Source organism: Artemia sp. Qi Xiang Cuo, chromosome 2 (genome assembly GCF_049724085.1).
Source record: "Artemia sp. Qi Xiang Cuo chromosome 2, ASM4972408v1, whole genome shotgun sequence".
Classification (NCBI taxonomy): Eukaryota; Metazoa; Arthropoda; class Branchiopoda; order Anostraca; family Artemiidae; genus Artemia; species Artemia sp. Qi Xiang Cuo.
The window spans coordinates 5,242,823-5,361,760 of NC_142795.1; the positions used below are offsets into that span (position 1 = coordinate 5,242,823).

The window sequence follows — 118,938 nt, forward strand, 5'->3', positions numbered from 1 at the left end:
CTATTTCATTTTAACACATTTTGGCTGATGATAGTACAGTCTGACTTTTGTGTCATAAAACATTTGTGCCACGAGAAGACGCAGGCCAAGTCAATTCAGTTGTTTGGTAAACATTGGCGAGAAAGGAACTCTGTGTAGCAATTGTAATACCAGTATAAATCTAGTAACACTGATGGTGAACCAAAGAAAGTGTATTCAAAGAGACTGTAGAATCGAGACATAGGAAAGTCCATAGATAGTCCAAGTCCGTAAAGTTGTTTAAAGACTATTCATAAGAATTTTGCTCCCCTGAGCAATCGGTGGCATTGAAAGAAGATGTGGTACCTTAGTACACGTTAAGCAGATGGGTGCATAGGAAGTATTTTTCAGGACCTTTAGACAAAAACCGTACAATAGCCGCGCAGGAAATTGCGTCCGACCAGGAACCTACTTGAATACCATTCGGTGAAATTGACCAACGCAAATGTTAAAACATTGTTGTTGTTTTCTTATTTAGCAGGAACATTAAACAAAAATAGATTAGTTGAAAATATTGATTGACACAAAAAATAAAACCAATAATGACAAATAAAAAGTATGTAAGGTGAGAAATAGGTCGTTTGTGATATAGTTTCAAATGTTTTATTTTAAAAAAGGGGTGGCAGTATATGGGTATATCTGTATATTATTTTTTTTTCTAATATGTCGAGTAATACGCATGTACAAATTACAAGCAAAAGAGACGGTTAACATCTAGTGAAATATTTTTTTTATTTAGGTGTTGTTTTTTCCATAAAAAAGCAAGTCTTTTCAGGTGTTTGATGATAGATAAAAGCTAGAAGCCCTGGCTTCAAAGAAACCTCCCCAGCCAGCAATGCGGAACTACTTTGATGGCAAGTAAGCATGCAAAATCAGTATAAAAAGATGGAGTTATCAAAAGAGTTAAAAAAAAGTTTAATTTTGCTCAAATAGTTGTCAGAAAGAACCGGACTGGTGTCACTTCGCATAGTATTGAATTTAATGACCAATGAAAAGCCAGTTGTAGCAAAAAGGGGCAAATAGATCTTAGAAGCGGCTTCACTAGTGAACCTTCACCTAGTGAAGCGGCTTTGGAACTCCACTTCACCAGATTCGGGAACATTCACGAACAGAACTTTTCAGCTTAGGATAAAAATGACTCAGTCCTGTTTGAATATTTTTCAATCACTTTGATTATTTTGGAAGGTAATATTCACAGGAGGCTGAGATACCTATTCCTAAACTAATCCTTCCAGGGCGAAGGGAATTAATTCGGCTCTTAATTAATCTTTGATGCCTTTATCAATTGTACTTTTTTTATGAATGTGGATGGAAGGTTAAAAGTAAAAGATAAGACAAAATTTTTTTTTGGAAAATTCAATATTAATGACATTATATTTGTTGGCTTTATCTCGGTTGCAAAAAAAAAAATCCCTTTGGTGGACCACCACACTGAGTCAGCTTCAATTGATTGCACAACTAAATGGGCTATGCCTCTTAAGAAAGCGGGGAAACACTGTTTATATCTGAAAGCACATTAAGCCATTTATTCTATTTTTTTTCATAATTTATATATCCACTAAATAAACATAAAGATAAAAAAGGACGAATAAAGAACTTTTCGGTCAACCATCTAGGGCCATGCGGAAGGGTTGAAAGAAAGTCGCAAGGAAAGGTTTAAGGGAGGTTGAAACTTTTTAGGAGGGTGTAGAGGGGGATTTTTAATAGATCAGGATGGATAATAAGCAGGCGTAGCTGTTTGGGCCCCAGGCGGCTTGGCGATGCAGTGTTTTGTTAGTAGTAGGAGTTATTTATTTAGTGTCTAGATGTTTGATATGTTTTTCTATATTTTCATAATATATCATTGTTTAAGGTGGGATTTCTGAATTTAAAATAATTTTTGTTCCTTTTAAGCGTGACTTTTTTTATTTGAGTTAGATTCTGTTCGTTTTAAGATTCAAATTACACATTCTTGAAATTAGGTCTTCGAGAATGACAATATATACTTCGAGGATGACATATAGAAGGGGTCGTCGTATAAACATCAAAGGGGTCTCATTCGATTGGAAATCGAGAGTCCTAGTGCCATTTTCAAAAGTCAAAAGTGATAGGAGGACAACAAGCCCCCTCACCCCCCAAGCCGTTTTCCCCCAAATACATCTGATAAAAAATTGAGGTAGCCATTTTGTTAAAAATATTTCAAAGATCATCTAACAAAAACTCCTTTACGTACGGTCATTCCGTTAAAAATAGTTCAAAGGTCAGATAAGAAAAACTCTTGTGTCGACACCCCTCCCCCCCCCAGGGCCCGGGGCAGGCGTTGCAAGTATTGCTCTGGGGGGATATATAGTTCTTATGGAAGGTATGCCCATATAAACTTCGGAGAGGACTCATTTGATTGGAAATTGAAAGTTCTAGTTCACTTTTAAAGAGTCAAAAGATATCGGAGCGCAACCAGCTCCCCGCCCCTCCATGCCATTTTTCCTCAAACCCATCCGATAAGAACTTTGAGAAAGCCATTTTTTTTAAAATGGTTCAAAGATGAAATTAAAATAGACCCCGGAATTAAAACTCCGGGGTCGACACAACCCCCCAGGGCCCGGAGGCAGGCACTGTAAGTAATGCTCTGGGGGCATATATAGTTCGCATAGAAGGGATGGTCGTATAAACTTCGAAGAGGGCTCAATGATCGGAAATTCAAATTTCTCGTTCACTTTTTAAGAGTCAAAAGAGTTCTGAGGGCAACTAGCCCCCCCCCTCTCCACGCCCTATTTTCCTCAAACCCATCTGATAAGAACTTTGAGAGCCAGTTTTTTCAACATTTTTCAAAGGTCAGATAACAACCACTCCGGAGGGGGGGGGGTATCGTAAGCTATGTCCTGGGGCCGTATGTGGTTCGTAGGAGAGCGGTGCTTGTATAAACTTCAGAGGGGGATCATATGAATGGAAATTAAAAGCTGTAGTTCATTTCCTCAGAGTGAAAAAAGATCGGAAGGCAACTAGCCCCTCCTCCCCTCCACGCCTTTGGGTTTATCGGATGGATAAACCCATCTGACAAAAACTTGAGGTGACCATTTTGTTAAAAATAGTTCGACCATCAGATATTAAAACTCCGGAGTCGACACAACCCCCCAGGGCCCAGGGACCGGCGTTGTAAGTTATACTCTGGGGATATATATGGTTCTTTTAGAAGGGATGCTCGTATAAAATTCAGAGAGGGCTCATTTGATTGATAATAGAAAGTTCTAGTTCACCTTTAAAGAGTCAAAAGAAACCGAAGGTTAATTGGCCCCCACGCCCTTTTTCCCCAAACCCATCCTATAAAATTTTGAGATAGCCATTTTGTTAAAAATAGTTCAAACATCACATAATAAAAACTCCCGAGGTTGAGACAAACCCATTTTTTCACTTTTATATTGTTACTTTGATGAACATTTGATTTTAAAATAAAGTTTGATTTTGAAATAAGGAATTTTAAAAACTTGAAACTTTTTGCATTAAAAAACGAACAAAAATTAATTAGAAAAAAAACTTTCCGAAAAATAAGTTTTTCAAAAAACATTAATGGCAATTTTAAAATTAATCTAAGAATATAAATTTACCTGTTAAAAATCAAACTCAAAACGACCAGAAATTACTACTAAAGAATAAATGAAACCCAAAATGAACAGAAAAATAAAATCAACAATCTTAGCAAAAAACACAACAAGTAATAATATAAATTAATAGATAGATCTTAAAGCTCATATTAAGGATAGTAAAAGTTAATTTATGAATTTTGCACCTTTATTAAACACAGATGCGTGATGATGAGTATTGATCCAACTTTTGCTGAGAATTTGAATTACATGAATATGATTTTTATAATATAATACATACGTAATATATATTTATATGTATATGTAATATATATTAACTTATTAAACATGGTTTCTGAAAAAAGACAAAGTGCCATAACTATGAAGGGCCTATACTAAACAGAAGATAATAATTTACACCCCAAATTCTGAGTATGTCTGCCTCGACAAGCATAAACATTTCACTATGTAACATTTTCAAAAAATAAGTTTTCTCTGTCGTTTTTCTTAAAGCTGATGTTACTTCGCTTTTTGGCTTTACATAATGATCAACTCAATTAACGGTAGACAAAGCCTGTACGTTCTCGCTATCACAATAAAGTAGATAAAGACATATATCCTTTTTCCGATTTAATAAAAAAAAAATCACGGTAAAATTCGACTAAAAGTCTTCTTCTGTGCCATAAATTTCTCTTACGATTCTGTAGCAATAGCCGGGTGGGTGATCACCTCTGTAAGAAAAAAAAACAAGTTAAACATCAATATAATAAGGAGGGGATAAAAAAAAAAACTAGCAACCACAGAACAGTTACTTTGTTAAACAACAAGAAAACTAGCGATATTCGGTATGCTTTTTATTTGGTCATATTTAAAATTAGTTTTTATGTGCGCCAGAAACTTAAACCATTAGCTTGAGCAAGCACATATAAGATAACCCAGAAGTGATGTTAATTTTCTTAATTGTTTATGCTCTTCCTAACTAAGTAAATAATTCAGTTGAACTATATGTTACCAGCTCAGAATTCAAAATTGGTAAAGGTTCGCACAACCTGATTTCTTCTTAACGCAGTGAAGATCATTAGTAACTAAAAAATTCATAACGAGATTATTCGTACACTCGATGAAGGATTTTTTTCTCAGTATATTTCCTTCATTATAAGGGTGATTTACGCGTACATTTGTCAATAAGAATCACATAATAACTAAAGTATTTTTTAATTTACTTCATATTACTATAAATTGCCATCATTAACCTTATTTTAGAATACAGAAAACTTTAAAATCCAGAGTTCAGTTGGCCCCAAAGATTCCGTATAAATTATTCTCAAATTGTTTTTCAAGTACAAAAGCTAATATGCCTCTTAGCTAGCAAAAAATACACTTCAAGGTCTGGGGTGCCTTGCTTTGCTTATTCACTGGGGTCGGGTTATCGTAGAGCACAATACCTTGATTATACTAAGAATTATAGAGAGAGTGCGTATAGAGGTGCCAAGATGGCGATATAAATGTGTTTTTTCTCTTGGACTATATCTTTGCTTTATAAATAAAAAAAACTGATAGTATATTTAACCAATGGTTAGAAGTTTTTGCAGGGTCATAAAGGGGGAGGGGAGTCTATGGGACTCCATGTGAGGTCTTTTCTTAATGCAGATATTTGCGTTAAAAATGGTTAATAAGTGGAGGGAGGGAGGAGGAAGGAATTTGTCCCAGGGCCCAGTCTTGGCTTAGAACGGTCTAACTTGTGTGAAATTAGAACAAACTGTGAAAATCATCCTAAAAACAATTTCATATGTTATTAAAATATTTGACATTGGATTTTACTAATTAGAATTATCTAACAAGCTACTTTAACACAAAGGCCTTAAATAAAAAGAAGGGATAACGCTCAGCCAAACTAAAGAACAAAAGTTCTTTGATGTCAAGTAACGAAGACTGGAAGTAATAAGCTTACGTTTCAGTAATGAACAAAGTAACGAGTTCTGGTGGAACATAGTCGTAAAGACTGTTCAATGCATAGGCCTGACCAAGCAGATTTTTATCCATCGATGGAAGCATATCATCAGCAGGTTGTATCTTGTCAAAAGCCTCATCGCGGGCGGTACCATATTTGGGAGAGTATTTTGTTGTCGGTCCACAAACAAGGAACTACAATAAACAATAATGGATATAGTCTCAGTTATGGTGTGGAAATAAAATTAACAGAGTAACTTGATAAATAGAAATTGAAAAAAATCTAAATGGCAGCCCCAGCAGTATTGCAATGGGTGACATAACTTTAGAAGATTTAGAACCTTTTCCCCAAACCTGTACATCTATGCAACTTTTTCTTAAACTCTAAACTTTGGTGTAATTTGATAGGGTACAAATTCAGCACAGATGTTCCAAAATTTAATAATACGTCAAATTAATAATGAAAACAGAAAAAAAGGCAAGGACCGAGAAACAGGAAGGGAAAAGGAAGAGACTGTCTATTGTAGAGAACTACGTTTCGTAGAGATATTCGGGTTTAGCGTTAAAATATCCAGAGCCTGGTTGAATTCTCCCCCCCCCCCCAGGAATTACTTTTTTTGTTATTATAAAAAACTCGCTCACAAAAATCACAATTTTTAAATCGCGTTTTGTTAGATGTTGATACGGGAGTATGTGATTTCCTAAGAATGGGAAAGGGGCGGGATAAGAGGGGGGTCTCTTAAAAGTCAGAATATTCTAATTTTCAATTATTCTGACAACTTTTTCAACTTCCCGTACCGATTTTCCTTGAAGGAGAGAGAATCACAAGGAAACTTTCAAAGGATACAATCCACTCTTATGTTTCTCTTCCTAAAGATAGGAATCCAAGATATTTTGTAGAAAATGAGTTTGATTTAATTCGAAAGAAAAGAAAAATGAATAAGTTAAATCTAGCTGAAATACCTTATGAAAATCAATACAAATCTGAAAGAACTATAAATGTCAAAATAATTTTGTTTTGGCTAGCCATGAAATTTTTCAAATACCATGAAGCTGCACAATAATGTACGTTTCATCTTTTAAGATGAAACTGCACAAGGGGTCTGCTAATACTCATATTGCATCCCATCAGGCCTTTTATGAGGAAAAAAATATTACATTACGGAAAAAAATTCATTACTTGCATTTGAATTCCTTGAAAAAATCAAACTTGAAGTAGATATGGTTGGTTTCTTAGGTAAAATCGGAACGTCATTGAAAGCTAAATTCATAAAATTGAAATTTACTGCTGGCAAAGCAAAGGGTATTTCAAGCAATGTAAAAGGAAAAAAGGCGAGTTAAAAGAGATAAGAAGGGAAAAGGGAGATACTGTATATTTTGTCGAGAATACTGCTTGGGCGAACCTACTGCTGGGGACATATAAGGTTTTTATAGAAAGCGTTGTCGTAGAAACTTCAAAAAGGAGTCATTCGAATTTGAAATTGAAAGGACTAGTGCCCTTTTTAATGGTCGAAAGTAACTGGGGGGCAATTTTTAAACAACCTTAGTGTGTCATAATTTTTGACACAATTGGATTACACGAGCTTTTTTCCAATATTAGCAAAGAAAAAAAATAAAAAAAATGCAAGCCTAGGAGAGAGTATTGTTCTGCCAAACGATAACTCCTGTTGCAAAATACCAAGCCATGTGACTTTTCCATAATTTACTTAGCTTGAAAATGAATAAATACCGTTTTAGAATAGTGTAAAGCAGCTAAAGCTATGACGTGCATTCCAGAAACTGCCATAAAACCACCGTTAGCATAAACAGCTTGAGGCTCAACAACTATAGTAGTAATTCTAGGCATCATCGCGAAAACATTGCTGTGGGGTACTACAACAACTCGGAGGGACTGACGACTTGAAAAGGCTTTAACCATCTCTGAGTCCTACAACAAAGTTAACACTAGTTGATTATGTACTACCAAGATTATAAATACACAACAAAGACGTAACATCGTAGAACTAGTGGGATAGATGGCATGTTCATTTTTATTTGTATTGCTTTTCCTGATGATACACACTCTTTTTACAGGCTTTGCCAGAAGAATTGACGTAAGATCAATAATTTAGTTTTGTTTAACTGCCGTCGGTTAAACATTGTATTTATCCAACCCTTGATAATTTTAAAATGATAAGTCCCAAGAAGAATATTTTATTAAACATAAAATGATAGTTCCTTAAAGACGGTCTCAAAATACACTGTCTCATTCTAGCCAGATAGAATAGTTGATTATAAATAGATAAAAGTAGATTAGACAAGGCGTAGTATGTTTTTTTTTTACTGATGGAAAAGTTTAGAAGAATGGGAAGACAAGTCTGTGACCGAAGTTAATATGGAACCAAGGTAGTGACAGTAGTCAAGCATGGGACTGAAACATAGCATATCGGAAGGCTGAATAAGATTTGTTAAACCGTTTAAAACCAAGTTTATTCTCTCTTTACAGTCACCTAATAAAGGTTGTTACTTTTAAGATAGCTGCTTCTGCAATGCATAATGTGCACATTCTAATGCTGTGTTGCTTTGCAAGAACGCATGGAATTAATCCAATCAGTATTATTATTTAAACAAGTACAGCATACTCATGCTAGGGGTACATCATTTTGCCTCGAACCCTAACACCAATTGTTTGTTTCTGATACATTTGATAGTAAGAACTGAGGAGGGCTGGGTCAGGAGGCGAAAATTCTGACCCATAATATGCGTACCATTCAGAATCAGGGATAGCAGATGCGGATAAAAACTCATCGCTTTTAGAGGAAAGAAAACGCCAAAGGAGAGAAGGATTAATTTTGGCCCGTGTAGATTCGATATCAATCATCTTTTTTCTGTGAGCTTTTAGCTCCTTTGCGAATTTTCTTTTTGTGATCAGGCGGATTGAATTGACTACCCTCGAACGGGGTTGTCCACAAGAAACCCAAAGTTGAAGCCAAAATTCAGACTTAGAATGGGTATCCACTAACTCTGAATTTTCAGACCAGCCAGGAAGGGTATGATGATGGGGTCTACTTAGAGGGACGGCAGCTTTTTCAGCACAGCGAAGGGCATGGCCAATTTCTGCGCAATAAAAGTCAACTGATAGTTGTGTTTCCTCCCTTGAAAGAGCAGTTAATCCAGAGAGAAGATGGAAAGGGACACGGATCTTACTAAGGACTCTGGCGGCTTCTTCTTGAAATAAAACAGAGTTAATTTTACGCCAATCATGGCGAGACCTAGGAGGTGTTTTTGAAGTTGTTTGCGTTTGTGTATCTGAGGTATGGCAAGGAATCTCGGCTGAGAACTGTATTGGTAAGTGATCAGACAGCTGAAAATCAAGCACAACCATGACAGGCGAAATCCTGAGATTTGCGGACGCAACGACGTGATCGAGATCTGATGTGGACATTGAGGTGTGTACATGTGTAAAATTTAAATCTTTGCACTTGAGATCAAACTGGTCTCCAAAAATACTAAGCAACAACGTAGAACGTAAAGACCTAGATAAGAACGGTTCATTCAAATCGCAATTGAAGTCACCAACTAATATGCATTGAAGGCTTAAGGATCTAATACGGTTAAACACTGGCCGAGTTTATCACTAGAATAAGTAAAAGCACGCTCGGAACGCTCATCATGGTAATTTGTAGGCAAATATACATTAATAAAAACACAGCCCTCAACACGAATCGCCAGAAAATTATCATTAACTTCAAATACACTAGATCTTAGAGTCGAACGAACAAAAGTGGCAATACCACCGGAGGGTCGCCCTTTTCCACTTAGCTGCTTCGCTGAAACTGAATAAACCGATACTGAACTATTAAAACTAAGAATACTTTTACTGCGGCTTGTGACGAAATGTTCTTGTAAACAGACAACTTCATTTTGGTCAAATACAACATCTAAGATCGGAATTTTATTGGCGAACGAGCCATTAATGTTCCACGATAAACATTTAACTGCAGAAGCTTCAGAAGTCATTTCTTTTGTGGATTACTATTTGAGGGACATTTTACACTGTAACACATGTGACTGCCGATTTTGCATTCAACGCAAATGTCGGCTGTCTGCATGGTTCATCTCGCGTAGAACGATGTTCACTTGAGCCACGTCTAGAGCATAAAGGTTCAGCCGTACACTGGGAAGCAAGATGACCGATTTTGTGACAGTTATAGCATCGTCTTGGCAAGAACTTAAACGGATCAGCAGGTAGACGCTCGTAGCCGATAATCACCGAAACACTCAGAAATTGTTGGAGCTCACTGAGAGTGTCAAAATACACTTTGAAAGAACGGGATTTTCCGCACTGTTCAGTCTTCGTACTATTCGGGATTAGATTTTTTTGTCCTTCACAGTTTATATCTTCAGGGACATTTCGAGCTCCTTGGGGGGATTTTTCAAGACAACAGAATAGGTAGAGTTTCTGGGCTTGGACGTTTCAGGTGCACTACGACTGCTTGTGAAAATACTGGTGGCTGGAGCGGACTGGGTGGCTAAAAAATTATCAAGCTTCCGAGAGAGTTCATTTACTTTGGCAGTAGCTGTTGCATTCACCGCATCTCCGATGACCGGAACCGAGCAGGGGTTAAAGACGACAAATTTTGGCATGCTCATATTATTTTTCGCAGCTGAAACTAGAATTTTACACATTTCAATGATATTGTCTTCATCTTTAGAGTAGGTCACAAGACGATTCGTAATATTCAACTCGGTATGAAGGATTCGCTTTGCCTTTATAAAATCTTCGTGTGTATAGAAAGCAACACACGCTTTTACGATACACTCCGATTTTATTCCATCTGTTAGTGCTCTCGTTACACAATTCAGTAACGGATTCGAAATAATTTTTTCACTTTCAGCCATCGTAGTTCTAAGCGTAATTGAATCTCAATGTAAAGTCACAAAACAATGATTTACCCGCAAGGGGGGCTTTTTTAAGTCCCCCCACTTTCCAATAAACGCCTTCTAATTATCCAAATGAAATAATTCAATCCAAATGAAAACTCAATCCAATCAAGCATAAATAACAATCTTTAATTTCACTTGTTGCGAAACTTTTTTTAATCACTGACGGTCACTGTATTCCCCGGTAATGTATTCAAAAGTTAATCCGGCTTAACATCATATAGATGTTCACAGGTCAAATGCCAAATGAGAACTGATATATATATATATATATATATATATATATATATATATATATATATATATATATATATATATATATATATATATATATATATATATATATATATATATATATATATATATATATATATATATATATTAAAACTAAATAAAATCAAAGTAGAATAATACCATCATCGCCTGAAGCTAGGAATTCACCATTTGGAGCTAGGAATTCCCCCGCTATTACGTCCTGAACAGTTATCAGCTCAGGCAAAGCTTCCGAATTTCATTCTGTGTAATGCCCGATCCTTAACAAATAAAGTTGATGAGATGGAGATACTGCTGAGAGAAGTGAGTGTTCCTATTGCCGCAATTACCGAATGCTGGGATATCACTGATGAAATGGGTAGAATAAAAGGCTACACTAGCTATTTCAACACTTGCCGTGATAGAGGCTTGAGTAGAAAAGGTGGTGGCGTTGGTATCTATATTCGTAATGACATTTCATCTAAGCTGTTAAATATACCAACCGATTCGTGTCACGAAGATATCTGGGTAGAGTGAAAGCCATCCAAACTATCAAAAAAGTTCTCATGTTTGATAATTGCATCTGTGTATTACCCAGAGAGTGCAAAAAATTGGAAAGAGCTTATCAGCTACTTACAGACCTACATTGATAAACTTCGTCGTGCCCATGCCTATCCTGGCTTCATAAGAGCTGGCGATTTTAACCAGACGAACAGACAATGGGTATCTAGTGTCCTTGATCTGAAGCAGGTAGTTACCATTGCTACGCACCAGAGTGGCAGTACTCTAGACAAAATTTTTACAAACATGAGTGACAATTATTACTCCCCTCGGTCGTTAGGTCCTCTCCAGAGTTCAGATCATTATGTAATTCTCTGGCAAGCCAACAATAACCAACCGAAGCCAAAGAGAACCAAAGTGACTATTCGTCCGCTTAACTCTCAATCAATCTGCGATTTCGGTCGGTGGATCGGGACTTACTGCTTCGACGACCTGTGTTCTATGGTAAACCTGAATAGCAAAGTTCAGCAGTTTAACTCTCTTCTGTCAGAGATGTTTCACAAGTTTTTTCCCACTAAAGTTGTAGTGGTAAGTGAGTCCGATAAGCCATGGATCACAAGCGATCTCAAACAAATGATCAAGATGAGGTGCAAGCTGCACAGTTCCGGACAAATAGCCGCGGTGGCAAAACTTAGAAATCGAATCATGGCCGTTAATCGTTTCAAGCGAAGAAATTAGGTTCGGGAAAAGGTAGTACTCCTTCTCCAAAGTAGCAGTCGGAAGTGGCATTTCACAGTGAAACAAATGACTGGCAAGTCAGTTAACAGTGAGCTAAGAATACCCAAGCCTGACGGATCTCAAATGAGCGCTTCAGACGTAAACAAGTTCTTTGCTGGCATTTGTACCACCTACCCCTCAATTACAGAGGCCGAACTGGTTGATCTCTTAGTCGATTGTGAAACTGACGAAATAAAAAAGTTTACCAAATTTATTGTTTTTAAAGAACTTAAAAAACTAAAACCGAATTGCTCTTCCTACCCTGGTGAGTTGCCGGTCAAACTTATTTGCGAATATGCCTTGTTTTTAGCCAAACCATTGGCATCAATCATTAATCAGTGGTTCAGTGAACAAACCTTTCACGATGCTTGGAAGCGAGCCTATGTTCGCGTAATGCCCAAAGTTAAAGGACCTAAGACATGTGATCAGTTAAGACCTATTTCGATCACACCGAACTTTGCTAAAGTTGCAGAATCTTTCATATATCGTGAACTTCTCACGGACATTTCACCGTCACTTGACCCCTTTCAGTATGGTTGCTTCAAGGGATGCAGCACGTCTGTTTATTTAGTACGGCTTTATCACCTAGTAGTTGAATGGTTGGAGTTTGGAAGCTCGTTTGTAGATTTACTTCTGGTAGACTACCGAAAGGCATTTGATTTGATTAAGCACCCTCTTGCCGCCCAGAATCTCAAGTTAATGGGTGCCCGTAAGCACATCCTCCAATTAGTAGTTGATTTCTTACGTCACAGGTATAAAAAAGTGTACGCCCTTTTTGCCGGTGATATTGAATCGGAATGGGTGGAAATTACATGTGGCGCCCCACAAGGTACCAAATTAGCAGCTCTTCTTTTCCTGGCTGTTATCAACTATGTACTTTCTGACTTTGACGATCGTTTTAAATTCGTCGATGATTTGTCTGCGCTTCTTAAATACCACGTAAAGGATTCGCATGCTGTAGCCCAGTTCGACCCAAATTTTTTCAATCAGTTTAAATCACAGTGTACTGCGGACAGTCTTCAAATCAATGAGAAGAAATCAAAGGTTTTGAGGTTCAACCCACTTAAACACGATTTTACCTGCCCCGCGACTTTGTTCACTTCTGCTTCGTGCGCGACTATCTTGGGCGTCACCTTTAGTGTGGACTGTTCGGTCTCTATTCATGTATAAGAGCTGGTTAAGAAGGGACATTATGCTATGCGGACACTGGTGGCGATGCGCCGCCTAGGTTTTCCAGTGTATCAGCTGAAAACAGCGTACCTCACTTTTATTTGACCCATCCTTGAATATGCGTGTCCCGTCTGGGGCCCACAAGTTCATCACATAGATTACTTAAGTGATGATTTGCAGGGGATCCAGAAACGAGCTGTAAAGATCATTCTTTGCGACAAATATGTAGATTACAACTCCGCTCTGAAGTCACTTGAAATACCAAGCCTTCGCGATCGCCATTTCCAGCTGATGATTCGTTTTGGCCAGTTTTTATTGTCTAGTCCTGTACATAGGACAATATTACCACCTAAAATGCCTGTCCGCGCAAATACCAGAAGCAAAAGCAAACTTATGCCCGTCTCGTGCCGCACAAACAGACTTAGTAACTCATGTGTTCCTTTTTTTTTACAAGTGCTTTTAATAAAATGTAGAGAAGTGTTTTCATGTAAAAAAGTTTTCATGTAAAAACAACACCTTTTAGTGCATTTTTTTTAATGTTTCTATGATAGCTGTTTTCATTAAAATGATTCTGATTCTGAATCTGGAGAAAACCTGACAACATTCACACTCTTTTGGTGTCTAGTCAGGTCAGCTAGAAAATCCACTTTTGTAATACCATTTTCATCGATTGATAGTTTCCAAATCTAAAATGACAATACAAAGACATTACAGATACAGATATTTTATTTATGAAACATACATAATACTACACCTGCGCACACGCCCGGTGGCATAATTGAGCGCATTGAAAATTACAACAAAATATTAAACACCGGTAACAAATTAAATGAAAAAAAAAGACAAGAAAAAACAACAAGCCTCTTGGACAACTGCCCAAACATAAACAAGGTAAATAAAACCAAAGTCAACCATCGGAGATAAACTTCACCATTCTGTGAAACTGCTGGTAATCAGCGCACTCTCTAATATCAAGAGGAATAGAATTCCATACCTTTGGACCAATATGACTCAAACTAAATTTTGCTTTATTTGTTTGCCTAAATACCTGCGAGAAATTAAACCTGAGTGATGTCGGATATGAATGACGCTGCGAGTTAAGAAGAAACATTCCATGGGAATCTGATGCTAACTGACCAAAACCGTAATTTGAATTGGATTTTCAATTTCATAAATTGAAATGATATCTATGGCTGCAGGCAGATCTGAGATTAACATCAATTTCCATAAAAAAAAGAAGGAACAAATAAGAAAAAGTTTTTTTTATAACAAAAAATGCATTTTTTCTCAAATGTGTTAATTTTGACAGCATGGTAATGACTTTTGGGCACACAAATCAAAACTCGTGCGTCCTTTATTTTGCGGAAGTGTATAAAAGTTGTAGGCTAGTTATTTATTGCGATCACATTTGTTTTTTGTAAATACTACGTAAATTCGGATTTTTTGTGGGCGGTTATGTTGAGATAATTACTAATTTAGAGTATAATTAATATAGAGTAGAGCTGGTATAGAAAACGGCTTTTTTTTGTTGTGTATAATGCAGTTTTCAAAGTTCTTCTGAGAGATAGCTGCTTCAAATCAATTTTGGGAGAAACAAAATTTAAAAATCTAAAATGATAATACAAAGATGTTAGATATCATAAGTGGAAATATTATCTATGACTACAGGATTATCTAAACATTAACATCCATTTTCATAAAGAAAAAGAAGGGATAAAAATTTTATAACCGAAAAAACTGCATTTTTCACAAATGTTTTAATTAAGACAGCATGGTATGACTTTTTGGCACACAAATTTTTTCTGAAAATATTTTTATTTTAGTATTGAAGAATATATCTACTCCTTAAAATTAGCCCCAAAAATTGTTTTCCTAAAATCAATTTTAGCATAAAAACATCAACAAAGACCTAAAAAACTAACCTAAAAACAGCCTTTGACCTAAAAAAAAGCACAAAGGGGCTAATAAAGAACCAACGATGAAAAAAGAATGAATTTGGGCTGACAATGTTATCTGTACACAAAACCATATTTACTGTGATAGATAAATAAACAAAAGTTAATAGTATACTATATGATCATTGGCCTCACAACTCAAAAGATTACTCAACAAACTTAACAAAACATACATTTTCCTCCAGAAATGAGCAACATTTATAATGGAGCCAAAATTTCTATTTTTGTCTCCTCATAAAGCATCGTTTCTTATTTATCAAACAGGACGCAGCAACCAACTGTAAGTAAGGAGCTACTCGGATCAATAGTAAACAAAACTCTAAAAAAGGGGAATTTTGATATAAAAAAATTCATCAAAAGAACTGGCTGTTGCTGATTCAAAGAGATACATTAAGTTTAGTGTTGCCCATCAAAGGCTACGAACCTGAGAAAATTTGCCTGATTTTAGAACAAGGGGGAGCATCCCCAAAAAGTCAAGGAATCTTAATGAAAATCATTCCATCAGATTTTACATATCAGAGAATCCTACTGCAGAGGTTTCAAGCTCCCATTTGAAAAAATGTGGAATTTTGTTTTTCTTTTTCTTTTGCCAGAAGAAAGATTATGGATGTGTGTTTATTTGTTTCTTTGTTGATTTTTTCCAGGGGTGATCGTATCAAAGCAATGGTCCTAAAATATCGAGAGAGGGCTTACTCTTACAGAAATTAAAAGCTCTAGTGTCCTTTTTAAGTGACCAAAAAGATTGGAGGGCAAACTAGCCCCCCCCCAGGCCACTTTGCCCCCAAGATTGTCTGATAAAAAGTTTTGAGATAGCCATTTTGTTCAGTATAGTTGAAAGAACCAAAAACTATATCTTTAGATATAACATGACCCTCCCCCATCCCCTGGGGAAAGGGCTGAAGTTATGGAGTTTGCCCATTGTTTATGTAGGCCTATAGTATTTATTATTTGGGAAGTATAAAAATATTTTTGGAAGGGGGAGGGGTACACAAGGATAATTTTCTGTGGAGATGAAAGTTTCAAGGGGTGAACTTTCTAGGGAAAATTTTACACTGGGGGATTTGCCAGAATTTACATACGAAATTCTTTTTAATTGTCTTACTTGCTCAGTACCAGTAGGAATGACCTAACGACTCGTGACATTACATAATTTATGCATGTTTTTATGGTTTTTGTCAGTGAGAATGAAAAAACAGGATTTTTCTCACTTGAAAAAACAGGAATTTTCTCACATTGATGGATATTTCTTGGAGAATTATGAGTGTTAGTCAATTTATCTGTTGTTTTTCTTGGATGTCAACAGTAATTTATGTCTGTTTTATGGTTTTTGTCAGTGAGAATGAAAAAACAGGATTTTTCTCACTTTGATGTATTTCCAAGGAGAATTGTTTCCGGGCGAAGTTTATTAATGTCTTTGGAGTTTGTCCAGGAGAATTGTTTCCGAATGAAGTTTATTAATGTCTGATAGATGATGTCAAGGTTGATTGATTTGTCACGAAAGGGGAATTATCTCCAGGCGAATGTTTTGATCTTAGAGATGAAGAGATTAACGCGGGAAAGGGTTTCCTAGAAATTTCAAATGTGACAGCGCAGGGATGCCAAAACAAAAGGAACACGCAGAAATTATGTTTAGAGGTTATTTGGGCGAAACCGTTTTAGACATTTTAGGGAATTATTTCGGCGAAACAGTTAAGACACATTTTAAAAGAAGATTTTAGAAGAGGATTTGAGGGTGAAACTCTGTGATCGTTATAATACACAATTTCCATTTGAAAAGTGTTGTGAGGTCCGCTACCACAGCCCCAAAGGACTCCGATCCCCCTACCCCAACCCCGAAGGAAGCCCCGGCCCCCAAAGATCCCCCAGACCCCCAAAGACCCCCCGGGCCCCCAAAGAAACCTATCACCATTTTTTTAATACTTTTTTATGCACTTGAGACACAGAAGGGCCCCACATTTCAAAAAGCTTTATTATATCTTTTCAGAACAAGTTCCTTTCTTAATGTCGTTCCTAAACCCATTTTACAAGTTGAAGTACCCATCCTTTTCACCCACAACTTTACTTTACAGCTTTTTGAATACCCCAACACCAAGCAGTACTTTTCAAAAGGCATTTCAGAACAAGCTCCTTTCTTAATGTCCCTCATAAACCCATTTTACAAGTTGAAGTACCCATTCTTTTCCCCATAACTTTACTTTACAACTTTTTGCACACCCCAACATCAAGCAATACTTTTCAAAGGCATTTCAGAACAAGTTATTTTCTTAATCTCCTTCCTAAACCAAATTTACAAGTTGAAGTACCTATCTTTTTCACCACAACTTTACTTTACGACTTTTTGCATATCCCAACATCAAGCAATACTTTTCAAAAGGCTTTATTATACCTTTTCAAAACAAGTTCTTTACGTAATGTCCTTCCTAAACAAATTTTACAAGTTGAAGTACTCATCTTTTCCCCCACAACTTTACTATAAGGCTTTTCGAATACCCCAACATCAAGCAATACTTTTCAAAAGACTTTATTATATCTTTTCAGAACAAGTTCTTCACGTAATTTTCTTCCTAAACCCATTTTACAAGTTGAAGTACTTATCTTTTTCCCCACAACTTTACTTTACGACTTTTTTGCACACCCAAACATCAAGCAATACTTTCCAAAAGGCTTTAATATATCTTTTCAGAACAAGTTTTTTTCTTAATGTCCTTCTTAAACGATTTTCACAAGTTAAAGTAGTTATCTTCTTCACCACAACTTTACTTTACGACTTTTTTGCACACCCCAATATCAAGCAATACTTTTCAAAAGATTTTATTATATCTTTTCAGAACAAGTTCCTTTTTTAATATCCTTCTTAAACCAATTTAAAAATTTTTAAATTTTTCGGTGGAAGATAGAAAAAGTAATACTATACTTGTGAATATTTTCCCGGAAGATAAAAAGTTCTAGTTCAATTTAAATTTTCTCAAAGAAGTGACGAAAAAATCAAGTTCTCTTCTGAATTTTTACCAAACAAGAAGCTTCAATTCTAATTTCTTCAGAGAAAATAAAAATCTTCCACCTCAGTTTGAAGTTCCCTAAAGACATAAAGAAATTTAAAGTTCTATTCTAAATTTTTTCCGTAGTAAATAGAAAAAGCTATACCATAGTTGTGAATATTTTCCCAGAAGATAAAAAGTTCTAGTTCAATTTTTAATTTTCTCAACGAAGTGAAGAAAAGTTCAAGTTCTCTTCTGAATTTTACCAAAGAACAAACTTCTATTCTAATTTCTCCAGAGAAAATAAAATCTTCCACTTCAGTTCTCTATTTCGCAAAGACACAGAAATTTAAAGTTCAATTCTAAATTTTTCGGTGGAAGATAGAAAAAGTAATAGCATACTTGTGAATATTTTCACGGAAGATAAAAAGTTCTAGTTCAATTTTACATTTTTCACAGAAGTGAAAAAAAGTTCAAGTTCTCTTCTGAATTTTCGCTATGGAAAAGAAATAAGCTATTGATCATTTCTATTTTTCCAAATAATATAAAAACTTTCCACTTCAGTTCAGATCTGTCTCAAAGGGATGAAATAGTTTTATAAACTGTTCCAAGTTTTTCATAGAAGATAGAAAAGTTCAAGTTCTCTTCTGAATTTTACCAAAGAACAAAATTCTATTCTAATTTCTCCAGAGAAAAAAAAATCTTAAACTTCAGTTTTAAGTTCCCCAAAGACAAAGAAATTTAACGTTCTATTCTAAATTTTTCAATAGTAGATAGAAAAAGCTATACCATAGTTCTGAATATTTTCCCTGAAGATAAAAATTCTAGTTCAATTTATAATTTTCTCAACGAAGTGAAGAAAAGTTCAAGTTCTCTTCTGGATTTTCTCAATGAAAAAGAAATTAGCAATTGATCATTTCTATTTTTCCAAATAATATAAAAATTTTCCACTTTAGTTCAGATCTGTCTCGAAGAGATGAAAAATTTCAAATACTGTTCCAAATTTTTCATAGAAGACAAAAAAGTTCAAGTTCTCTTCTGAACTTTACCAAAGAAAACAATGCAATTTTAATTTCTCCAGAGAAAACGGAAATCTTCCAATTCAGTTCTCTATTTCACAAAGACACAAAGAAATTTAAAGTTCAATTCTAAATTTTTCGGTGGAAGATGGAAAAAGTAATAGTATAATTGTGAATATTTTCCCGGAAGATAAAAAGTTCTAGTTCAATTTCAATTTTATCAACGAAGTGAAGAAAAGTTCAAGTTCTCTTCTGAATTTTACCAGAGAACAAACGTCAATTCTAATTTTTCCAGAGAAAATAAAAAATCTTCCACATCAGTTTTAAGTTCCCTAAAGACATAAAGAAATTTAAAGTTCTATTCTAAATTTTTTCCGTAGTAAATAGAAAAAGCTATACCATAGTTGTGAATATTTTCCCGGAAGATAAAAAGTTCAAGTCCAATTTTTAATTTTCTCAACGAAGTGTAGAAAAGTTCAAGTTCTGTTCTGAATTTTACCAACGAACACACTTCAATTCTAATTTCTCCAGAGAAAATAAAAATCTTCCACTTCAGTTTTAAGTTCCCTAAAGACATGAAGAAATTTAAAGTTCTATTCTAAATTTTTTCCGTAGTAAATAGAAAAAGCTATACCATAGTTGTGAATATTTTCCCGGAAGATAAAAAGTTCTAGTTCAATTTTTAATTTTCTCAACGAAGTGTAGAAAAGTTCAAGTTCTGTTCTGAATTTTCTAAATGAAAAAGAAATTAGTTATTGATCATTTCTATTTTTCCAAATAATATAAAAACTTTATACTTTATTTCAGATCTGTCTCGAAGAGATGCAAAATTTTTAATACTCTTCCAAGTTTTTTATGGAAGACAAAAAAGTTCGAGTTCTCTTCTGAACTTTACCAATGAATACACTCCAATTCTAATTTCTCAAGAGAAAACAAAAATGTTCCATTTCAGTTCCTTTTTTCACCAAGACATAAAGAAATTTAAAGTTCAATTCTAAATTTTTCGTTGGAAAATAGAAATAGTAATACCATATTTTTGAATATTTTCATGGAACTTAAAAAGTTCTAGTTCAATTTAAAATTTTCTCAACGAAGTGAAGAAAAGTTCAAGTTCTCTTCTGAATTTTACCAAAGAACACAATTCAATTCTAATTTCTCCAGAGAAAACAAAAATCTTCCACTTCAGTTCTCTATTTCACAAAGACATAAAGAAATTTAAAGTTCAATTCTAAATTTTTCGACGGAAGATAGAAAAAGTAATACCATACTTGTGAATATTTTCACGGAAGATAAAAAGTTCTAGTTCAATTTTCTCAACGAAGTAAAGGAAAGTTCAAGTTCTATTCTGAATTTTCTCAATGAAAAAGAAATTATTTATTGATCATTTCTATTTTTCCAAATAATATAAAAAGTTTCCACTTCAGTTCAGATTTATCTCAAAGAGATGAAAAATTTTAAACTCTTCCAAATTTTTCATGGAAGATAGAAAAGTTCAAGTTCTGTTCTGAATTTCACCACAGAACACAATTCAATTCTAATTTCTCCAGAGAAAATAAAATCTTCCACTTCAGTTCTCTATTTCGCAAAGACATAAAGAAATTTAAAGCTCAATTCTAAATTTTTCGAAGGAAGATAGAAAAAGTAATACCATACTTGTGAATATTTTCACGGAAGATAAAAAGTTCTAGTTCAATTTTAAATTTTCTCAAAGAAGTGAAAAAAAGTCCAAGTTTTATTCTGAATTTTCTCAATGGATAAGAAATTAGCTATTGATCATTTCTATTTTTCCAAATAATATAAAAATTTTCCACTTCAGTTCAGATCTGTCTCAAAGGGATGAAAATTTTTTAAAACTGTTCCAAATTTTTCATAGAAGATAGAAAAGTTCAAGTTCTCTTCTGAATTTTACCAAAGAACAAACTTCTATTCCAATTTCTCCACAGAAAATAAAAATCTTAAACTTCAGTTTTAAATTCTCCAAAGACATAAAGAAATTTAAAGTTCTATTCTAAATTTTTCCATAGTAGATAGAAAAAGCTATACCATAGTTCTGAATATTTTCCCTGAAGATAAAAAGTTCTAGTTCAATTTAAAATTTTTTCAACGAAGTGAAGAAAAGTTCAAGTTCTCTTCTGAATTTTCTCTATGAAAAAGAAATAAGTGATTGATCATTTCTATTTTTCCAAATAGTATAAAAATTTTCCACTTCAGTTCAGATCTGTCTCAATGGGATGAAAATTTTTTTAAAACTTCCAAATTTTTCATAGAAGATAGAAAAGTTCAAGTTCTCTTCTGAATTTTACCAAAGAACAAACTTCAATTCTAATTTCACCAGAGAAAATAAAAATCTTCCACTTCAGTTCTTTATTTCACAAAGTCATAAAGAAATTTAAAGTTCTATCCTAAATTTTTCGGTGGAAGATAGAGAAAATAATATCATAGTTGTGAATATGTTACCGGAAGTTAAAAAGTTCTACTTCAATTTCAAATTATCTCAACGAAGTGAAGAAAAGTTCAACTTCTCTTCTGAATTATCTTTATGGAAAAGAAATAAGTTATTGATTAACTCTTTTTCCAGGGAAAATAAAAATTTTCCACTTCAGTTCTTTATTTCACAAAAACATAAAGAAATATAAAGTTCTATTCTAAATTTTTAGATGGAAGGTAGAAAAAGTAATACTATGATTGTGATTATTTTCCATGAAGATTGAAAGTTTCACTTTATTTCTAATTTTTCTTAAATTCAGTTCTGATTTTTCTCAAAGAGATAAAAAATTTAATGTTCTGTTCCAAATTTTTCGTAGAAGATAGAGAAAGTTATACATTGATTGTAAATATTCGACATGAAGATAAGGAGCTCCACTTTAATTCTGAGTTTTCTCGAAGAAGTGCAAAATGTTCAAATTCTCTTCTGAATTTTCTTAAAGAAGAAAAAAATCTTAGCTCAATTCTGAATTTCACCAATGAAAATGAAAAAACCTTCCACTTCAGTTCTTAATTTCTCAAAGACATAAAAATTTAATGCTCTGTTCCAAATTTTTCATAGAAGATAGAAAAAGTTATACATTAATTGTGAATATTCGACATGAAGATAAGGAGCTCCACTTTAATTCTGAGTTTTCTCGAAGAAGTGCAAAATGTTCAAGTTCTCTTCTGAATTTTCTTAAAGAAGAGAAAAAAGTTAGCTCAATTCTGAATTTTACCAATGAAAATGAAAAAAGCTTCCACTTCAGTTCTTAATTTCTCTAAGACATAAAAAATTTAAATTTCAGTTCTAAATTTTTCCGTAGAAGATAGGAAAAGTTATACTATGATTGTGATTATTTTCCAGTGAAGATAAAAAAGTTTCACTTTAATTCTAAATTTTCTTAAATGCAGTTTCGATTTTTCTCAAAGAGATGAAAAAATTTAAAGTTCTGTTCCAAATTTTTCATAGAAGATAGAAAAATTTATACATTGATCGTGAATATTCACCATGAAAATAAAAAGTTTCACTTTAATTCTAAATTTTCTCAATGAAGTGCAAAATGTTCAAGTTCTCTTCTAATTTTTCCAAGAAAATAAATAGGTTCCACGTCAGTTCTGGCTTTTTTCTCAAAGAGATGAAAAATTTAAAGTTCCGTTCTAATTTTAAATTAAATTTTAGCTCCTTTGTCTTTTGGATTTACCCCTCAAATTTTTAAATTAGAAAATGAGTGACTCGTTCTATTATTAAAGAAAATCGTTCAAACTCGTTCATCTATCCTCCAAAACAATAGGTTAGATTAGATTAGGTATAAATAAATATTAATAATTAAATAGAAACATTTCAACATGTTTAAGTTAGGTTAACTTATCATGAGCGCTCATGATAAGTTAACCTAACCTTTTCCGGCGAGTATGGTTAGGTTAGGTTAGGCTAGATTAAGTTAGGTTAGGTTAGGTTAAGTTAGGTTATCCTACGTACGCTTCACTTAGGTTAGGCTAGGTGAAAGACAGGCAAAAAGTTAGGTGAATGGTTAGGTTAGGCTAGATTAGGTTAGGTTAGGTTAAGTTAGGTTAGGGTAGGTTTGGCTAAGGGCGCGGACATACGTACGTTAACCTAGCCTAACCGAACTTAACCTAACCTAACCATACAACTAACTTTTTGCCTGTCTCTCACCTAACCTAAGTGAAGCGTACGTAGGCTAACCTAGCCTAACTTAACCTAATCTAACCTAACTTAATCTAACCTAACCTAACCATACTCGCCGGAAAAGGTTAGGTTAACTTATCATGAGCGCTCTTGATAAGTTAACCTAACCTAACTTAAACATGTTGAAATGTTTACTTATTTAATTATTAATATTTATTTAATAACCTAATCTAATCTAACCTACTGTTTTGGAGGATTAGAATTAAAGTGGAACTTTTTATCTTCATGGTGAATATTCACGATCAATGTATAACTTTTTCTATCTTCTATTAAAAATTTTGATCTGAGCTTTAAATTTAAATTTTTTTATCTCTTCGAGAAAAATAGAAACTGAATCTAAAAAAATTTTTAAATAAATTAAAATTTTTATCTCCACTGGAAAATAATCACAATCATATTATAAATTTTCCTTTCTTCTACGGAAAAATTTAAAACTGAAATTTAAATTTTTTATGTCTTCGAGAAATTAAGAACTGAAGTGGAAGCTTTTTTCATTTTCATTGGTAAAATTCAGAATTGAGCTAACTTTTTTCTCTTCTTTAAGAAAATTCAGAAGAGAACTTGAACATTTTGCACTTCTTCTAGAAAACTCAAAATTAAAGTGGAGCTCCTTATCTTCATGTCGAATATTCACAATCAATGTATAAATTTTTCTATCTTCTATGAAAAATTTGGAACAGAGCATTAAATTTTTATGTCTTTGAGAAATTAAGAACTGAAGTGGAAGGTTTTTTCATTTTCATTGGTGAAATTCAGAATTGAGCTAACTTTTTTCTCTTCTTTAAGAAATTCAGAAGAGAACTTGAACATTTTGAGCTTCTTCGAGAAAACTCAGAATTATAGTGGAGCTCCTTATCTTCATGTCGAATATTTACAATCAATGTATAACTTTCTCTATCTTCTATGAAAAATTTGGAACAGAACTTTAAATTTTTCATCTCTTTGAGAAAAATCGGAACTGAATTGAAGACAAATTAGAAATAAAGTGAAACTTTCGATCTTCATGGAAAATAATCACAATCATAGTATTACTTTTTCTTCCATCTAAAAATTTAGAATAGAACTTTAAATTTCTTTATGTGTTTGTGAAATAAAGAACTGAAGTGGAAAATTTTTATTTTCCCTAGAAAAAGAGTTAATCAATAACTTATTTCTTTTCCATAAAGATAATTCAGAATAGAACTTGAACTTTTCTTCACTTCTTTGAGAAAATTAAAATTGAACTAGAACTTTTTATCTTCCGGGAAAATAATCACAACTATGGTATAGCTTTTCTATTTACGATGGAAAAAATTTAGAGTAGAACTTTGAATTTCTTTATGTCTTTGGGGAACTTAAAACTGAAGTGGAAGATTTTTATTTTCTCTGGAGAAATTAGAATTGAAGTGTGTTGTTTGGTAAAATTCAGAACAGAACTTGAACTTTTCTTCACTTCGTTGCGAAAATTAAAAATTGAACTTGAACTTTTTATCTTCCGGGAAAATATTCACAACATTGGTATAGCTTTTTCTATTTACTACGGAAAAAAATTAGAATACAACTTTAAATTTCTTTATGTCTTTAGGGAACTTAAAACTGAAGTGGAAGATTTATTCTCTGGAGAAATTAGAATTGAAGTTTGTTCTTTGGTAAAATTCAGAAGAGAACTTGAACTTTTCTTCACTTCGTTGATAAAATATAAATTGAACTAGAACTTTGTATCTTCCGGGAATGTATTCACAAGTATAGTATTACTTTTTCTATCTTCCATCGAAAAATTTAGAATAGAACTTTAAATTTCTTTATGTTTTTGCGAAATAAAGAAGTGAAGTGGAAGATTTTTATTTGCTCTGGAGAAATTAGAATTGAGTTGTGTTCTTTGGTAAAATTCAGAAGAGAACTTGAACTTTTCTATCTTCTATGAAAAATTTGGAACAGTATTTTAAAATTTTTCATCTCTTCGAGACAGATCTGAACTAAAGTGGAAAAATTTTAAATTATTTGGAAAAATATAAATGATCAATAACTAATTTATTTTTCATTGAGAAGATTCAGAAGAGAACTTGAACTTTTCTTCACTTCGTTGAGAAAATTATAAATTGAACTAGAATTCTTTATCTTCAAGGAAAATATTCAGAACTATGGTATAGCTTTTTCTATCAACTATCCAAAAATTTAGAATATAATTTTAAATTTCCTTAGGTCTTTAGGAAACTTAAAGCAGAAGTTTAACATTTTTTTTTTCTGTGGAGAATTTAGAATTGAAGTTTGTTCTTTGGTAAAATTCAGAGCAAAGCTTGAACTTTTCTATGTTCTATGAATAACTTGAAACCGTATATAAATATTGTTCTTCTCATTAAGACAGATCTGAAATGAAAGGGAAAATTTTTATATTATTTGGAAAAATAGAAATGATCAACAACTAATTTCTTTTTCATTCAGAATATTCAGAAGAGAACTTAAAATTCTCTTTAATTCGTTGAGGAAATGTAAAGTTGAGCTAGAACTTTTTATCTACCGTGAAAATATTCACAAGTAAGGTATTGCTTTTTCTATCTTCCACCGAAAAATTTATAATCTAATTTTGAATTGCTTTATGTCTTTGTGAAATATAGAACTGAAGTGGAAGATCTTTATTTTCTCTGGAGAAATTAGAATTGAATCGTGTTCTTTGGTAAAATTCAGAAGAGAACTTGAACTTTTTATCTTCCACGAAAAATTTGGAACAGTATTTAAAATTTTTCATCTCTTTGAGATAGATCTGAACTGAAGTGAAAAATTGTTATATTATTTGGAAAAATAGAAATGATCAATAGCTAATTTCTTTTTCATTTAGAAAACTGAGAAGAGAACTTGAACTTTTCTTCACTTCGTTGTGAAAATTGAAAATTGAACTAGAACTTTTTATCTTCCGTAAAAATATTCACCACTATGGTATAGCTTTTTTTATTTACTACGGAAAAAATTAAGAATAGAACTTTAAATTTCTTTATGTCTTTAGGGAACTTAAAACTGAAGTGGAAGATTTTTTATTTTCTCTGGAGAAATTAGAATTGAATAGTGTTCTTTGGTAAAATTCAGAAGAGAACTTGAAATTTTCTTCACTTCGTTGAGAAAATTTTAATAAACTTGTACTTTTTATCTTCCGTGAAAATATTCACAAGTATGGTATTACTTTTTCTATCTTCCACCAAAAAATTTAGAGTTAAACTTTAAATTTCTTTATGTCTTTGTGAAATAGAGAACTGAAGTGGAAGATTTTTTTTCTCTGGAGAAATTAGAAATGGATTGTGTTCTTTGGTAAAATTCAGAAGAGAACTTGAACTTTTTGTCTTCTGTGAAAAATTTGGAACAGTATTTTAAATTTTTCCAACCCTTTTAGATAGATCTGAACTAAAATGGAAATATTTTATATTATTTGAAAAAATATAAATTATCAATAACTAGTTTGTTTTTCATTGAGAAATCTCAGAAGGGAACTTGAACTTTCCTTCACTTCATTGAGAAAATTTTAAATTGAAGTAGAACTTTTTGTCTTTCGGGAAAAAATTCACTACTATGGTATAGCTTTTTCTATTTACTACGGAAAAAATTTAGAATAGAACTTTAAATTTATTTACGTCTTTAGGGAACTTAAAACTGAAGTGGAAGATTTTTATTTTCTCTGAAGAAATTAGAATTGAAGTGTGTTCTTTGGTAAAATTCAGAAGAGAACTTGAACTTTTCTTCACTTCATTGAGAAAATTTAAATTGAACTAGAACTTTTTATCTTCCGGGAAAATATTCACAAGTATAGTATTACTTTTTCTATTTTCCACCGAAAACTTTAGAATTTGTAAAATTGGTTTAAGAAGGATATTAAGAAAGGAACTTGTTCTGAAAAGATATAATAAAGCCTTTTGAAAAGTATTGCTTGATCTTGGGGCGTGCAAAAAAGTCGTAAGGTAAAGTTGTGGCGAAGAAGATAAATACTTCAACTTGTAAAAATGGTTTAATAAGGACATTAAGAAAAAAACTTGTTCTGAAAAGATATAATGAAGCCTTTTGGAAAGTATTGCTTGATTTTTGGCTGTGTAAAAAAGTCGTGAAGTAAAGTTGTGGGGAAAATGATAAGTACTTCAACTTGTAAAATGGGTTTAGGAAGAAAATTACGTAAAGAACATGTTATGAAAAGATATAATAAAGCCTTTTGAAAAGTATTGCTTGATGTTGAGGTATTCGAAAAGCCTTATTATAAAGTTGTGGGGTAAAATATGAGTACTTCAACTTGTGAAATTGGTTTAGGAAGGACATTACGGAAAGAACTTGCTCAGAAAGGATATAATAGAGGCTCTTGAAAAGTATTGCTTGATGTTGGGGTATGCAAAAAGTCGTAAAGCAAAGTTGTGGTGAAAAAGATAGGTACTTCAACTTGTAAAATTGGTTTAGGAAGGACATTAAGAAAAGAACTTGTTCTGAAATGCCTTTGAAAAGTATTGCTTGATGTTGGGGTGTGCAAAAAGTCGTAAAGTAAAGTTATGGGGAAAAGAATGGGTACTTCAACTTGTAAAATGGGTTTAGGAGGGACATTAAGAAAGGAACTTGTTCTGAAATGCCTTTTGAAAAGTACTGCTTGTTTTGGGGTATTCAAAAAGCTGTAAAGTAAAGTTGTGGGTGAAAAGGATGGGTACTTCAACTTGTAAAATGGGTTTAGGAACGACATTAAGAAAGGAACTTGTTCTGAAAAGATATAATAAAGCCTTTTGAAATGTGGGGCCCTTCTGTGTCTCAAGTGCATAAAAAAGTATTAAAAAATGGTGAGGGGGCTCTTTGGGGGCCCGGGGGTCTTTGGGGTCCGGGGGACCTTTGGGGGCCGGGAGCTTCCTTCGGGGTTGGGGTAGGGGGATCGGAGTCCTTTGGGGCTGTGGTACAGGACCTCACGACACTCTTCAAATCGAACTTTTGTATTATAACGACAACATAGTTTCCCCCTCAAATCCTCTTCTAAAACATCTTCTAACATCATCTTTTAAATTGTCTCTAACTTTTTCGCCGAAATAATTCCCTAAATTGTCTAAAACGGTTTCGCCCAAATAATCCCTAAACGTAATTTCTGCGAGTTCCTTTTGTTTTGGCATCCCTGCGCAGTCACATTTGAAATTTCTAGGAGACCCTTTCCCGCGTTAATCTCTTCATCTCTAAGATCAAAACATTCACCCGGAGATAATTCCCCTTTCGTGACAAATCAATCAACCTTGACATCACCTGTCAGACATTAATAAACTTCGCCCGGAAACAATTCTCCTGGACAAACTCCAAAGACATTAATAAACTTCGCCCGGAGACAATTCTCCTTGGAAATACATCAAAGTGAGAAAGATCATGTTTTTTCATTCTCACTGACAAAATCCATAAAACAGACATAAATTACTGTTGACATCCAAGAAAAACAATAGATAAATTGACTAACACTCATAACCGTCCAAGAAACATCCATCACTGTGAGAAAAATCCTGTTTTTTCAAGTGAGAAAAATCCTGTTTTTTCATTCTCACTGACAAAAACCATAAAAACATGCATAAATTATGTAATGTCACGAGTCGTTAGGTCATTCCTACTAGTACCGACTCAATTTCACATATGGAGATGTTGTCGGGAGGATTTTTTCGTAGGGATGGGGAGGATTTCCGCGGGAGAAATTCTTCACGGGAGAATTTTCCGTGGGACAACTTTCCATTGGGGAGACAGAGATTTTAACGGAGGAGGAATTTCCGGTAAGTTTTGAAAATCGATCAGAAACTAAAGTTTTTTTCAAATAAAAGTATGCTAAGGAGAATTTTTCAGAGAAAATCGACTACATGGAAATTTCAGGGGGTAATTTTCAAGGATGGAATTATCCAAGGTAATTTAGTTTTCCGTGGGGGGAGGAAATTTTCTATGAAGGGGGAGCCAGATTTCCTGGTATTACTTGATAAACCATAAAAAAAAATCAAACAAGTTTTATTTTTCAGCTGAAAGTAAGAAGCAACATTCAAACTTAAAACGATCAGATATTATTGCATATTCGAGGGGGGTTACCCCTTCTTCAATACCTCACTCTTTATGCTAAAGTTTGACTTTTTTTCCCGATTCTTTAAGAACGATTCCTGAAAACACAATAATTATATTCTATAATTAGAATAAGAAGCTTTCTTAAAAGTATGGTACTAAAGAACTTCAGCGTGAAGACCAAAGGATTGAGGAGGGGGCAACATTTTTTATATCCTATTTTATTACCTACTGTTTATAGCTAGAAATCACGAATACTTTTGTTACTTTGAAAGTATATCAAATTGAAGAATGTAAACACTTTTAAAATGATGCTGCCTGTGGAGAAACAATTTCAACCCAATAGCTTAGAACCTTTTTTATTTTAAATGCTGTGACAGTTCAATCGATGTTCCATGAAGACATTTTCCTCTGAAGACAAGATGACAGCAAGAAAACCAATGCCCTTTTTCCTTGATGTTGAAATCAACCAGTTTGTCCTCAGTTGGTTATACAGATGACATCTTGAATGTCAGTTGCACTCCGAAGTTGTTGCAGTCACTTCTCATTAACTATCTTAACTGTTGAATTTAAGCATCTTATGCCTCTGCTTAAGTATCATCTTTGCCTCCATTTTAACGGAATATAAATCATACTTTAGCCATCATCTGCTAACTAGCCTTTACAATGCAGTACTTAGTATCCCTCATAATTTATATAGGGGAGGCTGGGGTCGACCCGGACATGGGGTTGGTCGGGACAGTCAAGTATGAACCCCTACTGGCTTATCGGGGTTGACCCGGACACGGGGATGATCTGGACAGTCAAGTACGAAACCTTATTGGCTTAGCCAAAATTTTCAAAAAATCAAGACAGGTGCATCATCTATTACCCTTTTATCCTGCTGGTTTGGATCTAGATACGCAGAGCCATTTGTATCCTATTGAAATTGAATTATGTCAGAACTACAGAAAAAACTAATGGCTTAGAAGATGAACCATTTTAAAAAATCGCGTCCAGGTTCACCCTGACCTCCCTATTGCCCTATTTGGGGAAATCCTAACAAAATCACAAATATATTTGCTGTTTTTCCATTTGCAAAATACTAACTTGATCCACCAATTTGGTAAAGAAACAAAGGAATAATATAAAAAATACAAAATTGCAGGCCCTTTACTAGTTATTGCTTGCGGTCCGCTGTGCAAAAAGGGGGGTAGCTTAGTAGCAATGCTACTTGGCAGTTTTCATAGCCTAGTGAAATTTGTTGACATATTTTTTCTTTTACATATAAAAATAATTTTTTCTCAAAGAAAAGCTGTCAAAACACAAGTTGCGCTGCTAAAGTGTCAGCATATTTTGGAATTCTGTCAAATTCTGCTACTGGAAGCTTTGGAGATTTTTCCACACCTCCTTGCAGTTTTGCAAAACATAACAAAAAAGTAGCTGACCATAAACTAGGCCCTCTTCAAGTGCAATGATTTAAACATACATTTATAATTCACCCTGTAACGTTCTCAAAAATCTAAACCTGAACCCATCAAAAATCTAAAACAGAACAAACGTCTTGGTTGGTTCTGTAAACAAAACAGGATGTTGAGATGAATTGAACAGAACAATCAACCTGAACCCATCAAAAACATCAAAACAGAACAAACATCTTGGTTGGTTCTGTAAACAAAACAGAATGTTGAGATGAATTGAACAGAACAAACAACCTGAACCCATCAAAAATCTAAAACAGAACAAACATCTTGGTTGGTTCTGTAAACAAAACAGGATGTTGAGATGAATTGAACGAACAATCAACCTGAACCCATCAAAAACAGAACAAACATCTTGGTTGGTTCATTAAACAAAACAGGATGTTGAGATGAATTGAAAGAACAATCAACCTGAACCCATCAAAAACAGAACAAACATCTTGGTTGGTTCATTAAACAAAACAGGATGTTGAGATAAATTGGACAGAACAATCAGCCCTAACCCATCAAAAACATCAAAAATAGAACAAACATCTTGGTTGATTCTGTAAACAAAACAGGATGTTGAGATGAATTGAACAGAACAATCAACCTGAACCCATCAAAAACATCAAAAACAGAAGAAACATCTTGGTTGGTTCTGTAAACAAAACAGAATGTTGAAATGAATTGTAAGAGGAATTTTCGATTTTTCATTAATATTATCAACTAACAGCTCTTTTGTGGCAAAATCAAGCTTTTTCCACATTGCTTGGTGAAATATCGTTTTATTTCTAATCATTTTCCTTTCATTTTCTGGCAATGCATTATATTCTCTTATAATTTCATGCCAATTGTTTCCGAGGATTTTCCAGCAAATATTATATATAAAATCTCTGAGTAAAGAAGACTTTTATTTCTTTTCAATCTTAATAAAAGACTAAGTAATCACTTATGCTGTACAAAATTTTCGTAAAAAAAACCTTGGAAATTCCTTGCTTATCGCTATCAAAATATTCTTTTACTTTTGTCATATTTATTTCGGACTTATTTTCAAACCGCCCACAATTCCCCTCATCGATTGCCCTATTTTTTATTTTTTTTACAAATTTTTCGTAGAATAGTTCCTTAGAAATGTTTGTTGCAGAAATATAATTTTGAACATACTCTAATTTTTTACTTTCAAAGGACACCGAAATGTCTGCAAAACGTAAATGTTCTCGAAATAATCTGCACGCTTGATTCATTTGGATATTGCATCCCATTTGGTTAAACTTTCCGTAGATTATTGCTCCATGTGGCGTTTTCCCATGCTCTGGAAACCTGTGCAATACATCTGCATATACTTCATACTTTTTTTTATTCTCAAGCTCATTCATCACACCGATAATTTCTGGCATTGAAGCCAAAAGAACGTTTTTAGAAAACTCAACAAGAAAATGATCACCTAGACAGATGTCTATATCTTTTGCGGTAAGGGTTTCCAATTCATACTGTTCTTGTAAATGATCTAAAGTCACGTTACAGAGCTTGAATAATTAATTTTAATTGGTTATTTATTTCAGCTGATCCACGTTGAATGAAGTCATATGCTTAAGCTAGCTAGTTGCAATGATACAATCACTCCATCACAAAATGAAAACCTTCCCCAAACCACTGGAAAAACTCTTGACAAGCCTAATACTTGGTCAAATTAAATTTCGATTAATTTCCAAAAAATATTTGATCTTGTTAATCACAATATGTATTTTTAAAAACTGCCATTGATTTTTTCCTGGTGGCTTTGGAAAACTAAAACTCTAAACTAAAATTCTTCACTAAAAATCTAAACTAAACTCTAAACTATACCGCAAAACTAATGCTCTAAACTGAAACTCTAAACTAAAATTTTAAACTAATACTCTAAACTAATCCTCTATACTGAAAATCTGAACTAAAACTGTAAACTAATAAGCTAAACTAAAATTTCGAACTAAAACTTTAAACTAAACCTCCAAACTATTAAGCTAAATTAAAACACTAAATAAAAACTAAACTAATATTACACTAAAATTCTAAACTAAAACTCTAACTACTTAAAACATAAGAGGTGGTCCAGGAAAAAATAGGTGGCATGCACGGGGGGAGGAGAATGTTTTGGAGGATGGTTTCGCAGAGGGGCTTATGGAAATGGTGGAGGTTTCAGAGGTTCAGAGAAACCAGGACCATCTCTCTCTGCGAATTTTGTACATGCTATCTTTGTAGGGGAGCCTTATGGATTTTAGTTTAAATTTCTTAGGCTCTTCTAAATCCATCTTCATATCTTGTTCTTCCATTACTTTCTTTTCTGTAACAGTTGAGTCCTTTGTAACAGGCGCAGTTAAATCCGCAACAGGATTCGCGGGCATCACCAGAATGTCAGAGCTTAATACTTGGCTAGAAGATTCCTTAGCCACATTCATCGTTCCTTCATTTTCTTCATTTTTTACAACTGGCAAGGGAAATGGGATAGGGACACAACTGTACTCTTCAAGATCTATTTTTGTTTCTCTTTCATATGTCTTTTCTGTTACCATTGAGTCCTCTGTAACAGGCGCAGTTAAATCCGCAACAGGATTCGCGGGCATCACCAGAATGTCAGAGCTTAATACTTGGCTAGAAGATTCCTTAGCCACATTCATCGTTCCTTCATTTTCTTCATTTTTTACAACTGGCAAGGGAAATGGGATAGGGACACAACTGTACTCTTCAAGATCTATTTTTGTTTCTCTTTCATATGTCTTTTCTGTTACCATTGAGTCCTCTGTAACAGGCGCAGTTAAATCCGCAACAGGATTCGCGGGCATCACCAGAATTTCAGAGCATAATGTCTTATCTTCATAACATTGCTTGACTTCACTCTTTTCATTAGTATGAGAGTTCCTTTTTTCTCTTGAATCTGCTTTTGAATTTCCATATTTTCTAACACCCCACCAAATAGATATGCCGGAAAATGCGACGAAACTTCCAATAATAATACGTTTAATAACCATTGTTTAATAACAATTGTTAAAGTAACTTTGCTTGTTGCTTATTAAAGTAGCTTGTAAAAAAAAACTAAATTAAAAATTTTCAGGTATTTTTCGATTTTAAATTACAAGATTAAAATTATTGCTCATATACCATAAATGTTTTTGCAGTTTATAACTTTATCGATTCTGAACTAAAAATAAAATAAAAATTGATTTTTTCAATTTTTATGTAACGTCACTCATTATGTCATATATTGTTATTAGCACACAATCGGTGTTAGATCTTACGTCACGTCACTTATTACTTCATCTATGGTTATGATTGCTTAAAAAATCAAATATCTTTGAAAATATGAAAAGACATCTTAAATGCAGTTTTTTTTTGTAAAAGGTGATTCTATTTTATTTTTGTTTTTGATCGAAAAATCACTAGAACTTTTATTTCTATTCCAATAAGCCCTCTTGCAAAATTTCAGGACCTCTGGGTCAATACGATCACCCCTGGGGAAAAGAAAATAAAGGGGCAAATAAACACACATCCGTAATCTTTCTTCTGGCAAAAAATACAACATTCCACATTTTTGCAGATAGGAGATTGAACCCTTTACAGTAAGGTTATCTGATACGCTGAATCTGATGGTGTGATTTTCATTAAGATTCTATTACTTTTAGGGGATGTTTTTCCTTTTTTTTGAAAATAAGGCACATTTTTTCAGGCCCGTAACTTGTGATGAATGTGAGTAAACTTGATGAAACTTATATATTTAAAATCAGCATAAAAATCCAATTCTTTTGATGCATCTATTGATATCAAAATTCCGTTTTTTAGAGTTTCGGTTACAATTGAGACAAGTCGCCCTATCTTATTTTTCTACGCAGAAATAAACTTCCGGAGTAAGTAAAAGTTGAAAAGATTGATCTTTGGTCATGAGAATTTGCTAGCAAAGCCAGTTCAGCTTTCCATTTGATATTCGTAACTAGTAGCAATGTATTCTTGAGAAGACAAGAATAACCCAGACCTGTACGGGCTAGTAGAAAGTGCTAGTTCTGGCTAGTAGTTTCTAGCACTAGATTCAAATTATAATGTTCATTACTGAAATGAAACATTCAGTTTCGATTTTTTGTTCTTAGTGTTGTGTCCAATATCGTCAAGAAATGAATAGTATTTTCCGAAATCTAGCGTTTTGACTAGTTTTAATTAACTAGCATATTAACAATAATTAATTAACACTAGGTTATTGGGAAAAAAATTGTTCCGCTGGAAGTGTGCTTAATTTATGATCAATTTTCTGTTATAGTCGTAATTTTTACTAGCTGGTCTAAAAAGCAAGCTTAGTTTTCAACTAGATTTTTTAAACCGGAACATGATTGCCGTTAAGACGGCCCTTAAACAGCTCTCTATGATGTTCTAGTGGCCCACTAACAAAGGAGAAAAAAAAGGAAAAAAAGAGGACGACACATCAATGCTGCCCATGCAAAAAAAATATTTTTTTACTTGACGGTTTTTTTTGCAAAAAAACCGTCAAGACACCTGAAGAAACGACAGAAATCTGGCAAAAAAAATGCGAAAACACAGCGAGTCCAGGGCTCAGGACTAATGCAATTCATTATTTGCTGCGGGAGATTGAAGTCCTGAATCCAATATGGGAGACTGAGAGTAGTCCCACTGACCGGATGAAAGGGTCATTGTTAAACTTTTTACGAAAGTTCGAACAATTGATAGTTTCCGTTTTTTTAATGTTTAATTTGGTTATTTAATGTAAGTTCTGTTTATTTTCGGTTTTAATTATCTATCAATAGTAATTTATGTTCCTTTTACAACCGATTTCCGTGGCACCAAGAAGTATTGGCTGTGATTTTATTTGAGTACCTTCTACATGGATAGAACATTCTCCTTTTTCATTAGCAGTCGTAATAGCGCCTATTATTTTTTAGGCTTACTTTTGGACAACGTACTCTTTTCCTATATCGTTTTTTTTTTATCTGCAGTGTACTTTAACTTGAGTGATATCCTCTTGGAGTGGTCACTCATAGTTACCTCTTTGGAGGAGTCTCGCTCTTGCACTGAGATCAGCAGGTTCCAAATTTTGCATCATTTTTTAATGATGCAAAAGCCAGATCACGAATGGGACATTTTCCTTTTTTATTAGCAGTCGTAGGAGCGTCTATTATTTTTTTGGCATCTTTTTGGATTACATACTCTTCCCATGTATCGTTTGTTTCTTCGTTTCCACCTGTAGTATATTGTAACTAGGATGATACTCTCTTGGAATGGCCACTCACAGTTTGCAATTTTGGAAGAGTCTCCTCGTTTTTGGAAGGACTTTACCCATTTGAGATTAGCATGCTTTGAAATTCTGCATCGTCTGATGATGTGCACCTTCCATTCCTGACTGCCATATATTTTTCAAATAGGCCAGATCTGTAGAACAAACTTTTTTTTGCAAATTCCTGTTTTGTCTAATAAGAAGTCCTTTTCCTGCGTTTACTTTTCTTCTTTTCCTTGCATTTCCTTTTCTTCTTTTCCTTGCGTTTCCTTTTCTTTTGTTTCCTTGAGTTTTCTTGTCTTCTTTTCCTGGCGTTTACTTTTATTTTATACATATAATGATAAAACGAGATATTTTTATTATATACATGTGTTATCCGGCTCTTTGCCAGATAAAGAACAAACCAAAGAGAGTCAGGCAGCAGAATCACTCAAATATGGGTTCATGCCCCAGAACACATATTTTTTTCAAAAGATAAGCGTGTTAAATCATCTCTAGTACAAAAATGTATCTATAATCATACATTGTTATATCATTGAACGCTAATGAACCGAATCCATGAAGGTCAAAGAGGCTAGCTTCCGCCTTTGCTTTGAAAAGAATTAGAGAATTAAACGATGTGTAGTTTAATGTGATTTCGTATACAAACTATTGTCACTTCATATTTGATCGAAATATCTGGTATTTTTTGTGAATTTCTATCACTGTTTGTGAAACACTGTCTATTAAACGGGTTTTATCCCTACTTGAACTTTTATTTATCGTAAAGAAAGTGCCAATCTAAAAAACCTAGTATATGTAAAATGTAATGTATATGTATATTAAATGCAAAACAGGGATTTTAAGAAGCAATTTTGCAATTGTGATTTAGAATTTCAATACGGATATCGATGGGCTATTTTAGAATTTCCAGTCGATGTGGACTTGGTCCTATTAGGGGTAGTATCGTAGTTTGGCACCACAAAATGGCAGAATATACCACTTTTCTGTGGCATAGGCGGGGAATCATGACAGTCGAATGATGACATGACGTCATATAGATTATCAGACGCAATAGATACGAAAAATGCAGTTTTTTGAAGCATCACATCTTGCTCCTATCCAATCACTGTAAAGGGCACTAGAACTTTCGATTCCCCCTTGAATGAGCCCTCTACCGATCTGCTTGGACCATTGGTGCTATGCGACGACCCCTGAGAAAAAAACAAACAAACAAATAAACACACATCCATGATCTTCCTCCCGGTAAAACATACAAAATACTACGTTTTTGCAGACATGAGTTCAAAACTCTTCAGTAGGGTTCAGGGTAATGCTGAATCTGGTGGTGTGATTTTCATTACAATTGCTTGACTTTTCGGGAGCGTTTCCCATTTTAAAAAATCAGGCAAATTTTATCAGGCTCGTAACTTTTGTTTTGTAAAATTAAACTTAATGCGTTTTATATATTTGGAATCAGCATAAAAAGCCAATTCTTTTGACGTACCAATTGTTATCAAAATTCCTGTATCGATCTAGCCCCATTTTCTAGAGGCTTCAAACTATTTTCCGAAATTCCCGTAGATCTGGTTTTGATTTTTTTTTTAACTATTAAATAACAAAGATAATAGCTACAATTCCTGTATCAGCTACAAACGACAACTTTTTCTCACTAGTCGGTTTTCCTAAAGCAACCATGCTTTCAGCACTAACAAAAGAACTGTGCTAAGTAATTTCTGCAAGAGTATTCAATTTGTTTTTAATTTTGAATTGCATGATTGTAACTCCAGCTATGCTTTACCAAGGTTTTTTTCTGTCACACACTAGTACGAAGGGAATTAGTATGTGAATATCGGTGGATACAGAATAGAGTTATAGAAGAAAAGTTGAGAGGAATTCCAAAAAGAAATAGTTTCGGTGATTAAAACAGACACTTCTTGCCCCAATCATGTATGCACAAGTCCCATCCTTAGGGAAAGGGGAAGTACTTATGGCTCATTTTAGGGACTCTCGGTGTCCCACCTGTATCTAGGTTTGTCCCAAATATTTGGATTAAGGCGTTTCACAACATATCTTTCACAAAAATTCTTCAGCTCTGACAGATCTTACAGAAAATTTACATCCCATCCCGTGAGTGCAGACACATGCTTAACTTAAACATTACTTTGTTATAATTACTTAACAACAGTTAATAGAGATATTTGTTCATTACGTTTTACATAGCTCGCTTTGGACAGTCCAAATAGACAAAGATCGAATTAGATCAAAATGCCCCTATTAAGCCAAGGTTTACGATTATATAGCCAGTAGAACTGTGATTGAGGCGTTTTGCGTTTTGGGAAGCGGAAGGGGATAACAGTTTTTGTGGAATTTATAGTCTATCTACAGTTTAGTAGTGATAATAAAAAAAGACGCTATACGTTGCTAGGGGGGAGGTGAAAACTGAGAATTTACAATATTCCGAGAATGGCTTTGGGAATGAATTTGAAATTTCTAAGAGCCATTTGGGGGCGGGAAGAGGGGCTGAGCGAATCTCAAATTTGATCATAGGGGTAGGGTGCAGCTAAGATGGATCTAAAGATTTGGTCTCCAGTCTATTTTAAGTTCCAGGTACCATATACTATAGAAATTTATATTCAAAGAAAAGACATGTTTTTTACAATTTTTTCTTTTGTAGTTATAACGCTCAAAAATCGAAAATTTCTGAGATTTCCAGGAGTTAATATCATTATGTATAAAAATGATCAAACGACTTTCATTAACTCTTTTCAGTACTCTTCGTTATTACGTTGATTTTTCTTTGTTGTCCTGATCGATAAAAACCACACTGTTCGGAATACATACTGTTTTGAAAAGAAATCATATCAAACAAATATATAAGGTGGAACGGCCGAAATAAACATGAAAGAAAAAACGCATCACTAAGTGAGGAAAGGAAAAAACAAGAACTCTTAATTATAAGAATCTTAAGAAGCCTTAATGATAAGCTGAGAAAGCATAAAGGTGATTTAGATACCTGGGATGGGTCCAAAATGGTCTGGCTTCACGATTGTGCACACCTTCTGTCGTCCAGCTGTAGCAAAGCCTTGACCCCAGTCCCGGTTGCTTTTCTTCTCATTTTTCTTGGATGCCAAGTTTATTTTACGGATTTCTTTTACCTTATCACCCGCTATAAAAAATGCAAAGAATTCAGCTTTTGTATAAGGAAAACGACACTTAAAGGACTATACAAAGTCTTTGTTATTGTAGATTCTTTTATTTCTTCTTTTCTCCCTCTACTACAAAATCACGGAAATACATCAGTTAAATTTGATTTACATCTTTATAAATATTCTTGGTACAAAAAAAAGCAAAAAAAGGGAGAGACAAATAATTACAGCTTTTAGAATATTATTACAAAAAAATTTGAATTTTGTACAAAGCCCAAAATGAGTATTAAAAAAAAACAAACAACAGGGCATAGATTTATAGTTCACTTTTTCTTCCCCAGTTTTTCTGTGTAAAGAAGGGACATGCCGGGTTCATTTTTATAATTACGCCAAAAGCATCAATTTAGATTATAATGCATCCCTTTGGATGCATTATGAATTCTTTACCAGCTTTGGATACATTGCTATTTAACACATAGAACACATTCTTCGAACAAGACCCTAATGAAATAAATATATGTTGACATTGTTGCTGAAATAAAATTTATAAGTATATATATTTTTTTATATCCAAGAAAAAATTTTTACTAGATTCAGTGCCATTAACTAGGAGATATGTTCAAGCAAGTTTATACAAAAACCAAATTCTTCTGAGCAAATGAATCTTACGAACTTCAAAGAAACTATTGTTCTAGACACCGACTAGCAAGTTACCCCCCCCCCCCCCTCAAGCGACGTAAGGTACACTGAAGGAGCGGCAATGTCCTTCTCAAAGTGTTATATCACAGTTATTATACTATTATGATCAAAAAACTTTGTCCTAGATTTCGATTTTTTTCATATTTTTGGCATTCTCAGGAAACTTTCGTTAACCAATCACGGTAACTTGATTTCATCCCGTTATCAACGCGATTATGTGATGTCACAGTTGGTGACATCATAGTACATAAGATGTACTATATACATCTCTGAATAGTTCATCTTTGAAGAACACATCCAGGCCAGTCCTACTTTACGGTGTAGAAGATAAACACATCTGATGGCTTGAGGAGATAGCCATCTATAGTATGTTCAATACTATTGTGACTGAGTTTGCATCTTTGCTGGTAACTTGAAAAAGTTTCTGAATTATTTTAAGATTTTTTTCCTGTTGTTACACTCTAAAGATAGACTTTTTGCCGAGTAGTGTTTGTATGACCTTCTCTAATTACTAGAATAAGCCCTTTTCTCTGGGTATTTTCACCAGCGCCATCTTTTTTCTATGGTAGATCGGCACGTCATCTATAGTATCAATTCTTATAGCGCCAATTTTGATTTCTTATCGTTAAGAACCGTACTGAGAACAAGCAGAAGAGGGGAAGAACCTCCCGAAAGCGACGTATTGTACCCGCCGGTATTAAGTTAACCGTAAATTGCGGGGAACAGTTGAGGGGGTCCTTACACTTCCCTTGTCTTAGGTTCCTTCACTTTGTATGTATTAAGCATTCAGTCCAGATGGCGTGGACCGCTGAATCACTCGTTTATTGTTCTGTTCTGAATTTTGTCCAAAACAGTATCGAAAAGGGCTTTTCTCCGGATATTATGTAGAAACATATGTCTGAATTTTTCACGCTCACCCAGGTTTCTGATGCTAGGAAGCAAATCTTCCAGTTTTGCCATCCTGGGGAAATTCAGCATAAGAGAGTGGGTACAAATGTGTTTATTAATAGTGTTTCTGATATTATCGATACTATCGCAAAGTATGATGCTGATGATGTTGGTCTGCCAGTCTTTGTTATCCGCCACCCTAGAGAAGTACCACTTATTCCTGCCGATGATTTTTCTGTATTGAGTTGCCGTATAAACTCCTGTTTGTCTGAGCTGCTCTCTTTGTCTGAGTGTGCGAGAACTCTCCTGCCTTGAACAATTCGATGTCCTCCGTCGTTAATGCAAGTGTTCTATCTCTTCAAAACCATCCTATGCAGCTATTCTAAAAAACCACCTACTGACCTCAAAGATCCTATTGAGCGCAAAGAGACCCTTGATACCCTGGATGGTCATGACGGTACTCGTAAGTGTGAGATCTGATCCTGTCAAGAAAAGGTGGGTAGTCCATACCCGAGATAAAGCCTCAGCCGTCTCTCTCGCCGCCACTGCAACTAGTCAGCTAAATACATCCTCTCATGTCCATAATCAAAAAGTGTTTGGTATTGTGAGTAACATCCCTGTTCTTCTGCAAAAATAAGAGCTTATTAGTATGATTCCCGGTCTTGTTGATGCAACTAAAATTGGAAATTCCAGATTCTTCCGCCTTGAATTTATTGACGATGCTGCCTTAAATAAAGCTATAAATGAGGGTTTGCATTTGGGATACGAGCTTTATAAAATAGACCTTTCCAAAAGTTACCTCCTAGATGTTACCGTTGTCAATCACCGAACCACATTGTCGGAAATTGCCCACTCCCATCGACTAATCAAAAGTGTTCACGGTGCGCTGGTGGACATTGTAACACACGTGATAATCCTTGCACTGAAAGCCCGAATTGTGCCAACTGCGTGGGAAATCATGTTTCCTTTGGTCTCAGCAACCGAGTCGTTAAAAAAAGCTCTGAACATTGCTAAGAAATTAGTCATAATGACAAAAGGCTTGGCTTTTCTTTTAACATTATCAACTGACACAAATATAAAAATGTTGTTATTGAACTGACTCTCGGTTATGATATGGTTTTTAAGCAGGAAGGAAGACTTCCTAACTAATGCTAATACAGATACTTATAAATGGTCACCCACCCCCACAGGTTTGTACGTGAATCTGAAACAACGCGCGGTCGACCCTCTGGGGGCCTTGCAACTTTAGTTCGCCTCGCTAAGAAACCTGAGCTTATTTCTTCTGATCATAATTTACTGGCAATAGCATTTCTTCCCTATCTGTCTTAACGGGTTCTCGTAATCGACTCAGGCCTCTTCTGCTAAGAGTGACCAATCAGGGATTAAATTGGATTGTGGCTGGTGATATCAATGCCAATCTTCTGTCCCAATCTGATAGAAGTGACCTGTTTTTTATGCTCTGCCTAGTGGCTATCAGTCTGCTCTACTGGCTTATAAACATTTTCTTACCATAATAAATGGTTTGATAAGCCAAATTGGAAACGAGTAAATTTTGAAGATTATTTGTATATTCTTTGCTCGTTATTATCAAGCCTAAAAGTGTCTTTTCACCTTCTACAAACCTCTGTAAGGTCATCGACAGCTAAGATCGATTTAACTTTTTACTATTACCAGATTGTACATTGTTTGAAGGCAGCTGCTTCAGTTTCAGTTCCTGTTGAACGTGTTAGATTTGGCACCAGAAAACCATTATGGAATGTGTGCCCAGAAGTGAAAAAAGCTAAACAACGCACAAATTCTTGGCTTCGCTTTCGGATTAGTTGTGATCAGTCCAAGTATAATTAAGTATTTAAAATGAAGTATAATTTGAAACGTCAGTTTAGATCTTTGTGTCAAGCCCACCTGAATGGTTTGGATGGCCCCTCGGATCGGAAGTCTTGGTCCAATGTGATTATTAGCAGCAAGTGTGTGCCTGCTACCTTTTCGATTATCAAAATCAGTGATTTTGTTGCTCATTTTACTCGTGTTTTTTCTACATTTAATCATTCTATCCAGTCCATGTTTTCTTTCTTATTGCATAATACTGTTCCTCGAGTTCTTCGGCAAGTCCATATATTGTCAATATCTAGTGGTGATATCTATCGGGCTTTTAAGAGTGTTAAGAAAGTGCTCCTGATACGGATGGTCTGATTTAAAATCACTTCACCATTAAGTGTCTATTATCGTTAAGACACATTCAGCTCCTATTCCAGATGTGTTTAGCCCAGTCCTTACTTCCAGATAGTTTTTTTTCGGGAATCGTAACATCAGTTTTGAAAAAGCGAAAGGACGCAGATCAGTGTACCAGTTATCGAACAATTACAGTGTCCTGCTTCATGAGCAAGCTGTTCGAGTATGCCGTATTGCCTGAACTTTTGACTAAATGTGATTTGTCTGATTATCAAGTTGGGTTCAGAGCCGATTTTGGTTGTTCTCAAGCCCATCATATACTTGGTCAGTTGCTACGTTACTAGTCTCAGCACAAATTCGAAAAAGGCCACTTTATTTTTGCTCGGTTGATATCTCGGGCGCTTTTGACAACGTTGTACATTCGCAAGCGCTTCAGTGCTTAATTAAAGCGGGAGTTAATTCTTCCGTAGTAAAAGTTCTACAATATTGGTATTCCAATTCGTTGGTTCGGTTAGAATAGATGTCTAATATATCCGAACCTATCTCAGTAAAGAAGGGAGTCAGGCAAGGCGGTGTGCTGTCTCCATATATTTTTTAAAACTGTGCTTGAGGACTGTTTGCGAATGCTATCTCCTACAGTGTTTTTAGAAAATACTGCTGTTAGTCACATTGCCTATGCTGATGGTGTTCTGCTTGTTAATCACACTGGGTCAGGCCTTACTAAGAATCTACATTTTCTGATTAATACTTTGGGTATGATTGGGCTTTCTGTAAATGCGTCTAAATGCGATTTTCTTTGGTTTAATATTTCTAATTCTGCTCCTCCTTTACATTGGTGCACAATGCTACTCGAGTGTGTCTCAAAGCTGAAATGGCTTGGGATTACTTTTTCTGATACAATTTCGACTACATACTCGTCTCTGGTTGCTAGTGCTCAGCAATGTATTCGCTTCTCATAAGGTAAAATCTCGCCTAATAGAGGGAGGTACAGGCGCAGAGGCTTATGTAAACTTTACCATAGTTTTTGTTCTCCTGCAATTCTTTTTCTTTCCGATTTGAAGCCTCTAATGCGCAAAAAGACCGTCTTTAGGTAAGTTGTGGCTATTTCAAATATTTTAAAGTCGAGCTATATGTGCCAACTTTGTACAGAAATCACAAGACTAATTCTCATTTTGGACCGGCCGGCCCTGTGATGCTTTTTGACAACATTTCTAAGGATCTGAGGACCAATACATCTAGGACAATATGTGCCAGTGGCCCCCTCCCTTATTTTTTTCCAGATTAGAGATTTACAAATTTTGTTATGCTATTTATGTTGTGTTTTTCATATTATTTCCTTGTGGATAATATTATTTTGTTTTTTTTTCTTTTTTACTCCGCGTTTATTTTATATTGCGGGTTATAAATAAACTTACTTACTTACTTACATATAAATTTTTAACTTTCAAAACACTTAATTTCTTAACTTTCTTACTTATATTTCTTAACTTTCAAAAAGATTGCAATTGAATCTCCACTCTATCAAGCAACATATAGAACCCTAATGTTCTATAGCAACATATATCGCCTAGTGTTTTGGCAAGGTATAAAGGAGACAACTACAGTCTTATAATTAAAAGCTGGACTTAGTCTGAGTAAAACAGAAAAATAACGATCCTAATTACGGGGAACTACTAAGCGCACCTTTGGCACTTATATTCCCGAGATATTCGTAATCAACATGGTCGATTTAGTCCTAAACCACTCTCAGATCACTTGTACCTCTCGGATCGCTATTTTGTCCGATTTTGAACTTTGGCCCCCCGACTATATACTGGTCCCCCCCCCCCCAAAAAAAAAAAAAAAAACGATGAAACCCGTAAAGAAAAGAGAAACGAGGATAAAAACAGCCAGTGAAAAAACAGAGATTAAAATGCAAATATTTCGGTCAACACCTCCTCTTGACTGTCCTCAGTGCAGAATAATAAAATGATATAAAAATAATATATAATAAAAAATAATAATAAAATAATTATAAAATCAAAGGGTAATTTTTTTATTCATTTATTCACACGAAAACAATCAAAGACTAGTTTCTTGTGTCAAGTCTTTTTTTCTTTTTTAGCATGAATAAAGTGGTTAATTATGTCAGGCTAATAATAGTGATGGCTGAATGGCTGATAGTGTCGAACATACTGATTCCATTTATTTCGGGATTAGCGACTACCAAATTGCGCTTCATACTTTAATATTAGGTCAAAGTTTCGACTCTACAATCTAGAAACTCTAAAAAACGGAATTTTGATACCTGTAGATATATCAAAAGAATCGACTTTTTATGCTGATTTCAAATATATAGATTTCATTAAGTTTAGTCTTACTCATCTAAAGTTACGAGCCTGATTAACCTTTCCTGATTTTCGAAAAGAGACAGCCCCTAAGAGTAAAGTGATCTCAATTAAAATCACACCAGCAGAGAATCCTACTGTAGGTTTCAAGCTCCTGTGTTCGTGTTTTTTTTTTTTTTTTTTTTTTTATCATGATTAGCCATATTTTTTTTTTTAATTTTTGTATAATAAATTATTTACGGTAATTTTATACCAAAAGGCATATTCTAATTTCTGTTTGAATGAGCCCTCTACCGATATTCTAGGACCAGTGGGTCGATACGATCACCCCCTGAAAAAAAAGTTTAAACACAGTTTAAACAAGTGAAAACACAAGTGCTTACAATGTACCTTTAACAATGTCATCATCAGTCTTGCATTCAGGACAGTACCAATCATCCTCAGGTATTTCTTCCAGGGAAGGGTCAAGACAGTAAATATGGAAAGGATGGTCACACTCATCACACATTACTTGCAGGTTTGGATCTTTCTTCTCCCCACAGACATTGCAGCCACATTCTCTGCACTTCCGACGAGGGTGATCTTCACAGCTATGAAAATGAAACGTTTGTAGCCATATAAGATGATACTGCATTAAAACCATAAAATGAAAATAAATAAAAAAGTTTGTTATAGATGGTAAACCCTATGAATTGTTGGATGGTTGGCACCTGACAACAGATTATCCCTATAACAGTCAAAACGAGGATTGCCAAAAGCCTGAAACTCTAGAGTACAAAACTAAAAGTGGAAAAATTTCGTCAAAATCCTGGGGGGGGGGGGGGCACGTTTGGAGTCGATTTTCTTAAGTCAAGTGAAAAACGAGCCATATAGTACCATTAAGGCAAGGTATACTCAAGAAAACTGATCTGTTTCTGTGGATACTGGAATTATGTAAGCCTATCTTATTTTGACAAGAGTTTTGAAGTTGCTAAATTTCAGCTGGAGGGGGGACGGGGTAAACTGGGCCTGGGGGCAATTACGCCCCTTCCCCATAGCGAATTACACCCCCTAAAAACCAACAAAACTATTATGACTCCAGGTGTACCTTCATTTGAAAATATTTATCTGTCTTAAGCATTTGGCAATGTATTTTTAGCAAGACATAAAATATACATGGCCATACCTTTGTTAAAAGTAATTCTCCATGATAGCTTCAGAAGCAAGAATGTCATCTTGGTATGGAGGTACTGGACAAAACTTGATGATATGGACAATTTCAGTTTCTCAACTTTACACTGAAGAGATTAAGGGAAATTAAAAATTTCCTATGGCTGGGGCTTCTGATTTTTATTTATGTTTGAGTTGGGAGGGCAGTTTTGTAATTCTTTTTCCCTGAGCACCACCAACCCTAAGAACAGCCCCCCCCCCTATTCAAGGATGTGGTTTGCATAAACGTTGTTGTGAAATGCTCATCAACTTACTTTTTTTCCAAACTGTTCTTAGCAATACAACATGTGTCCTCTTCTTTGGAAAAAAAGAAGAGAAATAAACATGGGAAGGATGCCACTCTTTAATAAGTCTACACTGTTTTGCATAGACCATGACTTGATTATACTTCTGTAAGTTCAGAAACAATTTCTATTTGTAAATTCCAAGTAATTCCACAAGAGAATTTATACATTGAAACTGCTTACCACGGAAAATGACGAAGAAAAAATGAAAAGAAGAAAATAATATTTACTTTTCGCAATGTGCTCCATACTTCCTTTTTTCTTTGGGCCCTTCCTTAAAAAGCTGAATATCTTTATCAGTTCTGGCTGAAACTTCTTTGATTTTTTCAATTCTGTAAAGTTCATCAACATAAACAATTTTAACATCCATATTTGCCTCATTTTCTATTCCAAGCAGAAGTGAAGCCTTCAAAACTCGCTTACTTTCATTATAGCTGGATACCACAGAGTCATACCAGAGTCCTCTAGCAGATGGTTTATCTAAGTTGTAATTTACCATCAATCTCATACCAGGTGTAACTTCATCCACTGGAATAATTCTGTGAGCTCGAGGCCTGATTTCTGAGAGTTTACACTCAATTGGATCTTCATTGGGGAAACTATCAAGGGATGCCCAGTAAAGGAGTCCATCTTCTTCTTGAGGATTTCCTTTCACAATACATGTTATCTTTGATTCATTCCAAGATGATGTAATAGGATCACGAGCATCAACTAAGTCACCAATTTGAAAATATTTACTTGTTACTTCTAGTGGTTTTACAACCTCGTCAATATTTTTCTTTGCTTTACTTTTCGCTGGAGTTATTGTTTTACTGACAGGAGCCTTTTCTGAATTTTTATTTTCATCTTTTATCACATTAACAGCTCCACAGTCCATAAGAATTATGACATCATTTACGTTAACTTTATAATCAAGTAGATTACAGCCATTTTCAAGCTGCTTTCCAGCAAAAAATAATCTGGAAAGGAAAAGAAACAGAATAGTAAAGCCATTGGAATAAAAATAATTGCAAAGGGGGAGGAAGGGTGAGGTATACAAACATATAATAATACTAAATAATTTCTCAAACCATACTGCCTTCATTGTTAAATAAAATGAAACAAAAGTATACCAATAGTAGTTTAAAGCTATTAATTCCCATTAGCTTTAAACATGCATTAAAAACCTTTGTTTTACTTTATTCATAATAATCCTAATATTTCCTGATTCAAATCAGAAGGTGGTTGTTATGACCTTATGAAAAGAACCCACTCAAGCAATTCAAGCATTAGAAGAGAGAAAATCCGGAAAAGGGAAGAACTGATATCTGTACCACTATATAATTACCTAGCATCAAGGAAACAAAACAAAAAACAACACGATATCAAAGAATAGCAAAGCAGGCTATTATTTGAATATTTCAAATTTAAATATTATTTAAATATTTTTACTGATTAACAGATCATTAGATATATGATGATCAATCAGCACTCATCAGAGAGATACTACCAGTAAGAAGTTTCAAAAATGTTCTTTTTAAAGACATTAAGTAAAAGGGTGGGTATAATGTATATAACAAAGTAACCAGATTTATTTACCGTATCTTCTCACATTGTATTTATAAATTTATTGTCCATCATAAATGTAAAAATACAACACTGATGGAGTAATGAATAAATAAAAGGAAAAAAAACAAACAACTTCTAAAAAAGACAAAACCCAAACAAAGAAGAACAGATAAGAAAAACGCAAATAAGGGCAATCTTAGACTGGAATAAATTGGTAAAAAAAAAGAGATGCAGCACTAGACCCTTAAGGTCCAAATCAGCAGTGCTGATCTCCGTCTCAAGGCCCTTCAGCCAGGAAGCGCAATGGGGGGATGGGGGCCAGGCATCTTGCGATTTCGCACACCCTTCCTGTTTACCTTCCCCTGATTTCTTCAGGTACCCATTTAGAGCTGGTCAACTAGGACTGAGCTTACAGTCACACCACTGACCCCACCCAAAACCAAATAATTGGGTAAGCAAGGATTCGGACCCTGGCACTCTCGGACAAAGGATCCAAAATCCAGCACACTAATCCACTCGGCTAGGACAATAAACACAGGGTCATCAAAAGAAAATTTCAAGGGTACTTTCAGAAGTAACCTGCTTCCAATACCCCTAATTTCTTTTCTGCTCCACGGATGCTGGACTAGCCACTCTGTACTGCAAGGATAGGGAGCTGTTGTTAGTCCAGAGAAGCACCTGGAGCAAAATGTCTTAAAATCTCAAGCTCCAGATGGTCTTTTTTTTTCTTTTTTGTAGTGATGCAAAACCCTACACCATCCCAAAAAAAACTAACATACACAAGCATCAATCTTTGCAAAGATTACAAAAATAAGTGCACATAGTTTCTGTCAACATTTTATTTCAGCAAAAGAACTGCAATGCCACCTGGAAAAGTGTCCAAATGGCACCTTTTTTTAAAATTTATGCATGCTGGACATACCCCAAAAAGCCATATGGATGGCATAAATATTGTCATTGCCTTGAGAATATTTATTTTTTAACTCAGATAGTACTTGTTGGATTCTGGAATGATAAACAACAATCCTGATATTACCTTGATTTAACACTGGAAGTGAGTCATTTACCTTACATTTCACTTGTCACTATACTAGTCAAGTCATTGAAAAGTGGTTAAAAACATATCACTAGTTTATAAATAGGTTATTCAAGAGTAATATATTCCAAAAATACTTATTTATAACAATTCAAACTCATTTATTAGGCAACTTGAATATAAACTGTTTCCCTACTGTTTCAAGTTTTTTTTTTTTTAATGCCATCAACAACAACAGTACTGAACTTTAATAATAATAATAATTTATTTATGACCCACATATGAACATTATATGACACTGCAGAGTAATGGAAAATATAAAAGAAAAAAATAACAACATCATTACGAAATCAAACAACAACAACAAAAATACAAATTAACCGATATCACGATGAAAAAACAAACTAAGGGGTCAGTGACAGAAACAACATTACTAGCATTCATAATCATATTAGAAGTCACACTGGCCAGTCGCGTGCAAGCATCAATGACACCATAACGGGATACAATATTTCTATTTTTAAAACAGCCGGGTAAATACATCAGATATTTACAATATCTAAAGTAACCCCTTCTTCTTCTTCTATTTAAGAGCAGGCGGGCTTTTCAGTAAAACTATTTAGCCCTTTTCCTTTTGCTTCACTCTGTGGGCTACAGAGCTACTGGCTTGATTGCCTCATATTTATTATATATATTCAGATATCTTTCAGCAGATCTTTCGACTCTAGGAGTTCAAATATAAGATGATAGATGTCGATTTCTATGCTCTGTGTGCAGGTATAGTTGGCTAGGCTCTTGGCTGATAGCGGGATTTTGTGGTGTTTGAAGTATTTTAACAGTTTACAAAGCAAGGTATGTTGTGCAGACGTCAGCATATTACATTCAAATAGGCAATGGTCAATTGCTTCATTATTCATATTACAATGCCTGCAAAGAGGGGACAGGGGAATTGAGCCACTTGAATTAGAAAGCTTATATGAGAATGCAAGGAAATTTAGTCCATTTGTTCCAGAACAAATTCTATGATAAATTTTAGAAAGATGCTTATTGGGAAAGGGGGACAGGATAGGATTAATCTTATTAAAATTAATATCTGATAGCCTCCATCGGTAAATATCTCTAATTGGGATTGGTCTCCCACTTGGCTGGTCAATATTTATAGCATTTTTTGCTATTTCATCAACCTGATGATTACCACTTATGCCAGAGTGGCTAGGAATGTACTGAAAGTAAGTTTTTATGCCACTTGAAGCAAGATTATCAATAATACTGAGACAATGATAAGTGTCAATGTCCAACTTATATTGAGGAGCTGAGGCCAGCAACTCAAGGCTTGATAAAGAGTCGGAATAGATGATAATATTATTCGAATTTTCAATCAAAGGTTGGTTTTTCTTAAGGTGTTCTAATGCCATGATTATGGCATTTAACTCAGCAGAAATTATAGATAAATTATTGAATAATCTCTCGCCCATTGCAATTTTCAGGTGAGGAAGGAAAACACCACTTGCAACCTTCTCATCCATTTTTGACCCATCAACAAATATTTGGAGGTGATTTTTATAGGTAATTGTATTAAGTTCTGCAAATTTTTTCTGGACAAAAGCAATGGGGGTTAAATCTTTATTCCATTTTGAAAATTCAGTATTTATTATGGGAAATGACCACTTCCATGGTGGGGATTGGGGGAAAGTAGGTGCAATAGACTTTGCTGGTACAGGGAACTTCTTTTGAATATTGGCATACTCATCTGCAATACCTCTATACATGGCTGGATTTCTTAACCAATTATGTAATGTGTGTGAGCTATTTGATTCAATTTTTGTAAGATGTTTTATCAAGAGAAAGCTACGTCTCTCCCTTATTGTTGTTAATCAACTCTCCATAAGCAGAAACTTGGTGCTTGTGGGTTTCCTAAGACCAAATCTGAGACGTATTATATCATTTTGTGTTGTTTCACTTTTTTGCCTCTGGGTCTTTGCACATGCACCATAGACAATGAGCCCATAGTCAATATGGGGTCTTATATGTGATTTATAAAACTGGAGTAAGGTTTTCTCCTTACAACCCCAGGGTGTGGAAAGAAGTCTTTTTAGTATATTTGCTTTTCTATAACATTTTTTTATTGTGTTTGAAATGTGGAGGTGGAAATTAAGTTTTTGGTCAAGCATGAGACCTAGGTAATTAATATTATTATCTTCTGGTATAGTTGTTTTATTTAGAGTTAGTTTTGCATTAACATGGTTTCGCTTCCGGTGAAATTGGATTATTTTTGACTTGGTGGGTGCAATGGGTAAATCTGAATGTTGAGAGAATTTTTCAAACTGGAAAAGTGACTTTTGCAGATTTGACTGTGCTATCTGAAAGGTGTTGCCAGATGACCATAGCACCAGATCATCAGCATATTGTAGATTCGTGTGGGGTAGGTTCATGTCCCAGAGATATAGGGCAAAAAGGAGGCAACTGAGGACTGCTCCCTGAGATAGGCCTTTGGATATTGTCTTTTGGGGTGAAGAGGCTGAACCAACACAAACAATGAAACTCCGCACTTCTATGAATGATTTAATAAAGGATACTAGCTTAGGAGGTACTCCAAGGTTTGCAAGTTTATTTAAAAGGATTTGATGGTTCACATTGTCATAATCTCCTTCAAAATCTAGGAAAGCTGCCACTAGGATATTATTTTTTTAGAAAGATTCATTTATTGCATTTGTTAGCAAAATGAAAGCATCTGTTGAGGAGTGGTATTTCCTGAATCCCGTTTGAGTGTGTGGGATCATGTTATTTTTCTCAACAAACCAGAGGAGTCTGTGATAAATCATTTTCTCCATTATTTTCCCAATCACAGGTGTAATCATTATGGGCCTATAAGACTCAGGGTTATCTTTTGGTTTATTTTTGTTTAGGATTGGTAGGAGGGACGAACATTTCCATATATTGGGGAATCTAGAAGATGCCCGGGCGTGATTATAACAATTTAGCAGTTCTTGTTTGTATAAAGGTGTGAGATTCTTTATCCATGTAGGGTGTATAATGTCATAGCTACTGCTAGTTTTGGACCTAATATGATGTATTGCATTATTCAATTCCTGGATTGAAAATGGATTAGTTATGTACTCGGATCCTGGGCGTGGTTGGTAACAAGGGTTCATAGGAATTGTGGACAGTTTGCTATGATTATTTGATGTTAGCTTATTAACAAAAAGAGTTGCAAATAGTTTAGCCTTTTCATTATCATTGTAATAATGGGTGTTATTATGTATAAGCTCATACAGGAGTGGGTTGGGAGAAGTCTTTTTCCCACATATGTGGCTTATGACTTTATGTATAATTGGCTCATTTGTTTCTCTGGAGGGATTGTTTGCAAAATTATTCCAGTATTTATATTTAGCATCTATTATAGTCCTTTTTAGATTAGATTCTGCTTGTAATTTTTTTAAATATGTAGTAGGTGTTGGTTTTTTTTATGAATTCTGTCCTAGCTGCCTTTTTTATCCTCCATTTATTTAGGCACTCATTTGTCCACCATGCTTTAAGAATTTGTTTAGGGAATGTTTTCTTAGGTGTTGTCCTGGGGATAGCATGATTAGCTGTATTTATTAGTAAAGATGTCAATGCTTCAGCACGTGTGTCAACTGTTGTATTAGAAATGCATGAACTTTGGGTGAAACTTGTAATTTCATCATTTAGCTTATTTTGGAAAATAGACCAATTTGCTTTAGTGTTGATATATTTGGATGTATGAGATACAGTTTCAGCAGGTTCATTTAGGGAGCAAACTATAGCAAAGTGGTCTGTACATAGACTATCAATTTTATTTATGTAAATTTTGTTCAAAAAATTTAAAGACACAATTTGTAGGTCAATTGTGGAGAAATTGCCAGTTTTGGGGTTGAAATAAGTATTCAGGTTTGGAGGGGTAGCAACAACTAATTCATTATTATTTGAAGTCATATGCTCAATAAATTTACCAGCTTTAATTGCTGGTTTATTCCCCCACAAAAGGCTGTGGGCATTGAAATCTCCACAAATAATGATATTTTTTAACATATTAGAATTATTTATATAATTAAAGAAATCCTTGGCATCTTGGCATCACTTCTAAGTCTCCGTAAATCTTTTTTCCTCAGTAAGTGGTGGAATCCAGATAGAAAATTTACTCCGGGAGAGCAAAATCTATTATAAAGCTGAGCAAGGCCCTTATGATTAAAACGTCCTCTATATGGACATATCTTACCATATGACACACGAATATTTTTTAATGCATTAGTAACCAACTCGGAACAAGTTTCAGAAATGGACGGGCAAAACGATATACCAAGCCACTTGACTTTATCCAAACAAGGTAATGAAATCGAACGAAGGTTTAATGGAGAAACAGAAATGCTACTATTAAAGCACATAAACTCAGACTTTCCCATATTAACAGATAGGCCAATATCACTAAGTAGAGAAGACAGCTTACAGAAGTTCTGAGCCAGCCCTCAATGAGAAAAACTAACTAAAAGGACATCGTCGGCGTATGCAATATAACTTAAACCAATATCACGAAAAAACACAGTAGGAGATAGATGTTTTAAACAAGTAGCAAGGACACATTTAAATATATAAGGAGATAAAACTCCTCCCTGTCTAACACCTTTCCTAACAGCTACCAAATCAGAAGTATTGAACAGCCACTTAATACGCACATAAGAATTATCATACCAATACCGCAATGTAGAAATAACTGAATAATTGACTCCAGAACAAGCAAGGGAATGCAAGGCCTGGGCGTGAACAACATTATCAAAAACCCCGGAAATGTCTACTGTGCAGCAATACAATGAACACTTCTGGGCAAAAGCTTCCTTTAACAACCGGCTGAGCACATGATAGGCCTGGGGGCAACCAACCCCTCTTCTAAATCCTAGTTGAAAAGACGAAAAATCGCACTTAAAAAATATTTCAGGCAAAAGGACATACTCAAAAATCTTACTCATAAAGCAAGATACAGTAATCGGTCTATAATTCGAGCATGAATCTGGATCTTTACCGCGTTTAAGTATAGGCATGACACTACCAGAAAGAAAACTGTCAGGAACCAGAGATTGAGCTATACAAATCTGGAATAATAACTGCAGGTGGTTCAACAATAATAGGCAATCATAAGCAAAATTCCTAAAGCATAGGCCATCACAATCAGGAGAATCTGATCTTTTTACTTTCTTCAGTGCCCAATGTAAATCACTCATACTTATTGCAGGGACTCTATATTGACAAACAGACACTGGCAGGACCAAACTAAGTAGATTATAAAAATGTTTCTGAACACACTGATTAAATACAGAAAATATGTCAATATAATGGCGCACAAAATTCATAAGGTTTAATTCCAACTGAGGTGGAGGAGAACACTTACTGCTATTGATAACTCTATTCCAAGTCATTTTACTATTTGGAGCATCCCACGCATTGAGCCTTGCATTACGCAAACAAGATTTGTATTCTTTCTTCGTTTTTTGCTTGACTGTAAACACAGCACCAGAGGAGGGTCGATCTCAAGCGTTCCACAATCGCAACCAAAACTTTGCGCGGTTCTTTACTTTTTTCACTTCCGGATGTATATTCCACAGGGGCATGCGAGACCCAGAACGCACGTGCTCAATCGGAACTGCAACTTTTGTGGCCAACTTTAGACATGCCACTATCTGGTAATAATACGAATTTAGGTCTTTCTTAGAATCAGGGCACTTTATCGAAGTCTGGAGCAAGTGAAAGGGGACTTTAATAGTTGAGAGTAGAGTGCATAAAGTAGTAATATACATCTCAACGTTTATCCAATTCCAATTGGGCTTTTGATACCATTTTGGATGGGGACCCTTAAAGTGGGCTTGAACATCAGGAGGCTCAATTAGGCACGAAATAGGGATATGGTCATCATTGATTTTATCTTCATCAACAAACACCTCGGATTTAATTAGACTGGACTTAGACACAATAATATGGTCGAGGTTGGATTTAACAGAGCCTCGATTATGAAAGCAGGGGCGCCAATTAGGGGAGGCAGGGGGGCCATGGCCCCCCCTAGACTTTGAAAATTACCTTCTTATTTATATTTCACAGCTATTTCCTATTTTAGCAATGTGCTATATTAAACCAGCAACTGGTCCAATAAATAGGACCAACAAGCTGGTGCCCTAATTATATAATCTTGTTTTGAAATGTCTAAGAGCGAGCGCGTCTACACTATTTTATTTCCGAGTAGGGTTCATTCAAAACTAAGCTTCATGTGGTCAGTACCCGTTTTGCTATTGTTCTTGTTAAGAATTCGTTGTAAACTATGAGTTTTGTATATTGCCTTTTTTAGTAGCTGGGAAAGGAAATGTGTTCTAGGGTTTCAGGGGGATTTGGTCAGCAGATTCTTGACATTGTTGAATAGTTTATGGGATGACTAGTCCCAGTGGAGTGTATGGGACTGTCGTGAACAGGAAATGTAAGTGATTGGTTTATGGGGTTTCTAAGCGGGGTAGTTTCACCGTGGAGTATGGGAGTGATTTTCTAAGTGAGTTTCTACGTGTTTCTTCAGTTCTTCTCTTGCCGTGTCTGAGTGAAGTCATTGTCTACTACTCATTTAACTATGAGTAAAAAGCGACAACAAACTTTGAATTTTTTTTCGGTGAAAATGCGGAAGAAAAATGAAGAAACTTTAGTGCAAGAAACTGGCAATAGTGTCAGCGCCCAAAGTCTCGGGTTAGTTGAGATAAATTCCCCCAACTGTGACAGAATTTCGGAAACAAGCGGAACAATAAATGGCTCAGATCAACATGAAAGTTCGGTCTGCATCGCTGAACCCCATGCGGGTTCCAGTTGCAGTCTAGAATCTCTCTCAGGTATCTCTACAACGCATCATGACCAACCAGCTCAACCTATTCTTGAGAGATATCCGGCTTCCACTTCTAACAGAAGGAAATTCAGTGTACATTACTATAAGACTTATGAATGGAATGAATACTCAAAAAACTTGAAATACCTGTTTTGTTTTTCTTGCCGCCATTTTTCTATGGGGACTCTAAGGGCTGGAGAAACTGCTTGAAAATGGCTTTCATTGAGTCAGGATTTTGCAAGTGGAAAGACAGTTCTGCTCTATTAAAGCAACATGATGGTTCTGAAAGACATAGGCATTGTATGTCAACATGGGCAGAATTTAAAATAATGAGTACTGATACTTCGAAATCTATAGCAAATGTCTTAATTCAATCCAGATCTCAACAGGTTCAGGAAAATAGAGATCACGTGAAGTTCATTTTTCGCACTATTTGCTTTCTTGGCCGCCAGAGTCTTGTTTTCAGGGGTCATGACGAATCAGAAACATCTACAAATTGGGCTGATTTGGTTGAGTTGATGAAGGAGATTTCTAGAGGCGACAAAAACTTCAAGACCAATTTACAGCGCCAATTTGGTCACTGTTGCCGTCATCAGAACCAAAATGACGTAGTTATACTGATAGGAAATGCCTTGCGCCAAGATATTATTTCAGAAGTAAAATCAGCTGATTACTTTGTTATTCTTGTTAACAAGACAAAAGACGTTTCTAGAAAAGAACAATTAGCGATCCTACTCAGGTACATATCAAATGGAAAAGTAGTAGAACGACCAATCGGCTGCTATCACATGCACAAATTAGACGCCAAGAGCTTATCTTCGATTCGTGAAACTATAGAAAACCTTGGCGTAAATTTGATGTTGTGGATTGCCCAATGTTATGATGGCGCATCCATTATGAGTGGGGAATTTAACGGAGTTCAAGCAAAGTTTAGGGAGAAGGTGCCTCATGCAGTTTATGTACACTGTCACGCCCACAGATTAAACTTGGGTTTGACTGACTGCCTAAAAAATATCAGCAAACTTTCTGAATTTTTCTCTGTGGTGCAAAGACTTTACGCATTTATATCATGCAGCAATACTCGTCACGAGCTATTTGTGGAATCCCAGTGTATTAGCAGGCAAAAAGTCTTGGAGCTAGAGAGGACCGTCTAGACTCGCTGGTTTTACGCAGTCCGCTGTATTTCGAAGGAGAAGGCCAGATTTGATTGTATTGTTGCTCTGTTTGCCGCAGTCTCAGATAGTTCCAACGGCGAGGCAGCGTGTGAAGCAACAGGACTTCTGGACAAAATCAACTGTGCCTCTTTTGTTTCAACTTTATACATAATGGAAAAAGTATTAGTCATTGTAAATTGTTTATCAAAGCAACTTCAATCCGGAAGTTTGTTGATTTATAAGGCACTTGCACTGATTTCTGGGACATATGAGACACTCTAAAAGCTGAGAAATGATAACGAATGGAACAACTTAAGCAAAAACATATATGAATTCTTAGCCTTAAACAATATCCAGGAATCAAAATCTCCACAATCTAAAACAAGTGTTCGAAACAAGAGAAGTCAAGCCATTTCCATTCGTCTCAAAGCCTTTCTTTCAAACTCAACAACTGGTAAACGCAATATCAGTCGGCCAGTTGAATCAGACTGCGGTAAACTTCTGTACTTTGAGGTAATAAATCGTTTCACGAGTGAGATGGACCAACGTTTCTTGCAAAATATGCCTCTGCTCGACGTTTTATCTGCCTTCGACCCCTCAAGTTCCAATTTTCTCGAATTTTTGAAAGTAGAAAGAGTTATGTGTCATTATCAAGAGATTCCCGGTGTCAATGACTATGCCATAGAATCCCAGCTTTCTCTTGCAAAGCTGCATCTGTCAGAAAGTGATCTTTCAAAAATGGATCTTCTTCGAGCTATCGAAATCTTATACTACCTCCCAGTTGCCTATTCTGCAGTGCTAAAACTGATGAAGCTAGTTACTACTTTGCCTTTGACCACTGCCAGTAATGAACGATTCTTCCCGGCATTAGGGCGTGTGAAAGACTATCTGCGATCGACGATGGGAAACGACACACTCAGTGATCTCATGATAATGGCCGTTGAAAAAGAGGAGGTAAAGAAACTGGATTTGGATAGATTAGTCGACGATTTTGCCAAGCAGCGACCTCGCCGCTACCCCCTGTTTTAGGTATGTTTGCTAAATGTTGTTCTTTTTTTGCATCTTAATTTAAAAAAAATCGAAAAAAAATCCTTGCCCCCCCCCTACATTTTCGGGAATTGGCGCAACTGTATGAAAGTAAGTATAAGCCATGTTCTTAGCAGCGACATGATAGACATTGGCAGAGATTCTTGGCAGAGAATCTAGCAGGAGTTCAGATGGATCAGATGAGGTCAATATGTCAGTATTCATTTCCCTGGCTAAGATCCAATCAACATTTTTATCTGCAAATTTTATGAAAAAAGATTTCAGTTTATGGCAAGCTTTAGCAAAAGCAGTAAATGACTGAGTATTTCGATAATTGCATGGGAGATACACATTTACAAAAGCCATGTTATTACACTGGATTCCTAGAATATTAGCATCAGAATAAATTTGCATAGGCTGATATCCCAACCAAATGAAGATAGCAGTGCCGCCATAAGGGCGACCGAGGGTTTTTTTTGCTTCTCAAATAAATATTTCATGTGTAGCAGACTGCCTTAAACTGTTTGTATTAACTTTGGAAAGTAGATGCTCCTGTAGGAATACAACATCAAAATCTAGCAGCTCGTCGATTTGCAGTTCCTTATCTTTAGTACCATTAATGTTCAGAGAAACAAAACTTAAGGCTGTAGGAGAAGTCATCATGTTGTCTTGGCAAGCGCATTTCTCAGTACCAAGCATTTTAAACTATAAGACACATGATTTCCTCTGCAATTGGCGCTCTTAGGAGCAACTGAGCAAGAGTTGTCTGTGGTGTTTTTGTGAGCCCCAGCACAGCGGGAACATTTTGGTAAATCAGGAGAACGTGGGCATCTAGCAATAGTGTGATCTACCCCTTGGCACTGGAAACAACGAAGCGGTAATTCTTGATAGATTTTAACATGAAAAAGCTCATATCCAAGTCGGAGACCATGGTTAATTGCACTTTTCAGTGCTAACTTATCCAGAAATTCCAAATGAAAACATTTTGAATGTCCTATTTTTATAGCACGTGCTAATCCCGGTATGCTTTCCTTTAGAGAGGATTCTGATACATTTTCAGGGATACCCCAAACAATACCAAGTGCTTTTTTATCAAGGACCTTGGTTTGAACATTAGGTAGGCTCTTAGAGGCTGAGGCAGCAAAGGATATGGCTGACTGCCTATCTTGAGTAACTACAATCCGCAAACCAGGATCTTTATCTTTTCGCAAACCAGGATCACTTAAACTGGTAGGAACATTTTTCACAATTACTGCATATGTAGGTTTATCTTCAACTAAAGGGGGAGCGGCAGGGGGGAAAGGCGACTGGGTTTGAAGCTTTTCTGACAAAGCACGTAATTCATTAAAACAGGCATTTACCTTACTACTAAGCATGGAATATGCTGATGCGGGAATTATCGGAATTTCACTTGTTCCTTATCATGAAGTCTGGCACATCTATGTCTTCAGAGTCGCATCTTTCAAACACTGCAATAATATTGGCAATATTATTTTGTTGGGTGTTGTTACCAACTCGCCTGGGTGGAACTTCCCTCGGAAAAGCTTTCTGGAGGAAAAGCTTTCTCGCATCTAACACATCAGTAGCCAAAAGAAAATCCAAAGCATGATCTTTAATTGAATTTTGGGAAATCCCTTGTTTGAGATTTTTTCTGTATGAAATTCAACACTCGATTATAAAAAAGTTTATCTTTCACCCAAATTCCAGGATCAATCATTTTCACTTACAGTAATATAGTCCATAAATCGTAATCCCTTATTCCACTTATGAAACCAAATTGCTTTGATTAATTGTGTCTGTAAATCATAAGCTGTAAAAACTTATGTAAATGTCCAGAAACTAGGTTAATAGATTAAGCAAAGCTTTTATTATTATAGGTCAGGAACTATAATCCTTTGACAAATATTGCAAAATGTAACTAACTTTACTGGGATTATAATTCAATGAAAAAGCTTACTGGTTTGACAATGTTAATAAAATATCTAATTTATGAGAGGTCTGTTCACTTTGAACTCTGAATAAATACTTTATGATTTGAAACTTTGCTGTTGACAATTCAGAGTACATATTTGCACATTAGGGGGGCAGGGGTGGGTAAATTCCATGGTGAATTTGCAGTGGGCCATACAATTCAGCTGGGATGAAAGTGAAAACATCATTTAATGCTTTTTTATGCTCTTTCATTACTTTTAAGGGCAGTTACAAGTCATTGCCTGAAAGTGGTTTTGCAAAAAATAAGAATTTTGGTGAACCTGAAATACAAACACTATCTTGTTTAAAAAAAGATTCTCTTTCAAATGGTCTAATTGACAATGCTGTAAGACGTCTCTAACTGCCTGTATTTTGCAGTTCTCCTTTGCTGAATCACATATTTTTTTATTTCTTTAAAGCAGTTTTGACCCTGTATTGTGTTTTGATATGGAAAACATTTTTCTTTGCCAAAAGGGGAGATTTTGTCCTTTTTTTACAAAAGGAAGATCACTTGCTTTAACTTAACTGCTATTCTTACCTTTTGCAGACATACAGGAGAGCTAATCAAGAAAGTTTATTGTTGTTTGTGGTCAGAATGTCTTGCTGGTAGAAGTGAAAATGACATTGCCAGTGGTCTTTGTGCTATCCTTAATAAGGTTTTTACTACCTATCCTGACATCAGAAACTTGATTACATGGTCAGATTCATGTGTGCCTCAAAATTGTAATCAAATAATGAGCTACATGGTGCAAGACATCCTGAAGAACCATTCACATGTCCAGAGTATAACAATGAAGTATTCTGAGCCTGGCCACTCCACAATTCAGCAGGTCAGAGCTGTTAACATCATCATTGAGAGGTCTTTGAAGCACAAGGAAGTTTTTTGATTGCATCAAAACATCCAAATATTATAATTATAGCTTAGTGCCATTTTCAAAGGTGAAATTGTTACAGTTTAAGTAAGGACTATGCAAAAGGGTGTTCTACAAAACTTTGTTTACAGTTACTACTGCTTCTGTAGCACAGATTGCACCAGAGGCTAGCCCAAGGAGGCCATTGCCCAATGTGTCAGCAGTGAATGTTGTGGAAAGGTTGCTGCCTCCTGTACCTTCAAGTACAGTGGTTGAGTTGCCAACAGCAAACATAAAAGACATAGAATTGCTTTACTGTTTCATGTCAGCAGTAGATGTGGAATATATGAAAAGTCTTACTAGAAGTTGTAACAGAGCTGAGGTACCTAGTACTTTGGCTGAAATCACAGCATGTCCTGAAGCAGTCTCCACTATTAATGCTCTGAGGATTAAAACCAGAAATTGGTAATTGTCAAAATTAAAAATTTGTATCAGATGAAATACGTTTTACTGAAAGTTGCATTCTAATTCATGCTGAGCCAATTTTGTTTTGCTGCTTTGAGCTTAAATTGCATCTCTCCAGCAAACCTCTCTCATGGCCTGTCACTGGGCCCTAACACAGTGACAAAATTTTGCCATCATTGACCTGGAGCACAACAGATCCTGTATGGACCTTAATTGGGTAAAGTTCTACCAAATCATATTATTGAGTTAGGAATAAAGTGAATACACCATTCGATACCTTTTTTTATGCTGATTACAAATATAATAATCATTTCTATCAGAAATGAATTTAGCCCCCCCCCCTATATATGCCAATTCAGGGTTAGGTTGTAGAAATATAAACCCTGAATTGGCATATATAGGGGGAGGCTGAAATTCATTTCTGATAGAAATGGTTACTATATTCGTAATCAGCATAAAAAAGGCATCGAGTTGTATATTCACTTTGTACATAAGTCAATAATATGATCTGGTAGAACTTTACCCTTAATTGCTCTGATATGCAAATTAAGGTAATATATGGGTGGGATTTAAATTCATTTCCAACAAAAATGATTAGGCTATTATATTTGGAAAGAGCATAAAAAAAGGCAGTAAATATTTACCAAATCATATTATTGAGCAACAACTAAAGTTAATATACCATTAAATGCCTTTTTTATGCTTATTACAAATATAATAATTATTTCTATCGGAAATGAATTTAGCCCCCCCCCCCCTATATATGCAAATTCAGGGTTAGGTTAGGTTGTAGAAATATAAACCCTGAATTGGCATATATAGGGGGGCTTAAATTCATTTACGATAGAAATGATTACTATATTTGTAATCAGCATAAAAAAAAGGCATCAAGTGGTATATTCACTTTATACATAAGTCAATAATATGATTTGGTAGAACTTTACCCTTAATTGCTCTGATATGCAAATTAAGGCAAAGTAGTGATCACAGGCAAAGTAGCAACTAGCTTCACCAGTTTTAGCACTGCAGAATAGGCAACTGGGAGGTTGGATAAGATTTTGATAGCTCGAAGAAGATCCAGCATTGAAATATCACTTTTTGACAGATGCAGCTTTGCAAGAGAAAGCTTGGATTTTTTGGCATGTCATCGACATCAAGAATCTCTTGATAATGACACATAACTCTTTCCACTTTCAAAAGTTTGAGAAAATTTGAACTTGAGGGGTCGAAGGCAGATAAAGCGTCGAGCAGAGGCATATTCTGCATGAAACGTTGGCCCATCTCACTTGTGAAACAATCTATTACCTCAAAGTACAGAAGTTTACTGCAGTCTGATTCAACTGGCTGACTGATATTGTGTTTACCGGTTGTTGAGTTTGAAAGAAAGGCTTTGAGATGAATGGAAATGGCTTGACTTCTCTTGTTTCGAGCACTGGTTTTAGATTGTGGAGATTTTAATTCCTGGATATCATTTGAAGCCAAGAATTCAGATATGTTTTTGCTTAAGTTGTTCCATTCGTTATCATTTCTCAGCTTTTGGAGTGTCTCATATGTCCCAGAAATCAGTGCAAGTGCCTTATAAACCAACAAACTTCCGGATTGAAGTTGCTCTGATAAACAATTTACAATGACTAATACTTTTTCCATTATGTGTAAAGTTGAAACAAAAGAGGCAGAGTTGATTTTGTCCAGTAGTCCTGTTGCTTCACACGCTGCCTCGCCGTTGGAACTATCAGAGACTGCGGCAAGCACAGCAACAATACAATCAAATCTGGCCTTCACCTTTGAAATAGAGCGGACTGTGTAAAACCAGCAAGTCTGGACGGTCCTCTCTAGCTCCAAGACTTTTTGCCTGCTAATACACTGGGATTCCACAAATAGCTTGTGACGAGTATTGCTGCATGATATAAATGCGTAAAGTCTTTGCACCACAGAGAAAAATTCAGAAAGTTCGCTGATATTTTTTAGGCAGTCAGTCAAACCCAAGTTTAATCTGTGGGCGTGACAGTGTAAATAAACTGCACGAGGCACCTTCTCCCTAAACTTTGCTTGAACTCTGTTAAATTCCCCACTCATAACAGATGCGCCATCATAACATTGGGCAATACACAGCATCGAATCTACACCAAGCTTTTCTATAGTTTCACAAATCGAGGTGGATAAGCTCTTGGCATCTAATTTGTGCATGTGATAGCAGCCAATTGGTCGCTCCATTACTTTTCCATTTGATATGTACCTGAGTAGGATCGCTAATTGTTCTTTTCTAGAAACGTCTTTTGTCTTGTCAACAAGAATAGCAAAGTAATTAGCTGATTTTACTTCTGAAATAATGTCTTGGTACAAAGCATTTCCTATCAGTTTAACTGCATCATTTTGGTACTGATGACTGCAATAGTGACCATATCGGCGCTGTAACTTGGCCTTCAGCTTTTTGTTGCCTTTAGACATTTCCTCCATCAATTCAACCAAATTACCCCAGTTTGCAGATGTTTCTGATTCGTCATGACCCCTCAAAGCAAGACCCTGGAGGCCAAGAAAGCAAATAGCGCGAAAAATGTACTTCACATGATCTCTATTTTCCTGAACCTCTTGAGATCTGGATTGAATTAAGGCATTTGCTATAGATTTCAAAGTATCAGTACTCATTATCTTAAATTCTACCCATGCTGACATACAATGCCTATGTCTTTCAGAACCATCATGTTGCTTTAATAGAGCAGAACTGTCTTTCCACTTGCAAAATCCTGACTCAATGAAAGCCCTTTTTCAAGCAGTTTCTCCAGCCCTTAGAGTCCCCATAGAAAAATGGCGGCAAGCAAAACAAAACACGGAATTCAAGTTTTTTGAGTATTCATTCCATTCATAAGTCTTATAGTAATGTACACTGAATTTGCTTCCGTTAGAAGTGGAAGCCAGATATCTCTCAAGAATAGGTTGAGCTGGTTTGTCGTGACGCATCCTAGAGATATCTGAGAGAGTTTCTTGACTACTACTGGAACCCGCAAGGGGTTCAGCGATGCAGACGAAACTTTCATGTTGATCTGAGCCATTTATTGTTCTACTTGTTTCCAAAAATTCTTTCACAGTTGGGGGAATTTATCTCAACTAACCCGAGACTTTGGGCACTGACACTATAGCCAGTTTCTTGCACTAAAGTTCCTTCATTTTTCTTCCGCATTTTCACTGAAAAAAAATCCAAAGTTTGTTGTCACTTTTTACTCATAGTTAAACAAGTAGTAGACAATGACTTCACTCAGACACTGCAAGAGAAGAACTGAAGAAACACATAGAAACTCACTTAGAAAATCACTCCCATACTCCACAGTGAAACTACCCCACTTAGAAACCCCATAAACCAATCACTTACATTTCCTGTTCACAACAGTCCCATACACTCCACTGGGACTAGTCATCCCATAAACTATTCAACAACGTCAAGAATCTGCTGACCAAATCCCCTTGAAACCCTAGAACACATTTCCTTTCCCAGCTACTAAAAAAGGCAATATACAAAACTCATAGTTTACAACAAATTCTTAACAAGAACAATAGCAAAACGGGTACTGACCACATGAAGCTTAGTTTTGAATGAACCCTACTCGGAAATAAAATAGTGTACACGCACTTGCTCTTAGACATTTCAAAACAAGATTATATAATTAGGGCACCAGTTTGTTGGTCCTATTTATTGGACCAGTTTCTGGTTTAATATAGCACATAGCTAAAATAAAAATAGCTGTGAAATATAAATAAGAAGGTAATTTTCAAAATCTAGGGGGGGCCATGGCCCCCTGCCCCCCTAATTGGCACCCCTGCCCCCCCCTATATAGGCTATACCTAATCTAACCCAGAATTGGCCTATATGGGGGGGGGGGATGAAATTCATTTCTGATAGAAATAATTATTATATTCGTAATCAGCATAAAAAAAGGCGGCCACTATATACCAAATCATATTATTGAGTTAGGACAAAAGTGAATACACCATGCGATCCCTTTTTTATGCTGATTATAAATATAATAAGCATTTCTATCAGAAATGAATTTCAGCCCCCCCCCCTATATATGCCAATTCAGGGTTAGGTTAGGTAAAGCATATAGGGGGGGAAGGCTGAAATTCATTTCCAAGAGAAATAGCCTACTTATTATATTCATAATCAGCATAAAAAAAGGCATCGAATGGTGTATTCACTTTATTCCTAACTCAATAATATGATTTGGTAGATATTAACCAAAAAGGCATCAAATGGTACATTCACTTTAGTCCTAACTCAATAATATGATTTTGTAGAACTTTACCAAATTTAGCAAATTGACTACCTCCCCCCTCTTTTATTGATTGATAGGAGCTGAAGAAGTGTGGTAGCCTAGGCCAAGCCTAGTCTACTTAACCTAATCTGAAAGCTTTGTGGTAGGTGTAGGCTTTGAGACTTTCAGAAAATAGTTACAGCCAGAATTAGGATCAAAGCAAAATTTTCTACGCCCCCCCTCTATCTTTCCAAGCATAGCCTACCAGCAAGGCTTGTAGCCTAAGATTTGAGTATCCTGGGCCAAATTTGAAATCAGGCTATAGCCTATTCAAAGATACCCTAGAATTAATCAGCTTTCAATAAATGTTTCAAGTCTCGCAAGCAGAAAAGAAGCATGATAGCACCTTCCTTGGTCCATAGATCTATTTCTGAAAGCTTTAGGCCTAGCCTATTCATCTTCCACAAAATTTATAACCTTAAGCTTGCCCAAATCACAAGAAGTTTTACCTCTGCTTGGATGGTGGAACAAGAAACTTCTCTAGAATAATTTTTCGTAATGACCCAATTGTCATCTGCTTAGAAGCGGATATAATTTTTGTTTCATGCCCTTTCTTAACCCTAATATACATTTTAATTCAAAGTCACGTGCAGCGCGAAAGCGGGCTTTTCAAATATTGTGCTCTAGAAAAAATAAGGGGTGTCTGTACCTGCACTGTTTTTTTTTTTTTTTTTTATTTCGGCCTATGTGATTTCACCATTAAAAATTGGTCTTCCAAACAATCGTGGCACAAGCATGGGGTGCGGAACGACAGACTGCTCCGGGTGCCACCCTTGTGCGGGTGACTTAAATTGATCAGAAAAGTTGCTTTATCTCTTGGTTTTAATGTTTACTATTAACTTTGTTATCTGGACGAGACGTTGCTTTCCAAATAGTTTTCATTACCATCTCGTATTTGTCATAACATGGGTCGCAGCGGTAGTAGCTAGAATTAGCTATTTCATTTTAACACATTTTGGCTGATGATAGTACAGTCTGACTTTTGTGTCATAAAACATTTGTGCCACGAGAAGACGCAGGCCAAGTCAATTCAGTTGTTTGGTAAACATTGGCGAGAAAGGAACTCTGTGTAGCAATTGTAATACCAGTATAAATCTAGTAACACTGATGGTGAACCAAAGAAAGTGTATTCAAAGAGACTGTAGAATCGAGACATAGGAAAGTCCATAGATAGTCCAAGTCCGTAAAGTTGTTTAAAGACTATTCATAAGAATTTTGCTCCCCTGAGCAATCGGTGGCATTGAAAGAAGATGTGGTACCTTAGTACACGTTAAGCAGATGGGTGCATAGGAAGTATTTTTCAGGACCTTTAGACAAAAACCGTACAATAGCCGCGCAGGAAATTGCGTCCGACCAGGAACCTACTTGAATACCATTCGGTGAAATTGACCAACGCAAATGTTAAAACATTGTTGTTGTTTTCTTATTTAGCAGGAACATTAAACAAAAATAGATTAGTTGAAAATATTGATTGACACAAAAAATAAAACCAATAATGACAAATAAAAAGTATGTAAGGTGAGAAATAGGTCGTTTGTGATATAGTTTCAAATGTTTTATTTTAAAAAAGGGGTGGCAGTATATGGGTATATCTGTATATTATTTTTTTTTCTAATATGTCGAGTAATACGCATGTACAAATTACAAGCAAAAGAGACGGTTAACATCTAGTGAAATATTTTTTTTATTTAGGTGTTGTTTTTTCCATAAAAAAGCAAGTCTTTTCAGGTGTTTGATGATAGATAAAAGCTAGAAGCCCTGGCTTCAAAGAAACCTCCCCAGCCAGCAATGCAGAACTACTTTGATGGCAAGTAAGCATGCAAAATCAGTATAAAAAGATGGAGTTATCAAAAGAGTTAAAAAAAAGTTTAATTTTGCTCAAATAGTTGTCAGAAAGAACCGGACTGGTGTCACTTCGCATAGTATTGAATTTAATGACCAATGAAAAGCCAGTTGTAGCAAAAAGGGGCAAATAGATCTTAGAAGCGGCTTCACTAGTGAACCTTCACCTAGTGAAGCGGCTTTGGAACTCCACTTCACCAGATTCGGGAACATTCACGAACAGAACTTTTCAGCTTAGGATAAAAATGACTCAGTCCTGTTTGAATATTTTTCAATCACTTTGATTATTTTGGAAGGTAATATTCACAGGAGGCTGAGATACCTATTTCAAAACTAATCCTTCTAGGGCGAAGGGAATTAATTCGGCTCTTAGTTAATCTTTGATGCCTTTATCAATTGTACTTTTTTTATGAATGTGGATGGAAGGTTAAAAGTAAAAGATAAAACAAAATTTTTTTTTGGAAAATTCAATATTAATGACATTATATCTGTTGGCTTTATCTCGGTTGCAAAAAAAAAAAAAAAATCCCTTTGGTGGATCACCACACTGAGTCAGCTTCAATTGATTGCACAAATAAATGGGCTATGCCTCTCAAGAAAGCTTGGAAACACTGTTTATATCTGAAAGCACATTAAGCCATTTATTCTATTTTTTTTCATAATTTATATATCCACTAAATAAACATAAAGATAAAAAAGGACGAATAAAGAACTTTTCGGTCAACCATCTAGGGTCATGCGGAAGGGTTGAAAGAAAGTCGCAAGGAAAGGTTTAAGGGAGGTTGAAACTTTTTAGGAGGGTGTAGAGGGGGATTTTTAATAGATCAGGATGGATAATGAGCAGGCGTAGCTGTTTGGGCCCCAGGCGGCTTGGCGATGCAGTGTTTTGTTAGTAGTAGGAGTTATTTATTTAGTGTCTAGATGTTTGATAAGGTTTTCTATATTTTCATAATATATCATTGTTTAAGGTGGGATTTCTGAATTTAAAATAATTTTTGTTCCTTTTAAGCGTGACTTTTTTTATTTGAGTTAGATTCTGTTCGTTTTAAGATTCAAATTACACATTCTTGAAATTAGGTCTTCGAGAATGACAATATATACTTCGAGGATGACATATAGAAGGGGTCGTCGTATAAACATCAAAGGGGTCTCATTCGATTGGAAATCGAGAGTCCTAGTGCCATTTTTAAAAGTCAAAAGTGATAGGAGGGCAACAAGCCCCCCTCACCCCCCAAGCCGTTTTCCCCCAAATACATCGGATAAAAAAATTGAGGTCGCCATTTTTTTAAAAATATTTAAACGATCATATAACAAAAACTCCTTTACGTAAGGCCAGTCCGTTAAAAATAGTTCAAAGGTCAGATAAGAAAAACTCTTGTGTCGACACCCCTCCCCCCCAGGGCCCGGGGCAGGTGTTGCAAGTATTTCTCTGGGGGATATATGGTTCTTATGGAAGGTATGCCCGTATAAACTTCGGAGTGGGCTCATTTGATTGGAAATTGAAAGTTCTAGTTCACTTTTAAAGAGTCAAAAGATATCGGAGCGCAACCAGCTCCCCGCCCCTCCATGCCATTTTTCCTCAAACCCATCCGATAAGAACTTTGAGAAAGCCATTTTTTTTTAAATGGTTCAAAGATGAAATTAAAATAGACCCCGGAATTAAAACTCCGGGGTCGACACAACCCCCCAGGGCCCGGAGGCAGGCAATGTAAGTAATGCTCTGGGGGCATATATAGTTCGCATAGAAGGGATGGTCGTATAAACTTCGAAGAGGGCTCAATGATCGGAAATTCAAATTTCTCGTTCACTTTTTAAGAGTCAAAAGAGTTCTGAGGGCAACTAGCCCCCCCCCTCTCCACGCCCTATTTTCCTCAAACCCATCTGATAAGAACTTTGAGAGCCAGTTTTTACAAAATTTTTCAACGGTCAGATAACAACCACTCCGGAGGGGGGGGGTATCGTAAGCTATGTCCTGGGGCCGTATGTGGTTCTTAGGAGAGGGGTGCTCGTATAAACTTCAGAGAGGGTTCATATGAATGAAAATTAAAAGTTGTAGTTCATTTCCTCAGAATAAAAAAAGATCGGAAGGCAACTAGCCCCTCCCGCCCTCCACGCCTTTGGGTTTATCGGATGGATAAACCCATCTGACAAAAACTTGAGGTGACCATTTTGTTAAAAATAGTTCGACCATCAGATATTAAAACTCCGGAGTCGACACAACCCCCCAGGGCCCAGGGACCGGCGTTGTAAGTTATACTCTGGGGATATATATGGTTCTTTTAGAAGGGATGCTCGTATAAAATTCAGAGAGGGCTCATTTGATTGATAATAGAAAGTTCTAGTTCACCTTTAAAGAGTCAAAAGAAACCGAAGGTTAATTGGCCCCCACGCCCTTTTTCCCCAAACCCATCCTATAAAATTTTGAGATAGTCATTTTGTTAAAAATAGTTCAAACATCACATAATAAAAACTCTCAGGTTGACACAAACCCATTTTTTCACTTTTATATTGTTACTTTGATGAACATTTGATTTTAAAATAAAGTTTGATTTTGAAATAAAGAATTTTTAAAAACTTGAAACTTTTTGCAATAAAAAACTAAAAAAAATTAATTATAAAAAAACTTTCCTAAAAATAATTTTTTAAAAAAACATTAATGGCAATTTTAAACTTAAGCTCAGAATATAAAAATACCTGTTAAAAATCAAACTCAAAACGACCAGAAATTACTACTAAAGAATAAATGAAACCCAAAATGAACAGAAAAATAAAATCAACAATCTTAGCAAAAAACATACAACAAGTAATAATATAAATTAATAGATAGATCTTAAAGCTCATATTAAGGATAGTAAAAGTTAATTTATGAATTTTGCACCTTTATTAAACACAGATGCGTGATGATGAGTATTGATCCAACTTTTGCTGAGAATTTGAATTACATGAATATGATTTTTATAATATAATACATACGTAATATATATTTATATGTATATGTAATATATATTAACTTATTAAACATGGTTTCTGAAAAAAGACAAAGTGCCATAACTATGAAGGGCCTATACTAAACAGAAGATAATAATTTACACCCCAAATTCTGAGTATGTCTGCCTCGACAAGCATAAACATTTCACTATGTAACATTTTCAAAAAATAAGTTTTCTCTGTCGTTTTTCTTAAAGCTGATGTTACTTCGCTTTTTGGCTTTATATAATGATCACTCAATTAACGGTAGATAAAGCCTGTACGTTCTCGCTATCACAATAAAGTATATAAAGACATATATCCTTTTTCCGATTTAATAAAAAAAAAATCACGGTAAAATTCGACTAAAAGTCTTCTTCTGTGCCATAAATTTCTCTTACGATTCTGTAGCAATAGCCGGGTGGGTGATCACCTCTGTAAGAAAAAAAAAAAACAAGTTAAACATCAATATAATAAGGAGGGGATAAAAAAAAACAACTAGCAACCACAGAACAGTTACTTTGTTAAACAACAAGAAAACTAGCGATATTCGGTATGCTTTTTATTTGGTCATATTTAAAATTAGTTTTTATGTGCGCCAGAAACTTAAACCATTAGCTTGAGCAAGCACATATAAGATAACCCAGAAGTGATGTTAATTTTCTTAATTGTTTATGCTCTTCCTAACTAAGTAAATAATTCAGTTGAACTATATGTTACCAGCTCAGAATTCAAAATTGGTAAAGGTTCGCACAACCTGATTTCTTCTTAACGCAGTGAAGATCATTAGTAACTAAAAAATTCATAACGAGATTATTCGTACACTCGATGAAGGATTTTTTTCTCAGTATATTTCCTTCATTATAAGGGTGATTTACGCGTACATTTGTCAATAAGAATCACATAATAACTAAAGTATTTTTTAATTTACTTCATATTACTATAAATTGCCATCATTAACCTTATTTTAGAATACAGAAAACTCTAAAATCCAGAGTTCAGTTGGCCCCAAAGATTCCGTATAAATTATTCTCAAATTGTTTTTCAAGTACAAAAGCTAATATGCCTCTTAGCTAGCAAAAAATACACTTCAAGGTCTGGGGTGCCTTGCTTTGCTTATTCGCTGGGGTCGGGTTATCGTACAGCGCAAATAGGTCCTTGATTATACTAAGAATTATAGAGAGTGTGGGTATAGAGGTGCCAAGATGGCGATATAAATGTGTTTTTTCTCTTGGACTATATCTTTGCTTTATAAATGAAAAAAACTGATAGTATATTTAACCAATGGTTAGAAGTTTTTGCAGGGTCATAAAGGGGGAGGGGAGTCTATGGGACCCCATGTGAGGTCTTTTCTTAATGCAGATATTTGCGTTAAAAATGGTTAATAAGTTGAGGGAGGGGGGATGAAGGAATGTGTCCCAGGGCCCAGTCTTGGCTTAGAACGGTCTAACTTGTGTGAAATTAGAACAAACTGTGAAAATCATCCTAAACAACAATTTCATATGTTATTAAAATATTTGACATTGGATTTTACTAATTAGAATTATCTAACAAGCTACTTTAACACAAAGGCCTTAAATATAAAGAAGGGATAACGCTCAGCCAAACTAAAGAACAAAAGTTCTTTGATGTCAAGTAACGAAGACTGGAAGTAATAAGCTTACGTTTCAGTAATGAACAAAGTAACGAGTTCTGGTGGAACATAGTCGTAAAGACTGTTCAATGCATAGGCCTGACCAAGCAGATTTTTATCCATCGATGGAAGCATATCATCAGCAGGTTGTATCTTGTCAAAAGCCTCATCGCGGGCGGTACCATATTTGGGAGAGTATTTTGTTGTCGGTCCACAAACAAGGAACTACAATAAACAATAATGGATATAGTCTCAGTTATGGTGTGGAAATAAAATTAACAGAGTAACTTGATAAATAGAAATTGAAAAAAATCTAAATGGCAGCCCCAGCAGTATTGCAATGGGTGACATAACTTTAGAAGATTTAGAACCTTTTCCCCAAACCTGTACATCTATGCAACTTTTTCTTAAACTCTAAACTTTGGTGTAATTTGATAGGGTACAAATTCAGCACAGATGTTCCAAAATTTAATAATACGTCAAATTAATAATGAAAACAGAAAAAAAAGGCAAGGACCGAGAAACAGGAAGGGAAAAGGAAGAGACTATATATTGTAGAGAACTACTTTTCGTAGAGATATTCGGGTTTAGCGTTAAAATATCCAGAGCCTGGTTGAATTCTCCCCCCCTCAGGAATTACTTTTTTTGTTATTATAAAAAACTCGCTCACAAAAATCACAATTTTTAAATCGCGTTTTGTTAGATGTTGATACGGGAGTATGTGATTTCCTAAGAATGGGAAAGGGGCGGGATAAGAGGGGGGTCTCTTAAAAGTCAGAATATTCTAATTTTCAATTATTCTGACAACTTTTTCAACTTCCCGTACCGATTTTCCTTGAAGGAGAGAGAATCACAAGGAAACTTTCAAAGGATACAATCCACTCTTATGTTTCTCTTCCTAAAGATAGGAATCCAAGATATTTTGTAGAAAATGAGTTTGATTTAATTCGAAAGAAAAGAAAAATGAATAAGTTAAATCTAGCTGAAATACCTTATGAAAATCAATACAAATCTGAAAGAACTATAAATGTCAAAATAATTTTGTTTTGGCTAGCCATGAAATTTTTCAAATACCATGAAGCTGCACAACAATTACGTTTCATTTTTTAAGATGAAACTGCACAAGGGGTCTGCTAATACTCATATTGCATCCCATCAGGCCTTTTATAAGGAAAAAATATTACATTACGGAAAAAAATTCATTACTTGCATTTGAATTCCTTGAAAAAATCAAACTTGAAGTAGATATGTTTGGTTTCTTAGGTAAAATCGGAACGTCATTGAAAGCTAAATTCATAAAATTGAAATTTACTGCTGGCAAAGCAAAGGGTATTTCAAGCAATGTAAAAGGAAAAAAGGCGAGTTAAAAGAGATAAGAAGGGAAAAGGGAGATACTGTATATTTTGTCGAGAATACTGCTTGGGCGAACCTACTGCTGGGGACATATAAGGTTTTTATAGAAAGCGTTGTCGTAGAAACTTCAAAAAGGAGTCATTCGAATTTGAAATTGAAAGGACTAGTGCCCTTTTTAATGGTCGAAAGTAACTGGGGGGCAATTTTGAAACAACCTTAGTGTGTCATAATTTTTGACACAATTGGATTACACGAGCTTCTTTCCAATATTAGCAAAGAAGAAAAAAAAAAATGCAAGCGTAGGAGAGAGTATTGTTCTGCCAAACGATAACTCCTGTTGCAAAATACCAAGCCATGTGACTCTTTCCATAATTTACTTAGCTTGAAAATGAACAAATACCGTTTTAGAATAGTGTAAAGCAGCTAAAGCTATGACGTGCATTCCAGAAACTGCCATAAAACCACCGTTAGCATAAACAGCTTGAGGCTCAACAACTATAGTAGTAATTCTAGGCATCATCGCGAAAACATTGCTGTGGGGTACTACAACAACTCGGAGGGACTGACGACTTGAAAAGGCTTTAACCATCTCTGAGTCCTACAACAAAGTTAACACTAGTTGATTATGTACTACCAAGATTATAAATACACAACAAAGACGTAACATCGTAGAACTAGTGGGATAGATGGCATGTTCATTTTTATTTGTATTGCTTTTCCTGATGATACACACTCTTTTTACAGGCTTTGCCAGAAGAATTGACGTAAGATCAATAATTTAGTTTTGTTTAACTGCCGTCGGTTAAACATTGTATTTATCCAACCCTTGATAATTTTAAAATGATAAGTCCCAAGAAGAATATTTTATTAAACATAAAATGATAGTTCCTTAAAGACGGTCTCAAAATACACTGTCTCATTCTAGTCAGATAGAATAGTTGATTATAAATAGATAAAAGTAGATTAGACAAGGCGTAGTATGTTTTTTTTTTACTGATGGAAAAGTTTAGAAGAATGGGAAGACAAGTCTGTGACCGAAGTTAATATGGAACCAAGGTAGTGACAGTAGTCAAGCATGGGACTGAAACATAGCATATCGGAAGGCTGAATAAGATTTGTTAAACCGTTTAAAACCAAGTTTATTCTCTCTTTACAGTCACCTAATAAAGGTTGTTACTTTTAAGATAGCTGCTTCTGCAATGCATAATGTGCACATTCTAATGCTGTGTTGCTTTGCAAGAACGCATGGAATTAATCCAATCAGTATTATTATTTAAACAAGTACAGCATACTCATGCTAGGGGTACATCATTTTGCCTCGAACCCTAACACCAATTGTTTGTTTCTGATACATTTGATAGTAAGAACTGAGGAGGGCTGGGTCAGGAGGCGAAAATTCTGACCCATAATATGCGTACCATTCAGAATCAGGGATAGCAGATGCGGATAAAAACTCATCGCTTTTAGAGGAAAGAAAACGCCAAAGGAGAGAAGGATTAATTTTGGCCCGTGTAGATTCGATATCAATCATCTTTTTTCTGTGAGCTTTTAGCTCCTTTGCGAATTTTCTTTTTGTGATCAGGCGGATTGAATTGACTACCCTCGAACGGGGTTGTCCACAAGAAACCCAAAGTTGAAGCCAAAATTCAGACTTAGAATGGGTATCCACTAACTCTGAATTTTCAGACCAGCCAGGAAGGGTATGATGAAGGGGTCTACTTAGAGGGACGGCAGCTTTTTCAGAACAGAGAAGGGCATGGCCAATTTCTGCGCAATAAAAGTCAACTGATAGTTGTGTTTCCTCCCTTGAAAGAGCAGTTAATCCAGAGAGAAGATGGAAAGGGACACGGATCTTACTAAGGACTCTGGCAGCTTCTTCTTGAAATAAAACAGGGTTAATTTTACGCCAATCACGGCGAGACCTAGGAGGTGTTTTTGAAGTTGTTTGCGTTTGTGTATCTGAGGTATGGCAAGGAATCTCGGCTGAGAACTGTATTGGTAAGTGATCAGACAGCTGAAAATCAAGCACAACCTTGACAGGCGAAATCCCGAGATTTGCGGACGCAACGACGTGATCGAGATCTGATGTGGACATTGAGGTGTGTACATGTGTAAAATTTAAATCTTTGCACTTGAGATCAAACTGGTCTCCAAAAATACTAAGCAACAACGTAGAACGTAAAGACCTAGAGAAGAGCGGTTCATTCAAGTCGCAATTGAAGTCACCAACTAATATGCATTGAAGGCTTAAGGATCTAATACGGTTAAACACTGGCCGAGTTTATCACTAGAATAAGTAAAAGCACGCTCCGAACGCTCATCATGGTAATTTGTAGGCAAATATACATTAATAAAAACACAGCCCTCAACACGAATCGCCAGAAAATTATCATTAACTTCAAATACACTAGATCTTAGAGTCGAACGAACAAAAGTGGCAATACCACCGGAGGGTCGCCCTTTTCCACTTAGCTGCTTCGCTGAAACTGAATAAACCGATACTGAACTATTAAAACTAAGAATACTTTTACTGCGGCTTGTGACGAAATGTTCTTGAAAACAGACAACTTCATTTTGGTCAAAAACAACATCTAAGATCGGAATTTTATTCGCGAACGAGCCATTAATGTTCCACGATAAACATTTAACTGCAGAAGCTTCAGAAGTCATTTCTTTTGTGGATTACTATTTGAGGGACATTTTACACTGTAACACATGTGACTGCCGATTTTGCATTCAACGCAAATGTCGGCTGTCTGCATGGTTCATCTCGCGTAGAACGATGTTCACTTGAGCCACGTCTAGAGCATAAAGGTTCAGCCATACACTGGGAAGCGAGGTGACCAATTTTGTGACAGTTATATCATCGTCTTGGCAAGAACTTCAATGGATCAGCAGGTAGACGCTAGTAGCCAATAATCACCGAAACACTCAGAAATTTTTGGAGCTCACTGAAAGTGTCAAAATACACTTTGAAAGAATGGGATTTTCCACATTGTTCAGTCTTCTTACTATTCGGGATTAGATTTTTTGTCCTTCACAGTTTATATCTTCAGGGACATTTCGAGCTCCTTGGGGGGATTTTTCAAGACAACAGAATAGGTAGAATTTCTGGGCTGGGACGTTTCAGGTGCACTACGACTCCTTGCGAAAATACGGGTGGCTGGAGCGGACTGGGTGGCTAAAAAATTATCAAGCTTCAGAGAGAGCTCATTTACTTTGGCAGTAACTGTTGCATTCACCGGATCTCCGATGACCGGAACCGAGCAGGGGTTAAAGATGACAAATTTTGGCATGCTCACATTATTTTTCGCAGCTGAAACTAGAATTTTGCCATATTTCAATGATATTGTCTTCATCTTTAGAGTAGGACACAAGACGATTCGTAATATTCAAGTCAGTATGAAGGATTCGCTTTGCCTTTATAAAATCTTCGTGTGTATAGAAAGCAACACACGCTTTTACGATACACTCCGATTTTATTCCATCTGTTAGTGCTCTCGTTACACAATTCAGTAACGGATTCGAAATAATTTTTTCACTTTCAGCCATCGTAGTTCTAAGCGTAATTGAATCTCAATGTAAAGTCACAAAACAATGATTTACCCGCAAGGGGGGCTTTTTTAAGTCCCCCCACTTTCCAATAAACGCCTTCTAATTATCCAAATGAAATAATTCAATCCAAATGAAAACTCAATCCAATCAAGCATAAATAACAATCTTTATTTCACTTGTTGCGAAACTTTTTAACCACTGACGGTCACTGTATTCCCCGGTAATGTATTCAAAAGTTAATCCGGCTTAACATCATATAGATGTTCACATGTCAAATGCCAAATGAGAACTGATATATATATATATATATATATATATATATATATATATATATATATATATATATATATATATATATATATATATATATATATATTAAAACTAAATAAAATCAAAGTAGAATAATACCATCATCGCCTGAAGCTAGGAATTCACCATTTGGAGCTAGGAATTCCCCCGCTATTACGTCCTGAACAGTTATCAGCTCAGGCAAAGCTTCCGAATTTCATTCTGTGTAATGCCCGATCCTTAACAAATAAAGTTGATGAGATGGAGATACTGCTGAGAGAAGTGAGTGTTCCTATTGCCGCAATTACCGAATGCTGGGATATCACTGATGAAATGGGTAGAATAAAAGGCTACACTAGCTATTTCAACACTTGCCGTGATAGAGGCTTGAGTAGAAAAGGTGGTGGCGTTAGTATCTATATTCGTAATTACATTTCATCTAAGCTGTTAAATATACCAACCGATTCGTGTCACGAAGATATCTGGGTAGAGTGAAAGCCATCCAAACTATCAAAAAAGTTCTCATGTTTGATAATTGCATCTGTGTATTACCCAGAGAGTGCAAAAAATTGGAAAGAGCTTATCAGCTACTTACAGACCTACATTGATAAACTTCGTCGTGCCCATGCCTATCCTGGCTTCATAAGAGCTGGCGATTTTAACCAGACGAACAGACAATGAGTATCTAGTGTCCTTGATCTGAAGCAGGTAGTTACCATTGCTACGCACCAGAGTGGCAGTACTCTAGACAAAATTTTTACAAACATGAGTGACAATTATTACTCCCCTCGGTCGTTAGGTCCTCTCCAGAGTTCAGATCATTATGTAATTCTCTGGCAAGCCAACAATAACCAACCAAAGCCAAAGAGAACCAAAGTGACTATTCGTCCGCTTAACTCTCAATCAATCTGCGATTTCGGTCGGTGGATCGGGATTTACTGCTTCGACGACCTGTGTTCTATAGTAAACCTGAATAGCAAAGTTCAGCAGTTTAACTCTCTTCTGTCAGAGATGTTTCACAAGTTTTTTCCCACTAAAGTTGTAGTGGTAAGTGAGTCCGATAAACCATGGATCACAAGCGATCTCAAACAAATGATCAAGATGAGGTGCAAGCTGCACAGTTCCGGACAAATAGCCGCGGTGGCAAAACTTAGAAATCGAATCGTGGCCGTCAATCGTTTCAAGCGAAGAAATTATGTTCGGAAAAAGGTAGTAATCCTTCTCCAAAGTAGCAGTCGGAAGTGGCATTTCACAGTGAAACAAATGACTGGCAAGTCAGTTAACAGTGAGCTAAAAATACCCAAGCCTGACGGATCTCAAATGAGCGCTTCAGACGTAAACGAGTTCTTTGCTGGCATTTGTACCACCTACCCCTCAATTACAGAGGCCGAACTGGTTGATCTCTTAGTCGATTGTGAAACTGACGAAATAAAAAAGTTTACCAAATTTACTGTTTTTAAAGAACTTAAAAAACTAAAACCGAATTGCTCTTCCTACCCTGGTGAGTTGCCGGTCAAACTTATTCGCGAATATGCCTTGTTTTTAGCCAAACCATTGGCATCGATCATTAATCAGTGGTTCAGTGAACAAACCTTTCCCGATGCTTGGAAGCGAGCCTATGTCCGCGTAATACCCAAAGCTAAAGAACCTAAGACATGTGATCAGTTAAGACCTATTTCGATCGTACCAAACTTTGCTAAAGTTTCAGAATCTTTCATATATCGTGTACTTCTCACGGATATTTCATAGTCACTTGACCCCTTTCAGTATGGTTGCTTCAAGGGATGCAGCACGTCTGTTTATTTAGTACGGCTTTATCACCTAGTAGTTGAATGGTTGGAGTTTGGAAGCTCGTTTGTAGATTTACTTCTGGTAGACTACCGAAAGGCATTTGATTTGATTAAGCACCCTCTTGCCGCCCAGAATCTCAAGTTAATGGGTGCCCGTAAGCACATCCTCCAATTAGTAGTTGATTTCTTACGTCACAGGTATAAAAAAGTGTACGCCCTTTTTGCCGGTGATATTGAATCGGAATGGGTGGAAATTACATGTGGCGCCCCACAAGGTACCAAATTAGCAGCTCTTCTTTTCCTGGCTGTTATCAACTATGTACTTTCTGACTTTGACGATCGTTTTAAATTCGTCGATGATTTGTCTGCGCTTCTTAAATACCACGTAAAGGATTCGCAAGCTGTAGCCCAGTTCGACCCAAATTTTTCGATCAGTTTAAATCACAGTGTACTGCGAACAGTCTTCAAATTAATGAGAAGAAATCAAAGGTTTTGAGGTTCAACCCACTTAAACACGATTTTACCTGCCCCGCGACTTTGTTCCCTTCTGCTTCGTGCGTGACTATCTTGGGCGTCACCTTTAGTGTGGACTGTTCGTTCTCTATTCATGTACAAGAGCTAGTTAAGAAGGGACATTATGCTATGCGGACACTGGTGGCGATGTGCCGCCTAGGTTTTCCAGTGTATCAGCTGAAAACCACGTACCTCACTTTTATTCGACCCATCCTTGAATATGCGTGTCCCGTCTGGGGCCCACAAGTTCATCACATAGATTACTTAAGTGATGATTTGGAGGGGATCCAGAAACGAGCTGTAAAGATCATCCTTTGCGACAAATATGTAGATTACAACTCCGCTCTGAAGTCACTTGAAATACCAAGCCTTCGCGATCGCCATTTCCAGCTGATGATTCGTTTTGGCCAGTTTTTATTATCTAGTCCTGTACATAGTACAATATTACCACCTAAAATGCCTGTCCGCGGAAATACCAGAAGCAAAAGCAAACTTATGCCCGTCTCGTGCCGTACAAACAGACTTAGTAACTCCTTTGTTCCTTTTTTTTACAAGTGCTTTTAATAAAATTTAGAGAAGTGTTTTCATGTAAAAAAGTTTTCATGTAAAAACAGCGCCTTTTAGTGCATTTTTTTAATGTTTCTATGATAGCTGTTTTCATTAAATGATTCTGAATCTGGAGAAAACCTGACAACATTCACACTCTTTTGGTGTCTAGTCAGGTCAGCTAGAAAATCCACTTTTGCAATACTATTTTCATCGATTGATAGTTTCCAAATCTAAAATGACAATACAAAGACATTGCAGATACAGATATTTTATTTATGAAACATACATAATACTACACCTGCGCACACGCCCGGTGGCATAATTGAGCGCATTGAAAATTACAACAAAATATTAAACACCGTTAACAAATTAAATGAAAAAAAAAGACAAGAAAAAACAACAAGCCTCTTGGACAACTGCCCAAATATAAACAAGGTAAATAAAACCAAAGTCAACCATCGGAGATAAACTTCACCATTCTGTGAAACTGCCGGTAATCAGCTCACTCTCTAATATCAAGAGGAATAGAATTCCATACCTTTGAACCATAACCATATGACTCAAACTAAATTTTGCTTTATTTGTTTGCCTAAACACCTGCGAGAAATTAAACCTGAGTGATGTCGGATATGAATGACGCGGCGAGTTAAGAAGAAACATTCCATGGGAATCTGATGCTAACTGACCAAAACCGTAATTTGAATTGGATTTTCAATTTCATAAATTGAAATGATATCTATGGCTGCAGGCAGATCTGAGATTAACATCAATTTCCATAAAAAAAAGAAGGAACAAATAAGAAAAAGTTTTTTTTATAACAAAAAATGCATTTTTTCTCAAATGTGTTAATTTTGACAGCATGGTAATGACTTTTGGGCACACAAATCAAAACTCATGCGTCCTTTATTTTGCGGAAGTTTATAAAAGTTGTAGGCTAGTTATTTATTGCGATCACATTTGTTTTTTGTAAATACTACGTAAATTCGGATTTTTTGTGGGCGGTTATGTTGAGATAATTACTAATTTAGAGTATAATTAATATAGAGTAGAGCTGGTATAAAAAACGGCTTTTTTTTTGTTGTGTATAATGCAGTTTTCAAAGTTCTTCTGAGAGATAGCTGCTTCAAATCAATTTTGGGAGAAACAAAATTTAAAAATCTAAAATGATAATACAAAGATGTTAGATATCATAAGTGGAAATATTATCTATGACTACAGGATTATCTAAACATTAACATCCATTTTCATAAAGAAAAAGAAGGAAAAAAAAATTTATAACCGAAAAAACTGCATTTTTCACAAATGTTTTAATTAAGACATCATGGTATGACTTTTTGGCACCCAAATTTTTTCTGAAAATATTTTTATTTTAGTATTGAAGAATATATCTACTCCTTAAAATTAGCCCCAAAAATTGTTTTCCTAAAATCAATTTTAGCATAAAAACATCAACAAAGACCTAAAAAACTAACCTAAAAACAGCCTTTGACCTAAAAAAAAGCACAAAGGGGCTAATAAAGAACCAACGATGAAAAAAGAGTGAATTTGGGCTGACAATGTTATCTGTACACAAAACCATATTTACTGTGATAGATAAATAACCAAAAGTTAATAGTATACTATATGATCATTGGCCTCACAACTCAAAAGATTACTCAACAAACTTAACAAAACATACATTTTCCTCCAGAAATGAGCAACATTTATAATGGAGCCAAAATTTCTATTTTTGTCTCCTCATAAAGCATCGTTTCTTATTTATCAAACAGGACGCAGCAACCAACTGTAAGTAAGGAGCTACTCGGATCAATAGTAAACAAAACTCTAAAAAAGGGGAATTTTGATATAAAAAAATTCATCAAAAGAACTGGCTGTTGCTGATTCAAGAGATCCATTAAGTTTAGTGTTGCCCATCAAAGGCTACGAACCCGAGAAAATTTGCCTGATTTTTAGAACAAGGGGGAGCATCCCCAAAAAGTCAAGGAATCTTAATGAAAACCATTCCATCAGATTTTACATATCAGAGAATCCTACTGCAGAGGTTTCAAGCTCCCATTTGAAAAAATGTGGAATTTTGTTTTTCTTTTTCTTTTGCCAGAAGAAAGATTATGGATGTGTGTTTATTTGTTTCTTTGTTGATTTTTTCCAGGGGTGATCGTATCAAAGCAACGGTCCTAAAATATCGAGAGAGGGCTTACTCTTACAGAAAGTAAAAGCTCTAGTATCCTTTTTAAGTGACCAAAAAGATTGGAGGGCAAACTAGCCCCCCCAGGCCACTTTCCCCCCAAGATTGTCTGATAAAAAGTTTTGAGATAGCCATTTTGTTCAGTATAGTTGAAAGAACCAAAAACTATATCTTTAGATATAACATAACCCTCCCCCATCCCCTGGGGAAAGGGCTGAAGTTATGGAGTTTGCCCATTACTTATGTAGGCCTATAGTATTTATTATTTGGGAAGTATAAAAATATTTTTGGAAGGGGGAGGGGTACACAAGGATAATTTTCTGTGGAGATGAAAGTTTCAAGGGGTGAACTTTCTAGGGAAAATTTTACACTGGGGGATTTGCCAGAATTTACATACGAAATTCTTTTTAATTGTCTTACTTGCTCAGTACCAGTAGGAATGACCTAACGACTCGTGACATTACATAATTTATGCATGTTTTTATGGTTTTTGTCAGTGAGAATGAAAAAACAGGATTTTTCTCACTTGAAAAAACAGGATTTTTCTCACATTGATGGATATTTCTTGGACAATTATGACTGTTAGTCAATTTATCTGTTGTTTTTCTTGGATGTCAACAGTATTTTATGTCTGTTTTATGGATTTTGTCAGTGAGAATGAAAAAACAGGATCTTTCTCACTTTGATGTATTTCCAAGGAGAATTGTCTCCGGGCGAAGTTTATTAATGTCTTTGGAGTTTGTCCAGGAGAATTGTTTCAGTATGAAGTTTATTAATGTCTGATAGATGATGTCAAGGTTGATTGATTTGTCACGAAAGGGGAATTATCTCCAGGCGAATGTTTTGATCTTAGAGATGAAGAGATTAACGCGGGAAAGGGTTTCCTAGAAATTTCAAATGTGACAGCGCAGGGATGCCAAAACAAAAAGAACTCGCAGAAATTACGTTTAGGGATTATTTGGGCGAAACCGTTTTAGACATTTTAGGGAATTATTTCGGCGAAACAGTTAGAGACATTTTAAAAGATGATTTTAGAAGAGGATTTGAGGGTGAAACTCTGTGGTCGTTATAATACACAAGTTCTATTTGAACAGTGTCGTGAGGTCCTGTACCACAGCCCCAAAGGACTCCGATCCCCCTACCCCCACCCCGAAGGAAGCTCCCGGCCCCCAAAGGTCCCCCGGACCCCCAAAGTCCCCCCGGGCCCCCAAAGAGCCCCCTCACCATTTTTTTAATACTTTTTTATGCACTTGAGACACAGAAGGGCCCCACATTTCAAAAAGCTTTATTATATCTTTTTAGAACAAGTTCCTTTCTTAATGTCGTTCCTAAGCCCATTTTACAAGTTGAAGTACCCATCTTTTTCACCCACAACTTTACTTTACAGCTTTTTGAATACCCCAACGCCAAGCAGTACTTTTCAAAAGGCATTTCAGAACAAGCTCCTTTCTTAATGTCCCTCATAAACCCATTTTACAAGTTGAAGTACCCATTCTTTTCCCCCTTAACTTTACTTTACAACTTTTTGCACACCCCAACATCAAGCAATACTTTTCAAAGGCATTTCAGAACAAGTTATTTTCTTAATCTCCTTCCTAAACCAAATTTACAAGTTGAAGTACCTATCTTTTTCACCACAACTTTACTTTACGACTTTTTGCATACCCCAACATCAAGCAATACTTTTCAAAAGGCTTTATTATATCTTTTCAAAACAAGTTCTTTACGTAATGTCCTTCCTAAACAAATTTTACAAGTTGAAGTACTCATCTTTTCCCCCACAACTTTACTATAAGGCTTTTCGAATACCCCAACATCAAGCAATACTTTTCAAAAGGCTTTATTATATCTTTTCAGAACAAGTTCTTTACGTAATATCCTTCCTAAACCATTTTTACAAGTTGAAGTACTCATCTTTTTCCCCACAACTTTACTTTACGACTTTTTTGCACACCCTAACATCAAGCAATAATTTTCAAAAGGCTTTATTATATCTTTTCAGAACAAGTTTTTTTCTTAATGTCCTTCTTAAACGATTTTCACAAGTTAAAGTAGTTATCTTCTTCACCACAACTTTACTTTACGACTTTTTTGCACATCCCAATATCAAGCAATACTTTTCAAAAGATTTTATTATATCTTTTCAGAACAAGTTCCTTTTTTAATATCCTTCTTAAACCAATTTTAAAAATTTAAATTTTTCGGTGGAAGATAGAAAAAGTAATACTATACTTGTGAATATTTTCCCGGAAGATAAAAAGTTCTGATTCAATTTAAATTTTCTCAAAGAAGTGAAGAAAAGTTCAAGTTCTCTTCTGAATTTTACCAAAGAACACACTTCAATTCTAATTTCTCCAGAGAAAATAAAGATCTTCCACTTCAGTTTTAAGTTCCCTAAAGACATAAAGAAATTTAAAGTTCTATTCTTAATTTTTTCCGTAGTAAATAGAAAAAGCTATACCATAGTTGTGAATATTTTCCCAGAAGATAAAAAGTTCTAGTTCAATTTTTAATTTTCTCAACGAAGTGAAGAAAAGTTCAAGTTCTCTTCTGAATTTTACCACAGAACAAACTTCTATTCTAATTTCTCCAGAGAAAATAAAATCTTCCACTTCAGTTCTCTATTTCGCAAAGACATAAAGAAATTTAAAGTTCAATTCTAAATTTTTCGGTGGAAGATAGAAAAAGTAATACCATACTTGTGAATATTTTCACGGAAGATAAAAAGTTCTAGTTCAATTTTAAATTTTCTCAACGAAGTGAAGAAAAGTTCAAGTTCTCTTCTGAATTTTCTCTATGAAAAAGAAATAAGTTATTGATCATTTCTATTTTTCCAAATAATATAAAAAAATTTCCACTTCAGTTCAGATTTGTCTCAAAGAGATGAAATTTTTTTTAAAACTGTTCCAAGTTTTTCATAGAAGATGGAAAAGTTCAAGTTCTCTTCTGAATTTTACCAAAGAACAAAATTCTATTCTAATTTCTCCAGAGAAAAAAAAATCTTAAACTTCAGTTTTAAGTTCCCATAAGACAAAGAAATTTAACGTTCTATTCTAAATTTTTCAATAGTAGATAGAAAAAGCTATACCATAGTTCTGAATATTTTCCCTGAAGATAAAAATTCTAATTCAATTTATAATTTTCTCAACGAAGTGAAGAAAAGTTCAAGTTCTCTTCTGGATTTTCTCAATGAAAAAGAAATTAGCAATTGATCATTTTTATTTTTCCAAATAATATAAAAATTTTCCACTTTAGTTCAGATCTGTCTCGAAGAGATGAAAAATTTCAAATACTGTTCCAAATTTTTCATAGAAGACAAAAAAGTTCAAGTTCTCTTCTGAACTTTGCCAAAGAAAACAATGCAATTTTAATTTCTCCAGAGAAAACAGAAATCTTCCAATTCAGTTCTCTATTTCACAAAGACACAAAGAAATTTAAAGTTCAATTCTAAATTTTTCGGTGGAAGATGGAAAAAGTAATAGTATAATTGTGAATATTTTCCCGGAAGATAAAAAGTTCTAGTTCAATTTCAATTTTATCAACGAAGTGAAGAAAAGTTCAAGTTCTTTTCTGAATTTTACCAGAGAACAAACGTCAATTCTAATTTTTCCAGAGAAAATAAAAAATCTTCCACTTCAGTTTTAAGTTCCCTAAAGACATAAAGAAATTTAAAGTTCTATTCTAAATTTTTTCCGTAGTAAATAGAAAAAGCTATACCATAGTTGTGAATATTTTCCCGGAAGATAAAAAGTTCAAGTTCAATTTTTAATTTTCTCAACGAAGTGTAGAAAAGTTCAAGTTCTGTTCTGAATTTTACCAACGAACACACTTCAATTCTAATTTCTCCAGAGAAAAGTAGTAGCTAGAATTAGCTATTTCATTTTAACACATTTTGGCTGATGATAGTACAGTCTGACTTTTGTGTCATAAAACATTTGTGCCACGAGAAGACGCAGGCCAAGTCAATTCAGTTGTTTGGTAAACATTGGCGAGAAAGGAACTCTGTGTAGCAATTGTAATACCAGTATAAATCTAGTAACACTGATGGTGAACCAAAGAAAGTGTATTCAAAGAGACTGTAGAATCGAGACATAGGAAAGTCCATAGATAGTCCAAGTCCGTAAAGTTGTTTAAAGACTATTCATAAGAATTTTGCTCCCCTGAGCAATCGGTGGCATTGAAAGAAGATGTGGTACCTTAGTACACGTTAAGCAGATGGGTGCATAGGAAGTATTTTTCAGGACCTTTAGACAAAAACCGTACAATAGCCGCGCAGGAAATTGCGTCCGACCAGGAACCTACTTGAATACCATTCGGTGAAATTGACCAACGCAAATGTTAAAACATTGTTGTTGTTTTCTTATTTAGCAGGAACATTAAACAAAAATAGATTAGTTGAAAATATTGATTGACACAAAAAATAAAACCAATAATGACAAATAAAAAGTATGTAAGGTGAGAAATAGGTCGTTTGTGATATAGTTTCAAATGTTTTATTTTAAAAAAGGGGTGGCAGTATATGGGTATATCTGTATATTATTTTTTTTTCTAATATGTCGAGTAATACGCATGTACAAATTACAAGCAAAAGAGACGGTTAACATCTAGTGAAATATTTTTTTTATTTAGGTGTTGTTTTTTCCATAAAAAAGCAAGTCTTTTCAGGTGTTTGATGATAGATAAAAGCTAGAAGCCCTGGCTTCAAAGAAACCTCCCCAGCCAGCAATGCGGAACTACTTTGATGGCAAGTAAGCATGCAAAATCAGTATAAAAAGATGGAGTTATCAAAAGAGTTAAAAAAAAGTTTAATTTTGCTCAAATAGTTGTCAGAAAGAACCGGACTGGTGTCACTTCGCATAGTATTGAATTTAATGACCAATGAAAAGCCAGTTGTAGCAAAAAGGGGCAAATATATCTTAGAAGCGGCTTCACTAGTGAACCTTCACCTAGTGAAGCGGCTTTGGAACTCCACTTCACCAGATTCGGGAACATTCACGAACAGAACTTTTCAGCTTAGGATAAAAATGACTCAGTCCTGTTTGAATATTTTTCAATCACTTTGATTATTTTGGAAGGTAATATTCACAGGAGGCTGAGATACCTATTCCTAAACTAATCCTTCCAGGGCGAAGGGAATTAATTCGGCTCTTAATTAATCTTTGATGCCTTTATCAATTGTACTTTTTTTATGAATGTGGATGGAAGGTTAAAAGTAAATGATAAGACAAAATTTTTTTTTGGAAAATTCAATATTAATGACATTATATCTGTTGGCTTTATCTCGGTTGCAAAAAAAAAAAAAATCCCTTTGGTGGATCACCACACTGAGTCAGCTTCAATTGATTGCACAAATAAATGGGCTATGCCTCTTAAGAAAGCGGGGAAACACTGTTTATATCTGAAAGCACATTAAGCCATTTATTCTATTTTTTTTTCATAATTTATATATCCACTAAATAAACATAAAGATAAAAAAGGACGAATAAAGAACTTTTCGGTCAACCATCTAGGGCCATGCGGAAGGGTTGAAAGAAAGTCGCAAGGAAAGGTTTAAGGGAGGTTGAAACTTTTTAGGAGGGTGTAGAGGGGGATTTTTAATAGGTCAGGATGGATAATGAGCAGGCGTAGCTGTTTGGGCCCCAGGCGGCTTGGCGATGCAGTGTTTTGTTAGTAGTAGGAGTTATTTATTTAGTGTCTAGATGTTTGATGTTTTTCTATATTTTCATAATATATCATTGTTTAAGGTGAGATTTCTGAATTTAAAATAATTTTTGTTCCTTTTAAGTGTGACTTTTTTTTATTTGAGTTAGATTCTGTTCGTTTTAAGATTCAAATTACACATTCTTGAAATTAGGTCTTCGAGAATGACAATATATACTTCGAGGATGACATATAGAAGGGGTCGTCGTATAAACTTCAAAGGGGTCTCATTCGATTGGAAATCGAGAGTCCTAGTGCCATTTTTAAAAGTCAAAAGTGATAGGAGGGCAACAAGCCCCCCTCACCCCCCAAGCCGATTTACCCCAAATACATCGGATAAAAAAATTGAGGTCGCCATTTTGTTAAAAATATTTCAACGATCATATAACAAAAACTCCTTTACGTAAGGTCATTCCGTTAAAAATAGTTCAAAGGTCAGATAAGAAAAACTCTTGTGTCGACACCACTCCCCCCCCCCCAGGGCCCGGGGCAGGCGTTGCAAGTATTGCTCTGGGGGGATATATAGTTCTTATGGAAGGTATGCCCATATAAACTTCGGAGAGGACTCATTTGATTGGAAATTGAAAGTTCTAGTTCACTTTTAAAGAGTCAAAAGATATCGGAGCGCAACCAGCTCCCCGCCCCTCCATGCTATTTTTCCTCAACCCCATCCGATAAGAACTTTGAGAGAGCCATTTTTTTTAAAAATGGTTCAAAGGTGAAATTAAAATAGACCCCGGAATTAAAACTCCGGGGTCGACACAACCCCCCCAGGCCTGGAGGCAGGCAATGTAAGTAATGCTATGGGGGCATATATAGTTCGCATAGAAGGGATGGTCGTATAAACTTCGAAGAGGGCTCAATGATCGGAAATTCAAATTTCTCGTTCACTTTTTAAGAGTCAAAAGAGTTCTGAGGGCAACTAGCCCCCCCCTCTCCACGCCCTATTTTCCTCAAACCCATCTGATAAGAACTTTGAGAGCCCGTTTTTTCAACATATTTCAAAGGTCACATAACAAAAACTCCGGAGGGGGGGGTATCGTAAGCTATGTCCTGGGGCCGTATGTGGTTCTTATGAAAGGGATGCTCGCATAAACTTCAGAGAGGGTTTATATGAATGGAAATTAAAAGCTGTAGTTCATTTCCTCAGAGTGAAAAAAGATCGGAAGGCAACTAGCCCCTCCTGCCCACCACGCCTTTGGGTTTATCGGATGGATAAACCCATCTGACAAAAACTTGAGGTGACCATTTTGTTAAAAATAGTTCGACCATCAGATATTAAAACTCCGGAGTCGACACAACCCCCCAGGGCCCAGGGACCGGCGTTGTAAGTTATACTCTGGGGATATATATGGTTCTTTTAGAAGGGATGCTCGTATAAAATTCAGAGAGGGCTCATTTGATTGATAATAGAAAGTTCTAGTTCACCTTTAAAGAGTCAAAAGAAACCGAAGGTTAATTGGCCCCCACGCCCTTTTTCCCCAAACCCATCCTATAAAATTTTGAGATAGCCATTTTGTTAAAAATAGTTCAAACATCACATAATAAAAACTCTCAGGTTGACACAAACCCATTTTTTCACTTTTATATTGTTACTTTGATGAACATTTGATTTTAAAATAAAGTTTGATTTTGAAATAAGGAATTTTAAAAACTTGAAACTTTTTGCATTAAAAAACGAACAAAAATTAATTAGAAAAAAACTTTCCGAAAAATAAGTTTTTCAAAAAACAGTAAAGGCCATTTTAAACTTAAGCTCAGCAGATACAAATACCTGTTAAAAATCAAACTCAAAACGACCAGAAATTACTACTAAAGAATAAATGAAACCCAAAATGAACAGAAAAATAAAATCAACAATCTTAGCAAAAAACATACAACAAGTAATAATATAAATTAATAGATAGATCTTAAAGCTCATATTAAGGATAGTAAAAGTTAATTTATGAATTTTGCACCTTTATTAAACACAGATGCGTGATGATGAGTATTGATCCAACTTTTGCTGAGAATTTGAATTACATGAATATGATTTTTATAATATAATACATACGTAATATATATTTATATGTATATGTAATATATATTAACTTATTAAACATGGTTTCTGAAAAAAGACAAAGTGCCATAACTATGAAGGGCCTATACTAAACAGAAGATAATAATTTACACCCCAAATTCTGAGTATGTCTGCCTCGACAAGCATAAACATTTCACTATGTAACATTTTCAAAAAATAAGTTTTCTCTGTCGTTTTTCTTAAAGCTGATGTTACTTCGCTTTTTGGCTTTACATAATTATCACTCAATTAACGGTAGACAAAGCCTGTACGTTATCGCTATCAAAATAAAGTATATAAAGACATATATCCTTTTTCCGATTTAATAAAAAAAAAATCACGGTAAAATTCGACTAAAAATCTTCTTCTGTGCCATAAATTTCTCTTACGATTCTGTAGCAATAGCCGGGTGGGTGATCACCTCTGTAAGAAAAAAACAAGTTAAACATCAATATAATAAGGAGGGGATAAAAAAAAAACTAGCAACCACAGAACAGTTACTTTGTTAAACAACAAGAAAACTAGCGATATTCGGTATGCTTTTTATTTGGTCATATTTAAAATTAGTTTTTATGTGCGCCAGAAACTTAAACCATTAGCTTGAGCAAGCACATATAAGATAACCCAGAAGTGATGTTAATTTTCTTAATTGTTTATGCTCTTCCTAACTAAGTAAATAATTCAGTTGAACTATATGTTACCAGCTCAGAATTCAAAATTGGTAAAGGTTCGCACAACCTGATTTCTTCTTAATGCAGTGAAGATCATTAGTAACTAAAAGATTCATAACGAGATTATTCGTACACTCGATGAAGGATTTTTTCTCAGTATATTTCCTTCATTATAAGGGTGATTTACGTGTACATTTGTCAATAAGAATCACATAATAACTAAAGTATTTTTTAATTTACTTCATATTACTATAAATTGCCATCATTAACCTTATTTTAGAATACAGAAAACTTTAAAATCCAGAGTTCAGTTGGCCCCAAAGATTCCGTATAAATTATTCTCAAATTGTTTTTCAAGTACAAAAGCTAATATGCCTCTTAGCTAGCAAAAAATACACTTCAAGGTCTGGGGTGCCTTGCTTTGCTTATTCACTGGGGTCGGGTTATCGTAGAGCACAATACCTTGATTATACTAAGAATTATAGAGAGTGTGGGTATAGAGGTGCCAAGATGGCGATATAAATGTGTTTTTTCTCTTGGACTATATCTTTGCTTTATAAATGAAAAAAACTGATAGTATATTTAACCAATGGTTAGAAGTTTTTGCAGGGTCATAAAGGGGGAGGGGAGTCTATGGGACTCCATGTGAGGTCTTTTCTTAATGCAGATATTTGCGTTAAAAATGGTTAATCAGGGGCGGGAGGGGGGAGGAAGGAACGTGTCCCAGGGCCCAGTCTTGGCTTAGAACGGTCTAACTTGTGTGAAATTAGAACAAACTGTGAAAATCATCCTAAAAACAATTTCATATGTTATTAAAATATTTGACATTGGATTTTACTAATTAGAATTATCTAACAAGCTACTTTAACACAAAGGCCTTAAATAAAAAGAAGGGATAACGCTCAGCCAAACTAAAGAACAAAAGTTCTTTGATGTCAAGTAACGAAGACTGGAAGTAATAAGCTTACGTTTCAGTAATGAACAAAGTAACGAGTTCTGGTGGAACATAGTCGTAAAGACTGTTCAATGCATAGGCCTGACCAAGCAGATTTTTATCCATCGATGGAAGCATATCATCAGCAGGTTGTATCTTGTCAAAAGCCTCATCGCGGGCGGTACCATATTTGGGAGAGTATTTTGTTGTCGGTCCACAAACAAGGAACTACAATAAACAATAATGGATATAGTCTCAGTTATGGTGTGGAAATAAAATTAACAGAGTAACTTGATAAATAGAAATTGAAAAAAATCTAAATGGCAGCCCCAGCAGTATTGCAATGGGTGACATAACTTTAGAAGATTTAGAACCTTTTCCCCAAACCTGTAAACCTATGCAACTTTTTCTTAAACTCTAAAATTTGGTGTAATTTGATAGGGTACAAATTCAGCACAGATGTTCCAAAATTTAATAATACGTCAAATTAATAATGAAAACAGAAAAAAAGGCAAGGACCGAGAAACAGGAAGGGAAAAGGAAGAGACTGTATATTGTAGAGAACTACGTTTCGTAGAGATATTCGGGTTTAGCGTTAAAATATCCAGAGCCTGGTTGAATTCTTCCCCCCCCCCCAGGAATTACTTTTTGTTGTTGTTGTAAAAAACTCGCGCACAAAAATCACAATTTTTAAATCGCGTTTTGTTAGATGCTGATACGGGAGTATGTGATTTCCTAAGAATGGGAGAGGGGCGGGATAAGAAAGGGGTCTCTTAAAAGTCAGAATATTCTAATTTTCAATTATTCTGACAACTTTTTCAACTTCCCGTACCGATTTTCCTTGAAGGAGAGAGAATCACAAGGAAACTTTCAAAGGATACAATCCACTCTTATGTTTCTCTTCCTAAAGATAGGAATCCAAGATATTTGGTAGAAAAGGAGTTTGATTTAATTCGAAAGAAAAGAAAAATGAATAAGTTAAATCTAGCTGAAATACCTTATGAAAATCAATACAAATCTGAAAGAACTATAAATGTCAAAATAATTTTGTTTTGGCTAGCCATGAAATTTTTCAAATACTATGAAGCTGCACAAGGGGTCTGCTAATAGTCATATTGCATCCCATCAGGCCTTTTATGAGGAAAAAAATATTACATTACGGAAAAAAAAATTCATTACTTGCATTTGAATTCCTTGAAAAAATCAAACTTGAAGTAGATATGGTTGGTTTCTTAGGTAAAATCGGAACGTCATTGAAAGCTAAATTCATAAAATTGAAATTTACTGCTGGCAAAGCAAAGGGTATTTCAAGCAATGTAAAAGGAAAAAAGGCGAGTTAAAAGAGATAAGAAGGGAAAAGGGAGATACTGTATATTTTGTCGAGAATACTGCTTGGGCGAACCTACTGCTGGGGACATATAAGGTTTTTATAGAAAGCGTTGTCGTAGAAACTTCAAAAAGGAGTCATTCGAATTTGAAATTGAAAGGACTAGTGCCCTTTTTAATGGTCGAAAGTAACTGGGGGGCAATTTTGAAACAACCTTAGTGTGTCATAATTTTTGACACAATTGGATTACACGAGCTTCTTTCCAATATTAGCAAAGAAAAAAAATAAAAAAAATGCAAGCGAAGGAGAGAGTATTGTTCTGCCAAACGGTAACTCCTGTTGCAAAATACCAAGCCATGTGACTCTTTCCATAATTTACTTAGCTTGAAAATGAACAAATACCGTTTTAGAATAGTGTAAAGCAGCTAAAGCTATGACGTGCATTCCAGAAACTGCCATAAAACCACCGTTAGCATAAACAGCTTGAGGCTCAACAACTATAGTAGTAATTCTAGGCATCATCGCGAAAACATTGCTGTGGGGTACTACAACAACTCGGAGGGACTGACGACTTGAAAAGGCTTTAACCATCTCTGAGTCCTACAACAAAGTTAACACTAGTTGATTATGTACTACCAAGATTATAAATACACAACAAAGACGTAACATCGTAGAACTAGTGGGATAGATGGCATGTTCATTTTTATTTGTATTGCTTTTCCTGATGATACACACTCTTTTTACAGGCTTTGCCAGAAGAATTGACGTAAGATCAATAATTTAGTTTTGTTTAACTGCCGTCGGTTAAACATTGTATTTATCCAACCCTTGATAATTTTAAAATGATAAGTCCCAAGAAGAATATTTTATTAAACATAAAATGATAGTTCCTTAAAGACGGTCTCAAAATACACTGTCTCATTCTAGCCAGATAGAATAGTTGATTATAAATAGATAAAAGTAGATTAGACAAGGCATAGTATGTTTTTTTTTTACTGATGGAAAAGTTTAGAAGAATGGGAAGACAAGTCTGTGACCGAAGTTAATATGGAACCAAGGTAGTGACAGTAGTCAAGCATGGGACTGAAACATAGCATATCGGAAGGCTGAATAAGATTTGTTAAACCGTTTAAAACCAAGTTTATTCTCTCTTTACAGTCACCTAATAAAGGTTGTTACTTTTAAGATAGCTGCTTCTGCAATGCATAATGTGCACATTCTAATGCTGTGTTGCTTTGCAAGAACGCATGGAATTAATCCAATCAGTATTATTATTTAAACAAGTACAGCATACTCATGCTAGGGGTACATCATTTTGCCTCGAACCCTAACACCAATTGTTTGTTTCTGATACATTTGATAGTAAGAACTGAGGAGGGCTGGGTCAGGAGGCGAAAATTCTGACCCATAATATGCGTACCATTCAGAATCAGGGATAGCAGATGCGGATAAAAACTCATCGCTTTTAGAGGAAAGAAAATGCCAAAGGAGAGAAGGATTAATTTTGGCCCGTGTAGATTCGATATCAATCATCTTTTTTCTGTGAGCTTTTAGCTCCTTTGCGAATTTTCTTTTTGTGAGCAGGCGGATTGAATTGACTACCTCGAACGGGGTTGTCCACAAGAAACCCAAAGTTGAAGCCAAAATTCAGACTTAGAATGGGTATCCACTAACTCTGAATTTTCAGACCAGCCAGGAAGGGTATGATGATGGGGTCTACTTAGAGGGACGGCAGCTTTTTCAGCACAGCGAAGGGCATGGCCAATTTCTGCACAATAAAAGTCAACTGATAGTTGTGTTTCCTCCCTTGAAAGAGCAGTTAATCCAGAGAGAAGATGGAAAGGGACACGGATCTTACTAAGGACTCTGGCGGCTTCTTCTTGAAATAAAACAGGGTTAATTTTACGCCAATCATGGCGAGACCTAGGAGGTGTTTTTGAAGTTGTTTGCGTTTGTGTATCTGAGGTATGGCAAGGAATCTCGGCTGAGAACTGTATTGGTAAGTGATCAGACAGCTGAAAATCAAGCACAACCATGACAGGCGAAATCCTGAGATTTGCGGACGCAACGACGTGATCGAGATCTGATGTGGACATTGAGGTGTGTACATGTGTAAAATTTAAATCTTTGCACTTGAGATCAAACTGGTCTCCAAAAATACTAAGCAACAACGTAGAACGTAAAGACCTAGAGAAGAGCGGTTCATTCAAGTCGCAATTGAAGTCACCAACTAATATGCATTGAAGGCTTAAGGATCTAATACGGTTAAACACTGGCCGAGTTTATCACTAGAATAAGTAAAAGCACGCTCCGAACGCTCATCATGGTAATTTGTAGGCAAATATACATTAATAAAAACACAGCCCTCAACACGAATCGCCAGAAAATTATCATTAACTTCAAATACACTAGATCTTAGAGTCGAACGAACAAAAGTGGCAATACCACCGGAGGGTCGCCCTTTTACACTTAGCTGCTTCGCTGAAACTGAATAAACCGATACTGAACTATTAAAACTAAGAATACTTTTACTGCGGCTTGTGACAAAATGTTCTTGTAAACAGACAACTTCATTTTGGTCAAAAACAACATCTAAGATCGGAATTTTATTCGCGAACGAGCCATTAATGTTCCACGATAAACATTTAACTGCAGAAGCTTCAGAAGTCATTTCTTTTGTGGATTACTATTTGAGGGACATTTTACACTGTAACACATGTGACTGCCGATTTTGCATTCAACGCAAATGTCGGCTGTCTGCATGGTTCATCTCGCGTAGAACGATGTTCACTTGAGCCACGTCTAGAGCATAAAGGTTCAGCCGTACACTGGGAAGCAAGATGACCGATTTTGTGACAGTTATAGCATCGTCTTGGCAAGAACTTAAACGGATCAGCAGGTAGACGCTCGTAGCCAATAATCACCGAAACACTCAGAAATTGCTGGAGCTCACTGATAGTGTCAAAATACACTTTGAAAGAACGGGATTTTCCGCACTGTTCAGTCTTCGTACTATTCGGGATTAGATTTTTTTGTCCTTCACAGTTTATATCTTCAGGGACATTTCGAGCTCCTTGGGGGGATTTTTCAAGACAACAGAATAGGTAGAGTTTCTGGACTTGGACGTTTCAGGTGCACTATGACTGCTTGTGAAAATACTGGTGGCTGGAGCGGACTGGGTGGCCAAAAAATTATCAAGCTTCCGAGAGAGTTCATTTACTTTTGCAGTAACTGTTGCATTCACCGCATCTCCGATGACCGGAACCGAGCAGGGTTAAAGATGACAAATTTTGGCATGCTCATATTATTTTTCGCAGCTGAAACTAGAATTTTACACATTTCAACGATATTGTCTTCATCTTTAGAGTAGGTCACAAGACGATTCGTAATATTCAACTCGGTATGAAGGATTCGCTTTGTCTTTATAAAATCTTCGTGTGTATAGAAAGCAACACACGCTTTTACGATACACTCCGATTTTATTCCATCTGTTAGTGCTCTCGTTACACAATTCAGTAACGGATTCGAAATAATTTTTTCACTTTCAGCCATCGTAGTTCTAAGCGTAATTGAATCTCAATGTAAAGTCACAAAACAATGATTTACCCGCAAGGGGAGGCTTTTTTAAGTCCCCCCACTTTCCAATAAACGCCTTCTAATTATCCAAATGAAATAATTCAATCCAAATGAAAACTCAATCCAATCAAGCATAAATAACAATCTTTAATTTCACTTGTTGCGAAACTTTTTTTAATCACTGACGGTCACTGTATTCCCCGGTAATGTATTCAAAAGTTAATCCGGCTTAACATCATATAGATGTTCACAGGTCAAATGCCAAATGAGAACTGATATATATATATATATATATATATATATATATATATATATATATATATATATATATATATATATATATATATATATATATATATATATATATATATATATATATATATATATATATATATATTAAAACTAAATAAAATCAAAGTAGAATAATACCATCATCGCCTGAAGCTAGGAATTCACCATTTGGAGCTAGGAATTCCCCCGCTATTACGTCCTGAACAGTTATCAGCTCAGGCAAAGCTTCCGAATTTCATTCTGTGTAATGCCCGATCCTTAACAAATAAAGTTGATGAGATGGAGATACTGCTGAGAGAAGTGAGTGTTCCTATTGCCGCAGTTACCGAATGCTGGGATATCACTGATGAAATGGGTAGAATAAAAGGCTACACTAGCTATTTCAACACTCGCCGTGATAGAGGCTTGAGTAGAAAAGGTGGTGGCGTTAGTATCTATATTCGTAATGACATTTCATCTAAGCTGTTAAATATACCAACCGATTCGTGTCACGAAGATATCTGGGTAGAGTGAAAGCCATCCAAACTATCAAAAAAGTTCTCATGTTTGATAATTGCATCTGTGTATTACCCAGAGAGTGCAAAAAATTGGAAAGAGCTTATCAGCTACTTACAGACCTACATTGATAAACTTCGTCGTGCCCATGCCTATCCTGGCTTCATAATAGCTGGCGATTTTAACCAGACGAAAAGACAATGGGTATCTAGTGTCCTTGATCTGAAGCAGGTAGTTACCATTGCTACGCACCAGAGTGGCAGTACTCTAGACAAAATTTTTACAAACATGAGTGACAATTATTACTCCCCTCGGTCGTTAGGTCCTCTCCAGAGTTCAGATCATTATGTAATTCTCTGGCAAGCCAACAATAACCAACCAAAGCCAAAGAGAACCAAAGTGACTATTCGTCCGCTTAACTCTCAATCAATCTGCGATTTCGGTCGGTGGATCGGGATTTACTGCTTCGACGACCTGTGTTCTATAGTAAACCTGAATAGCAAAGTTCAGCAGTTTAACTCTCTTCTGTCAGAGATGTTTCACAAGTTTTTTCCTACTAAAGTTGCGTTGGTAAGTGAGTCCGATAAGCCATGGATCACAAGCGATCTCAAACAAATGATCAAGATGAGGTGCAAGCTGCACAGTTCCGGACAAATAGCCATGGTGGCGAAACTTAGAAATCGAGTGTTGGCCGTTACTCGTTTCAAGCGAAGAAATTATGTTCGGAAAAAAGTAGTAACCCTTCTCCAAAGTAGCAGTCGGAAGTGGCATTCCACAGTGAAACAAATGACTGGCAAGTCAGTTAACAGTGAGCTAAAAATACCCAAGCCTGACGGATCTCAAATGAGCGCTTCAGACGTAAACGAGTTCTTTGCTGGCATTTGTACCACCTACCCCTCAATTACAGAGGCCGAACTGGTTGATCTCTTAGTCAATTGTAAAACTGACGAAATAAAAAAGTTTACCAAATTTACTGTTTTTAAAGAACTTAAAAAACTAAAACCGAATTGCTCTTCCTACCCTGGTGAGTTGCCGGTCAAACTTATTCGCGAATATGCCTTGTTTTTAGCCAAACCATTGGCATCGATCATTAATCAGTGCTTCAGTGAACAAACCTTTCCCTATGCTTGGAAGTGAGTCTATGTCCGCGTAATACCCAAAGTTAAAGGACCTAAGACATGTGATCAGTTAAGACCTATTTCGATCACACAAAACTTTGCTAAAGTTGCAGAATCTTTCATATATCGTAAACTTCTCACGGATATTTCATCGTCACTTGACCCCTTCCAGTATGGTTGCTTGAAGGGATGCAGCACGTCTGTTTATTTAGTACGGCTTTATCACCTAGTAGTTGAATAGTCGGAGTTTGGAAGCTCGTTTGTAGATTTACTTCTGGTAGACTACCGAAAGGCATTTGATTTGATTAAGCACCCTCTTGCCGCCCAGAATCTCAAGTTAATGGGTGCCCGTAAGCACATCCTCCAATTACTAGTTGATTTCTTACGTCACAGGTATCAAAAAGTGTACGCCCTTTTTCCCGGTGATATTGAATCAGAATGGGTGGAAATTACATGTGGCGCCCCACAAGGTACCAAATTAGCAGCTCTTCTTTTCCTGGCTGTTATCAACTATGTACTTTCTGACTTAGACGATCGTTTTAAATTCGTCGATGATTTGTCTGCGCTTCTTAAACACCACGTAAAGGATTCACAAGCTGTAGCCCAGTTTGACCCTAATTTTTTCGATCAGTTTAAATCACAGTGTACTGCGGACAGTCTTCAAATCAAAGAGAAGAAATCAAAGGTTTGGAGGTTCAACCCACTTAAACGCGATTTTACCTACCCCGCGACTTTGTTCACTTCTGCTTCGTGTGCGACTTTCTTGGGTGTCACCTTTAGTGTGGACTGTTCGTTCTCTATTCATGTACAAGAGCTGGTTAAGAAGGGACAGTATGCTATGCGGACACTGGTGGCGATGCGTCGCCTAGGTTTTCTAGTGTATAAGCTGAAAACCGCGTACCTCACTTTTATTCGACCCATCCTTGAATATGCGTGTCCCGTCTGGGGCCCACACAAGTTCATCACATAGATTACTTAAGTGATGATTTGCAGGGGATCCAGAAACGAGCTGTAAAGATCATCCTTTGCGACAAATATGTAGATTACAACTCCGCTCTGAAGTCACTTGAAATACCAAGCCTTCGCGATCGCCATTTCCAGCTGATGATTCGTTTTGGCCAGTTTTTATTGTCTAGTCCTGTACATAGGACAATATTACCACCTAAAATGCCTGTCCGCGCAAATACCAGAAGCAAAAGCAAACTTATGCCCGTCTCGTGCCGCACAAACAGACTTAGTAACTCCTTTGTTCCTTTTTTTTACAAGTGCTTTTAATAAAATGTAGAGAAGTGTTTTCATGTAAAAAAGTTTTCATGTAAAAACAACGCCTTTTAGTGCATTTTTTTTAATGTTTCTATGATAGCTGTATTCATTAAAATGATTCTGATTCTGAATCTGGAGAAAACCTGACAACATTCACACTCTTTTGGTGTCTAGTCAGGTCAGCTAGAAAATCCACTTTTGTAATACCATTTTCATCGATTGATAGTTTCCAAATCTAAAATGACAATACAAAGACATTACAGATACAGATATTTTATTTATGAAGCATACATAATACTACACCTGCGCACACGCCCGGTGGCATAATTGAGCGCATTGAAAATTACAACAAAATATTAAACACCGTTAACAAATTAAATGAAAAAAAAAGACAAGAAAAAACAACAAGCCTCTTGGACAACTGCCCAAATATAAACAAGGTAAATAAAACCAAAGTCAACCATCGGAGATAAACTTCACCATTCTGTGAAACTGCTGGTAATCAGCTCACTCTCTAATATCAAGAGGAATAGAATTCCATACCTTTGAACCAATATGACTCAAACTAAATTTTGCTTTATTTGTTTGCCTAAATACCTGCGAGAAATTAAACCTGAGTGATGTCGGATATGAATGACGCTGCGAGTTAAGAAGAAACATTCCATGGGAATCTGATGCTAACTGACCAAAACCGTAATTTGAATTGGATTTTCAATTTCATAAATTGAAATGATATCTATGGCTGCAGGCAGATCTGAGATTAACATCAATTTCCATAAAAAAAAAGAAGGAACAAATAAGAAAAAGTTTTTTTATAACAAAAAATGCATTTTTTCTCAAATGTGTTAATTTTGACAGCATGGTAATGACTTTTGGGCACACAAATCAAAACTCATGCGTCCTTTATTTTGCGGAAGTGTATAAAAGTTGTAGGCTAGTTATTTATTGCGATCACATTTGTTTTTTGTAAATACTACGTAAATTCGGATTTTTTGTGGGCGGTTATGTTGAGATAATTACTAATTTAGAGTATAATTAATATAGAGTAGAGCTGGTATAAAAAACGGCTTTTTTTTGTTGTGTATAATGCAGTTTTCAAAGTTCTTCTGAGAGATAGCTGCTTCAAATCAATTTTGGGAGAAACAAAATTTAAAAATCTAAAATGATCAAACAGTTCGTGGTAACGAACTGTAAGTAAGGAGCGACCCGGCTCAATGGTAACCGAAACTCTAGAAAACGGGTTTTTGATACCAATAGATATATCAAAAGAATCAGATTTCAATGCTGATTTCAAATATATAACTTTCATCAAGTTTAGAGCTACCCATCAAAAGTTACGCGCCTGAGAAAATTTGGCTGATTTTCAAAAAAGGGGGAAAGACCCCCTAAAAGTTATAGAACCTTAATGAAAATCACACCATCATATTCAGCGTATCAGAGAACCCTACTGTAGAGGTTTCAAGCTCCTATCTACAAAAATGTGGATTTTTGCATTTTTTGCCAGAAGAAAGATCACGGATGCGTCTTTATTTGTTTGTTTGTTTGTTTGTTTGTTTGTTTTTTTTTTTTTCCCAGGGGTTATCGTATCGAACATGTGGTACTAGAAAATCGTTGAAGGCATCATTCGAACGTAAATTAAAATTTATATTGACATTTTTAATTTAACAACAAAAATAGAGTGCAACTAGGCTCCCTCCCACGCTCATTTTTTTCCCATAGTCATCTGATCAAAATTTTGAGATAGCCATTTTGTTCAGCATGGTCGAAAATATGATAAAAATGTCTTTTAGGATGACTTGATCCCCCAAAGTCCCCAGGGGAGGGCTGAAAGTTATGAACTTTACTCAATGTTAACATATAGTATTGGTTATTGGGAAGTATACAGACTTTTTCAGAGGAGATTTTTTCTGGTAGGTGGGGGAAGGAGAGGGTCGGGGGCTATATGGAAGGATCTTTCCATGAAGGAAGTTTTCATGGGGGAAGGGACATTGCTATGAAGGGGGCGCCGGATTTCCCAGCATTATTAAAGAAAAAGATCAGGAATTAAATAAAAAAACAAGTTTTTCAACTGATCAACTGATTGTGATTAAGAGGTCATTTTTAAAGAACTGGAAAAAAAATTCGAACTATAGTTTAAAGAGCAGGGTATTGACTAGGGGGCGAACCCCCTAATATACGTGTTAAAAATTTATGAATATAGAAGTTCGTTACGTAAGTTAATTCTAAGTTACGTATATTTATTACTAATAAAAACGTTCGTAAATAAAATTAAACAAGTTTCGAGAAAGCCATTTAACCAAATATAATATGCAAATTTTTTTTTAATTATTCATTTACGGGGAGCCAAAATCAAACCCTTCATCAATAAAAACACGTTAAAAAATTAAATAAAAAAAATAAGTTTTTTTAACTGAAAATAAGGAGCGACATTAAAACTTAAAACGAACAGAAATTATTCCGTATATGAAAGGGGCTGTCCCCTCCTCAACGCCTCGCTCTTTACGCTAAAGTTTGACTTTCTCACAACTCTATTTTTTTAAACAATAAAAAAACTTTAGCGTAAAGAGCGAGGCGTTGAGGAGGGGACAGCCCCCTTCATATACGGAATAATTTCTGTTCGTTTTAAGTTTTAACGTCGTTCCTTACTTTCAGTTAAAAAAACTTGTTTTTTTTATTTGATAATACAAAGATGTTAGATATCATAAGTGGAAATATCATCTATGACTACAGGATTATCTAAATATTAACATCCATTTTCATAAATAAAAAGAAGGAAAAAAAATTTTATAACCGAAAAAACTGCATTTTTCACAAATGTTTTAATTAAGACAGCATGGTATGACTTTTTGGCACACAAATTTTTTCTGAAAATATTTTTATTTTAGTATTGAAGAATATATCTACTCCTTAAAATTAGCCCCAAAAATTGTTTTCCTAAAATCAATTTTAGCATAAAAACATCAACAAAGACCTAAAAAACTAACCTAAAAACAGCCTTTGACCTAAAAAAAAGCACAAAGGGGCTAATAAAGAACCAACGATGAAAAAAGAGTGAATGTGGGCTGACAATGTTATCTGTACACAAAACCATATTTACTGTGATAGATAAATAAACAAAAGTTAATAGTATACTATATGATCATTGGCCTCATAACTCAAAAGATTACTCAACAAACTTAACAAAACATACATTTTCCTCCAGAAATGAGCAACATTTATAATGGAGCCAAAATTTCTATTTTTGTCTCCTCATAAAGCATCGTTTCTTATTTATCAAACAGGACGCAGCAACCAACTGTAAGTAAGGAGCTACTCGGATCAATAGTAAACAAAACTCTAAAAAAGGGGAATTTTGATATAAAAAAAAATTCATCAAAAGAACTGGCTGTTGCTGATTCAAAGAGATACATTAAGTTTAGTGTTGCCCATCAAAGACTACGAACCTGAGAAAATTTGCCTGATTTTAGAACAAGGGGGAGCATCCCCAAAAAGTCAAGGAATCTTAATGAAAACCATTCCATCAGATTTTACATATCAGAGAATCCTACTGCAGAGGTTTCAAGCTCCCATTTGAAAAAATGTGGAATTTTGTTTTTCTTTTTCTTTTGCCAGAAGAAAGATTATGGATGTGTGTTTATTTGTTTCTTTGTTGATTTTTTCCAGGGGTGATCGTATCAAAGCAATGGTCCTAAAATATCGAGAGAGGGCTTACTCTTACAGAAATTAAAAGCTCTAGTATCCTTTTTAAGTGACCAAAAAGATTGGAGGGCAAACTAGCCCCCCCCAGGCCACTTTCCCCCCAAGATTGTCTGATAAAAAGTTTTGAGATAGCCATTTTGTTCAGTATAGTTGAAAGAACCAAAAACTATATCTTTAGATATAACATAACCCTCCCCCATCCCCTGGGGAAAGGGCTGAAGTTATGGAGTTTGCCCATTGCTTATGTAGGCCTATAGTATTTATTATTTGGGAAGTATAAAAATATTTTTGGAAGGGGGAGGGGTACACAAGGATAATTTTCTGTGGAGATGAAAGTTTCAAGGGGTGAACTTTCTAGGTAAAATTTTACACTGGGGGTTTTGCCATAATTTACATACGAAATTCTTTTTAATTGTCTTACTTGCTCAGTACCAGTAGGAATGACCTAACGACTCGTGACATTACATAATTTATGCATGTTTTTATGGTTTTTGTCAGTGAGAATGAAAAAACAGGATTTTTCTCACTTGAAAAAACAGGATTTTTCTCACATTGATGGATATTTCTTGGAGAATTGTGAGTGTTAGTCAATTTATCTGTTGTTTTTCTTGGATGTCAACAGTAATTTATGTCTGTTTTATGGTTTTTGTCAGTGAGAATGAAAAACAGGATTTTTCTCACTTTGATTTATTTCCAAGGAGAATTGTTTCCGGGCGAAGTTTATTAATGTCTTTGGAGTTTGTCCAGGAGAATTGTTTCCGTATGAAGTTTATTAATGTCTGATAGATGATGTCAAGGTTGATTGATTTGTCACGAAAGGGGAATTATCTCCAGGCGAATGTTTTGATCTTAGAGATGAAGAGATTAACGCGGGAAAGGGTTTCCTAGAAATTTCAAATGTGACAGCGCAGGGATGCCAAAACAAAAAGAACTCGCAGAAATTACGTTTAGGGATTATTTGGGCGAAACCGTTTTAGACATTTTAGGGAATTATTTCGGCGAAACAGTTAGAGACATTTTAAAAGATGATTTTAGAAGAGGATTTGAGGGTGAAACTCTGTGGTCGTTATAATACACAAGTTCTATTTGAACAGTGTCGTGAGGTCCTCTACCACAGCCCCAAAGGACTCCGATCCCCTTACCCCAACCCCGAAGGAAGCCCCCGGCCCCCAAAGGTCCCCCAGACCCCCCGGGCCCCCAAAGAGCCCTCTCACCATTTTTTTAATACTTTTTTATGCACTTGAGACACAGAAGGGCCCCACATTTCAAAAAGCTTTATTATATCTTTTTAGAACAAGTTCCTTTCTTAATGTCGTTCCTAAGCCCATTTTACAAGTTGAAGTACCCATCCTTTTCACCCACAACTTTACTTTACAGCTTTTTGAATACCCCAACACCAAGCAGTACTTTTCAAAAGGCATTTCAGAACAAGCTCCTTTCTTAATGTCCCTCATAAACCCATTTTACAAGTTGAAGTACCCATTCTTTTCCCCATAACTTTACTTTACAACTTTTTGCACACCCCAACATCAAGCAATACTTTTCAAAGGCATTTCAGAACAAGTTATTTTCTTAATCTCCTTCCTAAACCTAATTTACAAGTTGAAGTACCTATCTTTTTCACCACAACTTTACTTTACGACTTTTTGCATATCCCAACATCAAGCAATACTTATCAAAAGGCTTTATTATACCTTTTCAAAACAAGTTATTTACGTAATGTCCTTCCTAAACAAATTTTACAAGTTGAAGTACTCATCTTTTCCCCCACAACTTCACTATAAGGCTTTTCAAATACCCCAACATCAAGCAATACTTTTCAAAAGACTTTATTATATCTTTTCAGGACAAGTTCTTCACGTAATTTTCTTCCTAAACCCATTTTACAAGTTGAAGTACTTATCTTTTTCCCCACAACTTTACTTTACGACTTTTTTGCACACCCAAACATCAAGCAATACTTTCCAAAAGGCTTTAATATATCTTTTCAGAACAAGTTTTTTTCTTAATGTCCTTCTTAAACGATTTTCACAAGTTAAAGTAGTTATCTTCTTCACCACAACTTTACTTTACGACTTTTTTGCACACCCCAATATCAAGCAATACTTTTCAAAAGGTTTTATTATATCTTTTCAGAACAAGTTCCTTTTCTTAATATGCTTCTTAAACCAATTTTACAAATTCTAAATTTTTCGGTGGAAGATAGAAAAAGTAATACTATACTTGTGAATATTTTCCCGGAAGATAAAAAGTTCTAGTTCAATTTAAATTTTCTCAAAGAAGTGAAGAAAAGTTCAAGTTCTCTTCTGAATTTTACCAAAGAACACACTTCAATTTTCATTTCTCCAGAGAAAATAAAAATCTTCCACTTCAGTTTTAAGTTCCCTAAAGACATAAAGAAATTTAAAGTTCTATTCTAAATTTTTTCCGTAGTAAATAGAAAAAGCTATACCATAGTTGTGAATATTTTCCCAGAAGATAAAAAGTTCTAGTTCAATTTTTAATTTTCTCAACGAAGTGAAGAAAAGTTCAAGTTCTCTTCTGAATTTTACCACAGAACAAACTTCTATTCTAATTTCTCCAGAGAAAATAAAATCTTCCACTTCAGTTCTCTATTTCGCAAAGACAAAGAAATTTAAAGTTCAATTCTAAATTTTTCGGTGGAAGATAGAAAAAGTAATACCATACTTGTGAATATTTTCACGGAAGATAAAAAGTTCTAGTTCAATTTTAAATTTTCTCAACGAAGTGAAGAAAAGTTCAAGTTCTCTTCTGAATTTTCTCTATGAAAAAGAAATAAGTTATTGATCATTTCTATTTTTCCAAATAATATAAAAATTTTCCACTTCAGTTCAGATCTGTCTCAAAGGGATGAAAATTTTTTTTAAACTGTTCCAAGTTTTTCATAGAAGATAGAAAAGTTCAAGTTCTCTTCTGAATTTTACCAAAGAACAAAATTCTATTCTAATTTCTCCAGAGAAAAAAAAATCTTAAACTTCAGTTTTAAGTTCCCCAAAGACAAAGAAATTTAACGTTCTATTCTAAATTTTTCAATAGTAGATAGAAAAAGCTATACCATAGTTCTGAATATTTTCCCTGAAGATAAAAATTCTAATTCAATTTATAATTTTCTCAACGAAGTGAAGAAAAGTTCAAGTTCTCTTCTGGATTTTCTCAATGAAAAAGAAATTAGCAATTGATCATTTTTATTTTTCCAAATAATATAAAAATTTTCCACTTTAGTTCAGATCTGTCTCGAAGAGATGAAAAATTTCAAATACTGTTCCAAATTTTTCATAGAAGACAAAAAAGTTCAAGTTCTCTTCTGAACTTTACCAAAGAAAACAATGCAATTTTAATTTCTCCAGAGAAAACAGAAATCTTCCAATTCAGTTCTCTATTTCACAAAGACACAAAGAAATTTAAAGTTCAATTCTAAATTTTTCGGTGGAAGATGGAAAAAGTAATAGTATAATTGTGAATATTTTCCCGGAAGATAAAAAGTTCTAGTTCAATTTCAATTTTATCAACGAAGTGAAGAAAAGTTCAAGTTCTTTTCTGAATTTTACCAGAGAACAAACGTCAATTCTAATTTTTCCAGAGAAAATAAAAAATCTTCCACTTCAGTTTTAAGTTCCCTAAAGACATAAAGAAATTTAAAGTTCTATTCTAAATTTTTTCCGTAGTAAATAGAAAAAGCTATACCATAGTTGTGAATATATTCCCGGAAGATAAAAAGTTCTAGTTCAATTTTTAATTTTCTCAACGAAGTATAGAAAAGTTCAAGTTCTGTTCTGAATTTTACCAACGAACACACTTCAATTCTAATTTCTCCAGAGAAAATAAAAAATCTTCCACTTCAGTTTTAAGTTCCCTAAAGACATGAAGAAATTTAAAGTTCTATTCTAAATTTTTTCTGTAGTAAATAGAAAAAGCTATACCATAGTTGTGAATATTTTCCCGGAAGATAAAAAGTTCAAGTTCAATTTTTAATTTTCTCAACGAAGTATAGAAAAGTTCAAGTTCTATTCTGAATTTTCTAAATGAAAAAGAAATTAGTTATTGATCATTTCTATTTTTCCAAATAATATAAAAATTTTCCACTTTATTTCAGATCTGTCTCGAAGAGATGAAAAATTTAAAATACTGTTCCAAATTTTTCACGGAAGATAAAAAAGTTCAAGTTCTCTTCTGAATTTTACCAAAGAACACACTTCAATTCTAATTTCTCCAGAGGAAATAAAAATCTTCCACTTCAGTTCTTTATTTCACAAAGACATACAGAAATTTTAAGTTCAATTCTAAATTTTTCGGTGGAAGATAGAAAAAGTAATACCATATTTGTGAATATTTTCACGGAAGATAAAAAGTTGTAGTTCAATTTAAAATTTTCTCAATGAAGTGAAGAAAAGTTCAAGTTCTCTTCTGAATTTTACCAAAGAACACAATTCAATTCTAATTTCTCCAGAGAAAACACAAATCTTCCACTTCAGTTCTCTATTTCACAAAGACATAAAGAAATTTAAAGTTCAATTCTAAATTTTTCGACGGAAGATAGAAAAAGTAATACCATACTTGTGAATATTTTCACGGAAGATAAAAAGTTCTAGTTCAATTTTCTCAACGAAGTAAAGGAAAGTTCAAGTTCTATTCTGAATTTTCTCAATGAAAAAGAAATTATTTATTGATCATTTCTATTTTTCCAAATAATATAAAAAGTTTCCACTTCAGTTCAGATCTATCTCAAAGAGATGAAAAATTTTAAACTCTTCCAAATTTTTCATGGAAGATAAAAAAGTTCAAGTTCTCTTCTGAATTTTACCAAAGAACACAATTCAATTCTAATTTCTCCAGAGAAAACAAAAAATCTTCCACTTCAGTTCTCTATTTCGCACAGACATAAAGAAATTTAAAGTTCAATTCTAAATTTTTCGAAGGAAGATAGAAAAAGTAATACCATACTTGTGAATATTTTCACGGAAGATAAAAAGTTCTAGCTCAATTTTAAATTTTCTCAACGAAGTGAAGAAAAGTTCAAGTTCTCTTCTGAATTTTCTCTATGAAAAAGAAATAAGTTATTGATCATTTCTATTTTTCCAAATAATATAAAAATTTTCAACTTCAGTTCAGATCTGTCTCAAAGGGATGAAAATTTTTTTAAAACTGTTCCAAATTTTTCATAGAAGATAGAAAAGTTCAATTTCTCTTCTGAATTTTACCAAAGAACAAACTTCTATTCCAATTTTTCCACAGAAAATAAAAATCTTAAATTTCAGTTTTAAGTTCTCCAAAGACATAAAGAAATTTAAAGTTCTATTCTAAATTTTTCCATAGTTGATAGAAAAAGCTATACCATAGTTCTGAATATTTTCCCTGAAGATAAAAAGTTCTAGTTCAATTTATAATTTTCTCAACGAAGTGAAGAAAAGTTCAAGTTCTCTTCTGAATTTTCTCTATGAAAAAGAAATAAGTGATTGATCATTTCTATTTTTCCAAATAGTATAAAAATTTTCCACTTCAGTTCAGATCTGTCTCAAAGGTATGAAATTTTTTTTAAAACTGTTCCAAATTTTTCATAGAAGATAGAAAATTTCAAGTTCTCTTCTGAATTTTACCAAAGAACAAACTTCAATTATAATTTCTCCAGAGAAAATAAAAATCTTCCACTTCAGTTCTTTATTTCACAAAGTCATAAAGAAATTTAAAGTTCAATTCTAAATTTTTCGATGGAAGATAGAGAAAGTAATATCATCGTTGTGAATATGTTTCCGGAAGATAAAAAGTTCTAGTTCAATTTTAAATTTTCTCAACAAAGTGAAGAAAAGTTCAACTTCTCTTCTGAATTTTCTCTATGGAAAAGAAATAAGTTTTTTATTAACTCCATTTTCCTAGAGAAAATAAAATATTTCCAATTCATTTCTTTATTCGTCAAAGACATAAAGAAATTTAAAGATTTATTCTAAGTTTTTAGATGGAAGGTAGAAAGAGTAATACTATGATTGTGATTATTTTCCATGAAGATCAAAAGTTTCACTTTATTTCTAATTTTTCTTAAATTCAGTTCTGATTTTTCTCAAAGAGATGAAAAATTTAATGTTCTGTTCCAAATTTTTCATAGAAGATAGAGAAAGTTATACATTGATTATAAATATTCGACATGAAGATAAGGAGCTCCACTTTAATTCTGAGTTTTCTCGAAGAAGTGCAAAATGTTCAAATTCTCTTCTGAATTTTCTTAAAGAAGAGAAAAAAGTTAGCTCAATTCTGAATTTCACCAATGAAAATGAAAAAACCTTCCACTTCAGTTCTTAATTTCTCAAAGACATAAAAATTTAATGCTATGTTCCAAATTTTTCATAGAAGATAGAAAAAGTTATACATTAATTGTGAATATTCGACATGAAGATAAGGAGCTCCACTTTAATTCTGAGTTTTCTCGAAGAAGTGCAAAATGTTCAAGTTCTCTTCTGAATTTTCTTAAAGAAGAGAAAAAAGTTAGCTCAATTCTGAATTTTACCAATGAAAATGAAAAAAGCTTCCACTTCAGTTCTTAATTCCTCGAAGACATAAAAAATTTAAATTTCAGTTCTAAATTTTTCCGTAGAAGATAGGAAAAGTTATACAATGATTGTGATTATTTTCCAGTGAAGATAAAAAGTTTCACTTTAATTCTAAATTTTCTTAAATGCAGTTTCGACTTTTCTCAAAGAGATGAAAAAATTTAAAGTTCTGTTCCAAATTTTTCATAGAAGATAGAAAAATTTATACATTGATCGTGAATATTCACCATGAAAATAAAAAGTTTCACTTTAATTCTAAATTTTCTCAATGAAGTGCAAAATGTTCAAGTTCTCTTCTAATTTTTCCAAGAAAATAAATAGGTTCCACGTCAGTTCTGGGTTTTTTCTCAAAGAGATGAAAAATTTAAAGTTCCGTTCTAATTTTAAATTAAGTTTTAGCTCCTTTGTCTTTTGGATTTACCCCTCAAATTTTTAAATTAGAAAATGAGTGACTCGTTCTATTATTAAAGAAAATCGTTCAAACTCGTTCATCTAGCCCACAAAACAATAGGTTAGATTAGATTAGGTATAAATAAATATTAATAATTAAATAGAAACATTTCAACATGTTTAAGTTAGGTTAACTTATCATGAGCGCTCATGACAAGTTAACCTAACCTTTTCCGGCGAGTATGGTTAGGTTAGGTTAGGCTAGATTAAATTAGGTTAGATTAGGTTAAGTTAGGTTATCCTACGTACGCTTCACTTAGGTTAGGTTAGGTGAGAGACAGGCAAAAAGTTAGGTGTATGGTTAGGTTAGGCTAGATTAAGTTAGGTTAGGTTAGGTTAGGTTAGGTTAGCCTACGTACGCGCGCGTACGTAGGCTAACCTAGCCTAACCCAACTTAACCTAACCTAACCATACACCTAACATTTTGCCTTTCTCTCACCTAACCTAACCTAACCTAAGTGAAGCGTACGTAGGCTAACCTAGCCTAACCTAACCTAATCTAACCTAACTTAATCTAGCCTAACCTAACTGTACTCGCCGGAAAAGGTTAGGTTAACTTATCATGAGCGCTCATGATAAGTTAACCTAACCTAACTTAAACATGTTGAAATGTTTCTATTTAATTATTAATATTTATTTATACCTAATCTAATCTAACCTATTGTTTTGGAGGATAAATGAACGAGTTTGAACAATTTTCTTTAATAATAGAACGAGTCACTCATTTTCTAATTTAAAAATTTGAGGGGTAAATCCAAAAGACAAAGGAGCTAAAATTTAATTTAAAATTAGAACAGAACTTTAAATTTTTCATGTCTTTGATGAAAATGAATTTCTTTTTCATTGAGAAAATTCAGAATAGAACTTGAACTTTTCTTCACTTCGTTGAGAAAATTAAAAATTGAACTAGAACCTTTTATCTTCCGGGAAAATTTTCACAACTATGGTTTAGTTTTTTCTATTTACTACGGAAAAAATTTAGAATAGAACTTTAAATTTTTCATCTCTTTGAGAAAAAAGCAAGAACTGACGTGGAACCTATTTATTTTCTTGGAAAAATTAGAAGAGAACTTGAACATTTTGCACTTCATTGAGAAAATTTAGAATTAAAGTGGAAGTTTTTATCTTCATGGTGAATATTCACGATCAATGTATAACTTTTTCTATCTTCTATGAAAAATTTGGAACAGAACTTTAACTTTAAATTTTTTCATCTCTTTGAGAAAAATCGGAACTGAATTTAAGAAAATTTAGAATTAAAGTGAAACTTTTTATCTTCACTGGAAAATAATCACAATCATAGTATAACTTTTCCTATCTTCTACGGAAAAATTTAGAACTGAAATTTAAATTTTTTATGTCTTTGAGAAATTAAGAACTGAAGTGTAAACTTTTTTCATTTTCATTGGTAAAATTCAGAATTGAGCTAACTTTTTTCTCTTTTTTAAGAAAATTCAGAAGAGAACTTGAACATTTGCACTTCTTCTAGAAAACTCAAAATTAAAGTGGAGTTCCTTATGTTCATGTCGAATATTCACAATCAATGTATAAATTTTTCTATCTTCTATGAAAAATTTGGAACAGAGCATTAAATTTTTATGTCTTTGAGAAATTAATAACTGAAGTGGAAGGTTTTTTCATTTTCATTGGTGAAATTCAGAATTGAGCTAACTTTTTTCTCTTCTTTAAGAAAATTCAGAAAAGAACTTGAACATTTCGAGCTTCTTCGAGAAAACTCAGAATTATAGTGGAGCTCCTTATCCTTCATGTCGAATATTTACAATCAATGTATAACTTTCTCTATCTTCTATGAAAAATTTGGAACAGAACTTTAAATTTTTCATCTCTTTGAGAAAAATCGGAACTGAATTGAAGACAAAATAGAAATAAAGTGAAACTTTTGATCTTCATGGAAAATAATCACAATCATAGTATTACTTTTTCTACCTTCCATCTAAAAATTTAGAATAGAACTTTATAATTTCTTTATGTCTTTGTGAAATAAAGAACTGAAGTGGAAAATTTTTATTTTCCCTAGAAAAAGAGTTAATCAATAACTTATTTCTTTTCCATAAAGATAATTCAGAAGAGAAGTTGAACTTTTCTTCACTTCGTTGAGATAATTTGAAATTGAAGTAGAACTTTTTAACTTCCGGTAACATATTCACAACTATGATATTATTTTCTCTATCTTCCACCGAAAAATTTAGGATAGAACTTTAAATTTCTTTATGACTTTGTGAAATAAAGAACTGAAGTGGAAGATTTTTATTTTCTCTGGAGAAATTAGAATTGAATGTGTTCTTTGGGAAAATTCAGAAGAGAACTTGAACTTTTCTATCTTCTATGAAAAATTTGGAACAGTTTTAAAAATTTTTTCATCCCTTTGAGACAGATCTGAACTGAAGTGGAAAATTTTTATACTATTTGGAAAAATAGAAATGATCAACAACTTATTTCTTTTTCATAGAGAAAATTCAGAAGAGAACTTGAACTTTTCTTCACTTCGTTGAGAAAATTTTAAATTGAACTAGAACTTTTTATCTTCAGGGAAAATATTCAGAACTATGGTATAGCCTTTTCTATCAACTATGCAAAAATTTAGAATAGAACTTTAAATTTCTTTATGTCTTTGGGGAACTTAAAACAGAAGTTTAAGATTTTTATTTTCTCTGGAGAAATTAGAATTGCAGTTTGTTCTTTGGGAAAATTCAGCAGAGAACTTGAACTTTTTTATCTTCTATGAAAAATTTGGAACAGTTTATAAAAAGTTTTCTTCCCTTTGAGACAGATCTGAACTGAAGTGGAAAATATTTATGTTATTTGGAAAAATAGAAATGATCAATAACTTATTTCTTTTTCATAGAGAAAATTCAGAAGAGAACTTGAACTTTTCTTGACTTCATTGAGAAAATTTTAAATTCAAATAGAACTTTTTATCTTCCGGGAAAATATTCACAAGTATGGTATTACTTTTTCTATCTTCCGACGAAAAATTTAGAATTGAACTTTAAATTTCTTTATGTCTTTGCGAAATAGAGAACTGAAGTGGAAGATTTTATTTTCTCTGGAGAAATTAGAATAGAAGTTTGTTCTGTGGTAAAATTCAGAAGAGAACTTGAACTTTTTTATCTTCCATGAAAAATTTGGAAGAGTATTTAAAATTTTTCATCTCTTTGAGATAGATCTGAACTGAAGTGGAAAATTTTTATATTATTTGAAAAAATAGAAATGATCAATAACTGATTTTCTTTTTCATTGAGAAAATTCAGAATAGAACTTGAACTTTCATTGTCTTCGTTGAGAAAATTGAAAATTGAACTAGAACTTTTTATCTTCGGTGAAAATATTTACAAGTATGGTATTACTTTTTCTATCTTCCACCGAAAAATTTAGAATTGAACTTTAGATTTCTTTATGTCTTTGTGAAATAGAGAACTGAAGTGGAAGATTTTTGTTTTCTTTGGAGACATTAGAATTGAATTGTGTTCTTTGGTAAAATTCAGAAGAGAACTTGAACTTTTCTTCACTTCGTTGAGAAAATTTTAAATTGAACTAGAACTTTTTAACTTCCGTGAAAATATTCACAAGTATGGTATTACTCTTTCTATCTTCCACCGAAAAATTTAGAATTGAACTTTAAATTTCTTTATGTCTTTGTGAAATAAAGAACTGAAATGGAAGATTTTTATTTTCTCTGGTGAAATTAGAATTGAATTGTGTTCTTTGGTAAAATTCAGAAGAGAACTTGAACTTTTTTATCTTCCATGAAAAATTTGGAAGAGTATTTAAAATTGTTCATCTCTTCGAGACAGATCTGAACTAAAGTGGAAAATTTTTTATATTACTTAGAAAAACAGATAGGATTACACGAGAATGTCTTTTTCAAATTCAAAATTCGTAATAGATCTGGAAATTGTCTTCACTTTATTATAGAACCTAAAAATTGAGGAAGAACTTTTTATCTTCTGGATCAATATCCACCACTATGATATTTCTTTCTCAAACTTCTACGGAAAAAATTTAGAAGAGAGCTTTAAATTTCTTTACGTCTTTAGGGAACTTAAAACTGAAGTGGAAGATTTTTATTTTCTCTGGAGAAATTAGAAATGGAGTCTGTTCTTTGGTAAAATTCAGAATAGAACTTGAACTTTTCTTCACTTTGTTGAGAAAATTAAAAATTGAACTAGAACTTTTTATCTTCCAGGAATATATTCACAACTATGGTATAGCTTTTTCTATTTACTACGGAAAAAATTAAGAATAGAACTTTAAATTTCTTTATGTCTTTAGGGAACTTAAAACTGAAGTGGAAGATTTTTATTTTCTCTGGAGAAATTAGAATTGAAGTGTGTTCTTTGGTAAAATTCAGAAGAGAACTTGAACTTTTCTTCACTTCATTGAGAAAATTAAAAATTGAACTTGAACTTTGTATCTTCCGGGAAAATATTCACAACATTGGTATAGCTTTTTCTATTTACTACGGAAAAAAATTAGAATAGAACTTTAAATTTCTTTGTCTTTAGGGAACTTAAAATTGAAGTGGAAGATTTTTTTTCTCTGGAGAAATTAGAATTGAAGTTTGTTCTTTGGTAAAATTCAGAAGAGAACTTGAACTTTTCTTCACTTCGTTGAGAAAATTTAAATTGAACTAGAACTTTTTATCTTCCGGGAAAGTATTCACAAATATAGTATTACTTTTTCTATCTTCCACCGAAAAATTTAGAATTGAACTTTAAATTTCTTTATGTCTTTGTGAAATAGAGAACTGAAGTGTAAAATTTTTGTTTTCTCTGGAGAATTTAGAATTGGATTGTGTTCTTTGGTAAAATTCAGAAGAGAACTTGAACTTTTTTGTCTTCTGTGAAAAATTTGGAACAGTATTTTAAATTTTTCATCTCTTCGAGACAGATCTGAACTAAGGTGGAAAATTTTTATATTATTTGGAAAAATAGAAATGATCAATAACTAATTTCTTTTTCATTGAGAAAACTCAGAAGAGAACTTGAACTTTTCTTCACTTCGTTGAGAAAATTATAAATTGAACTAGAATTCTTTATCTTCAGGGAAAATATTCAGAACTATGGTATAGCTTTTTCTATCTACTATGGAAAAATTTAGAATAGAACTTTAAATTTCTTTAGGTCTTTGGGGAAATTAAAACTGAAGTTTAAGATTTTTATTATCTCTGGAGAATTTAGAATTGAAGTTTGTCCTTTGGTAAAATTCAGAAGAGAACTTGAACTTTTTTATCTTCTTTGAAAAATTTGGAACAGTTTTAAAAATTTTTTCATCCCTTTGAGACAGATCTGAACTGAAGTGGAAAATTTTTATATTATTTGAAAAAATAGAAATGATCAATAACTTATTTCTTTTTCATAGAGAAAATTCAGAATAGAACTTGAACTCTTCTTCACTTCATTGAAAAACTTTAAATTGTACTAGAACTTTTTATCTTCTGTGAAAATATTCACAAGTATGGTATTACTTTTTCTATCTTCCACCGAAAAATTTAGAATTGAATTTTAAATTTCTTTATGTCTGTGAAATAGAGAACTGAAGTGGAAGATTTTTATTTTCTCTGGAGAAATTAGAATTGAATTGTGTTCTTTGGTAAAATTCAGAAGAGAACTTGAACTTTTTAACTTCCATGAAAAATTTGGAAAAGTATTTAAAATTTTTCATCTCTTCGAGATAGATCTGAACTGAAGTGAAAAATTTTTATATTATATGGAAAAATATAAATGATCAATAGCTAATTTCTTTTTCATAGAGAAAATTCAGAAGAGAACTTGAACTTTTCTTCACTTCGTTGATAAAATTGAAAATTGAACTAGAACTTTTTATCTTCCGTGAAAATATTCAAAACTATGGTATTACTTTTTCTATTTACAACGGAAAAAATTTAGAATTGAACTTTAAATTTCTTTATGTCTTTAGGGAACTTAAAACTGAATTGGAAGATTTTTATTTTATCTGGAGAAATTAGAATTGAGTATTGTTCTTTGGTAAAATTCAGAAGAGAACTTGAACTTTTCTTCACTTCGTTGAGAAAATTTTAAATTGAACTTGAACTTTTTATCTTTCGTGAAAATATTCACCAGTATGGTATTACTTTTTCTATCTACCACCAAAAAATTTAGAATTAAACTTTAAATTTCTTTGTCTTTGTGAAATAGAGAATCCATGTTTTTATCTTCCATGAAAAATTTGGAAGAGTCTTTAAAATTTTACATCTCTTTGAGATAGATCTGAACTGAGGTGGAAAATTTTTATATTATTTGGAAAAATAGAATTGATCAATAGCTAATTTCTTTTTCATTGAGAAAATTCAGAATAGAACTTGAACTTTCCTTGACTTCGTTGAGAAAATTGAAAATTGAACTAGAACTTTTTATCTTCCGTGAAAATATTTACAAGTATGGTATTACTTTTTCTATCTTCCACCGAAAAATTTAGAATTGAACTTTAAATTTCTTTATGTCTTTGTGAAATAGAGAACTGAAGTGGAAGATTTTTGTTTTCTCTGGAGAAATTAGAATTGAATTGTGGTCTTTGGTAAAATTCAGAAGAGAACTTGAACTTTTCTTCACTTCGTTGAGAAAATTATAAATTGAACCAGAACTTTTTAACTTCCGTGAAAATATTCACAAGTATGGTATTACTTTTTCTATCTTCCACCGAAAAATTTAGAATTGAACTTTAAATTTCTGTATGTCTTGGTGAAAAAAAGAACTGAAATGGAAGATTTTTATTTTCTCTGGAGAAATTAGAATTGAATTGTGTTCTTTGGTAAAATTCAGAAGAGAACTCGAACTTTTTTATCTTCCGTGAAAAATTTGGAACAGTATTATAAATTTTGCATCTCTTCGAGACAGATCTGAACTAAAGTGGAATATTTTTATATTATTTGGAAAAATAGAAATGATCAATAACTAATTTCTTTTTCATTGAGAAAATTCAGTATAGAAGTTAAACTTTTCTTCACTTCGTTGAGAAAATTAAAAATTGAACTAGAACTTTTTATCTTCCGGGAAAATATTCACAACTATGGTATAGCTTTTTCTATTTACTACGGAAAAAATTTAGAATAGAACTTTAAATTTCTTTATGTCTTTAGGGAACTTAAAAACTGAAGTGGAAGATTTTTATTTTCTCTGGAGAAATTAGAATTGAAGTGTGTTCTTTGGTAAAATTCAGAAGAGAACTTGAACTTTTCTTCACTTCGTTGCGAAAATTAAAAATTGAACTTGAACTTTTTTATCTTCCAGGGAAAACATTCACAACATTGGTATAGCTTTTTCTATTTACTACGGAAAAAAAAATTAGAATACAACTTTAAATTTCTTTATGTCTTTAGGGAACTTAAAACTGAAGTGGAAGATTTTTTTTCTCTGGAGAAATTAGAATTGAAGTTTGTTCTTTGGTAAAATTCAGAAGAGAACTTGAACTTTTCTTCACTTCGTTGAGAAAATTTAAATTTAACTAGAACTTTTTATCTTCCGGAAAAATATTCACAAGCATAGTATTACTTTTTCTATCTTCCACCAAAAAATTTAGAATTGAACTTTAAATTTCTTTATGTCTTTGTGAAATAGAGAACTGAAGTGGAAAATTTTTGTTTTCTCTGGAGAAATTAGAATTGGATTGTGTTCTTAGGTAAAATTCAGAAGAGAACTTGAACTTTTTTGTCTTCTGTGAAAAATTTGGAACAGTATTTTAAATTTTTCATCTCTTCGAGACAGATCTGAACTAAAGTGGAAAAATTTTAAATTATTTGGAAAAATATAAATGATCAATAACTAATTTCTTTTTCATTGAGAAGATTCAGAAGAGAACTTGAACTTTTCTTCACTTCGTTGAGAAAATTATAAATTGAACTAGAATTCTTTATCTTCAGGGAAAATATTCAGAACTATGGTATAGCTTTTTCTATCTACTATGGAAAAATTTAGAATAATTCAATTCAATTCGAATAAAAACATAACACAAACATTAATAACAATAAAGATCCTAGAAGATTAGAATTTTAAATTTCCTTATGTCTTTGGGGAACTTAAAGCTGAAGTTTAAGATTTTTATTTTCTCTGGAGAAATTAGAATAGAAGTTTGTTCTTTGGTAAAATTCAGAAGAGAACTTGAACTTTTCTATCTTCTATGAAAAATTTGGAACAGTTTAAAAAATTTTTTCATCTCTTTGAGACAGATCTGAACTGA

At 34.5% G+C, this 118,938-nt stretch overlaps 3 protein-coding genes across 4 annotated transcripts; all 3 read right to left on the reverse strand.

Annotated features, from left to right (window-relative positions):
• Positions 1-7,287: 7,287 nt before the first annotated feature.
• Positions 7,288-66,485, reverse strand: LOC148954832 (E3 ubiquitin-protein ligase UHRF1-like). 2 transcript variants are annotated; one of them, XM_089107957.1, is made up of 5 exons: positions 66,353-66,485; positions 46,911-47,639; positions 45,578-45,777; positions 38,972-39,124; positions 7,288-7,452 (listed from the first exon to the last, which is right to left on the reverse strand). In XM_089107957.1, exons 1-5 carry the CDS (start codon positions 66,472-66,474, stop codon positions 7,436-7,438), a joined length of 1,221 nt encoding a protein of 406 aa, XP_088964083.1. In that variant the 5' UTR covers positions 66,475-66,485; the 3' UTR covers positions 7,288-7,435. The 2 variants fall into 2 exon arrangements, with proteins under 2 accessions (XP_088964083.1, XP_088964084.1); XM_089107958.1 differs by lacking the exon at positions 66,353-66,485 and adding an exon at positions 53,236-53,283.
• A 4,548-nt stretch (positions 66,486-71,033) lies between these two features.
• Positions 71,034-74,315, reverse strand: LOC148954833 (translation initiation factor eIF2B subunit beta-like). The gene is made up of 3 exons (XM_089107960.1): positions 74,099-74,315; positions 72,377-72,570; positions 71,034-71,147 (listed from the first exon to the last, which is right to left on the reverse strand). Exons 1-3 carry the CDS (start codon positions 74,285-74,287, stop codon positions 71,078-71,080), a joined length of 453 nt encoding a protein of 150 aa, XP_088964086.1. The 5' UTR covers positions 74,288-74,315; the 3' UTR covers positions 71,034-71,077.
• Positions 74,316-90,690: 16,375 nt separating this feature from the next.
• On the reverse strand, positions 90,691-93,890 carry LOC148954834 (translation initiation factor eIF2B subunit beta-like). The gene is made up of 3 exons (XM_089105303.1): positions 93,672-93,890; positions 91,977-92,170; positions 90,691-90,760 (listed from the first exon to the last, which is right to left on the reverse strand). The coding sequence occupies exons 1-3, from the start codon at positions 93,858-93,860 to the stop codon at positions 90,691-90,693; spliced, it is 453 nt and encodes a 150-aa protein (XP_088961429.1). The 5' UTR covers positions 93,861-93,890.
• Between the last annotated feature and the right edge of the window lie 25,048 nt (positions 93,891-118,938).

Coding starts and splice junctions, on each gene's coding strand:
- LOC148954832 (XM_089107957.1), bottom strand. CDS start 66,474: ATGTATATTAGGGTTAAGAAAGGGCATGAAACAAAAATTATATCCGCT. Junction 47,640..66,352: donor GTTCCACCATCCAAGCAGAG/GTAAAACTTCTT, acceptor TTTCCTTTCCAG/ATTATTTTTTGCTGGAAAGC. Junction 45,778..46,910: donor TATGGAGCACATTGCGAAAA/GTAAATATTATT, acceptor TCATTTTCATAG/CTGTGAAGATCACCCTCGTC.
- LOC148954833 (XM_089107960.1), bottom strand. CDS start 74,287: ATGGTTAAAGCCTTTTCAAGTCGTCAGTCCCTCCGAGTTGTTGTAGTA. Junction 72,571..74,098: donor CTTTACACTATTCTAAAACG/GTATTTGTTCAT, acceptor TGTTTATTGTAG/TTCCTTGTTTGTGGACCGAC. Junction 71,148..72,376: donor ACTTTGTTCATTACTGAAAC/GTAAGCTTATTA, acceptor TTTTTCTTACAG/AGGTGATCACCCACCCGGCT.
- LOC148954834 (XM_089105303.1), bottom strand. CDS start 93,860: ATGGTTAAAGCCTTTTCAAGTCGTCAGTCCCTCCGAGTTGTTGTAGTA. Junction 92,171..93,671: donor CTTTACACTATTCTAAAACG/GTATTTGTTCAT, acceptor TGTTTATTGTAG/TTCCTTGTTTGTGGACCGAC. Junction 90,761..91,976: donor ACTTTGTTCATTACTGAAAC/GTAAGCTTATTA, acceptor TTTTTCTTACAG/AGGTGATCACCCACCCGGCT.